General features: G+C 37.4%; 1 protein-coding gene across 1 annotated transcript; it reads right to left on the bottom strand.

The window, feature by feature from the left end:
- Positions 1-301: 301 nt before the first annotated feature.
- HHIP (hedgehog interacting protein) lies at positions 302-74,795 on the bottom strand. Its single transcript, XM_056490822.1, has 13 exons — positions 74,525-74,795; positions 67,454-67,649; positions 60,341-60,497; positions 59,317-59,518; positions 26,009-26,160; positions 25,398-25,571; positions 24,411-24,554; positions 23,408-23,529; positions 21,261-21,384; positions 20,875-21,005; positions 20,194-20,275; positions 9,968-10,116; positions 302-7,627 (listed from the first exon to the last, which is right to left on the bottom strand). Exons 1-13 carry the CDS (start codon positions 74,789-74,791, stop codon positions 7,434-7,436), a joined length of 2,094 nt encoding a protein of 697 aa, XP_056346797.1. The 5' UTR covers positions 74,792-74,795; the 3' UTR covers positions 302-7,433.
- Positions 74,796-144,179: the final 69,384 nt, after the last annotated feature.

A 144,179-nucleotide genomic window follows, 5' to 3' on the forward strand; every position in this document is an offset into this window, starting at 1 on the left:
ATTACCCCAATATTTCCCCCACTGTTGCTGAACTAATTATACAAGATATCTGTACTTCCAAAGCCTGTGCTTGAGATCCCCTTGTTCCAGCTCCAAGTCCACTCACATATTGCTTACCATGCAACAGGTATCTTTTCAATTATGGATGTCTTAATTTTCTGTCCAGGAAACGCCATTCCAAACTTCCCATTCCAAAAATAATAGCAGTGTTGAGTCACATTTTATGAAAGTATCTTAGAATTTATATAAATAAATCTAGTGTACATTTCAAAGAATATATAAAATGCTGGCATTTTTCTTTTACTGCAAAGATCAAAGAGCCGATTAAAATTAAAATTTCATGAACTTTAAATTATGCATTTAGTCATAAAAATATTAAAACAAAAAAAATTAAAGCAGCAGGTGTACCTTATATAGTAAGATAAAGTTTAATATATTTTATTAGCTTAAGGGACACAGAATAACTATCTAATCAGAACTTCAGGCATGCATTTACATAAATATATTAAATTAAGAAAAGCAATTATACACTTAAACATCCTTTTGTCTAAAAAAATCATTAAATCCACAGATTAACAATAAATCCAACTCTATGTATTTATCACTTCCAGATACAACTGTTTCATTTCTCAGATATTACACAAATTCATTTGTTAGAATTTATATGCATTATACATATATTATATATTACATAATAGTGTGTATACATACATGGTGTTCAATAATATAATAATTATTTGTAGTTTTTTTAGCACTTTTCATTTGAACATCTCAAAGCGCTTTAGAAGGATTGATTTCACTAATTTTTGGATGGGAAGTGGAGGCACGAAGATACAATTATTTCAGGTTATATAGAATTTGTGACAGCAACGGAATTCTCTTGTTGGGAACTTCAGTCCTGCTGTCTCCCTAAAAGGAAATGCACATATAGCATATGGAGTCTGTGTAGGTAGACTTGCAAAGACTTGTCTCAAACCAAGAAAGCACTTAATTATATTAATAATGTTAAGCACATTACTTCAGTGAGGCTCATATGCTTAAAATTACTTGTGTGCTTCCAGCTAGATTGGTGCCTGTATATGCTTAGTAGTAGAATTCAGTTTACAGAAGATGTTTAAACCTAGTTTGAGTGATATTTTCTAGGCTATTTTCCCACATTTCAAATGTACATACAGCACCTGACAGCTACTATGAAATAAAACTCGTTGAACAGGGGAATGCCACTACAGTAATATTCTCAAGTGACAGAAGTTTGTTATTTCCTTTTCTGCTTGGCTCCCATTACGATCTAATTGTTCTCAAAGGGGAATTGAAGTTTTAATTCTGCAGTATATTTTGTGGGGGACAGCTAATAGCATTTCTGGATAATTCACAGGGTAGGGTTACTGCTTCTGCTACTAATGGAGACCACTACAAGTGACATCTGGTGACTTAATACCAGGTGGTTTCTGGTCTCAGTATGCCTTGATATGAATTAGGTTCATTCTGCACACCAGTTTTGACTGCCTAGAACATTTCCTTTTACAGCTCCTCCTAGGAACATTCAGAAAATGGGGTTGTTTGTTACTGCCTTGTGATGCAAAACACCCTTTTGTCCTACTGTAAAATGTATCCTACATTAAAAAAACAAACCCTGTCTCCAAACCAGCCAACTCTCTCTGCCTTCTTTCCAAGAATACTGTGAGCACAGCCATTGTGTCTATTCACATCCTTTAGCTGATGCTGCCTTTCTGAAATTTCCTGGGAATTTAAGCAGTTTTTCACTTAAAGTATTTTTTACTTTTCTACTTCATCACAAAATGAAAATAAATAGGAAAATCTCTCATAGACCATAGAAGGACCTTTACTATATGATACACTGGACCCTCTTGATAATGTGTAATAGATGGAAAGTTGTTTTTTATCAATAGAAATAAAACTTTTCTCCAGTAATGCAGCTTGCTGTCTGTGCAAGAATGCCTGACAATTTTGCTTATGGGAAGCCTGTCTGCAGTGAACAGTAGGTAAACACACACATTATTTGTATATAAGCCAGAATTTTAAATGCTTGTGAATGTCTGTAGCATAGAATGATCATTAGAAGACACTTTTTCAGTACTGAGAGCTCAGGGAAGCAGGTGAGTCACTTGGCTTTCACATGAGCTGATTGTTAGACATCTAAAAAGTATCAAGCAGACAGACAGATTTTGTGTAAATCCTGGCAATACCTATAAGGAAACAGGATTGGAAAGCTCTGTGGGGCTTTCTGCAGGGCTGGGTCCGCACTCTTACTCCACAAAACATCGGTGTAATGCTGCAGATGCAGACACGGAGAGGTCATGTGTGCACTGGTGGCTGATGTTAAGATCTTCTGCCAGCTAAGTGGATATCTTTTAAGGACTTAATCCTATAACTAATGAAGTCAATAGGAGATTATCAGTTGACATCAATGGGCTTGGAGTCAGGCCCTCAAAGATTAAAGTAATCCTGTACTAAGCCTTCAGGTGGCTTCTGCTATTTCACACCTATATGCCAAAAAGTACGTGCCTTATTTCACTGAATTACTCTTGTTGACAACAAACTTTACAGCTAAACAGTCTTAATTTTTTTTCAATGTTTCTGAAACATTTTGTCCTGAAACTACTTAGGGAAATATTTATTTATCAGGTTTTTGTAGCCAGAACCCATTATTTGGTACCAATTTTCTCCAAATTTGAATTGAAATAAATTTAAAAGGTTGGCTGCATTGTTAATGAGAACATTACTTTTTATTTTTTAAATATTGCAAATGAAAATAATTAGTTTTTGTTTACCACTTGGCTTCCTTCTGTTGTTTTGTTTTTTTTTTTTCCAAGACAAAGGACACCTTTTAAGTAGGACAGAAGATCAAAATGGGATAATTCCTAATTAAACTGATACACAAATAATCTAAAAAATAGTAAATTAAAATGCATTAATGTATTTTAAGAATTTACATGATTCAGGAGAAATTAGCAGAACAGACTGCCCTTGGACTTTTTTTACATGTAGAACTAATCTTATAAATGCCATGGATGCAATTAGAATTACATGTATGAATACTCATTTTCACCATAGTGCAACTTTACACCTGTGGAATGACTTGTTCGTATTTTTAGTGTTTTATTTTGCATAATTTTACAGGGAAAGATCCTTGTTTCTCAACCCAAATTAGAGAAAATTTGTACTAAAAAGCTACATTCATCATGCCAGGGATATAATTCTGGTTTCCAGTTAAGGCATCTGATCACTGGATTGCAGTGGGTAACTTTGTGATAAGCACAGTGACTGAAGTGATTTCTGCCTTTCTCCAGCTTCAGTCTGTCTGTGCCTGAGCTGTGTGAGGTTGACACTCCTGAACTGTAAATGCCAGCTAAGACACAGTGCTAGAAGTCACAATAAAATTACAAAATTCTGTGGAACGTACAAAAGATTAAACTCTCAGCTGCTGGGAAGACTTTTTGCACACATCTGTCAGTCACACATCTGTCAGGCACTTACAAAAATAATAAGCACCTGCAGCAACCAAGGATTGTTGATGTTTGCTGTGGGTCTAGAAAAGAAGAAGCTGCAAAACCAAATGTGGACAAGTGAATGAAAGAAGGAAATAGACAGAGGTGTCATGTCAGTGATACAGAATTTATATTCTTATTTATACCTAACTTACACTTTGTTTGTATGAAATAGAATAATGTGTGAGGATTTAAAGGTAAAAGGGTTTGGATCTGTGTCCCTGTATGTTAACAGAAGAAATTTATTCCCAGAGTGGGAGGCTTTGAGTTAGTATTTCTTATTGGGCACAGTAGAAAAATGAGTTTACTGTTTTTCTGAAATGGAGTGAAATGATTTGGAGCTGATTTTGCATAACATCTTTTTGTCTCCCTGCTTATCTATGGAGTAAAGATGTTTCTCCTTATATTCCAGTTTTATGCCTTCTTTCTGATCAGTGAAATTTAAAAAGAGGAAGATGATTTTTCTGTCCCAAAATAATAAAGCAGGGGTTTAACACTAGCAGGCATCAGGGAGAGTCATGTTTCTTGCAACAGGTATGTTTGTTCTCCTTTAGCAGCAGAAAAGCTGAAAGAATGCTTGAAATGTACAATGTGTTGGGAACAGAGAGGCAGTATCTCCGAATAAAGGAAGAAATGAATGGAATAAAAGATTAGGAGAGAGAGACACAGAGGCAGAGACAACTTGAACACACACATAAAATCCCTTCTGGAGGCCCTTATCTAATTGCCTCATTTATCTAGTTTCATTTATAAGCTCAGTTTTATTCTGGGACACTCTCGGAGGTTGTGTGAGAATGGCTGCAGAATGACCTAACTGGCAACAGGCTTTCTACAGACACTTTTTTTTTTTTTGTATGCCAATTCTCAGGGCAATTACTGCAGTTGCCCTTTTTATATCAGCATCTTGGGTGGCTAGGCCTGGGGTTTGCTCACTCTTTTTAATAGTATAATTCCTTTTGATAAATAAGCAGCTAGGATTTTTTCTGTCTTTTTTTTTTTTTTTTTTTTTTTTTTTTTTTAATAAGAATACTTCTTTTCCACTGGGACTTCCTATGAACATGTGGGCTTAATGCAGATGCTTGCTTTCACACAATATAAAAGATGATTTAAAAATAAATCAAAACAATTTCACAAACTATCTCCCCTCTCCCTCTAACCTTAGATTATTTCTTAATTTTGAAGTCTTAACTTGAATGACTCAGAGCAGATTTTTTTTTTAATAAAACAAACAGAAGAATTTTGCTTAAATTTTGCTTAATTTTAAAAGTGATTTTCTAGGTGCAGCACAGTCAATGTGAGTTTTTGCTGTTCATTTGAATGAGGCCTGGTTTTAATTCTTAGCTCTTACTGGACTTTTATTTTTTGATTTCACTAGTAAACTAAATTGTTTTTACTATTAAGATCAAAACTCCAAGACCATTGTTTTCTGTTCTCTGCATGACTGTGGCATATATATATATTATTGTGAATCTTCAGTTTAGGTGCCATCTGTGGTATTTTTTAAGGCAGTGAGAAAAGAACTATCACATCTTCCCAGCTGGTTGTTGAAAATAATGTGTCACAGTGGAGTTAAAGTTGGGTTTATTTTTAAATATATTTCATTGAAGAAAGTGTTAAAGATGTTACCTCTGTCAGATATTTAAATGTTGCTAAAACACTTCAGCGACTTTCTTGCCTTGCTGGTTATGAAGAGTGTAATAAAACCGTGCTATGTGACAGATTCAGACAGCTGGCTCATTCATGAGAAGTTCACATTTTTGTCACCCACGTTGAATAAGGAAAGATTAGATGCTAAGGTCAATTTACAAAAATGGTTGTCAGGACATTTTTTAATTGTAAAACTTTTTGTGATGGAATTCAGGGAAAAGACTAAAGGCAGAAAGCAGTGGAGACAAAGAGCTGCTATTAACCTACAGATGCTACCACAGGGTTCATTTTAAGATTGGTCACACTGCTTAGCCAATGAAGTGTTCGTGTGACTATAAGGGACCACCCTTTTCTGGGGTGAGAGGGCAATTTGGTCTTCATGCTCATTTAATCCCAAGATGTCTTTCAATGGACTGTCAGTTGAATCTACATTGTGCAAAATTATGCATGCACTTTTTAATGCAGACCATTGTTCTCTGAGCACTTAACCAAGATTTCTCAACCAATTTCCATTTGGCATGAGGTCACTTGAAACCCAGGCAAACATATATGGAAGGCAAATGTAATTGTCTGTTCCTTGGAGCTGGAATGTGTGAGACACAGAAATGCAAGTATCTGTTATGCTGTAATTTCACATTTGATGCTCACTAAATGAACACTGACAAATTTCTGTAAGGGAAAATTCGCTGCATGTTGCTGTCCTGGAGAGATGATTTTACTACTGGAGAGTTAACATGGTGAAAGTCTTTTAGATCTGTTTAGCTGAAGTGTTGTCAATCTTTGATGCATGAGCAGCACAGGATGTGCACACTGGGGCTGCTCTGATTTCTTTTCTTAGGCAAGATTTTGCAGAAGCTGCAGTAGGTAGTTTGCAGGTAGTGCAAAGGAAACCTAATAGTTGGTAAGTAGTGAACAAAGAAACTGCCAGTAGAGCTGGAGATGAGGGCACCAGTTCTGCCGATACATCTAATCAATGAATACCTTAGAAAACCTGACTACAGCACGTACACCACATTTATTGATACATTTACATAGACTGTTTCTGTTGGCTCTCCAAGGAGCATTTAGTGCTGCATTTAGCAAGAGCTGCTGTAGGTTTTGCACAAGTGGCACCGTACACAGGCAGCACACACTCCAGTGAGCTCTGGCCCCAGGATGCCCTGCCCGGTATGGCATCAGCAGAATCTGCCCATGCATCACCTCTTACACTGTCCTGCTACAGTGAAAATCACTTTATGGACACTTTAAACATGCTGTAATTTTATTATGGTTGGTGGGCGTTTGCTTTTTTCCTCATCTGCTGTAAATGAACACAAGTTGACACAAGGGTACATTTTTAGATTAGATCCACAACACACTGAAGTGTGTGTGCGTTTGCTCTCTCTTTCCCGGTCTTTCCAATTAAGTTGATGAAAAATGTAACTTTAGTATTTTACAGGACATGGTAAAGCTGTCTCATCTAGGTGATGTCTATATTATAAATATAAAATAAAATAATATAAATATGTAACATGAACCCAGTGCCCATTGTTAAATAAAATATATGATAAAAAGCAGACCTTCTAGGATGACTGGTTTTGAAATATGCGAATATAATTTAATTATTAAACACTTGAAACAATCTTGATATTAAGCTGCGATAACCAGATTTTTGCATCTACGCTAGATAAAGAAATAACATTCTGTAATAGAGTTACATTGATGAAAGTGAAGGTTACAGTCTTACAATGAATTGCCTAGATAGGAATGCATTAAGCAGTTCTGAAATATTGTCTCATGATGGAGTTCAGTTTACCTTAGAAACTGCTACAACTGGATTTTATTAAGTCCAGCAGTTTATACAGCGATGTTTGGAAACTGTTTTCTCACTGCTATAATCAGATAGGTACAGGAAAGAGATTTCTGGGATGTCAAAGAATCCATTAAGACATCAGAAAAGTCCTTTGACGAAAATGTGTTTTACAGTGGAATTGCTTCGTAAACTATTTCTCATGAAGAAATAAATATTAAAAAAAGATTCCACTCTCTGCAAAACCGTACACGTGATAGCGGCTGCGTGTGTATGTGTGCACATATTGGATATCGGGACGTCTGTGGAGACGTGCAGGAATATTTACACACATACAAGGGATTATTCTGCACATTGGTGGATATTACACTTAAATTAAGAAAGTAAATCAAATCACCGGTGTTTGTTGCAGGATAACAGTCTTTCAAAAATGACAGGATTCGAAACAAATGCCCGTTGAAAGTGGAGTTTCCAAATAGTCCCAGAAACTATACAATGTAGCTGGTTAGATCCAGCAAATAGGATGTCATGTCTAGGATCTGATCAAGAATACCTGCCCTCGTTACTCTTCGGATGTTTCTATCCACTTGTTCACACTGGGGGCCGAGATAGCCTTTTTTACATAAGCATTTATTGGGCCTTACACAGACACCTCCATGTCGACAGGCTGGGTCACATTTTGCTGTGGGTAAAAAAACAGTGATTTTGTAATTTGTTTAGAACATCACAAACCAAAAAAAGATACAGTACATGTTAATTTAGAGCTTTTCTAAACTTGTCATGATAAAGCATATAAATTAAAAACTACACAGAAAAAAAGAAATATTAGGAGTGTTGAAAGCATATTTTTTAAAGTTTTAGAATATTAGGGGGAAGAAGTAATTTTGTATATCTGTAAGGATGTCACCTGGGAAAGACTGATAAACTCAAAAAACAGATTTTTTTGGAATGTCCAATTCCCATATTTTGGTTTCATTTAGGAATCTTAGGCAAACACCTTTGTATATTCAGAGCTCTGCACTACACATGTGCCTTGAGCAGTGCACCAAATGCACTCCTTTGGCTCTTGAATCATTTAATGGTGGACTAAAATTGAATTCCTACTGGAGAAAAAAGTGCTAGGGTGTTTTTTTCAATTATTTTTATCAATTACAGAAGTTTCAAAGTTTTTCCCTCTCTTCAGTAGATGCCTCATGATTTCTCTATAGAGTTCTAGGCTAAGCAGCTTGCTTCAGTTTTTCAAATATAGCTCAAATTTTAAATTGTAGCCAGTATTAGCAAAATTAATAATTAATAACTTCAGTTGTGGAAGTATTTTCTTCTGGGGTAGTCACAGGACTGTGATATATATATAATATATTAAATATATCTTTCTTTTTCTTCAGGTGTTATGCTGCTTAATGTTATCTATTGCAATAAACTTTAATATGGATTTATGGATATTTACAATATACTACAGAAATGCAGGTTTTCTTGATTTTATCCAAGAGTTTCTTAACTACATGAAAATGAAACTCATACCTCATAAGGTAAATTTTCTTATTTAAACTGTAATAGTACCTTGAGGCTCAACTTAGAACATCCCTATTAATTGTTGTGTGGGATGCAGAGAAGGAAGATCCTTAGTCTACATATCTTCTGTGGCTTTCTCACTCACTGTGTCCATCAAATCATCTATCATAAAGCTGTGATTTTTAAAACAAAATAGGTTATTCAAGACCCATTTAAGTTCATGTTGGAGGCATTTTTTACTTTTAAGTTCCACTTGGACAAAGGCTGTAGAATGGGCCTCATTCTCTAAATGCAGGAAGGCTCTGACAAGTGAGGACAATTGAAGTTTGGTATTTGGCCAGATTAACTCACCCATTTCTTTAACCTGCTTTCATTGTTGGGTTGTAGATGATCAGCTCATGAATCTTTGCCAGTAAGATATTTTATTACTGATTAATTAATGTTATTTAATTCCAAAGTCACTCTTGCTCATCCCTAAAAACCTGGAGGTTGCTGAAATTTACACTCCAGCCTATAAGGGTTCACCAGGGCCCTTCTAAGTGCCCTTCCCACCTGAATCCCATCCATCATGGGATCCTTGTTTTCCCTTAGTCCTTTTTGTTTCTTTGAATTCTGCTGCCACAATATTAACATCTGCTTGTGTGGGCATCTGGTCAAACTCGCTGACCAAATATGCCCAGTCAGAAGATTCTGCTGATGCTGAGGAATAAAGCCTTTGTAATAATATCTCCTGGTACCCAGGCTGGCTCTGGAACATCTGTACTGGCCAAAATGACACAGCTTAGACAGAACCACTAAACCAGTCTCTAAATCAGTGATGGCACAGCTGTGGCACTCCAGGCTCGTTCACTCATTGTCTTAGTTTGAGCACACTTTTCCAAGTGACTTTTAAAAGCTAAAGCAACAAGATAGGACTTGATGAAATCCCTGTAATAATGGATCACGATAATAGTGGTAATTAGCTGTTTTGGTATATGTTGTACATAGAATTATCTTTAACAAAATGGAGCTATTTCATTTGGTAGGATCAAAAGCAAGAATGTACCAAAACTATAAAATTTGCATTAAATTAGTGAAGTGCAAAAGATGCAATGGAGATCTGCAGCTCTGATTTACCATCTTTCCTGATAAGTCACCTCTCCTTGACACTGACAGTGATAATACTGCAAGTGGAAGGTGAATGTCTAACTACAAGACATGTATTGACTGCATTTCCTTTCATTTGCAAATCTTGGTGGAAAAAAAAAAAGAATGCTGTTGTCATGTTTATGCTATCAATTGCATTCTGCACTGGCTCACAATGCATTAGATGTTTTAGCAGTTTAGCATCCATCTAAAGACTTACTGTTCTCCTGCAGCTCATGAAATCAGTATTTTTTAATTTTGTATTAGAACTGAAGGCCAATATGTTGGTCAACATATACTGATAATTTCTCTGAGCAAATAATTAAAAGCTAATTATGATATGTCGCTGCTTTTTTCACATGTTGCTATGAATCTGTATACAAACCAGTTCTGCAGAGCTCTCCTTCCCAGCCTTGATTACAGCAGCATTTTCCTGTGGGAGTGCAGTGCCCGTTCCGACAATGCCTTGAGCATTCAGATGTCAGTATCTGTGCAGGCTGAGCTGTTCTTTTGCATTCTTCGGGGACTAAAGGCCTGAAAAAAGCCACACAAAGCAAAGAGGTAAAAGTTGGGATCAACAAGAAAAATTTTGATTTTTTTTTATTAAAGGCCTGATTCTCTGCTGTAATATTATCAGTGGAAGAAATAATGAAATTTCTTTTTTCCTCAGAAAAAGCAGTAAGCCCAAAGATTATATGTTGCAGTACAGAAAAATACAGTGCAATTTGCTATTAGTTCATGTAACTGCCTTCAGAGATCTTCCACAAGATTAAGCAATAGTCCTTAAGAATTCTTGAAGCATGAACCTGCCAAAACCAGCCTGCTGAAGGTTTATCTTCATAAAGCTGCCAGCTTATCGCAGGCAGCATCTGATGGTGGTTTTTTTTTTTGCATTTCTAGCTGATCTAGATTTCTCCTAAGAAAGGGAAAATAGTAACCTTAACAAGCTTTATGTCACGCATTATGATATATAATAATTTTGCAGAAGTATTTCCTCTGTCTACAAATTCAGTTTTAAACTGCTGGCTTTCTATTTCCATATTTCCAAGGAATGATATTTGGATAGTGCATTCTAGATGCTTATTTAAGCATCTGGACATCAGAAAAGACTTTTTCACCCTGAGAGTGACCAAGCACTAGCACAGGTTGCCTGGACAGTTGTGGAGTCTCTATGACTGGAGATACTTGGAAGTTGTCTGGGCATGGTCCTGGGAAATTGGCAGTGGGAGTTCCTGTTTGAACAGGGGAGTTGGCCCACATGCCCTCCAGAGGTGCCTTCCAAACTCAGCCATTCACCATCAGGTGATTCTGTGCAATTTATGCACAATGGAAATTCTAGTTCAGATGACTTAAAATATTTCTGACCCTGGATGTTTTGGTTAGGATGATAGGATCATCCAAAGGCTACAGGTTCCCAGTAGAGGTACCATTTTTTTTCCTCTGCTGTAGGTCTGGTTGCACAGGTACAAGTTTGGAAAAGAACATCAGGATCTTCCAAGTGATCTAATCAAGTAATTGAATGGGAGCATAATGGAAAATTAAGTTAATTAGAGACAAATACAAAATTACCATTCCCAAGGAAATCATCTTAACTACTGTCGTACATACTAAGCTTGAAATGAGCAGGAAAAAGATTTTAATAGTTTCACGGAAAGCTTAGAGAAACCTTGGCTTAGTGTCTAGCTAGAATCCAAACAAACCAAAACAAAATTCTATGAGATGAATAGAATAGAATAGAATAGAATAGAATAGAATAGAATAGAATAGAATAGAATAGAATAGAATAGAATAGAACATTGTACTGACATCAGTATTACCACCCCAATTATATGCAAATAGCTGAATAGCAGCTTTTGCACTGATTATTCTGCATATATTAAATTTCTAGACTGACACTCCTGTGCAGAGGAAAGGATAGTTTTTGGGGTCTGAGAAATAACGGGCATGATGGAGGTGTGGAAAACAGTGACAGAAGAAAAAGAGGAGAAAAATTCAGCATTCCCGTTTATCTCCCATTTAAACATCAGAAGAAATATCAAGGCAAAAAATTAAGCTAAAGCAAATAAAATAAACTAGCTGAACTCATGGCTACTAAGATATCAAAATATATTTAAATAGGTATTTCTGTGCACAATGGAGCCATTCAAAGTAATATTAGATAGGGCAAAAAATAATTTTTTAAAAAACAAGCATTCATACTTAAGTCCCTCACTAGCTGGCTGGGCTTACACTTCCCCCTCCCATTTTGACATGCATCTTGTTAATGGTCCACTACAGGGCTTCTTGCATTTTTCCTTGAAACAGTTATACAGTACAGGCCCACTGGTTTGTTTCAGCATAGCACTTTCTCTGCTCAGTCTTAATTACTACCATGATTATTTAAACATCCACACACAAGAACTGGTTCCCCAAAGATGTTAAGGACAGGAAGAATGTGTAGGTTCTTCTTCAGAATAGCACCAAGTCCTGATTTCCAAAGCATTTCTGAGAATCATCAGATTGAAGGTCCTGTATTATTTAAGGGCTTTGAAACATGTTTTGACACCTTTGGTGCAGCATATTTGAAACCCTTTCAGTTCTACTGTTTACATATTTCCACAGCTGTCTTTTAAATAGAATGCATTATTTTTTTGACCTGTAAAGAATTCCAGTTCTGTAATGAGCAATGAGTGTATTACATATGATCTGGTTAAGAAAGTTTCTACATTTAAAAATTATAAGCAATATTCACATGCAAAGCTGCTTTGGAAGTGGTTCTAGAAAATAATATTATTTTCAGTGGAGACTTGTTCAGATTTAAAGTAAAAAGATCTGTCTTCTAATTCTTACATCTGGAAAAAAAAAAATCTACTTTTGAAATTGTTCCTGTATAGCCAACTACGTAGGATGCAACATTCTTTATCTGTCACTATTCAAAGGTCATCTATTTCAAATGACTTTAAATGGGAGGTTTTTCTTTCTCTTGCTCAAACACAAGTACAGTACAGTGTTTAGCAGGAAGCATAACCTCAGGCATCTCTTGGAAAAGAGCTCCAGTGGCACATCTTTAGCAAAGAATGACCTTGTAAGTCACAAAGGTATTTTATTTGGGAAGGTAATGATTTATTTTATTAATAGACGTGAAGTATTTGTTTATGATAGTGCTATAATATATGGTTCTTTTTTATGTAATTAGGAAGGTAGAAGTCACACTTTTTTGTATCCAGCTGAGCATGGCTAGTCACTTTTATGATTTAAAGTTTTCTACTGCTCTCAATACTTGTGAATATAACCTTGCCTTTTATTCTGCCATCAATCAAGAACTTGCACTCATCAGCCTCGGATAATATTTATTAATGGTAGGGTGGAGTAGAAACAAAGATGGAAAAAATTCTGGTTGGCAGGGTGCCTTAGGAGAAGAGGAATACAAACGCAGCTGCAGCGGAATCCTCGCGTGTGAGAATTGCTGGTTTTCCTTAGCTGTGCTCTGGGAAAAGCCACACTTCTTTCTCAGGGACCAACACGTATGGAGAGAAAGCTTCTGCCCCACAGTGCTCACACTTTGCATTCCTAGGGCTTGGAAGGGTGGAAATGTTCAGGCTCAGCACAAGTAGAAGTGAATCTCACAAAGATAACGTAAGTCCTGACACTGACTGTTGGGCTCTCCTGCACTTAGAGAGGACCATGCTTTTGTTTATATAACCAGTGCTTCACTGCGTCTCCTGACGTGGAAAATGGAGGGGAATAGATGGAGCCACACTCTGGGCTGGAGAGAATTTTTTTTCCTTGTATCCCTCAATCTATAAAACTCTAAAGGGTACAGCTTGATTACACTTACAGTAAGCGCTATTTAGTCCGCAGAAAGTCAGCCAAAAATGTAGCTGATAATGACTATTTATATGGTCTGTACAATTCTAGTTATCTTAAAGAGCTGTTCATATATACAGTAGAGTACAGTATATCTTGCTTGTTAAAACAGGCTTTCATGAAACTGTATAACAACTCTAAATGTATTGAACATGGAGGAAAAGTTGTACTGGGGGCTGGGGCCTCACTGGATCCCTTTGCTGACGTGTGCAGTGAGCTGGGAATTCTTGACTGTGCAATGTGTAAAATAGTTTTTGCTGCCTTACCATAGCTAGTAGGAGAAAGCAGCCTCTACTGTTTAGAGGCATATAAAAGTCCAACATGCTTTAATAGATTAAAACTCATCGTGGCATAGCTCAGAGCTTCATGCTTTCTTTAGTGCATCTCTTTGCAGCTCAGCTAAACACACAGAGTGATTTAATTGCTGTATGTGCTATCTGTAACTCAGATGTGCATAAATCAATGCAAATAGATGGCCAAACTCAGCAGTAAAACAACGCTACTGAACAGAAAACAATTCCTCCACCAGGCTTTTGACACAGTATCAAAAATTTCTACTTCCTTACTAAAGTGAGGAAAAAAAGGCAGACAAAATTCCTGGATGTTCAGAGTCAAACAAGAGACACTGCTATAGATATTTTGAACCAAAATATATGGAATGTGATGCTTCAATTACCTGCACATAAGATTTAGGTATTAGACTGATACTTAAGTATATCACCAACATTTGTGCATTAGTTGTTGAGGCTTTTTCCTTTATAAGGGAAAATGTCAAGAAAAAATAATTTTGTTTCACTCCTTGTCATAACCTAAATTTACTACTTGTCATAGAAGAAATATAGCATCTCTTCAGGTACAGCTTCTAAAATTAAAAAGTATACCTTTAGTCCTGGGAGAGATGCCAAAAGCTCGTTACTTGTCTCCAGATTTACTACATGGGAATAATGTGGAAAAAACTCATGGCTTTTAAGATTTAAACTCAGCAGCATATCAAATTTATTCTTATATGGTATACTTGTTCATGACCTCTAGTCTTAAGAAATTCTGTCATGTTTGAAAACTAGTCCCTAGTGAAGTCTGTATCAATGTTAATAGCTAAGAGGTCAATGCAACTGCTAAACAGTTTGTATTACTGTCAGGGTGGTCATGAAAACAACACCTGCTGCATGAGCACTTGGCAGCTGGGTCAACAGGCACTGTGGGAATTTATCAATTTAGGGGGCCACTTGCATAACACTTTGACTGATGAATTGGGAACGACTGGCTTACTGGGCTAAAGCTGCTCTATTATGTGTGACTTTCTTTAGGATGGCAGAGGCTTCCTGCAGGCTCCAGAAAATAAGCAAAAGATAAACTGAGCTGTTTTTTTTCCTTATAAAGCGATAAAAAGTGAGAACTCCTTCATAGCCAATGCTAGAAAGACATTAAGAAAAAGGGAAAAAATATGAAACCAAAACAAAAACTTTACAGTCAGTGAGCTGTGATGTGATTGAGAAAAATCCTTAGGTTTTTCCATCGAGGTTACAAAGGAGTTTTTGTGAAGTACTTCTGTAAAGTGAAACTCTCTAGACTGGTATTCGCAAAAAGCTCTAATTTCTCTTTAGTGTCTCTTGTGGGAATAGTAACTGCATGTGGGTAGGTAAATGAGATAAGAATTTTGCATGCTCTGGCTAAACTAAACATAATTAGACATTAATTCTGGCTTTCCATTGCCTCAAATGACTTAAGGGATAGTAACTTTCTGAACAGAAAGAAATCATATGGCCCACCTGGGCTGGTGAGGGCATTCACCAACAAAATTGGCTCCTTCTACAGAGAGTTTCCAGTAGGAGCTTTGGAGTTTATCTATTATCCATCAGAACTGAGTACCTTGATGCAGATTACTCTAAAACTGTGCGTTTCCATTTCTAAGAATTAAAGTCTCAAACAGAGCTTCACTTTAATAAATGCTTTTCTTCTGTTGTACCACCAAACACTCCTGACTCATATTAAAAAATTAAATCACTAATGGTTTTCTGAAGAGCCTGAACAGCGTCAAAATGAGGTATGAACTAGGTATTGTCCCTTCATGTCTGAAATCAGTCTGTTTGGAAATGCTCTCCGACAGCGGAAATCCCGGAAGGTGATGATGGAAAGGATGATAAGTGGAATTATATACTCTGGAGGGGCATGAAAGAGGAGTGAGATGGTTTGAATCAAGTTCAAGTTTCAATCCAACGGGAAGCAGCTATTCCGGCTGTTGATATGAAACACATTGAAATCCAGATCTATAAGGTGTTACAAGGAGAGGAAGAGGAAATCTTCTTCTGTGTGCAGGAAAACTTACTCAGGCTCTGCCCTCTTTCATAAAAATCACCTGCTGGTTTCAGTGAGCCATCCTGGTAAAAACAATTACTCATCTCCTTTGGAATCACTGTATGGATGGTGGCAAACTCTTAAAGCTTCACACTCAAAACTTCACACCTTTTAAAAGGAAAACCTTTGCATTGTCTGTCATTTCTAGACTCTTCTCTGGATATCTTTCCTTTTATCTGTAATTTCCTTAGAAATTAAAGTGATCATATTATAAGTACTCTAAAAGAAGACTTACAAAGCCTCTTTATGGCTGTTCTTCCACCTTCCAAAGTTTATTTTCTTACTTCTTGGTCTAGTAATAATGTTTAAATTACAGACTGCACGGACCTATCAACAGATCTTACTTATTTAAATATTCATTTTCACAGTTGATTTTCTCCTCTCATCATGCTAGAAAAATGATTACTTTTTCTTTTCTATTGGGTTTGTCTCCTAATTTCTCTGTTGACGACTAACTGGAATTTTTTAAACCTCATTACATTTTCTACCTCACTGTTTACTTAGTTGTTTTTTTCTTTTCAATTCATCAATACTTTTGTGATTTATATTAATATGAATTTTAAGAAACAGAAAACATGACAGAAAAGTTATGAAACGGAAAGTAGAAAACTAGATAATAAAAATGTTTGGTTTTTGGCCACAAAAACAATTTATAAAATGCTAATATTTGCACTGACCTTCAGGATATCTGACTTACTTTACTTTTTAGCTGAGAAGAACATAAGTCTTTCTCCCTATATTTTCTCACTCATTCCAATCCCTGGAAGTGAGTGATAATTTTTTTTTTTTTTATAATTGCTTGTAATTTTTAATGTTTCCACATCTCCTCCATCCTCAAAGCTAAATATGTTATTGGCTATACTCATTTTTCCAAGGGATTTTTGGTAATATGTAGTATATCTATACTTTGCAGCACCTCACATACTTAGGGCTTTTCTTTAATCACTTCATTGTATATGAGCTCTCAGGCATTAATGCATCATTATAACAATATTTTTATAAAGAAAAGGATTATTTCACTCCGTGATTTTAGTGGGAGTCTATTTAGTTATTGATATTAAGTACTTGGAAGAACTGAACGAAAGTTTTACTGTTGTTCCTGGAATTCTGTATTTCAAACTCTTTGATAATTGTGGCAATCAGAACTTCTGTGTTGATCATGTTCATCAATTTGTCATATATCACCTCAGTTTAATATCTCATTTCTATTACATTTGAAGGAGTGTTTTAGGATGGGACTTTCCCATTGCTGCGTATTGAAGACTAATGCAAAGAGTTCTCTGGATTACCCTCATCTTCTGATCTCATAATGTTTCAACCGGTCCACTTAATTGGGTTTTTTTTCTATATCCAAGTAGGAGATTTCTGTCTTAGCTACATTTGAGACAAGAAAAATAGAAGTCATAGTTATGCTTGAGAACAACTTTGATCATGCAGTAGTTTTCTACAAGAGAAAAGAACATGACCTTAAGCTGTGCCAGGCAGGACATGAGGAAGAATTTTTTCATTGAAAGGGTTTTTAAGCATTGGAATGGACTGCTCAGGGAAGTGATGGAGTCAATGGAATCACCATCCCTGGAGGTGTTCAAGAAACACCTGGACATGGCACTCAGTGCTGTGGCTTAGTTGACGAGGTGGTGATCTGTCAAAGATTGGACTTGCTGATCTTGGAGGTCTTTTCCAAACTTAAAGTTTTTATAACCTAAAAAGATCAAAATAAATCAAATCCTGCACCTTCATGTAGTGTTTAATTTTTAAAATAAAAGAATAATTTTGTAAGCTTGCAGCAGCTTACAAATGACCACTAGCAGAAGAAGATTGGGTTTGCATGGAATAATTAATTTGCAGCAAGGGGCTACTGCAAGGAATGATAATTTTATTCTACACTGCCCCAGGCATGGAAGATTCTCCTTCCAAATTAACAGGTCTGCCAGGGGCCACCTCTCACCTTTTTTAATAAGTAATGAATTTCTAAGACATGATAAATCAATAGTTTGATGATTTTATTTATACCTGCTACTCATAATCCACCTGTAGCACCGTTTGTGTTCTACAAAGCTTAGTGTTGTAGGGTTTATGTGAATATTTGTTGTATTGGTATGGTGCACATCATGAGAAAAAGCAACAAAATATTAACATGGAAAAGAATATTTTCTTGTAAATAACAGTATTTTTTTACAATAACTTTACATGAAGTTTCACCAAAGCCATGGACTTTTAAAGTTGTTTACATGGGTGGTATGAACTTAGCATGGAATGGTAAGTACATCTGTAATGCTCTATTGTGGAAGTCACTCGTTGTCCTTCCCTTAAAATCTGCACTGATGTGAGACTGAAAAACAAAAACTTAAAACTTTGCCTGAATGAAAATTATCCCATGTTTCTGAAAGTGTTACCAAAAATTATATCCCTTTGCCACAGTCTGTTTAATTTCAACTGTGTGCCAATTTAAAAAACTATTTTATAGTTTTCTGGTTACTTTCACCAGTAACAAAACACAGTCTTGACCCTTTTCCATGCATGAAAACAGCCAACCGTGAGTGCAGCAATGGGAGGTCTGGCCTTTCAGGTATGTCAGCTGAAGACCACCCTACTGGAAGAGGTAACAAGAACAAAAAGCTGAGGTCAAACAAGGCAGCCCCATGTAATTAGATACTAATAGTGGATTTAGGGTGTAAAATTCACTTAAAACCATACACCAACAGACTAAACAATCCCAGGAAGAATGGCAAGTTTTGTTCTAAAAAAATGTTTTCAATACCAGAAGGCATAAATAAAACATACATAATAACCTTGACTGACAGACTGCACCAACCTGCAGTAACATCTGCTTACAAATTATTTGCTGTAGTTTTGGGATAGTACAATTATAAAACACTGAAACTCCACTACCACTGAAATTCTACTGTAACTTATAGTACAATGTGCATCTAATGTAATGAGTTTCTTTCTGTATTCCCTTGTTATCCCACTAACAATGTTTAGAATTTAAGCTTGACAAGAAAATAAATTCCTCCCTTAACAGCAAAGCCAAAAATGGAAGTCTAACTGTATCTGATACTCATGGAGGAATATGCTGAAGTAGATGCTGAACAAATAACCAGCTGCTTTTGTAGGGTTTGATGGGGTCAAAGTAATTATACAACAAACTTTGTTTCTGCTGGCTGTCTCATTTTGTGTTGATTTCTGATACTTTTGCAGGATGGATGTGCTACTTTTACATGTCAGAACTTGGTCTGATAGAGCAGGAAGATCCATCATGAAGAACATGGTATTCCCCCAGCTAAAGTGAGTATCTATCTGCTAGTCATCAGCTCCTATTGCTGCTGGGGCCCCTGGGTCATGTTGGGAACTGGATTTTTGCAGTCCTTCCAGATTCCTTAATACTTTCATACCTCCAGCTGTTCTGCAAAGATCATGCCTTGAGGAACTTCGGTTTGATAATTTTCATATATCCTTACCTTTACAATTGGTAACTTAGTCTAAATAATTAGAACAATCCTATTAATTCCATGTCTTATAAATCACTTGAGTGGGATTTATAGGCCCTTTGGAAGCAGTTCTTTAAGAATGGTTAAAGTATTTCATGTATTTCTGGCACAGAGTCCAAGGACAGAGGATTTTCCTCCTTGGTGCTCCAAGCCTGCCCAGGGAGAGACAGGCAATGGAAGGAGTATGGAAGGATGCTGAATATTAGTAAGCAGTGACAACTCACACCTACTGAGAACTGGGTCCTCTCTATTATTGTCCATTGTTGATATCTCCTGCACAACAGAAGAGATGTTTGGGAAAGATTGAACAAATCCCTTAGAGCTTACTTATGGCCAAACTGATACTGGCTAGGACTGCCAAGTTATTTTCTGTACTTGCTTTTTAGTGCACAGCACAGGTATTGTCACACAGTGCTGATCTTTGGAGCCAGCTGCTGTTGTGCACTGTCCCACCACAGGTGAGGAAGCAGCAGTGCTGGGGAGAATTCCATCATCTGCCTTCCACTATGTTGCATAATTTTTTGTGGTACTTAAAAATCATTTGGCTTCAGAACTACCAGGAGCATCTTTTGCCAGTCCAAATGGTTCCACATTAAGTAGGTCTACTTCTCTAAGAAAACATGGTAAGAATATACATCTAGGTGGGAAAGTGGGCAGTTTTCAGCACAATGTCAAAGTGTAAAAACTCCCAGAAGTTAGTGCTGGTTGCCCCTCTGTTTTTCTGACATTCACTTGCTATGAGACAGTGAATCTATTCTGCTTGCTGCTGCTGGAACATTTGCATTTAGGGAGCCCCCTGCATTGAGAATTTTTCTTTTTACTAAGTGTCAGTATTGCATAATTCAGCCGCATGAAGAGAATGGCTTCTGGTTTTTAACCTATGGAAGGAAAGAGATCCCAAGAAAAGTGCAGTACTCACCTTTTTGGGTCAATGATCTTGTAGAGTTTTCCACTGTGAGGCTGTGTCATACTTTTACTGCTTGATAATATGTAAATCTCACCTGTTAGGGAAAACAGTGCAATAAATTACTTCTTCTTTCCTAAGATACTAAACACATGAATTTTATAATCTGGTTGTATTTGCCAAATGAGATTAAAAAACTTCAGAAGAAACACTGAAATATACAACAGAATCATTTGCTATTTGAAGATTTATATAAGCACATTCCCCAAATTGATGCTGCAATGTGAAAAATATTCTATCATAAAAGTTATTTTTTTCATGTAGTATAGAATTGTTTAAAAAAATTAGATTGGTGAGGAAGTGAGAAGAGGGGTCAGTCTGCTCATGCAATATCTTTGTCTCTCAATTCTGTAATGCTGGAAATAAAAGCAAGTATTTTATACATTGTGTCACAATGAGTGCCATGGTTCACAGCATGTGAGACACAGTAAGGATTTTTGCCCCTTCCAGCAACACACTCTCTTCTCAGTTTTTCCTGCAAGGCTGCTGAAATGTAGCTGAGAGCAGTGTAGACAGCATCAGCATAGGACAGATAGCCTTCTTTGTAAACATTTACTATAATTATGAATGCTTCTGCATTCACAAGTTCATAAATTATAAACTTTATAATTTAAGAACAATTATTTTAGTATTTACCTAATTCATCTTCTCCAAATCCCAAGACAGGGCCTGAAAAGAAACCTCTACATGAGCCAGTGTTGCCAAGACAGAGGGGTTTCTCTTGCCACTGTTTGGTTGCAGGACTCTGTTGCAGTGTTAAAAAATTCCTACATTCAAAAACACGTAAGAGAAGAAAGTTATATTACATTTTGAACAGAGAGTTTTCATTGTCCGGATAAATAAGTAAACACTTGCTGCAAGTAGCTACATAGATGCATCTGTTTTATTCCTAGATCTAGAATCTAACCTGCATTACCACACTGCTAAACTGGCAAAGTGACACAATATACAAGACTGTTGGTGTGGCTTTATACAGGCACTTCATGCATGTTTTGTTTAAGAGTGAGTGGTAGAAAACCTACCCATTGCGGTCTCCAAACACGTAACTTCCATAGAGCCTCTCCGACTGGCAGCCTCGATACACAAATCCACCAACCAGGGACCCACTGCTAAATGGTTTGAATTCTAGAAGGGATGGCTCACTCTCTGAAAAGGAACTACCATAGCATTAGATCATATGCATTTTCATATTGATGCACATTTAAGAAAAATGCTACTGCATGAAGAATAGAGAATAATTCCACTTAAAGATTCCTCAGAAATCAAGATGTGTTGCCAGACATAAGATGTTAAAAAAAGCCCCATAAAATTACAACAAATTCTGTTTGTGAAACAATCCATTAGAGATTTCTAAAGGAGAAGTTATAATTGCTTTCTTCCATGTGCACAAGCTGGGAGAATAAAACTACATAAAGATTAGGCTGGACTTCCATTGAAATCAATGTGATTACTGCTATTAATTTCTACATGTCAATCAGTCTGCAGACTGAATCTCCTGAACTTCAGGAACAAAGTAACCCCCATTCACTGTAGAGTCCATTGCAGAAATTCCAGTGATTTTCAGTAGAATTAGTTTTGAAATCCTTTCAATGGTTTGAGAAACTTTCCAAGTCACAGTTTTAAAGATGATATGTGTGTTATATCCCATAAAATATTACTATTACTGGCTGTATCTTCTCATGGTAATTTATTTTATGCTGCTGTGGTAGTTGCAATTCCTATACTTCCCCCCCCCACCTTTTTTTATTTCACAAAACCACAGAGTTTAGTCCTATCAAACAATTCTTCAAGGAATTTTCAGTGTTTCTATTCATGTCGTCAAATACTGCTTAGGGTACAAGCAGGCTCCATGTGACATGCATAATTTTTAAAAAAGCCACAGCCAGTAGACCATTTTTAATGGGAATTTTTTTTTAGTCAGAGGGCTATCTGCAAGTCTTTGATAAATGCATTTCCCAGATTGTTCTACATGAGTTAGAGCTGAAATTTTATGGGGGAGAAAAGGATGATGAACTCTTTTTATTGAAGCCATTGACCCACAGCTTAGTATTAATATTGGCAAGCTGCTCTGGATAGACACAATATTGCTTAGTTTACTCTGCAATAAGGATGCAGTCAAAATTCCATTGGAGCAGTGGTTAACCAAATATTATTCTTTGGTTTGGCTTTTATAAAATGGACACAGAAAATCCATGCAATAACTGAAGTAGTACAATTGCATTATGCTATTGTGTACTGCTGTGGCAGCCAGCATAGCTGCTTTGCTTTTAAGGGAAGTACAGGTGGGAGAACCAAGAGATGTGAATTAGAAAGGGAAATGCTACATTCCAGGAGTCAGGCCAGTTCTCAATGCCTTTACACACCGTTGGCATTTATCACATGTTACCATCAGGAATTTACAAGCTGCTAAATGGGCACTCAAGGCAGCTGATAGCTTAGAGGAAGTGTCCAAACCTGCCTGAACTAGCAAGGGATCTTGGTGAGCATCAGAGCTAAACATCAAACTGAAATTGAGACTGGCAATCATACTGATTCAGAGAGGGCATGAAGCACTTTATTATTTTGAAGTCCCTAATTGAATGTATTTATTTTTTTGTAATTTAATCTAACCTATTCATTTATTATGAAGTAGTAACATAGTGCCTTTTTCTAAGTTTTTTATTTTTAGTAACATTTAAACAGAGCTCAGGCATTTCCCTGTTTGGTTGTGGTCTGTTGTTGTTTATCTCACTTTTTCCACATTACATGAGGTTTCCATTCTCTGTCTTAAAAGATTATTTGTGAAAGACTAAGAATACATTTTCATCATTTCCTGATATTCCAAAATATTCTCTTTATGAGCCAAAACATGCAGCAACAGTGCGACATTTGACAGACTAGCAACTGTCGAATTTGTTAAATCTTATTTACATGACATTCTACACCAACAAGAACAAAGTTGAGTCATTTCAATTTGGTTTTGGCCTGCATCTTTTATCTGCTTCTACACAGAAGTTTTCCCTTGAAAAGACAGAACTTTTCACTTCTACCTCAGATAAGTCTATCCTATGCTGTAAGATTCCTGTCATGGCTATACAGGAGTTCACGTATTCTCTTCTGCTTTCTGTTTATTATTCCAAGGACATAAAACCTGACTGTTGCCAGCAGCCTTACCCTGGATAGAACTTACCATAGTCTTTGCCTTTTATTATTTGTAAGATCCTTGCTGAAGATCTGTTCTTTCCATTTGAATCTGAACAAAGTATGGTTAAATTGATGTTTACATCTGTTGGGTGCCGGTCCACAGCACACCTTTAAAACAAGAAAAAAAGAGAAAATCAATGGGAAAGGTGAGTTCATAACATATAATATCAATATGAAGCATTACATTTTAAAGTGTTATTGTTTCTTTGTGGTGCCTCTTCATTTGAGGGATCTGTTTCATGCTGAGCCAAATTACCTGAGAAATGTGTTATATTTATACACAGGAGATAATATAACTTTCCCATTCCTACACCATTTCTATGTAGTATGAAATAAAAGTATTTTTCCCTAGTGATATAATGTCATCTGCACTATAGCACCTGAAAAGAATAGTGCCTTAAGCTAAATGAACTTATATGGTGTAGGAATTTTGGACTGTTAAAAAGTCCAAGAATCAAGTCCTTATCTGAACAACTTGACTTTCTGATTTGTTTCAAACCATGACTTTAAATGTCACTTTAGTACTACCACCCACCTAATTTGCTGAATTATGTGTTGTTTAGTTAAAGCATTGTTCTCCTCCTTGCCATTGTTTAGATATCACCAGATGTTCTCATTTGTTCTCCACGTGTCTTTTTTTCCCAGTCAAGATTCCCATCTCAGCCGTACTTTACCAACCCTCTGCTTTAAGCTATTTTCTTCCACAAAGGTAGTAATTTTATTACTAATTAAAACTAAAAATCCTGTACTTTGTTTCTGTAATTTTGGTCTTGACTTGTTGTAGCTGTGCATGCTCTTCTCTTTCCTCTTTGCCAATGTACATTTGTTTCTAACTGGGACATATCTGTGGAGGTGGAGGAGTGGAAGATTCAAAAAGTTCACGGATGCTTTTATTATTGAAATATTGCTGCCTGACTGTATAAAAAAAAACCCTGGTTGAAAACAGTGTCTGCTCCAGAGTAATTTCAGTTTAATTGAAACTTACTTACCGGCCTGGATTGTGGAGTCCATGTGCAAAAATCTCAGGAGGTTGGTTTGTGCTGTTGAAGTGTGGGTTGCTCCGTGGGATGGAGTAAGGGACATTGCACAAGTCAGTATTGACATCGAGGCGCAATACAGAACCTGTGAAATCACTGATGAGAGAGTTGGAGGGTAAAATAATTGCATTTCTTAAAGTATTTTATTGGTAGATTTAATCCATATAATACTAGAGTGAGCCAGCAAAATAAACGATCCACTTTACTGATTAATCATGTAGAGACTGATTTCATGGTGGATGCAAGTCCAAAGAAGAGCAGCAGAGCCTTTCAAAGATTCAGTTTGGCAAGTATCTTGCCTTGCTATGTGCAGACTAAAATGCCTCTAACCATGTTGTTGAGAGGCAATTTGATCATAAGAACAACTTTCCAAGCATCATAATTGTTTAGGGCCTCAAATATGAGGCTCCTAACTCTTTTATACTGTGTCATCTAGAGTAACTATGGACATAATCACATTGTAATTACAAAGTGCTTTTTGCTCATCACACTTTGGATCCTACTTTTGAATTCAACAATTTCTAGTCACAATACAATCCAAAAACTAATTATGTAGAAAGCAAATGAGAAAAAAAAATGTATTCTTTGAATGGAGGTGGTGATATTTTTGGTAAAGATTCAGAACTTTCTTGTTATATGAAACACAGGAGAAACTAAAATGTTTTAACTTACATTTGTGATTGTGATGGAAGAAAGGAGAAGTAGAAGAAGAAAATTATTTTCATAAACATGAAAATATGTGATATTTAAATTAATTATATTCCATTAATTTAAAACCAAGTACTACAATTGCCCTCTGGTCTGGGCTTTGAGTTTATCCTTATACTTAAAAAATACTTTAAAAACCACAGTAGCACCTGCAATTCTGCTGAGCCAAAGAGGCCTTTTGAGCATTTTTGAGCTTTATAATAGAAATCTATCCACTGGTAGTTTTTGTACCTTAAACCATCCATTTCCTCCATGTCATCTAGAGTGATCATGCCATCTCCAAGAAAAATGTATAGGAAACCATCTGGGCCAAACAGCAGCTGTCCTCCTAGATGTTTTCGATGTAGTTCTGCTACTTCTAAAAACACTCTTGCTGTCCTCATGTCAACTTGGTGTGGATTTTTCCTGCAAGTTGAAGATATGAACACAGTTTTCACAGTTCACTATCACTGTTCTTCTTTCTGAAAATAACTTGACTCATTCAAATTATGCTTTGAGATGTGGATGTTGTAACTTGGTGGAAAAATGCCTAACAGTTTTTTCTGAGAAATTTCAATTTTCTAGCATTTACAAACAATTACTTAGATGCTTATACATAATAAGTAGGAAGTAATTAAAATTAAAAAGTTACTGAATAACTGAAAAAAAAAGGTCTTGAAAAAAAAGAGTATACTTACTGTCATTCCAAAACTACTATTTGAAATAAAATCCACAATAGTTTTTCTGCAGGTGCCCAAGCTTACACATTGTAAACCTCATGTTCATTTTAGAAATTAGAAATACTAAAGTGCAGACGTTGCTGAGAAATAGAGAGTTTGTTAATTTTAGACTTCTACTGATACCTGGATACTGTGTATTCTACGACCCTAAGGATGTGGTCATGAGGTCCAATAGCCCACCGTTCTTGGTTGGTGGTATAAGACACATACAGCTTTCCATTTTTCTTGTAATTGGGGTGGAATGCAAGGCTTAACAGTCCTCTTTCATCTCCTCCCTGCAGTCAAATAAAAAACACAAAGAATTGTGAAGTTAATTATGTTCTTTATTGTGTTTCAGCTGGAACCCAAAAAAAAAAAAAAAGTTTCTTTCTTGTGGATAATCTTTGCCCAAACTCTTTTATTTCTTTCCTGACTACTGCACAAAAAGGATTATAAAACATTTCACTTTGGGGAAGTCTTTAAGAGTTAGAACAAGACAATTGCCTTATGTAGTTATCTATGCACAAGTCTGTTACGCCACTTTTGTGGAGTGATTTGTGTATGTAATCTTTGGGAAGCCATGAAGACAAGTTTAAGTGATGTGAAGGATTCTTTGCTGGGTTACTAGGTTGCTTGTAATTCGTAGAAGATGAATAAAAAGGTCTATAATCAGCAGTCACTTCTAATCCAAGTATCCAAAACCTAAAACATAGTGCTGGCTGCCAACTCCCACTGTCTTGGCAATATGTTTAGAAAACAGTTAAATTGCTTGTGTAATATGTAAACCTTTGTTTTACCCTGGAGGCAGCAACATCAGTTGTCACAACTATGGTGGTCTGTTCATCATAGCTGGTGTACTGTAGGTAATAAGCAGCCTTGGTCTGTGTGCAGAGAAATCATAGTTTTACATGTGGTCCCTCACTGGAAAGGTTTTTTGTTATTTTTTTAAAAATAAAAATAGCAAAATCACAGAACAACTTTCTTTTGTTATTATGTTTGCCATGAAGATTAGTACAGTTATATGTTAAGCAATCCATATAATGTACTGTGACAATGCAAATACCCTTAAATAGAACTTTAATAGAAGGCTATTTTGTTTTGGCTACTAAAAAGCTTCTAAAAAATGTATGTACTATTACTATGCCTAAAACTGTATTTGTATAAACAAAGAATAAAACTTAGATTCATTTGTTGCTCTTGAGGCAACACAGGGAGGGAAGATGAGGCACGGAAATAAACACAGCACATAGTTAACAATTCAAATTCAATTAATGTATGTGATATAAGGGGATAGATGTTTTGGGCTTTGACTCAGGACTTGCCAGCTCTTCAAAACAAAACCAGTGACTCTCTTGTAGATTCAAGTGCTCCAGCTCTGCGCCCATAAGGAGACAATGTTTTGCAGCTCTAACCACACCCAAGATAACTAATTATGAAATTTGAAATTATAAGAGAGAATGAAGCTTTAAAATGTATTTGCACTTCAGAGTGATGGATGGGCCTGTCTTCCTGTTGAAAGTCATCCCACAAAGGGCCTAATTGGGAAAGTGCACAGCTTTAATTTATTTTAATTCAACATGATTGCCGTACTTCCTTTTTAATCACAACCACCAAAGAGAAACCTCAGTCAGAAATGGAGATGTAAATAGGTCAAGAGATTTCCATGCAAACAGAATTGTACAATAAAATCTGGATCCTGCTAATTTAGAGGCAGACAAAATTTGCTAGTTTGTTTGCTAGAAAAATTTAGTTTCAGGGAGTTATCAGAGAGGTTAGTTTTGAAAGTCTATCTAGAGCTGCCAAATCAGTTGCAGTCATCATGGATGAAGGGACTGCCAATCCAGCTCTTTCTCCCTTATGAGCCAACAATAATTCTGCAGCTGAGACTGAACTGATTGTAGATATTATTGTTTGAGTTTCTAAGGGTTTTGACCAAGTTGCTCTGATAAAGTCTGAAGCAAAGGGAGGCAAATCAGTTGCTTGGGGAACAGGAAGGCATATTTCAAAGATTCCTGATGAATGATTCTATCTGTTGTGCCCAGACAAAGACAGTCCTATTTCTTCTCCTGAGAGATGAGTTCAACTCATTTAAGGGCCCAGGAATGTCAGTGAGTCACACTAGGTCTGCCATGCAAGGTGAGTTATTGAAAGTATTAGTAAGAAAAGATCTTTTTGTTACTGAGCTGAAGATTTTATTTAGTGTTTGATGCCATGGCAGCCGTCTCAGTGTGAAAGTGAAGTTGTTGAAAGTGTAAACAGGTGAAAAATAAATTAAGAGCTTTTAATGAAGTACACATGAAACAAGAATTTGAAAAATGAATGCAACATGGGACCTGCAAGGTAGTAACTATGGCAAGTTGCATTTGTAGGATGAGGCTATGACTTTTACTCTGCTGTCTTGCATGATTGTTAGAGAGCAGTGTATCATTTTTTAGATTGTTTCTATTGATTCTTAAAAAGTCACACTGCTGTTTTTCAAAGTCAGATAGACACATTTTCTTCTAAAAAGTCTATTTACTCAGGCAGTTAATAAAAACTTTGTGAAAATCCCTCCAAGACATTGAAATCAGTGTGGCATCAAGCCATTAGTCGGCTTATGTTCAACTAGAAATCCAGATGAGTTTTTCCATATTTAGTTTTCCTGGTTTTGGAAACTGATTCTTCATGTGTATTTTCAACTTTATCATTAACTGGCAGACCTGTTCTTCCCAATCAAATTCCTGCTACAACTTCCATAGCTTTTGAAATGTTCTCTATGTGCCAGAAAGTATACAGTTGTAATTCTGAAGTGTTGTCTCATATGCTGTATGGTAAAGGGAGAGATATCTGGCAAAATCCCTTAGAAGCAGTAATTTTAGTACTCTCAAACTGAATAATTATGTACAAAATCTCAGATTTTCTCCCTAGAATATTCCTCACTTTTATTTTTTTATCAATGGGCTTTTGATGTGAAACCAGCATCCCAGGCTTTGCAGTCTTTCCTGTGGATACCATGTGTCAAATATCTGTATCTTTTTCTTGGCAACTTGAAAGGTTATTGAATCTTTGGAAGTTTCTATTTAGATGAAACCTACAAACCAACAAACTGTAGATGACAAAGCAGCTTGTATGATTCTGCACTGCACTATTTGATGGAATAAACATTAATGTTTGTCAGTTGTATAAGGAAGGGTAAGAAGAATGAGACAAATCTTTGTATTCCATTGGGATGTCTGTTGAAGACAAAGAATGATGGTTGGCTGAAATGAGTATTAATTACTTAAACATACTGTGGACTGGGGCCAATGTGAAATTTGTGTCGTAACTGAATCTGGCAGCTCCCACTTTCGATGTCTGCCTGTGCTGCTCTGTGGCTTGAACGCTCCCCTCTCCTGTTCGAGGCTGCGACACCTTCTGCACCAACACTGACCTTTCTTTCAAAACTGATCTCCTTGGGCCAGGCACTTTGGACCTTTAGACCCCAGTTTGGTCTAGTTTAATACCACAGCCATGAGAATAATTTAATCAGAATTCCATAAAGTCAGCACAAAGCCAAGTAAACATTAAAACAAAATGTTTCTATATTTTTCATTTTTAAAGGGCTGTTTAGCTACGTTATGTCAATTCTTAAAGTATATTGCAGCAGTATGTGTTCTCAACTGAAGGATATTGTTGATACTTCTTTTTGCAATTTCTGCTATAATAGATTTACACTTGTAAAAATGTTAAACAAGTGCACAAAACGATCCACTTGTATTTTGACCTAACACTAAGAGACGTAACTTGCATGTGAATACTGGATGTGAGGCATGTGAATACTGGATTTTTATAGGATGGCGCTATTTTCGTGGAACCACTCCTTAGAAGTGGGCTCTGCTTCCAATTTGCATGCTTTCCAATGTTCTCTGGTATACCTCTGATATAATAGACAGAAGTTTTATTATATTATTAAGATATTATACTGTTTCTATAATACAGAAACATATGCTGTAGTTATTTTTAAGCCACACTGCCATTTAATTATATCTATATATGTGTTATTACATATAGTAAATACAGAGAAAAACACAGGAATGCTTTAATTGGCACTTAAAATTATTTAATTTAAAATAGATCATATTGTAAGTATGACCCTTAATTACGTATACTTAGTAGTATTTAATGCTAGTAAGCAAAACCAGACATGACCATTTATTTCCATTACTCTGTGTGACTTAACAGTAAACAATGTAGGTAGCATAATCCAAGTTTTCTTTTAAAATTGATTTTGAAATGCACTCTTTATATAATACTTATAAAATAACAGTATTTATACTTAACAGTACTATTATGATGTATATATATATATATATATATATATATATTATATAATGGTATTTATACTTGACTTTTTTGTCTGGACAAACTCACTCTCATGCTGGAATGGAGTAACAACCTTTCTTAAAAGGGGTTGTGCTTAAAATATGCAAATTCAACACTGACTTCATATTTTAACTCTAATACCTTTCTATCTTTTTTTTCATCTATTCTTATTGTGCAAATGCTGTGTAAGTTGTTGAACTAATATAATCACCTTAAATTTAGTTTATTTCCTATGTAATAAATTGCATAACCAATATGCCTTACCAAGTGTTTGATCTTAAGGAGTTTTATTTGTAAAAAACACGAGTGAAGGGTAAAACCTCTCATCAGGCAGCACCATCTGAACTCTTCAGAACAAGATTCAGGAGGGCTGAAGATCAGTGTCAGGTATTCTTCTCAGTGGGAAGTGTTTGGTTAATTGCCATGTTTTGGAAATTTGGCCCCAGCACAGGACAGAAACGTGACTCCAGCAGAAGCAGAAGCCTGCCAAGGTCTGCTGCAGGGGTACACCCTGCCCCTCGAGCTGCACCACCTACTCTGGGCTCCACAAGAGGGAATTGCCCCTGACTGGAGGAAATACAGCAAACACAGAATGAAAGGAGCAGAAGTTGTCTGGGCTGCAGGCAGGCTGCAGGAGCAGAGCTCCTGTGAGACCTCTTGGGTGTTGAGGACTCCAGTGCTTTGCTATCTTTGGGGCCTGAGGCCTCTGGCAAGGGAAGGATTTGAAACATAAGACATTTACCTTAGGGGAAAATAATTACACTGATGTCATGGCTCAGTATGGTCTACACACTAGACCCTATCTCCAAAGCATTTCCTTTTTCCTCTTATGTTGCAGAGCTTCACTTTTTTTTCCCTTGTTTATAAAGGGCTTTGCAGTTATCTAAGGATTTTTTTTCCTGAACATTTTCATCATTTTTTTACTGATTTCAACAAATCCACTATTTTAATACTTGACTTTAAAATAACTCTAGATAAAGGAATGCTTTACAATCAAATTTATACATGAGAAATAGTTAAACAGCTGTGCTCTGATTTAGAATTTAAGCACAAAACCTGCTAAAGTTAGAGATGCTTTTTATTCAGTTAGGTGCAAGGCAGGATTTAGCTGAAAATGGCTGAAGTGCCTGCATCACAGAGTTTTCTGTTCTGGTGTTTGATAGCACTAGAACTTACAGCCTAATTCTTTTTTTCTTCTTACTTCTGTTGCAGCAAAGACGAAATTTTGACATGGGGGATCGTTTTTTTCTTTTCCTTACCTTCACAGTCCTTTGAAGATACCAGTCACTAAATGCAGGACCTTTCACTTCTAGTCCTAGTCCTCTGTACTTATTTTTTTAATTCCTCAACTCCCGATTTTGCTGTTTTGCTGGGCAAGTCTTTAGTTTAATCCAAATGACAATCCTCGTTCCCTGATAATACAATTCTTTCTTCCCGTCCTCCTAAAGAAAGTACATGAAACTTATAAGTGCAGATGCCAACCCAACACAAACCCACAGCTTGCCTCCTTCACACTCTTGGTACAATAGGAATGCTGCTTTCACAGCTCTCCCAGTTATTGGTTGGGAGCAGCTGAAAGCTTTGAGACTGCCCAGAGCCAGCCAATAATTGAGAGGTTTTGGGCAGAGTGACATAAGGCTGTGAGTGTGCTTGCAAGGAGGTGGCCATGAGCCCATGTGAGGTCTGCATCTGGACTGAGAAACTTTATGTACTGCACTGCTTTAGGAGAATTGGAATAACAGAAGACAGTGGAAATCAGTCCCGGAAGAGGGAGATTCAAATAAAGACCAGATGATTATTGCATTCAGTAAAGCTGGCTCAGGAAGGTGTGAATTACACACTTTCCTGCACCACAGAGGCCTCTTGAGCTGTAAGCAGCATTTGTCCTCTGGGAACACAGGTGGTGATTCCACCTCTGTCCCCAGCTGGATTTATTTTCAAGGAAGCTTTACATTCCACTAGAAACTCAGTGAGTGGTTCACCAGCGGAGGCCACTATGGGAAGGTAAAAAATAAGCATGCTCCTTCTCAATTCCCTGGCACGCCTCCACTTTCTGGTCTTTATTTATTTATTTGGCATATCTGCTCTCCTACACTTTTCCTCTTCAGCATTCTTCCACTATAGACTGTCTTTCCTTGACAGGTTTTCTGCCGCATTGGTTTGAGGCCTATTATGCTGCAGAATTAGCCTTCCAGGAAAGCAAGAAAGCTTCCTTCCAGTGAATGAGATTGCAGTAAGTGTTCAGAAATTTACTGACCATGAAAATCCTTCATTAATGGGGGAGAATAGACTTGATGACCTTTCTGTTGCTCTGAAGCTTTACCCACCTTTCCACGCCACTTCTGGGATAAAGGCAAATTTTACAACTCTCTTTCCATGGGCAGTCCAATAAAATTGGCTCAGATGATGCCCCACAGAGAACAGGCTACATTCCATTAACATTCACAAATACATGACATGATGACAAGACACTAATAATCCTTTTTCCCAGTCACCAAAACTGAGACTTTACCTCTTCCAATCAAGAATGACTTTTTTAAACTTACACCCTATTTTGATGCTATCTGACTTTATTTTTCTGTAAACACACAAACAATGCAAACTAATCTTGTTAGTGACTTGCTGTTCTACCAATGCTTTAAATTGACTATGACCCTTTCAGCCATCTGTTCTGGTTTTCTCATGCTCTCCTTCCTTCACTATGTATACCAAACTTAACTTTATTTTTCAGTAGCATGTTCAATACAATTTTTTATTTTGTTTAAAATACATTTATTTAAGATTAATGGCAAAGAGTTGTCAAAAGACTCTAAGAATTAGCATTCAATACATAAGTTGCTTTTTTTATGGCATGACATTTCAGCCAATCACTGCTGTCACTTTTTTTTTTTTGTCTTTCCTATGGATAAAAATATGCTATGGAAAAATAAAAATCCTACTACCATGCAAAGATCTTCTTGAGCTTCTAATTTTGATAAATGTCCACAAAAAAGTCTATAGCACTTTAAATGAGCTATAAGACTTATTTTCTTTTCTGCTGAGAGAGGGGGAAAAAAAGATGTATGGTGACACAAAGCAAATTTGACAGTGCTTATGTAAAATGAACGAACCTACAACAAATTCTATACTCCGATAATCGAAAACAAATTCATGCTGTTTTACCGTGACCACTTTATATGGAAATTTAGGGATATAATTCAGAACAGAATAACAGTAATTATCATACTCTCTGCATTAAATTAAAACCAGAAATGTTGATCTGTCTAATTGTAGACATTAAAAATAACTAGTTTCAAAAAAGAGGGGTGCAAATGGGAATATGCTATGATGACATTACTCTTGCAAACAATTCTGCCTTTCTCCTTTGGCTCTCAGTGCTGAACTGTCACCTATTAGAACACGTATTTGCCTCTCCTGGTTGCAAAGGGAATGGCACATTCACATGAGCTACGTACTTAAATATTGTGGGGCTGGGGGAGAACACAGAAAACCACAGCCACCTCGAAGGAAAAAAAGCTTCAGATCTCCACTTAGATTGTCTCCATGTCCTTACTGTTGTCTGCATGCTAATGGATATTAAAACTTGCTCAGCAAGTGCCAAAAGTTGCTAGCAGTCTGCATCTTGCAAAAGAAATGCTTAAAATAATTTTAAAAGAGCACCCCTTCAACAGGATACCTTTTGCCAGAGATTAATAAAGGGCTAGAGGCACTTCATTCAGTCCACACCATTTGTATTTCTTTGCCAAGTATTACCATGATAATCATTCATGTATGCAACACAACCTTAAATTAAGATTAAAGTGTGGATTAAACTGTGGCCTTTATGAGCTCTGTCACTGTTTTGAGAGAAGAGTGACGTCCATGGCTTATCAAATGAAGTTCATCTTTGCTGTAGATGTAAAAGTAATCATCTTCATTGAAGGTTATTTCTTAAGCAAATTTCTTGCTTTAGTCACTAAGGTTTGGAAGATACTTGGAAAGGCTTTAAAGTGCCTTCTGCCAGATATTTCAAAATTCCTTTTCTTCTTATTGAAAAAAAATGGAAAATTGCATTATCTGAATGGTTTTTAGTAGGGGAGTGGGAGAATTTGAAGGATACAAGTTCAAGTAGCATAAAAACACAGGAGAGAGACAGGAAGGATAAAGAAAGGTTTACTGTAATTGATGCTTATATTCCACCTATGATCTTGTCTGATGTTCTCTCCTGAGCGCAGAGACCCCACGTAGAACATGAGACTTTGCCTGCAGGCCCTGAGAGATGGGAACATGTCACTAGTTTTCAGCTGCCAAAAAATGTGTGTGCAAATCCTAGTGATAAAGCAAATGCTATTCTGCTCTCTAATATCCAAAGAACTTTTGGACTCTGAAATCTGGATGCATGGAGAGGCATATTTCAGCCTATATTTAGCATCAGCATTCAGCATAGTTTTGATAATAATGTGTCATATCTTCAAAGCAAATGCTGGTTGCATGTGTTGCTGGTTTTCTTAGTAATTATTAAGCTAAACATGATCGGCAAAGTCAGACTTTGTCTTTAGAAGCTCTGTAAGTGTTGTCAAGATTTTACCAGTAGATGTACAACAGCACTACTGGATGAAGGCTGGGCCACTCTGCTGTGTCTTCTTACTCCAGAATTGAAATTGTTTATACCTATGTTCTTTGCCCATTCAGCTGTTCCAAAAAGTAAATGGACTTGTCTTACTGGCACAAATGCAAACAGAAAACCCATTTAGATGTCCAGCATCTGCTACTGAGTTTTAAGCTTCCACATGTGAGTATGAGCATTGGAACTGTATTTGTTATCTAAAATCAAACTCCTTAAAATATAAGGACTGCACTTTTTGAAGTCCTGGTACAAATGCAGCCAGAAATAATCCAAAAAAGGCTGTGATTGCATTTTTTCAACAAAAATCCCCCATGTGCATCATGTTTGTACCTGGGTCAGAAACACACTTAAGCATTGAATCCTCAGTTTCTGAAAAGGTACTGAATAAGAGCTGGAAATAAAAATGCGATTGAATTCTCTGACACTGCCCAAGGATTTTTCTCCCTCGTTCTTTGCTGATCCCATCAACCTCCCAGTGCCCCAGGAATTGAGCAGCCTAAGGGCAGAAAGGCCAGTGAGCAACTTACCTACACTGCTGCAGTTAAGCTTGGCTTTAAATACTGCCTTAAGCAATCAAATTTTTTTTGTTCTTCCAATAAGTCTTAAAAAATACACGTATTTTGCCAGCTACCTGAAAATGAGGAGTAAATAAATCCAGAGATATCCAGATTTTTTCCACAGACATTTTACAAACACCAGAAGAAGCTAAAATAATCAAGCATTTTTTGTGGATCCCTCATACAGGTCTTGTCTTTACCTTTCAACTAAAACAGTGAGAAAAATATTAATATTTTGAAGAGAGACGTGAATATTTTTATGAAATGTGCCAAGTGGAAAAACCAGGGTGGTGGAGGATATACGGTTTGCTCTCCATGACTAGAATCTGTATATAAGAGGAGAATGATGGCAATCCACAGCCGTGTTGACAATTCAGACATACAGGAAATACCCTTGTAGGAAACTAATACCATCTGGGTTTGGCCCAAGATGTGTGAATGAGAAATATGTTTCTTGTTGAGAATGCAAAGATAGTTTTGGACATTGCAAGGAAGGAATGTGTTAAGCATGCACAGTTATAAAAATGAAATAGGGCGAGGCACTGCATGCATATGGAATAATTGGAGGAATATGTTTGTGTGTGTCAATAGCTGATGCAGACACAGAACTTCAGAACTCATTTGTCCTAAGACAACCAGTAAATTACTATGAAAAATGTCTTCAGTACAAATGGCTGGAAGCTCTCAGAATTAAGACAGTGTTGGAAAATGATCATTTGTCCAAGTGCCCACTTTCCCTGATGGAAAGGGAGGTTTGCTTGTCACACATGTTGTATTTGGGGGGCAAAAGTAAAGTATTTCTGAAATTCTTGAAACATCCAGTTCTAATACGTGTAAAAGTTGGAATTTTGATTATTTCAATGAGTTGTTTTCAGTTTAGAAATTAGTTTTAGTTAAAAGAATGTCAACACTGAAATGAAATATTTCATTTGGCCCTTTCTGAGAATCTTTCAGTCCACACTTGGTGAGAGTATGTTTTCAAAATCTCAGAATATTCTCACTCCTCTCTATCCTGTTCTTGCATTAACTGTCTGAGATTTTAGTGTCTGTTCTTGGCATAGGAAGGCTCTCTGGTTTCTAACGAAGCCATTGCCAGCATTCTGAGGTTCCTAAGACTCGCTGCCTGCGGGATGGATTTTTGCCTCTCCCTTGACACCCTCATCTACTTGTGAAAGCCCCAGCAGTGCTGATTTTTCTGTTATTTGTGGGGATAATTAATGCCTTGCATGGATAGAAAAAAAGTTCCAGACTCTCTTTTTGGTGCACATTTGCCTTCTGCTCCAGACTAGCCTTGAGTACTATCATCCTTCCTCTAAGTTCAGGCTCTAAAAGCTTTTTTTGAAGAAAATTTTTGAGAAAATAATATCTTTGCTAGTCTTTCAAGTGTGTTAAGATTCTGGATTAACCCTGTTCCAGGCTCAAAGACTCTCATTTTACATATGACCTGTTCCTTAACCGAGCAATGCTCATATGACGACAGTAAAATGGCTGTTATTGTATCTTGGTCTTAATTTGGTTTTCAGCAGATTTTTGACATACCTGATTTCTCATTGTTAAACACTTCTGGAGGTTCTTATTTAACATGTATTAATTGTTTTAGTGCTTATCCAGAAGTCTCAATGCTAAAAATAGAAAAAATAATTTTCATTATTTTTTTTCCATTCTTTTTTAGTAAGCATTGAACTTGCATAGCACCTAAAACCTTTAGACAGGATGACCAAAGTCTATTGAACCAAATAAGACACTGAAAGCACAACACTGGGTATCTTTGATTGATGGGCAACCTGTGTCAGTGTGTCTTCACCATCACAGTCAAGAATTTCTTCCTCATATCCAATCTAAACCTGCCCTCATCCTCTGCCAGGCCCGACACACAAGGCACTGCTTTCACTTGCATCTCCTGTGGAACGTGCACATCTGCCTTGCACATCTGCCTCTCAGGAGAGGATTTATGACTGTGCAGGGCTTGGATTTTCCAAGCTGTTTGTGCTTATGTGTTATGCACGTATTCACTACATACACTTGCATCCAGCATTTAGGTGAACACAGTTTTCCTTGGCCTTGTAGGTTAAATTCCCATCAAATGTAATTGTTTTTGTAGCCCCAAAAGTGGAACATGAATGGGTATAAACAGTGCACACATGCTTGATTTACATATCTTAAAGCTTAAATAAATGGTCTTTGAACTATTTAGAAGGATTTCTTTTATAGTAAAGAATAAACTAATGTTGTTATGCCTGCAACATTCAATTCCACTGTTGGGGAAAAAGGGATTTGAAAACTGTGCACTTCATATATGTGCCCTGTGTATTTTTAAAGAACTCATTAAATTATGGTTGTACTACGTATTTTAAATATTGACATTTCTGAGTGGGGTTTAATTTTTATTCTGCCAAGTGTTGTAAATTCCTGTTTTGGATTCTGAGGATTTCAGTGGAGGTGGAAAACCACTAATCATTTCTTCTTGTTCACGCAACTTATATTCACTTGCATGTTTTAACTTGAGGGAGACTTTTCTATTGATGCTGATAACACTGCTCTGAGTGTAAACCAAACTCTTTTGGAGTTGGACTCCAAGAGGAGACTTTCCTTTAAGTAATGGCAATGATCATTACCTTAATATAAAATTTTGTTTCATAAGGCCCTAATTCAGCAAGTATTTAGGAACATACCCAAACTCCACTGATTTTTTTTTGCTCATGCAAAACAGGATAACATGAGGCAGCCAATTCTCTCCACTTCAGTCAGTAAATGAGAGCTGATACAATATTGATGAGAGGATTTATCAGTCAAAAATGCTTCTGATTGAGGAGGAAAAAAAATTACTGGAAGAAATGGAAATTTTTCTCTTAATTAATCTTACCCTGAGATTTCATAAAGATTATTTTATGGTCTGTTGCTAACGTGGTGGTTATACAGCTAAAGGCATTATCTTCACATCATTATAATGAAACATAACACTGGTATCCTTGACTTTATTAGCCAGGCTTCATTGGTATCTGACATTATATATTTCCTATTATAAATCTAAATAAGAACTTACACTGACCTGCATTAGACCAAACATTAAACAATTTACTAAGATTACAACTTTAGAAAAAAAAAAGAAAGAAGTCTTTTAGACCACCAAGAAACAACCATAAATTTAAGGAAATATGAGGTTTCCACCATGTGACTTCCCCTGCAGAGTTATGCAACAGACTGCTGTTACTTAAAGGTCATACATAAAAAATTTATGGTACATTTTTTAAGAGATTTATGGTGTTTCTATTTATACAACTTATATGTCAACAATTTAAAGGTATAGTATACTAAAATAACAAATTAAACTCTAATCCCTTTGAATCCTTGATAAAATAGAATGCTTTAACATAAGTCATATATAAAAGAGGTTTAATAAATGTATCTATATTAACTGATGTGGTATGTGTGATGTAATGATTAGCTGTTTATTATCTATTACAGATCATTTGTTCATTTTTATCCTGAAAATCATTTGCAAATGGGGCTGGTTAAGGGAGCATTCCTTGGAGCATAGGCCCATTACATGGTGGTGTAGCTCTCTTTAGAATTGCTCTGCAAATCAGTCTCAGAACTAACTTTCCTTTTGTGCTGAGCTGAATAATGCCATTGATACGACCTAGACCTCTTGTTTTGGGGTATCTATGAACTCACATACATGTCATTTATGGAAGATTTTCTGGGAGTAAAAATTTGTAATGCTGTATGATGGTACCAAGCCTTAGTTATTTGCTGAACTTTATTTGCTTTGCACTGGAATGAAATAAGAGCAGTTAGACACTCAGTCAGCATTGCTAAGGCAAGAGGGTGACAAAGACTGAGAGGGGGCAATTTCTTAAAAGCTTGACCAGTGGGACTTTAACTCGGCCATGGGAGTGGCATTGTGAACCTTGCCTTTGCACACCTAATGTATCGCACACTAAATGTATCTACGTGGGAGTTGAGACTGACAATGCATCACTGTATGCCAGAAGTCAGAGCCAAATATGCAGATCTGGCAGGGATTATTGACGCTAAATTCATCCTTGAATTTTGCATATTAAATTAATTCATGAATATGATGGCTCCACTGGGACACAGCATTTAAAGTACCCTAAGGTGTGTAAGCACTGTGACACCATAAATATTAATTTCTCATGAAAACAAGTCCTCACAGATAAACAAAGGTCCTAATATGTATGACATCTATGAACATGCTCAACCATAAACACATTGATAATACCATTGCCTTTGGGGTCAACCATAACCACGGTGCTGAATGGGGCAAGAGCATTTGGAGAAAGATACTAATACAGTCATGGAGATTTGTGGTGTTGTGGCCTAATCTTGTCCTCAGTAAAGAGCTCAGGAATGCAGTCTGGTATCACTGTGTTCCTAAAATAGGGAGGGGAATTCTCCACAATTTTCTGGCTTGCTGTGCCACCCACCAGGTTTTAGTTGTGGAGTCCCTGCTGACTTGAATCATCGTATCTCATCCCTTGGTGACTCCCACAGTATTCCACAGGGATGTTCTTCATCTGGACTTGAAGAATGTTTCTTGCCTTGCCCTGGGGGACACTGTTTTATTATTGTCCTTGGCTGCTACTGTCTCTGGCTCTGAAGATAACACAGAGCACCTGAGCAGCCCTGCAGAGCTGGAGCTGATCCTGTAAGCAATATCACCCAACAGACCTTTGTAAAAATGACTTATGCAACCCTGCATTACTGTGTTTCTTACTGTAAAATAGAGCTCTGCAGGTTCTGTAGATTTTGGATGTTTCCAAAATTGTGGCACCCTGTGATTTGTCTTTGCTGACTGCAGGAACATATTGCTAGTCCTAAGCTGGTCATCACCCCTTCATCAGCACAATTCATTCCCAGAGTAAGAAACTGTTGTAAAGAAATTAGCTACAACTCTTTCAGCAGAGTTTATAGGTTCGTAGGCCAACCCAAGCAGCAATTAATTTAAAAGAAGATGTGATCATTTCCTATCTTTTATGAGCATTAAAGAATAATTTTTTTTTCCTTTTGACATAAAATATTTGACATGTCAGAGTAGAATAAGAGCTGATAGTATCTATGGTATTTTAAAATATGAATATCTTTTATAAATAAGAAAATCACAAAGTGTTAGGAAAGAATAACAGATAGGGCATTTTAAAAGCTGTTTTTCTTTATAACTCTAAGTCTAGAGTTTCAGAGAGAAAACACTAATAAAAATTAGTCAGTCATCATTATGATGTCATTCTCATAATTTCCCTTGAAGTAAACTAGCAAGTACAAATAATATTTGTAATGTCTGACATCATCTATGTAGCTTTCCATATGCTCAGACTTTGGGTTAAATTTAGTGATGTTTCCCATTTGTTAGAGAGAACACCTTCTGGGTGGAATGGATTTCATTAAGAAAATCTCTCTGAAGTTAAGCCATCTTTGTAACTTGTTTGAAACAAAACAAAACCAAACCCCAAACAGTCCAGGAATGATAGGAGTACAGCAGTAGCAATTTGTCAAAAATGTGATTGTCTGTAAGAGCCAAAGTTTCAGTCCCGAGTCCTAGGGTCACATGAAGAAAGGAACCATGCTCTTTGGTGTTGCTCTCTTCTAAAGGAAATAAGCATCATCATAATTGTTTTATGTAGGAAGCAATTTTCCCTTCTATGTGACAAATGCACATTTAGCACAATTGTTCTGCAAAGGCTTCTTGGAATCACACTTAAAAAATGTTTTCGAGGAGTCATGGACTCATTTTTTGTTGCTCCAGAATGACTGGGTCATCATCATCCTTAGACAAATATCTACCAGTTGGATTAATTTGTAATGGAATTATTGACTGGGATGTTATCTTTCAAGACATCTTTCAAAGATGTGCAGTACACAAATGATATGGACCAATTTAATCCGAAGGCCCCTGTCAGCTTTTTCAAATAGTCCATTGCATTACTTAATATAAATATGAAATTTAAGTAAATATTATTCGTTATTCCTGATTTTGTTGTTGTTGTTGGAAAATTTGGGCATCTGTTTTATATTATGTCACTATTTGCACTTTTGCATTTGAATGGACATTAGCTAAATGTGACAGTTATTCAAATTCAAAGTAGAAAAAATTACTAGAGCTGTCAGAATATTGTAGTACACTGATATATTATTCCTTGATAAATGTCAACATTTTCTATTATACTTCTTCCCCCAAAACAGAAATAAGAAATTCACACATTTGCAATCTATACTTAAGTACTGAATGGAACAATTTCTGAAAGAAAAATAGCTAACATAAACATAATTTCTTCTTTAGCAATATGAGGTATATAATAATTAGTAGAGCCTCCTTAAAGCTATAGAAACCATATTCCCTTAGGAGAGAAAGAATAGTAACTTCTGAAAAAGTGACAGGCTATATACAGTTTGCTGTATCTGAGGAATAAAAATGTAACTGCTTAAACATATTCAAAAGCGGGAAATTAACTTCCTCTACAAATTCATAAACTCAGAAATATTTCTTTGCAATTGTTCTTGGAACTGATAGAGGAAAATCTCCCAGGGACACACGAAATGTAGTAAGTGTAATATGAAAATTGCCCTTTCTGCTCAGAAGATTGAAACAAAGCAGATATTCTCCAGAACACCAGCAGGTTCCCCTGCTCTCTGCCCATATGGGCTCTTCCCACAGTCTCCCTGCATGAGGGACTTATGAGCCTCGTCAGAGCTGACTGTATGGAAGGAATGTGGGCTCAAACATTTGCAGGCATGCCACAGAACCTCAGCAATCCAGTCTCTTGTTAATTACAACTAATATTTCATTATGTTGTGGAATTTTCAGCAACATAGCTGTGTGCACACATCTTAGTCTGTCGTGTAGCCAGTGCTTGCAATTAAATTACAAGCCTTGCGAAGTATAAGAGGTGTATTGAAAGCTGAAATTAGTAGAATAAAGCACTGCAAGTAGGTTTTCAGCTTTTTAATTTGAAACCTTCAGACTTCTTGATTGCAGGAAGAAGTCTGAGAACACAAATCAAACTAAAAAGTAAGGAGGCAGTGAATTTCCACTCTCCCTGTTTTCAAATGGACTTTTTAAGCACGTGGCTTTTAAGCCAATTTCATGATTTTGGAGTCTGCCTCATGCGTGTCTGAATGGACAGGATTGAAGGTACTTTACATGGCTTATTTAAAAATAACATCCTAACCCAAGCTATAAATCACAATAAGTATTTAATGCCTTACGTATATAATAAATATTCAAGTCTAAGTATCTGGTTTCAGCAGTGATTAAGAGTTCTGAAAATCAACCCCTTAAAAGACAGTCTTCAGTGGAAATACTGTGAGTGGTGAGGCTTCTTTCACACCCTTCTATGCACATCTGCAGTTCGCAGCCATTTAGCCAACAGCATCACAGCATCATTATTTCTGAACTCTGATGCACATCCATGCACTTAGCAAATTTCATTTGAATTCTGGTGTTTGAGGAATTCAAGCCATTCTTAAGACAGAGAGGAGCCAGCCTGATAAGAAGTTCTAAACCTCACAGTGTTTAAAGTAGCTTGATGGGTTTTATGGTGGGAAGAGGGACTGAAGGATAAGAAAGATATCTTGAGGAGGGAGCTATCTCTAGATGCCAGATTTTAAACAGAAACCTTGATCTTCTTTGTGTTGGGTAAGAACTACCTCTGACTGGATAGCCTAGCCAGAAGGAACGAATCAGAACTACAGATAGAGATTCCTGCAGACTTTTCCAAATCCCATTACATCTGCAACAATGCAGGCAGGGAGCTGACTGGCTGGGGACAGCTTAGCTGAAAGAGAGTGTGGGGTCTCGGCAGACAGCAAATTGAACATGAGCCAGCAGAGTGCCCTGGCAGCAGAGAAAACCAGCTGCAGACTGGGCTGCTTCACAAGAGCACAGGCAGCAGAGAAACACATGATCCTCCCTTCTCTCTGCACTCAGGAGGCTGCAGGAGAACACTGCACCTGTAGCTCTGAGTTCTTCAGCCCCTCGGCACCAGAGTGGTGTCACTACTCCACAGTGAGCCCAGTGAAGGAGGGCTGGGGATTGGAGCATTTTCCTTCTGCAGAGAGGCTGCTGGAGAGGGGCTTGTTCAGCCCAGGGAATAGAAGGCTTCATTCAGGACCTTGCTCTGCAAGTGGGGTAGTTCAGTGTGGCAATGAAATTAGACAATGACATCCCCAATGTAATCGTCCTCTGCGAGAGTTTGTGACTCTTGTGCTAGTCTAGTGTTTTTGGCAAAACATTTCTGCAGCAGGTACTGTTGGAAAACCCTAATCAGTAAAAATCCCCTCCAGGTTCAGGCATCTAATCTAAACATTTAACCCATCAAGCTACTTGTTATGTTGTTATGGACTTTTTCTCCTTTTCTTTTTCTGTTTTTACTAGAATTTCTAGTCTTGACCTGAGAAGGTTTCCAAACAACCTTCCTAAGGATCAGGAGAGGAATTCTGCACTTGATTTATGACAGGGACTACAATCTTTAATTTGCATATCCTGGATAATGTGCTTGATCTCTAAAGAGCAATGAGTCTCTTTTACCAAACAATATTTAATTTCATGCAGTAGCACAGCAGGTCTCTATGAGCAAGGACCACTGACTTTTTATTTGCCTTTGAAGCTGCCTCTCTGAATTTAATTGTGTTATTGTATATTGTGTCCAATATTTTGTAATTTTATAAGCTTCCCCAGAAGCATATCTTGACAATTCCTAGTTACTGGAGGAAATGCTTTCTATTGCATCCAGCTCTAATACAAACCAGCCTGTACATATGAGTGTGGTAGCCTAAATGAGTTATCAAGTCACCAATCTTGGCAGCATACCTCAAGTTTCACATAAAAGCTAATTTTGAGATGCTTCGTTCTGTCCCACACAGAAGACAAACACTAGCACTATGTTATTTCTGCACAAGGGATCTGAAGCAAAGATTAAAAGTGATTGTTCTATAGGCTACCACACCAGCAGACACAGGCCCTACCTGCACCCAATTTTATTGACAGATGGCCCAATTCCCTATCAGGAAAGCTACATGGCTGCTGTATTTTTTTGTAAACAACTGGATAATAAATTATAGTAGCAGAAAAGCTACAGGCAAATACTTCATTAATTGGTGCTGAATCGAAACCATCAAAGCAGCAGCATGTAACAGACAAGTGATTATGTTGCTCAAATGTCATTCCTTTCAAGTGTGACAATTCAATTTGTTAAACTTTTTCATCAAAGAAAAAACAGAATGAAAAGGCAGTATTGCCTTCTCTGAAATGTATTACTTCACCTATTTCTGCTAGATCTTGTTTTTTTCCAAAATAAATATATTTTTAGATGTCATCAAAACCCTTTTCAATACTATTTCAGTCAACTGTATCTTGCTGTCCTGCTGAGGATGCTGCTGAGTTAAATAGTGACAGTGTTCATTACCAAAATATCTCCTTTAGATACTGCTCAATACTTGCTTTTTATAGTTGGTTAGATTTTTGGAGTTGTCACTGAGAGTCTTTATATTTTTTCCAGGATAGAACAGAATAAGGTGAGAAAGCTCTTTGTGTATTGAAAGATTCTTTATGTTGTATTAAATTACTGTGCCATTTCATTACTTATATTTAAAAAAAATCTCTCTAGACTTCCTTCCAACACACTCAATCTTGTATCACCAGCAAATTCTAACTTTTCAAAATAACAGCTGATTTTCTGGAAGTAATACAAGATCACAAATTTTAAAATAATTTTATAGATATGGATTATTTATTCTTTTATTTGTTTTTCACTCCTACTGGAGATATGTCCAGAGGCATTGATAGAGTGCAGTTCTTGCCTGAGTGCAGTCAGAACCACAACAGGGTGTTTCTATTGCATGAGCAGCAATCCCACATACTGCTTTCTTCAGAAACACAAAATAGAACAAGAAATATAAAGAAATTTTTCTTCATTATCTTACAGATTCTTCGACAGTGTTCTGTTTGTGGCAAGAAATTAACATATAAACAAGATGCTTTTTTTGGTCCTAATTTCACAATTCTCCTAATTTTTAATCCAGAATTTTTTCTTCTCCCTTCTCTATTATTTGCAGGATGACCTTCAGAGAGAGCTCATTTAAAGCCAGACTCAAATATGAAATATTTGTATAAACAAATAGCACAGCTTCATTACATTAACTACTCAAATTTTCAGTTGCTTTAGAGCAGGGTAATTTATACTGGTGCTTCGCTCGATTTCTCTTCTCCCTCTTTTTTTTCCCCCCTTCTCATCCTACAGGTGGAAAAGCAGCAGATATTAAACACCAACTATAGGATGTGCTTTTCTCAGTTTCTCTTATGGAAAGAAATCAAGTAGTATCTTTTGCTTTTATACTCCATCTGTCCACCTAACCAGCCCCTGCCACAGATCATCACCTAGCTTGACGAAGTTCTTCTATCACAATGTCCTTAAAAATTCCCTGTATTTTCCCCTATTTGTCCTTCAAATTTCCTCTCAAACCTCAGAATGTTGTTCTACCATGAATATTTATGGGAAACTCCTACTTACTTTGTCAGTGAAACAATGGCAGGATATAACCCTTACTTTGGTGTTCTGAATTTATATTCTGCTCTCTTAGTGCCACTTGAGTTGGATTTCCATTTTATTGTAGGATTGTTATTTTTTGGGGGCCTGAACATTCCCTTGTACTTTGTAATATTTCTCACCTTCTTGATTCCTGATTGTTCCAGTATATACATATTTTCCCGAGTCTAATAAGGTACTTTTAAAGAACCTCCATGTTGCTTCTATGGATTTTAATTTCCTAACTTTCCCCTTCAGGCTATTTCTAACTTCCTCAATATAAAAATCTTCCTTTTTTGAAAAGCACTGTAATATTATTACCTTATGGTAGGTTCCCATGGGAGGATGTTGAGCTTAATTATATTATGGTCGCTTTTATTTAGTGGCTCAACCACATTAACTTCCTGAATCAACTCATACATTTTGCTCAAGATCTGCATCAAGACTAGATTTGCCCTTTCAGTATTCCATAGAGATTGTGATACCTTACAACTGAAAGCTCATGATGATGCCCAGTAAAGCATCTCAAGTAATCAGTTGTTGTTGGGCTATGATTTATCTGAAAACAAACATTAGTAGCGAACTATATGGTAGTTCTGAAAAGCAGATTGAAATATGGTTTGTCTTTGAACTAGATCCACTGCTTCTCTGAACTTATAAACATGACTTTGAAAGAATGTACACTGTTTTCCTGATTAGAAGTCCCTTCTCTTTCTTTTTTTCCATTACTCATTTATTTCAACCCCAGTTTTAAAATATATCTCATTAGAAAAGCATTCTCAATAACAGAAGTTGAAACAAATATAGACATGTGTATCCTTGTTCAACACAGAGTTATTACTATTACATGTTACAAGAACACAATATTTGGTCTGTCCAAAACTCAATTTCTTTATTATTTTAAATCCCAAACTGATTATCTTAAATCGAACTTTTCTTAAACTTTCCAAGAAAGAAATGTTTGCTTCATTAATGTTATAATTTGTAGTTCACATTTCAAAAGAAAGCTAAAAATAATTTCTAAAATAGTGTGTCTTTCTGACATGAACACAGCTAACTTACATTTTTGCAGTTTCCAGGATTGTTTCACTTGTACAAAGCAGTAAAAGTATCCTGCTCTTTCCATTTTTCTCGTACTATAAGAACCAAGAAAGCAGGAATTTGTTTAGCTCATTGGCTCCATTTATCCTGAGCCAAGACCATGATCTTGGAAACCCTGTAACTTGGCTGAATACAGTACAAAGTTCTTTGCAAAAAGCCAGTGCAATTAGAACACCACAGTGTATGTTCAGTCTCAAAATTAAGACGATAAAGTTTCAAACAGCTAGAACTGAAACAAAGTATCATGGACCCAGACCTTTAATCAGTTGAACACAAATCCTAATTCCACTAGTTTTTGATCAAATGAAGAATTGTGTGCTTGAGGACAGCATTAAGAAAACACTATTCTACCTTTTTGTAAATGGGCAGAATTCACACAGAAAACAAGGAAACATAATGAAAGAAGTGCAAGTTTTGTTCAGCCCAGCCTCGGGAGCTTCTCTGAATACTCCAGACAGAGTGATACTGTAACACAGCAACACCCTTTGCACTTTCTGCTTTATCACTGCGTACTGCTGAGCATCCATACACATTTGCTAACCAAATCGGCACATTTCAGATTCTGTTTTAAAATCCAGTGCTTCAGTTTTGAAACTTTTTTTGGTTTTTTGGTTTCTTTTCTTTTTCCAAAAACCTCCCCTTCACTGCATATTTAGAACTTCTAACACGTGCATAAGACATTCCCTTCACTTTTATGATATTGTCTGTAATTTCTACATTGATTGTAGTTTTTACTTTGATGAACTACAACACTTAAAGAAATCAAATAAATAAAATTCAGTACCAAGGATTCTAGTTTATTATGCTTCAATTCACCTAAATTATTCATGGGTTGTCAAAGGTACATTTTTGTTTTGTTGAGTAATGGAATTCTCAAGCCTTATTAAAAGTAACTTTAGTTCTGCTCAGATTGAGAGTAATTTTCTTTCAAGCACTTTGTTTGGGTTTTTTGTTTTTGACCATTCATATAAAATGATTTCAGAAGTTGCTAGGTTAGTAAGGAGCAAATTAAGTTCACTTCACTTAGTAATTTGCTACCTTTTTTCATCAGAACACTTAGTCCTGGAAGTTGAACTATTTATGTAGATAGTAAAATAAAATAAAATTTATGTACCTTGATGAAATGTATATGCATTTTATACAAAGTAGGGGATTATGTGGATTGTATAGAACTATGTTCCTTTTGTTTTTTATTTGTACCATATAAGTCTAATATACCATTTTAAAAGAATAAAAAAAAATGTAGTGGCTCATATAATTTGTAAGGAGACTGTATCTCTACAAGAAGTGTAAAATGTTGCAAGTTACAAAACCCTGTTTCACTAAACTACAGAAAAACCACAGTTTTCAAACCTTCTGCTCCAGGGATGACACTACTTTTAAATGAAGTAATCCACTACACATTTCTTTACCAAAAATTTGTAAATAAAGGGTTTGATCCAATTTTACCTGCAGCCTACCCAGCCCCACGGCCCAAAGGCCTTTGGAGAAACAAGTGTGAAATAGTTTTGATTTTCCCCAGTGATGGAGAACTAGCAGAAGGGTAAAACCCCACAGGAGCTGGTTTCTTTGGGGCAGTTCCCTAATATTCCCTACTTTGGATTTGTCTGCTGCTTCAGACTTTGGACACATGTTTAGACCTACCCTGAGTTTGGCAGGGCCATGATCCGTAAGTCACTGTAGGGGCAAACTGGAGTAATCTCGTAGGTGGTTTGTTAAGGTTTATTTGATCTTCTGGCTTATTTACACAGGCACACACCTGCTTGTTACATGAGAGCACTGTGACTTCTTGTTCTTTCCCTCAAAAAGTCACTGGAGCGATCCTGTCCTGATAAGATTGTCCTGTCATATCTTGGAAGCTGCCACCGTTTCACATCACCTCTCTTCTGATTTGAAATTCTACTGATTTGATGAGATCTTTAAAGTGCTCAAGGTTTTAGCAGCCCTAAATATGGTTTGTTACTTGATAAAGAGAGTCAATAGCGCTTGGTCACGTCTTCAACTCGGCCTCTGTGAGGTGTGCAACATTATTTCACATTCATTACTAACAATTAAGCATCCAGTTTGTTATGGAGAGGCACGTATTTTCTTTAAGGAAGAGCTCAAGTAAGTACTTTTCTTATGTGGTTTGATATTAAAAAAGCCTCTTCTCATTTATACTACAGCATCACTTAGATCCAGGCACCTACTACCACTTGTGTTGTCTCTGGGCTGTTACAGTGATTGAGAATCCAGCTGATGGAGATTCACCAAATTTTTAAGAATGCCAAAAATATAAAAGTTTTTGAGTGATTTACTCACTCTTTTATTTCTTTTCAAGGCATTCAGTTAGCATAAAAATAATGATTATTACATAAATTAAAGTTGTTGCAATTCAGCTGTAGGGATTGCAATCCAAAGCCAGTGAAGATAGATCAAGGTTTTAAAAAGTATCTGCTGTAAATTAAAAACAAATGGTTGAAAGTATTTTGCAGACGTCTCTCCCACAGATTGTATATTCCATTTTCCAAATTAAATCTAAGAGAGAATATTACTTTATTGAGATTTATGGAATAATTTCTTTTAAAATTCCAGCAATATGAGAATGTAGGCAGACACTGACAATGAAGAAAAATAAGTGTCAGCTACTAAGTGGTTTCATCTTTTGGAGCTTTTTATGTTTTTGGTAATGGGAAAAATTAGTTCTGACTGTTTTTTAAAGCTAGAATTATATATAAACCATTAATTAGGGGCAGATCATTTGTCCAACTTTTACTGCAGAGGGGATAAAATGGGTGGAAAACATGATAATATACCAGTGCTCCTTGGAGGAAGTGTTCCTCCCTCAACCCAACTTGCTGATCCTGCCTAAGGAATGAGACTTAAGAGCTTGTGAGAAAATGTGTAAGAGGATATAAAGGAAAATTGTTCTGTGGCATCTGGGGGAAATATATATAGGAATAGCAGTTGGGCTGTATTAACTATGAGAGTAAATGTATTACTCAATTTTTCACCTCTTTCAAGACAAACACAGGACCCTTTTTCCATGTGGCACAGTACAAGGGATGTAACAAAAGGAAGTCATAGCTCTGATGGATGAGAAAGCACAGAGAAATCCCAAGGGCACAGGACTGGTTTTGAGCACTCCAGTACGTCATGGATTCCCTAAAGGATTCTTGGGACCTCATTACAGTTTTTGGGGTGTCCAAGAGCTTAAAGGGATGATGAATCCTGGAGCCTTAGTGGACTGTTAAACCTCCTCCCATTAAAGAAAAACATGTGGTTGAAACTGTGTTGGCTAAAAACCATGGAATTTTCTGCGTAACTTTATTCCTTCTTTGCCATTTTGTGTTGGCTATCATGATCTGCCTGTTATTTTTCAGCAAACGCAATAATTTCCTTTTAATTAGATAATTGCCATGTTATTCATTGGTTTTGATCACTTCTAAATTCAGCTTTTGGTTTTAACAAATGTAGTTTCAGAAGATGATGGATTTTTACATTTTTTAAACCGCTAAATGTTCAAAAAGGATTTGTACACATAACAAAATTAAAGTAGGGATTATCTAGCACTGTGTGTGGGATACAGCTATAATCTATACAGAGCATGGAAAAGAAACTGGCATTCTCAATTGCACTGCACACATCTCAGTAATAACAGGGTATGAGGCATACAATTTCATGGAACACCCACAATGAAAATTATTCTTTCCAAACAGAGAATTGTTTTGGAATAAGTTAGGTTAATTGGCACCATGGGATTCCTCTCAAGGAAACACAGAACATTAAAATCTACACATGTGCATGTAAAATGATAAAGTATTATCTTCTTCCCCCTCTCAGCTCCTCAAATCTGAGACACGCTACCCAAAATCAACAGAAATTATTAAGTTTTGTTGATTCAAACTTCCTCAGAATAAACTGGCAATTCTTCATCTGGTCAGCTTACAACCTGAGAGCCACTGCACTGCTCCACAATTGCTAGCTTGAGTATGGTTATCTAGTGCAGTCTCTCACACAAAAACAGAGGTCTCTAGAGCTTTTGGCACATGCTTTTTACACGGTAAGAAACTTGATTTTCAGCAAAGCTATATGGTGCTAAGATACAACCTCTTTCAAAGGCCTGTTGAGCCCCTATTAGTATTAGAACCAAAATCTGCAAATAGTTAATGAGAAATCCAGGCACGTTTCACTTCATTATACAATCTTTGGTTAAAATGCATACAGTTAAAGCATATTAAGTCCTCACAACAGTAAGATCACCCTCTCAAAAATTACTAAGAACTGATCACTGATTAAGAAAAAAAAAATCTTCGTTTTCATGAAGAAGGCTGAGTTCTCATGCAGACTGTTTGCTGTGTGCATTGTGCCTGTTTTGTTAAATGTTTTGTTTAATTTTGTTTGATGTTACATGTTACATGATATTCTATGTGGTTTATCTTTAAAGTGTCTTGATTTTTTCATATTTGGCCATTTGCACACCTTAACCATTATTTCTTTCTGAGTTTTCTGCTCCAATTATGTCAAGACATTTAAAAGCAATGAATTGTGGTGCCTAGTGGGCAGGTCACAGGTGAGATGTGGTCTCAAAAATGATGTCTGTTCTGCCACAGGTCTGACTGCTGCTCTGACCTCTCGGATGAGTGGGAAACCGCCGTGTCCTGTGAGCAGTCATCACTTCACCTGCAAGTCCTGGGCTGAAAAACAGACCTCATACTTCCCTCTGCAGTCACCAGGAGAAATCTGAGGTCTGTCATTTTTGCAACAACACAGGCAATGCAGTGTTTCAGTTTCTCACCAAAGACATGAATTCCAGGACACCCAAGAATACCCCAAAATGTATTGCTGTTATATGTCAATGTTTTTATTCACCTTGCCCCCCTGCCTGGGCCTATGCACATATCTTACATGCATTTATCATTTCATTACTTTTAGAAATACAGGAGCAGGACAGCAATTAGAGTTCACACTCAGCACTGGTGCAATTAATTGTGTAGAATGGAATTAAAAAGAAATTTGGTTTGTTCATCATAGAATATGTCATACTTATGTTCTGTGTCTCAATGTTGTTATTTTAGAGGACTATCCCTAATCTTCATATAGAGATGACAGCTTAGAATGGTAGAACAATAAGGATTTACTTTCCAGTGTCTTCATAGTTTGTTTCTGACTAACTCTGAAGAATTGCAGGGCCATTTGGTTGAAGAAAGAAGAAGCTCAGATAGGATCTCTCAATTGCCCTTCCAGTGCAGCCTGGAGTAAAATACAACCTTCCACTGCTCTCCTTTCTCTACATTAATCAAAATAATTCCTTTCAGGACCAACTGGTCACAAATTTAGTAGCCACTATAAGTTTGGCTTTCAAGGGAGCAGAGAGCAAATAACCTTTGTGGAGAGCACAAGCTAGTGCTTAGTGGAGGAAAGCACAGCTTGTTGTGATGTCAGGACAAAAAGTTCAAGAAAGGTTCATTGATTTCAGCCTCATCCGTATAAGTTTTCTGAGGAAAATAGATTGAAATTACTGGACTTGGATGGAAGGATTAGCATGAATTATGTGAATTGTGGTATTCTGTCAGTAACATAAATCCTCTGGATATCAATAGACAGTGTTTGTGCTGACTTAGATCTGTCTGTGCGTCAACAAAATGCAAGAGCAAATGCACACATCCAGTCAAGAGGAATATGTGAGAAGTTTTATCAGTGACAGAACTGAGTAATTCAGCAAATAACACAAACAATCTGATTCCCACACTAAGTTTTGAATAGATTATATCTCTGTAGTTTACTGTGGCCACTCCTCACTGCAAAGACAGCACAACCTCTTATAAGCTTCTTGGAGTAGGCTTTTCCAGTGCTGCAGGTAGTGGCAATTAAAAAAAAATAAAATTGATTATATGTTGAATGACCTGCATAATACATATTCATGTGATTAAATGTTACAGAATCATAGAATCATTAACTTTGGCAAAGACCTCTATCATCATTAACTGCAACCATTAACCCAACACCATCATGTTCACCACTAAACCACATCCCTAAGTGCCACATCCACCTGCCTTTTGAACAGTTCCAGGGGTGGTGATTCCACCACTTCCCTGGGCAGTCTGTTTCAGTATCTTGGCACAAACATGAAGGCACAGTAGATGTTTCACTACTAATCATGCATTCCAGAAAAAAGATGCCTGTGGCCACCAGATGCTCATTTGATCCTGAGAAACTCTGGAATAATTGGCTGAGAACAGCACAGTTAACAACATATTTAATACCTGACAGTCCACTCCCATACTCTTATACTGAACATATGAATTGCTGTGTTCCTCAGCAGTCTTCATGGCATCACAGAAAATTCCTACCTGAAGCACTGGATCACTCATTAATAAGATTCTGCAGGACTGAAAGCACTTGTGCTCTGATATAAAAACTACCAAAACACAGTAAGAGATATATCTAACTTTTAACTCATTTAAAGGCTATTACTTGGAAATTTGCTGAGCATACACTTAAAATAATTGTTAGATATTTCTATGGAGGTTTGTTTTTTTCCCTGCAAAGAGAACTGCCTGTTAAAATATTTGTAAGGAATTAAATAGAAATATAGCATTTAAAAAACTTTGGGATTTAAAAAGCTCACATAAAGTAGTCTTACTGATATTAATTTGAAAGCCAAATGAACTAAGAAGGTGACTATGGCTTAATATTTAGGGGAAGTTTCTGTTTAAGTGTTTCTGACAAGGAAAACCATAGTCTTAAGTCAGAGAAGATGGTGACAGAGGTCAAATTTAACTCCTATGTTATCAACAGTGATCTCTGATACCATTTAACTGAGATTTTCTGTCCCTTTTCCCTTCCCTTCCCTGCCCTGCCCTTTCCTTCCTCAGAGACTTCGCTCTTTATCATGGTATTCCCATGTCATGCACGAGAAATATTTTATTATTAGCTAAAAAATTAATAAATAACCATGTCTCTACACAAGTGCAAGTGGTAATTGCATAATGGCAAATTGAAGGACACCCATTTTGCAGGGGTTTCTGCTCTCAGCACTGTGTGAGGCAAAGTGCAGCAGAGTGCAGCCGTTCTTGCTGGCTGCACAATTTATGACCCTGTAGCCAGCAGATACACACCAGAGCTTAGTCACAATCAAAAACAGAAGAAAACAAAACAAAAAAAAAAAAAAAGAAGCAATAAACTGAAAATAACCTAAGGATCAGAGATGACAAGCAAGTGAACATGAAGCCCTGCTGCAATTCTGTGTCTAAAGAGCTCGTTCAGTCAGTGGATTTATAAGTAGAAAATGACCTTCTAACTACAGGGACTTGATTTTACCATTGGCAGCAGTAAGATGTAAACTTGGCTACTTTGTACAGTTCTGAGGTCCTTCATTTTAAAAGGATTTGGGGAAGTTGAATGATTATAGGGAAGGACCACAAAAATGATTTAAGGACTAACAGTTGTAGCACTAGAGCTACTTAGCTTTTCAAAAAGTATCCTGAAAGGTGATTATAGCATTTAATTCCCAAGAGAAGTGGTAAGCTCCTAATTTTTTTGTTGTTGCCAAACCGTACCTTGATGCCTTCCCTTCTGAACAATATATTTTAGACCAATATATTTTAGACTAATACAGGTTTTTGGGCTCAGGAGAGAAGAAAGTAAGTGAAAATTGATGTAATAGGTTGTTCTACATTTTATGGTGACTGCTGCTAACCTAAAGGTTTCCAAATCTTAGGAAATAATACAGTTAATAAGATAAAATACAGTCACAGGAGTATGAAAGTTGGAGAACTGCTACAGCATTGATCATTTTTCTGTAAGTTAGATACAATCTTGAGTACAAGGTGACTGGACTGATCTTGTAATAACAGCTTATTCAGCACTGCTGCATCTCAGGAAATCATTAAATTCAAGTGCTTGGAATGTTTTGGCACTTTTTTCCCCCCTGCTGAGTGCATTATGGGATAAAATCAGATTTGCATGATACTTTTGCAGCCTTTAATTATTTTGCCTAAATTTTGACAATAGATTCAAACACATCAGGTCTAAGTTTTCTAGGTAATTGCTTAAGGTCTCCTTAAATGCCACTTAAAAGTGTTACCATGAGCAGTTCAATAGCTTCTCATTTCAACATTCTTCCTCTTTTCTGCTTGGCAATAGTTGAAAACAGAAAGAAAATAACAGTAGTGAAAATCAGACTGAAAGAAAAAATGGGTTCTAATATTTTCATTAAATTTGTCTTTGCTACATAACTTTGAAGGAAGAACTGCAAAATGTTGCTCTGCAACTAACAACTCTCTTCATCACAACATAATGGAGAAGTAAATCATCAAAACAGGGAAGCAGATTTTAGTTTGGGTGTTTTATGTTTTTGGTTTTTTTTGTAAAAAACATTCTTCTGTATAAACTCAGGATAGTTTGCAATATTAATGGGTACATTAATATATTAGGAGATGGAGTCAGTATTTTCTCCACTGGGCTAGATGTCCCTAAATAGTTGAGCGGTGTGAACGACCTAGATTTGAGTTACAGGTCCATGTCTCACTAATGTCCCTGCTCAGCTTTGAGGCAAGACCAAGGTACATGGCTTTTTCCTGTCACCACATTCCTGACATAGAGGGGAGGTGACAGGAGTGGATTGGCCAGGAGCCCAATCCATGCACAAACTCTACAATACTGATGTAGCCAGGGTGACATAAAATGCATTGGAGAAGGCCACAGATGTTGAACTAGCAAATCTTTGATTAATATCCAGTCATGGCTTCCAACAACTGAGTTAAAAAATAGAAGATCAAAAAAGCATTCCTGCTTACTGTGCTGTCACAGAGTTTTTGAAACTAGAAGAGGTGCAAAGAAAAATTGGTTCTTAAGTATTTTTTAAAAAAATATCTTCAGGAATCCTGCATTTAATATTCTCCTGGGTAGGGCCACCAAGAAGAATAAGTCAACATCATCCATTCATGGAATCTATCTCTATTATGAAATACTTCTTCACATTCACACTTCTGCTAATTCCTTCTGAGATACTGGCAGCAGATAAAATTATTGCTCCTACTTTTTAATTTGAATTCCTTAAAATTAAATCATGTAGCTGTCAGTAAACGTACTGCAGCAACAATTTTCAAGCAGAGAACCTCAGCGACTTCAATGAACATTAAAAGCCAATGGACCAATAAAACTTAGGCAAAGAGTTGCACCATTCTTCTTACTTACTTTCTATTAATATCCACAGACCTTCCCAGGAGTGATGGACATGAAGCAAGTCCAGAACATCCTACTGATGTGCTTAGGGCAGCAGGGCCAGTGAAGAAGCCCTACAAACTTGCTCACAGCAATGTTAGCGGCGCCAAATGAATTTCATCAACACAGGGGCCAGTAGTTCCATTAGAGAAACAAAAAGGCACCTTTTTAGGAGGAGAACATGACTTATTGTTATACAATGCAATCACCTCTCTTCCCCTGTTTTTATATATTGTTTTTCTCCTCACCTGACTGCCAGTGCTGTAATGAGTGAAATATGTTAGTGAGATCAGAACTAACCTCCAGGATTATTTTTATGAAGCAAATAAATCACTTAGTTTCTTAGTTATATCAGCCTCAAGATAGTTTTGAGCTGATTCTTTGGAGCAGTTTTGCTACTTTGTGACAATATAATTATTTTATCACTGCTAAATTTCCTTTTGAATTAAAAAAAGATGACAAAACCAGCCACCATTGTATTATTCCATCTATTGGCATTAAAATATCTTATTGGGATAGTTGTTCAAAATTCTTCTCAGAGGCATCAATTTCTATTACCTCTGATTCAACCATCTGCATTATTAGCATTAGCATTGTGATTATCATTATTCCAATTATTTACTGAGTACAACATATGTCTCTAGAAGTCTGAAAAAGTATTTTTGCTGGTTTTATTGTCACTGGAGTTCAGTATTTGTTTGTATTTCAGATACAGAAAGAAAATAGCAGAAGCTGCTCTTTTCAGACACTTGAGTGTAAAAGAGCAAATTTGTACACTTCTTTTGAGGTAAAAAAATTGTTTGCCTTTCCTTGCTATTATTGCTCTGAGGCTGGAAAACAGGTGAGTGGTTTTTGTTTCCTTCAAAGTGTGTACATCCAAAATTGGCACTATACATATTTCCTGAGAGAGCACAGAAGACACATTCCATGATGTTTGCACTTTGCAAGTGGATGCATTGTTTGTGGTTTGTTCAGGTTTTTTTTAACTGCTGACTGTTCTGCACTGCCTGCTGGAAAACCATCTATCCACAGAGTATTTATTCTCCATTACTGATTACTAGTATTGAAGCATGTAACAGTTAAGTAAAACCAAATACTCTATCAAGGAGTGACAATGCTGCCATTGCCACAGTGATCTCCAATCATTGTGGGTAAGAGACCATGGAGAATGATTATAGGAATCAGACTGCAGAGGATAAATGCAAAAATGTTTAAGAACCCTTGTTTTAAAACTATCATTTTGGTTATATGGGGTTTGGGGGTTTTGATTTATTTATTATTTTATGTAATGTACTCATTCCACAAATTATTTACTTTTTCTGTTTAAGAGCTGGAGTCTTGCTCCTAGGCACATTCCCTTTCTCATTACCTGCAAAATAGCCTTCATTCTTGCCAGCCTGCATTAAACACTGCACTACAACTTTCCTTGGTCACTGGATTGTTATTGTCTTGGGGATTGGATTGTTGGATTGTCTTAGAGAATTGAATTAGGATTTCTAGTTTAGAAACATCAAATTATTTACACAAAATGTTACAGTTGAAACAGATCCAGTGTAGAGCATATATATATGATGGTTAGAATAGGATAGATTGAAAAGATCAGGTCATGGATTTAAAACAGAACTAAGAGTTGAATCTGATCCTGAGGGTACCTGTTGAGAGTCATATCAAGCAGGTTAGTGCCTCTTCAGAAGCATGGAAAATTAGTTTTCCATTTAGCCTTGTCTCTAAGTTGCAGCTATAAAAGTTTCCTTGAGAGAGATTTCTTTGGGACCAGTAACAGTTCTGTGGAAATTTCACTGTCAGTTTTCCACAAGTACAAGTGATCAGAACTTTTGGTTAAGAAATATGAAAGAGCATTAGATGGCTGTTCAAAAACACCACTGATAAGTCCCTACTGCTTGGAGATGTTGAACATTATGGTTATCTCTAGGGGCAGAAAGGGAATCTTTCAGCAAAATACATAATAACATAAAGTGTTTTTTTCCCCTGAAAAAGGTGCAATAGGTTTCATTGCTCTCTTTTTCAACAAACTCTAAAAACGTCAGAGATTTTCTCTCAGAAATGTCTGTCCTAACTGGCCTCTTGTCCTTATAGCTGGAACAAATCAGTTAACATGTGCTATGCATTTCAAATTGATCGGGTTTGTCACAATTATTATTTCAGATCCGTCTGTCAAGAGTATGTCAATATAATACTCATCCATTAAGGCTTTTTGAAACATAGTCCTGACTAGTCTAGGCATAACCTGATTACAACTTAAAACTTCTTTATATAGCTGGATTTCACTTGCATTACCACTCTGGATTGTGACAAGAAATTAGCATGGAACAACACTTGACAGCATTCCAGAAGTAAAATATCTTCTAACAGACTTATGAGTTTTCCATTGGTACTTACCCCATAAATGTAATTTCTCACCTCCACCTTCCAACACATTCCCATCAGTGCCATTCCCCACTCACTGCCCTGACCATGAAAGTGTTCCCAGTGAACAGGATGGAAGCTGTTCATCCCACCAACCCCCCTGTCTGAATTTAGAGAATCAGTCACTTTTACGTGCCCCTCCAATACACGCAGTTTTAAAGCAGCCTCCCACCCAGGGAAGCTTGTGCTACATTTGGGGTGGTGCCAAGAGGGAATGAGCACCCCTGCTCCTCTCCAGGGCACCCCTGAGCATTCCCAGGCCCCCTCCTGTGTCCAGTTCCCTGGGCAGCACCGAGCACCCAGGGGAGGCCCTAAGCCAAACTTGCTCCCACTGGCACCACAGCAAAACTCATCTGAATTCAATGGGATGGGAATGAGCTCAAAGGATGAAAATACAAAGATATTGCTGTGGAATGCCAGTGCTGAATAGTTTAATTTGAATTTAAAGTGAGGAAAAAATGAAGGGAAAGAAAAAATTTTGTTAAGAGTTACAAGTTGCTATTTTCCCTTCCCACTACGAGTTTTCATTTCTTTGCTAGAAAGAACTGTGGTGTCTCTTGTCATAACTCTTTTTTGTTACTTAAATTTAATTAAGATCTAAAAACTATTCTTCCCATTTCTCTAATATACATGCTAAAATATAAAAAGGTAGAGGTAAGCATAAAATCCAACCTTTATTCCACTTTGAACAAGCTTGTGTATATCCAAAAAAGGTTCCTTGAGTATATCTCCTTCGGGAGTGAAAATCTTCACGTATCCTTCTTTCTCCAGAATAAAGAGGCGATGGGATCCATCCCCACAATGTACTGCTCCAACAGGCTGCCTTAGTCCACTCACAACCTCCTGAATACAGAAGCAGTTGTGCTTGTGTTTTCTAAAGAAATTTAAAGAAATAGTGAGACATTTCTTCTTTCTCAGAACCATGATACAACAATGTTCCTAAAAGATAAAATTACTGCTCTGCAATGATATTAAAAACAGGCTTATAATAAAACATTTTTTAATATGCTAATGTGTATACATTATTTCCTTGAATGTATGCCAGCACATAATACAGAAGATCAGCTTGAGCTTCACTTGAGGGAAATTTGGTCAGCATACAGAAAAAAGAGAACATTAAATAAACTTAGATCCAAAATGTGGAGCACTGGGAGGGAAAAAATTGGTGAAAGAAGAAAACTTAGAAATACAGAATTTCTACTATAAAATAAACACAGTAAATTTCATCACTTGGATAAAATTTGGCTTCTAAAATCCATTTTAAAGTAATGACTTATGATACAATAATTGAATTATTTCACAAAAAAAACCCACAACTGAAATAAACTGAAGATCACAACAGAAATATTTTATTAATAAACTTATCATAATTGTTTAGTAATATTAAATTTTGGTACAGATTCCTTCCCAGAACTACAAATGATCCATGGGTTGGATGATGACCAAGATCCACAGGGTGGATCAGAGCAGGATTCTAACACCTTTTCAGCAAGGCAAATATCAAATGGTACTGAAGTGCTGAAGCTCATGTAACTTTCTTTTTTGACGTACACTAGCAGCAGCAAAAGAAAGTCACATCTGGAAAACACAGCTGCTCAGCATAAGCACACACTGAGCTGTTTCACTGTGAAAACCACAAGCTTTGCTAGGGGTTTTGTTTTATTTTTAAGATTAAACAGCATTTATCTTTATGAACCTGCTGATCTCTTCCTCTTTGTCGTATTCTTCCATGTGGTCCAGGGAGTTAGAAGCTGGCCCTCGCACTTGTTTTCTTGGAAAATCTGGAAAGCACACACCGCCATCTTTTCTTGCATAGTAATAGCAAAACTCATCAGCTGTAGTTTGGAGGAAACCTTAAAAATGCAAAAGAGCATACAAATATTTAGTGTGTTGTCATGTCTGCAGTTTTGTGTCATCAAACTCATCTTTAAATAGATTATAGTGGAAAAAGAGGTCATTTTAAACAAAGGGCTATCTGCAAAAAAAGAGTCTGCTCAGAGTAAACACAAATATATAAACACAAACTGAGCATTGCCTTTTACAGTTTATCTGTATTTGTATTAAACCTCATTTTCAGTGTGCTTAAGTTTCATTCAAAATGACACAACAGTTCACTCACTAAAAAATTAAGAGACAAAGTTCAGAGTTGAGGCTGTGATGCACTTCTCCTGAGTTTTAACCCTATCAATCAAGTGTAGTATCTGCTGTAAAATAGCTTGAGCAGCTTCTGTTTAACATTTTTTTAAAATAAGTGATTAGTTCTAGTCAAAATCTCAGTGAAGACTCTGGTAAAAAACATGCCGTAAAAATTTTGTGGAATGCTGCCAGAAAAAGACATTGGTTGGAGAGGTGAGAAGTGGGAAGTAGTGCTGAAAACTGCACTGTGTTGACATCCAGCTGGCCTCTGGTTGACTCCCAGCATTAAAGTAGCTGAGCAGTGTCCCATGGTGAAGCTGACTTCCACAGTCCCATCCCCTGAAAGGGGGGATATGTTTCATGCTTCATTGGATGAAATGTGGTCCTTAGGTTTTAGGTTAAAATGGAAGGACTTCAAAGACCCAGAGAAACACACAAAGTTGATAATATGAGAGCTTTGATAAAATGAGAGTTGATAAAATGAATTGATAAAATGAGAGCTTTGAAGAAAAACCCTGCCACTATTGCTATTACTTTCTTGAATTGTTTAAGGACATTAAAAAAATCTATTTCTGTTCTATTCTATTTCACAAACCTATTTCTAGTCATTTCTATCCATGTTTTAATCAAGAATATTAAATCTGAGAAAACAGAGTCTGCCTAGTTATACATGTACTATTTTACCAGAACATTGTTAAGATAATACATCTTAAGTTACCTTCGTTCCTGTTTGCATTACTGGCAACTGTCTTAGGATGTACTACAGTCCAGGACATAACTCATAGGATACATGGAATTAGCACTTAATTGGCATTAGAGGCCTAATTTATGCATGTCTTTACCACTTGTGAATAACACAGTAATCCATAGATCTTGGCCATAAAACCTCTGGCTTACAACGTACAATAAGAACTGATCAGGGACAGCTGTGTTTCATTGGAAAATGCCAATTTCTTACAAGCAAAGCTTTTTCAGAAACATTATCAGTTTTGACAAAATTTTACTTAGCGTGATGTTTCTGGTCCAAGCTCAAACTTCTGGTCTAAATGAAAAAGACAGAACCAGACAGCAAACCTTGTACCACTATACTCCAATGTCTTGTAATTAGGGTGTTTCATTAGGAAGAGGAATATTCAGGTCAATGCCCCTCATCTGTCAGGCAAGAGTTTGACCCTAAGTCTCCCATTTCCCAAGTAAATGTCCTAACAACAACTTTATTAGCTATCCTGGGGTGGTCTCTCTGTGGCTTTCTTCATGGAAAATTTCGAAAGAGTTCAATTTCTTCCTTATGTGGAATAGGAAAATTTTTTGGATCCCAGAATTCTTGTGGAGTGAAAAGCCTTTCCCACCCAACTATATACATCTTTTCATATACATCTTCCTTTAAAAAATATAGGAAAAATGACACTACAAAGCTTGTCTTTGATTTCTATAAAATAATATCTGGAAACACATGGTGGTGTGTTGTGGAGTAAAAGTTTAATTACCGTGATTTGGAGCTTCAGTAAATTTAATCTCTGAGGAGCTGCTTTTAATTTATAGTAGTTATTTGGAGAAAATGGGAGATGTAATTTCAAGTGGAACAACTGAAGAGGAACTCTGATATAATCATAGAGTAGTATTCCAAGGCTTGCAAATATAATGCCAAAATCAAAGGTAATCTAAAATCTTGCTGTTGAATTATTTGACTGAAGAATACAGGGGTTTGTCTTTAATAATTTATTTCTCTAGGCACAGTGGGTCATTTGAAAAAATGCAATAGCAAATTAGAGGTGTACAATTACTAAGAATTTCTAGAATTTTCCAAGTATACAATTTACTATTTACAAAAGATAAATTTCTCTTGGCTTGAGTGTTATCTTTAGACAGGGAAACCCAGAGCAGGTTGTGATCACGTTGTTCACTTGGTACGTGTCCATTTCAAATTACAATCAGATGCAAACTCACTTTGACCAGTGCAATGCCTTTTCTTATATGTGAGACTAATCCCTTTGCCTCATGAAATATTTTATCATGCATTAAAGTGCATGGTGCTGTTGCCTTTTGCTGTTTAGCAAACCCATCAGCAGATTCCAAGAAAGGATAAGGCTTATGGACCATTTTCATTAGAAATGCTTGTAAAAAAGTGGAGTTAGAATTAAACTATGAAAAATGTTGCATTACTGGAAGGAATGTAACCTCTGTAAATACAGTTTCACCTGTGCATTAAGGGTGGAATTTTGTTATTTTGTTCTATAAAAACCATAGTAATTTACAAAAAAAAAAAATCTCCATGTGTTATACATGCTTCATTTAACATACTAACAGCTTCACTGAGGACATTTAGAGAAACATTTGCTTCTGCTCTCCTATCTGCTCATAGCCATTTATTATCTTCTTTCTCATGCTTAGATTGTAGGTCTTTAGTGTACAGTTTGCCATTTCGTTCAATTTGTACAGTGTCCAGAAGAATGGTCCCTGACAAGTGCCCCTAAGCACTAGAATTGTTTGGAGAAAAGGAAAAAAAAAGTAATAGGGACTGCAACCCTTGGTCCTGTGTGAATTTCTGTACTTACTAATTTATTTTAAAAGACTCATACATATTATTACAAATTTCCTACCAGCTGTGTACATGTTGACAGAGCAGTGCCTGTGTTAACAAAGAAAATTGAAATCACAAAGGATGATTAAACATCATGTTTAAGTGTCAGATTTTGCACAGGCTTACATTTCTATGCTAAACTTTCTGTCTTGCAAACAAGAATCCAACGACAGGCTTTTCAGTTAAGGCAGCTACAGTGAAGGCTTTCTGTGCTCGCCTTTATAAAACACTGTGGGAATAAATTGCAAGATTAAAAGCCTTTTCAAAGGAAAACTGCTCCCAGCTGATCCCCACCTCCTCTCTCCACTTGTATTTGCAGCCAGTTGTTCCTCACACTGTATCTCCCTTCCTATCCTACCTTCACGAAATTGTACTTAGCTGGTTTTCCTGATCACCTATTCCCCTGTCTCTTCTCTTTGACACACAGCTCCAGTGCCATGGTAGCACGTCTCAGTCTTTGCAGCAAGCAAAGTTCCTATTCACTCCCTTCTGTTTGCACTGCACAGAGGATTGAGTATCATCCACTCATCTGAGTAAACCTGCACTGCCTTTGAGGGCATCTGGAAGTCAGGCTCACCTGCTTTACTTCTGCTGTGACCTTGAGCATACAGTTCAACACTGTGTCAAAGCAGCCTTCATCTTTTTGGGGTTTTTTTCCGATTTGCACCTTTGACAGCTAAATGTGAATTTGTTCACAAAAAACCCATATTCTCCTCTCTTCTCAACTGCCAGCAATAACCAAACCCAAGACGTGATTTCAGACAGATTGTTTCAAAATGTACTAAACCTACTGGTAGCTTACATAATTTCCAACTGGTTTTCAAGTGACTGGTGACTCTCTCCTCCTGCTCAGACAGGTTCCTGCACACAGGCAGGGCAAGAGTTGATCCCCTTCGTGCTCTTGTTACCAGTGGCAAATTTACCAGCCACTACTATTTTTCTGCAGGTTGACTATATTGGCTGTGACTATTAATCAGCCATGTCAGAACTTCTGGAAGTGTTCTGTGAGTTGTAGAATTTCTTAGAATTCCAATGGTTTGGGCTAGAATTCCAACATTTTGGAACGCCCTGTTTGGTACATGAAAAATCCTATCAGACATCTGTTCTGGTAATGTCTAGATTCAGACCTGGGCCGGTGAATTCACCCACAATCACCTGGAACCCATTTCTTCAAATGAAAATAGTGGAGGCCAGATAGCTCAAAAACTCTCCCATGTCTTTGGATGGCACTGTGGCTGTGGCACAGATTAGAATGTGCCACTTCCAATGGCATGGATCAAGTTTCTGCTTATGTCTAAAGGCAGAATCAGCTGTGCCTTTCTTTACTAGCTATATTAGTAAAACATTAGTCACACCCTCCTGCTCATCCATACAATCCTAACAGCTTCTGATATTATTCTGCCTGAATAAAGAATTGGGTCCACTTTTTTTCTCAATATTCCTAAAGAAGTCAGTGGCAGTTCTGATACAGTCATAACTGGTGGGCAAACTACTGTCTTCAAAAGAGTTAACTAAGGATCTGCTAGAGTTTTCATCTTTGCAGGAGACAGAAAAATAAATGAATTTTTGAAGCTAACTCATGAAAAAAATAGATGCATAATTTCTCAGCCTTCTTGGTTAATATATACTGCTAACATTTCAATCCCAGAAAAGATGCTTGCTGTCTTAAAATGTTAATAATATTTCTCATTTGCACAAGACTTAAGGGATAAAACTATTTTTGTAGTCAGCAATTTCCTTAAACTCTGTTGTATTGGTGTTCAGAAACAATTAGCACTCCCTAATGGAGGAAGAGTAATTATTCGACATTTTAACAAATGCACAGTGAATCATTGTCAGAGACCTTGGGTTTGGTGGCTTGTTAATTTTCAACTCTTTTAAAATCCTCCAGGCTAAGCTGAAAATATAGCTTCTTATTTCTTTTGCAATAAATATTATTATGGATATACAAGTCTCACAAGGAAAACAGAACCCCCAAATAAGTTATTTTAATTATTTATACTTCAAAATGAACAAGTCTATGAAACTACATTAAAATCCTAAAGGCCATCTTCTCAAAAAGGGAGACGTGAATCTTAATGAATACCTTTCGGAAATCCTAGAATAGGGATCAATGACCATGAGTACCAGTCAATTCACCAAATTAATCCTGTTGGTGGATGTAAGCATGCAATAAGTTTTTGTTAGTACAACCTGCTTTCAGGACAAGTATTTAGAACAATTATTAGCATCTGATTGATGTAGGAAAAATCCTGTTTTAACTGATGCTAAAGTATGTAAGCTCTTTTCCTGCAAAGCACAGTGCTCTGCCCAGTGCTAAAGTTATGCTTTCATCTGGTTATCTTTCAAGGCAACCTGGGTGGTCACAAAAAGCACTTGACATCTTGATGCACTTCAGCAGTTTTACATATACACAAACTTTGTAGAAAAATAAATTTGTCATTCGTCACCACATATGTTGATCTGAGGAGTGAGGTTCCTGTGGCTGTAGCTCCTGTGCTGCTCAGCCCTTTCTCATTCTCCCTCTTTCCCTCCCTCCACCTCCTCCTTCTTTCCCCCTTTTCCCTCTTTCACTTTTTTCAATTAAACAAATTGTTTCCTCATAAACACAGAATTTCACAAAACAACTCAGAGGGTCTTGCTCTGCAGAATATGAAAATCATTTGTGCTAGCTACAAACTCATGTCAAAAATGTCTTTGTGCTGACTTCTTATATGGGCCAAACATTTAGAATATCTAATCTGTTATCACTGTTCAGCAGGCAGTCTTGGCAACTATGATCTATTCTGCTTTGCTTTGGGGAATGTGATAAAGAGCAAGAAACAGCTGGTTTAAGAAAGCCTTAGAAACATCTCTTAGTTTATAAAGACAATAATAATATTTTCATATTTGAATGGGTTGAGATACATGTTAAACCACAGTAAAGGGAAAAAGTAAGTCAATTCAAAATGTTTTCTCAAGTCAATAAAAGAACACTGCAAAAAAATCCCTGCACTCTTGAGGTTTCAGAGAAAACAAGTACACACTGTACACATGCAATTAAAAAAACCGTCCTCCAAATCCCATCCACTTAAACTATCCCCTTTACTCAAATATGTTTATATTATATTACAACGCTGTGTTCATATGTTAAAAGTGACTATTCACAAATTCATTTTTCATCTCATTATCAAGTCATTTTTTCCAGTCTGTGTTGCTAGCTTAAAGGATTAAAAAAAAAAAAAAAAAAAAAAAAAAAAAAAATCTTAACCAATTTAATTCTTTTCTCCTGTGTGGCATTGTTTATAAGTAGTGTTTGGACAGGGAAAAAAGCATAGTTTAAAAATTACAGTCTTAAACATATAAATAATTTACTATTGGGAATACCAAAGATGTTATTTAACATAATAGTGTCTTAAGACACTGTTTCTAAAAGAGCCATCTTCTGCGGTTATTTTGTTGATATAGTTACAACTGATAGCACACATTTGGTGACTGCCTCAGACAACACAGGGCAAACTCTGCTTTTGGTTATGGCCAGCTAACTCCACTGACTACAGTGAGGAAGTGTTAGGTAAGTTAAGAATTTGGTTGTTAACAGCATGCTGGAAGTGATTCAAAGATCACAGAAGTCTATCAAATAGGGCTCTTTGATTTCAATGGGCCTTAAACCCTGTGGAAAAAACACCAGTTTCTAGGGTAACAAAACCAGAAAAAAACACTTTACTCATCAACTTGTAGAGGCTACAAACAGCCAGGACCTTTTATTTCTTGCATTTTAAAGCAATCTGTCATTTAGAATAGCCTTTTGGATAGCCAGCTGCTTATTTGCATGATTAGATGAACACACTAATATTTCAGCAAAGGTAATAGTTTCACATGCCTTTGAAAACAATCAAACCATGTGTGTTCAACAGGAGAGTGGCAAGAAAGCCCTTAAAGTATTTACCTCCCTACACAAGATCTGCTGTGAAGACATTCTGCCCCGGCTTGGGCAAATTCCCCTGGATATCAGTGGGGATTTTTCCTGGTTAAAAGATGGATCTATAACTGCTCAGGCAATATCAACATATCAGGACATCATTTACCCCCATATTTTGTTATGAGTTTTACCTGGTATGTGACCTCTGCAGGTGTAATAGAATTCTTTACAATAGTCTTTGCACAGGTAGGGAAGCATTAGTTCTTTTTCAGGAGTTTCCCCTTTCTCAGGTGAGTGGAATAAGTTCTGAGCATGAGGTGAGCAGTGTGCACACTTGATTTCCTCCAGCAGCTTCGCACATTCTGTGTTGTTGGTAACAGAAAGGACCTGCAAGCCACAAACCAGAGACAAGTAAACCTGTGACCCATGTCCCCATCTTACACAAAGAAAGATTACATGGCCTAATGCCATAAATAATGCCAGTGGAACCAATGCAGTTACTATCAATGTATCGAGCTTCATGTCACCGTTCTGGAGATGCAGAAGTTATTACCATGAAATGTGTAATATGCCATTGGAACACTGAGGTTTTAATTTCTCTGATTTCATATAGAGGATTCTTACAAAATCTTCCATAAGATTTCCTACATGAGCTTGCTTCTCAGATAAGAATACAGTACTCAAGTTATTTGAAGGACCCATGTCTGCCATCACACAGGCAATCTCTGAACTAAAGGAATCATTTATATGAGGGAGTTAGAGCAGCAGGCTTCCCTCTTACAAGAAATACATAAAATCCTAACTTGTAAGGTGGCCTACCCAAGTGTTTAGGACTAAAAATTAAAATTCTCCCATTAGAACACATCAGGAAAACCATGTCTAGGTATTTGTAAAATAGGTGTATCTTGAACGAAACCACAGCCTGTCTGCTGTGGAATTCAGCAGGTGCCATGGATTTTTCATGCTTTCAATACTCTGCTTTTTGCTCTCTCTAATGCACACTATTTGGAGGTGGGAAGCCTTGTATGTTTTCAGACATATTTTTCTATTATAAGTGCAAAAGTAGAATTTGTAATGTCTTGTTTATGCCAATATGGAAACTGTAACTTTGTCCTGAAAAAAAGCGTGAATTATGTATGCATAGCACTTAAAGAGGCACGAAACCACAACTGATGATGTGTTTAAGTAAACACAGGAGCCTAAGGAGTGCAATGTCATCAAATCGTGAAAAATAATGGAAAACAGCGTAGTTGTCTTTATTAGCTTTTGAATGCAGTGCACTTTGTTAATCTATTGTTAACCACATGGATTGTTTTTTGATCATTCATCCCGATGGTGGGCAGTGGGAAATGTGTTTTCTCTGTTGAGAGGTCTGAATCTGATCCAGGGCAAAAACAAAGCTCAGGTTCTTTCTGCTATTTATATAATGCAGTTATAAACAGAGATGGTAAGACATTTATGTTAAGAAATATTGATGTGGTAAATACATGTACTGTATGAAATTTGTAAGTATTTGCAAATCACATATTTGAAAATATTGCTAGTTTTTCTATAGTTCATATCTCTGAGATGATTTACAGAAGGACTTTCTAATGTCATTCCCTTGCCATGTAACATTAAAAGGAAATTATCTAAGTTACTTTGGCTAAGTTCTTTAGAGCAGGAACATTCTGGATATGCTTGAGTATGCTGTCTCATAGGTCAGCTCTCTTCTAGGATGCTGTACTTTAATAACACAGGTCTGAACTCAGCTTTTTATTTATGGGGCATAATTACATAGACCTCAAATGCTTGAGAGAAATGCACTTTCAATTGTTTAAACCAGATACGTATTCAAAATAGTACACAATGTATGGCTCATACATTTAAATAACATCCTATGTAAAACAACCTTAATTTAGAAGGCAAACTCTATCCAGGAAAATTTAGTCTTACCATACATGTATTGTCCAAAGACCATATGAAATGTGCACTAAAGTCTAGTGTTGGAAGTTGGGCCACTGATTAGAAGAACACCATTTGGCTTCTACCCTTATTCTGGATGTGCTGCCATTGGCTTCAAAAATAATTCCTCCAGGTTTGCCAGGATCACTAAATGCATTACATTTTCAGTTCTTCAGACTATCTGCTGTCAAGCTATTCTCAGCTTCACAGCACCTGCAGGCAAGTAATGTGATTAACAACTGCCACATATAGTTTATTATCTCTTTTGAAACCTTTGTTGAGAATATAATTGTCTCACATATCTTGTAAAGGGTTTGTGGTTTTTTTTCCTAGAATTTTAAGACAGTAATCAATTAATTGCATGTTGCATGTATGGCAAAAAGTTTGCATTAGTCCTGAATTCTTTCGGGATTTTTTTCCATGGCCATAGGCTCTTTTCTCATGAAAAAGTTTAGATTCCTTTTGCTAGATTGCCCATATGGGCCACAAAAGTAGAATTCTTAACCTTAGTCATCTTTCTTGAGTTTCAGACATTGTTCTAGATGTGGTAAATCTTGAAGAGAGGAACCAAAAATATCATAATAACTACTATAAACTATAACTAAAATGCATAAAAACTAAAACTTTGATCTTGAATACTGCCTAGGACTGTAGTCCAGGTAGTAGAGAAGAGACTTGTCATGCTTGCAGCAATCCATGCTTCTGAGGCAATATTCTGCACTAGCTGGACTTTCCCAAGGGATGCTGTGATTCTGATACAGGGAAGGGGCCTGTATAATTCAGTCAAGTCATTAGCTGCCAAACAGGACAAAGTCTGAAGCCAATAGGGGATGAGAAAAACCACTATCCATAAATGCTGCTTTTTAATAACATCACATCACTTGTCTCTTGAAGTAAGGATGAAATGACCCATTTTGGTGCTTCCATCAAAGGACTTTGAGTACAGACCCTTCAAAGTACTTGCCTACATGCAGTAGTACCACCTGGTTTGCAGAAGTCTCAGAAGTTTTCATCAGGGAGTTCATCTCAGGCTTTCTTGTGGTAACAGTGTGATGATGTGTTTAGAAGTACAAGTAAACACAAGGTATTACTAGGTAAATATTCAGCGTGTTTATTGAATTAACTCCACAGAGATGCAGATAGAAAACTGTACTTCTACTGGACGACTCCAGAACATATTGTGAACAGGGGAGGGGGGAAAAAAAATTACAGGATGGCAAAGCTAATTTACTGTTTCTTGTGGAAAACGTAATTGACGTTGCCTGGTGATACAGGCTTGCCAACATTTCAGTCCTCAAAGTTAAGACAAAAGGATCCTAATCCCCCTGAGCAGCTGCTATCCAGGAATTAACCACAGGAATTCACCCCCTCATGTCATTTCTGGAATGAATCTTGGTCATATAATAGCTAATCGGAAGATTAAGGAATGAGAGTCAATCAATTATCTGAAAATCAAGTACAATGTTACTTAACTTTTAGAATGCTCAAGCAAAATAGGGTGGTAACATTTGCTCTGTGTGAGGTCTGATGTGTAACTGTACTGGCTTGGAGATAGGACAAGTCTCTATTCTGAATTTCAGTAAATTGATAATGTATTTATCCTGGAAAATACTAAACCAGTTCTAAGCAGATTCTGAAATACTTATTTAAAATGAAGCATTTTTCTGTTGGATGTCTACTTTGAAAATGACCTTAAAGTTGACAATGGCTTTGGTCTTTTGAAGAAATGTAAACAAATTTTCTGCTTCAATTTTTAAAGTCGTATGTGAAACCATCAAACTACAGTGGTTTAAACTAACTGCGCTCTGGAAAATATGTAAAACTTCCAAACATTTATTGCAACATGCCTAATAATGATTATGCCTGCTGCTGACTAATTTACAACATATGTAAGATCATCCTTTAATCTCTAGCCACATGAAAGTGAAACGGGGAGACTAAAGGTAAGATAAATCCTGGAATGCACAGGAAAGCACAGCATACTAAATTGGTTTATCAACAGAAGGAAGAGTGCAAGGAAGACGAAACAGAAGATGACACAATAGACAGAAATTCTTTACAACTGATATTCTCATCTGTTTTGTGTACTCTGTCATATCTAGTTAGAGAAGGGCAGTAGATTTTGGATGCTAACAGAAGGAACAAACCAGTGAAATAAGTCATTGTATTAAGCCATATTTGATATACAAGCATTTATGTCTAAAAATCGTGTGCTGACGAGATTGTTCAGCTGTTGAGTTGAACATATGCCTCTTCTGTATTATAGTACTGGATTATGTCATTAAAGAGTTCAGTTTCAATTTTAGGGTAATATTTAAATAGATCATTGTACTAAGGCAGCTGTTAAAGGGACCCCAAGATGAGTTATTTGTTTAGTTGGATGTGCTCAACAATAGCCTTTGTTCATGAAAGAGCCAGAGCAAACAAATGATTGTAAAAGGGCACACTTGAAAACAATTACTTTTCACCCATTCCTTGACAGCCTTGGCTGTGAAACCATCCAAGGTAGAGAGGACTTCTTTGCCTGTCAGGCTGCAAGCAAACTTCTAGAAAAATTGGTATTACAATGTTTGGCTGGGATGTAGTAGCCCTTCATAAACAAGGGGATATTATCAGAAAAATAAAAGAGTTAAATGTCAACAGGATGCAAATATTTTACTTGAGCCAGTGCAATGTTTTATCTGCTCTTTACGGTAGCTCCATTATTGTTCCCAAAACTGCAGGTGGTGTTTTCATTTATAAGCACAGGTCAATAATTTGGTAAAAAATTCTCAGACTCAGCATCTTAACCAAGAAGCTCTTATTAGAACATCTACTGAGCATGGCCAATTAATTTTTTTTTTTTAAGATAGTAATATTGCTCATATTTCTATTAATGGCATGGCCACTCCATCATGATGATGGAGTTTAAAAAAGCTGGTTTGAAAACTGCAGTAGAACACAGTTTAAAAAAATGTGCTTTTAGAAAAGTTACATTCAAATGTATACCATAATACTTTGCCATGTCTTTTACAGAATGACCACCTCATTCTGTCAAGTATAAAGGACATATATTTTGACATATTTTCTTTAACATATATGTTTATCACATATGATAAAGCAGATCTGTGAGTTTCATAAAAATTAATCTTCAGTGAAAAAAAGTCTGATTTTACAACCCTGTAAAATAACATCCCTTAAAAATGTAATTTATATTTTAAAGAAAATACAAAACGGGTTCAACAGCTCAGAAATAGGTACCATGGCATATATGGTCACTTCTTCACATTTACATCAGGTTTTTAGTACTGTCAGTAAGAAAAAAAACACATTGAAAAAGAATTAAAAGATCTTTTGAAGTAATAGTAAGAAGAGAATAAACACTTCAACTGCCTGGGGATGGAAAACTAACCAAAATTGAACTTTTATTGCATTCAACCAATTACCACAAGGGTCTCCAAGCACTGAATAATCTCAGTAGCATATATGCCACCGAGACATTGCAAACAGGGTGAATTAAGGACATATTTTTCAGTCCTTATTATTTTTTCCTTTTTTTTTTTTTTTTTTCCCAGCTAGATTTTCAGGTTATCTGTGTGTGGTTATAGTTTAATTCAATCATCACACAGGAGCCTAATGACACTGTCTCTAGACAACATGAAGAAATATATCTGCCTTGAATCTCAAACTGCTGCTGCATATGGTATGAATAAAGAGAGATCTGCAGCTGAAAACCTGCAGTAAGACAGTTCTCAATCATCTGGGAATAGAGGGGGTAGGACAAATGCTCCCTCAAAAGGCATGAACATTTGGACAGAGCTGGGGACTGAAGGAGAATGATGTTCTCCAGTTTCACCCATTAGTGAACCAACTAACAAACACAATGGTGTTGTTGTTATTCTTTTGCCATAAGCAACAGGACTCTGTGTGTGGGCAGCAGTTTAGTGGGGAGGAGGATAAGTCGACCCCTTTTTGTCCTATTGATTTTTTCCTATTTGCATGACTTGAGCAAATTAAATGATGCAATATGGCTTTTTGTTACAAAACAAAGTGAGAGATACCACCCAGACACATATGTTGATTCGTAGAAGCTGTTTACATGAGAATGGAGTGAAATCTACCGTGAACTGAGCATAAAAATTCGATTCAGGCTGGGTATTTTTTTTTATTATGCTTGGGCCAGCAAGACTGAAACACAAGTTTTCCAAGAGTCTCTCAGACCTTGACAACTAGAGAGTTGTAACTGAGGAATTCTTAATTAAACTTAAAGGAGGATGAAATGTTTAAAAAAAAAAAAAAAAAGGACAAGTAATAATAATAATTAAAAAAAAAAAAAAGACACCTGATTGTTTATTTTATGTGGAGTGATTCTTAATGACATTATTCAGCAACTTCCCTCCCTGTGCGTACCCCCGGATGCAGCACTGGCCAGCACAGAACAGCTTATCAAACACGGTCCTGCCTGGTTAGGTACCCACGCGTTTGAAAATCTAAGCAACAGGCTGATAAGCAGAATTTAACTTGCTAAAGGATGCAGAGAACTTGACAATTTTAAGAAATCGGTGAGCAGAGGAGGTGCTTCCCTTCACATGACCGCAGCTTGAAATTGAGCAGAGAGGCTGCCAGGTAATGTGGAAAGGCAGAGTGTCTCACGGCACCTGGTGAGACACCGGCCCCGGGGCACAGCGGACACTCCGGGGGGCTTTCGGCGCTGACACACGGAACCGTGAGTAGCACACGGGCCCCGAGGCGGCCGGAGACCACGCAATAATGTTGGTACACCGGCATCAAGCCGCTACTCGAAGCCCCCTCCCGAAGTAAGCACGCGGAGCAAACTGGACACGATTTTTCACGCCAGGAAAAGCCCAACCCGGATGGCAGCGCCGGGCGAGCGCACAGCCCCTCCGCTGCCGGGAGCCCGCCCGGCTCCTCCGCCCTTCCCGCAGCCGCGGTACCTGCGGGCGGCCCGGCCTCGCTGCACCGCCACGGGACCGGCGCCGGGGCCGCCGCCAGAAACTCGGGACCAGAAGTAACTGGGAGGCAGAGGCGGCGGTGGAGCCGGCACAGCGCTCCCCCCGCGGGGCGCGGACCTGCGGCGGCTGCCCGCGCCTCCCGAGCAGCTCCAGACCCAGTCCGGATCCCGCACCGCCGCGCCCTCGCCCCCCGGGCAGGAGCGGCCGCCCCCCGCCGCGGCATCGCCCCCACCCGCGTGGGAACGCGGCAGGTTCGCGGCCGGTGCGTGGCTCGGCGCAGAAACAAAACAAAACAAAAAATCCACCAAAAAATCACACCACCAAAAACCTCCCCCAAAGCCCGGCGCGGCCCCAGGTGGTGCCTACCTTGGGCTCGGCGTGCGGCAGCCCCTGCGGCTCGGAGCGGGAGCAGCAGGACAGGCGGGGGTAGAGGCCGCGGCACATCGCCTCGCCGCCGCCCGGGGCCTCCGGGGACAGCACCCGCCGGTCCCGCTTCTTCAGCCGCCGCGGCGGGGTCCCGTTGAGGCACCTTCTCCTGCGGGCGCCGCTCTCCCCAAACTTGGCATCCCCCTCGAAGAAGCACAGAACCACGGCCACCAGCAGCAGCTTAAACGGCAGCATCTTGAGCATCATGCCTGAGGGAGCGTGTGAATGCACCCAAACCGGGGGTGGGGGGGTGGGTGGGGGGAGAAGGAAGGAGGGGAATCCCACTGACTTTTCTTTGCACTTCAGATCAGGAAACCACCTCCCTCCCCCAGAAGGGGAAAGTCTGGAGGAGAATAATAACAGCAGCGGTTAAAGAGCCGACGGAGGAACAGCACCTCGGCCAACCCCGCTTCTTCCAAAAAGACGGACGCGAAGAGGCAGGAACGGGGGGGACCGAACCCCCGAGCCCCGGCGGGAGGATGCTCGAAGCCGGCGAAGTTGTGCGAGCGGCACAGGTTTTAGCAGCTGCCGCTGCCGCGCCGAAGCGCCGAGGCTCGGGGCGGGCCGGGCAGCGGGCGGCGGCAGCAGCCCTTCACTTGTCGTCCCATAGGAAGGGTGTCCCCGCGGCGGGACTGCGGCGGCGGCCGGGCCGGGCGATGCCCCCTCCGCTGCTGCTGCTGCTGCTGCTGCTGCCGGCGGCGGCGGCGGCTGCGGCTCGTCCGGGCTCTCATGTTTCGCTCCCTCTTTTCTTCTTCTTTTTAAGCGGCGCGCGGGGAGGTGCTGCCACCGCGCGCCCTGCACGTCACCCGGCGGCATCCACCGGCCGCGCGTGCCGCCCGCGGGGGCCCGCCGGGAAGCGGCAGCGGCGCGGGGGCCGCGCCCGGCGGGAGGGAGCGGCGGCGGGCCCCGCCCCGAGGAGATCCCCCCGCCGGGGGTCCGGCTGCCCCCTTCGCCCCGGGGGAGCGGCAGCCGGGCCTCCCGGAGGGCCGGCGGAGAGAGGGAGGGAGGGAGAGAGGGACGGGGCGGGCGGCTTCCCGCTCCCCTCTCTCGGTGGGATCGCGGCGGTGCCCGGCGGAGGGCGAGCGCCGTAGGTGGGTCCTGCGCCCCCGACGGCCGAGGTGCCCGGGGCTGGGCTCCCTCGGCGTTCGGCTCGGGGTCTGCCCGCCCGCGCCCGCCCATTGCCCCACAGGCGTGCGTCGACGGCGGGAGCTGCCCTCAGCTCCCAGTGGCTTTTTCCAGCACCACGGCTGCTCTGGAAGTGCCGTGAGCTGGCAGGGCTTTGGCGTGTGTGGGCGCAGTCGCCAAGGTACAACCTGCGGCGATGGCGGCACGGCGCCCGTCACGCAAAGGTGTGAGGGAGTGGCGTGTGGAGGGGGGAGCGTCCTCAGTGTGCCCGGAAGAGAGATCTGTGTGAGGGAAGAGCAGGAAGATCCAAGTACCTGGTGGCAGTAAAGCACCTGTGAGGCCAGGAGCCATCCAGAATGGGAAGGCCAACAGGTGTGAAATGAAGGAAAAAGACAGAAGCCCAGAGACCCCCAGCCCAGGGTAAGCCCTCAGAGGTGGCTGAGGTGCAGGTGCAGCTACAGCCGCTGACTTGGAGGCAAAGAGCAGCTGTATAACCAAAGTCAGAGGTGTGTTTACGAGGGACTAGCTCATCCCAGAAATTGAGGAGAAATTGGCTTGTACCCAAAGAGCCCCCATAGGAGGGAGAGAGGGAAAGAAGTATTGCATTGAGTTCCTCACGTGCACTGGTGTCTCTAAACCGACTAGGCCCCTATTTTTTACCAAACAAAGCGAGTCTCTTCATATTTACACTTGAGCTCTTAAACAGCCACACTGAACTAAATAGGAGTTTGGCATGGATAAGTAGCACATCAGATAAATCACTGAGTAGACACGAAGACTCTTTCCTCTCCCTTCCAGTGCATTTTTGAAGGCAACTCACGACTACCCCGTGTCTTGCCACTGACTCATTTGACCAAAGGTTTTCCCAACCAAAGCTTGAGCCAAATGTTATGATTCTCCAATCATGATTCTATGATTCTAGGTCCATGAACTCCCCAGCAGTTTGAACAAAAGTGGAAATATGTAACTACGTAACTACGTGTAGCAGCTAGAGGAGCGAAGGCCTGTGGTGCAGCTTGGGCTTCATCCTCATGTTGGTGAGTGAAATAAAGGTGTATTTCTGAGATACCATATTCTTGCTTTGTAGTTTTAGAGAAGAGTTCTGTTTTGCTATAACTTGTTCCATGAGCCTGACATGGCAGAACTCTACCCAGTGCAGTTCTGCAACAACAGTTGTAGTTCTATTGCTCTGGGGTACTGCGTAGATTGTTCTGAAATGAAAGTGATTCTGGTATACAGCAAAATAGCAGTATCATCATAAAGTTGCTTTTATTCCCAAGCAGATCCCTCACAAGGGGTTACATTGTCATAACTGTAGTGGCCTAAGGACAGAGCAAGAGGTCTGTATATTTCTTTCCTTGTGCAGGCATAAATATCTGTACCAGTTCTCAGAGGAGGTGAGTTTGAGGTGAATTAATTAGATAGAGAAAGATTTTCCAAAATGAACTTGAGATCAAGCTGCCAAACTAAGAAAGAACTGACTGTGAGGAGCTGTTTCTACACAGTGATTTTACATGGATCTATAATGGAGATACTTCCCAGAGATTCTAGGAAATGTACTGTTGACCTTGTATAATATAAAGTGCTCAAAACTTCAAGCTCTATGGTAATGGGGTGATGTAAAGATGTATAAGCAAGACTTGAAGAAGGTTGAATGTTCTTTAAAACCGCTGAATAGAAATTGCTGATCCTCAGGGTTTTGTGCAAGATGACCTGATTTAATCGAATGTTCCTTTCCACTCTTTAAAAGTACAAGTTGGCTTCTTTTCTAATGAAATGAAGTATTTTTCTTGGTTGATACAGAATTTTATTTTAATAATGCAAAGTTAAAATCAGTGTTAGTGTATGCCAGTTCAGAGTGTTAACTTCAGGTGACTTTCAGCCTCTGATAAAAAGAGATAAGAGAATACTTAGGAAGTAAAAACATACACATAGAAAATATAGGCACTAAACATGTCAGTTTTTTAAGGCAACCTGGATTCTGTCACATGAGGCTCATTACTAAAAATAATTAAACATGGTGATGCCATAAGTGAGCTGAATAAATTCTATTATTTCTTCAAATGTAGATGAGAATCTTTGTAGGATATAAGTAAGAATCTTTGGGTTACAATGCAATTATGTGTGAAAAGGTTAGAAAATTCTGTTTGAATGTATCTAGATTTTCTTCTTATTTTGCCTGGGAGTTAAGCAGACTGTGCTTAGTTACACCATTACTTTAATTCATCAGTATTATTATGTATCTAATGATACATCCTTGGGTACCTGTATCATGTGGATTGAATGTGTCAGAGTGTAAGGATGATTGTGGCATGCACTTGAACTTTCTGTTTCTCAAATTGTTTTATTTTATACATATTTTGCAAAGGAATTCAGCTGCACCAAGAAACTTGCTTTCAGGTTTGAAGACCTGTTGGAGATCAGGGAGGGTTTTTTCAGTGAAAGGATGGTTAAAGCATTGGAGCAGGCTGTCCAGGGAGGGGTGAAATCTCCATGGAGTGTTCAAGAAACAACTGGACGTGGCATTTAGTGCTGTGGTTTAGCTAAGGAGGTGGTGCTCAGTCAAAGGTTGGACTTGGTGATCTTGGAGGCCTTTTCCAGCCTTCATGATTCTATGATTCTAGGTCCATGAACTCCCCAGCAACTTGAACAAAAGAGGAAATGTGTAGTTATGTGTAGCAGCTAGAGTCAGTTTTGGGAAATGCAGTTACCACATGAGTTTGCAGAGAGGAGCAGAAGCTGGGCAAAGTGATTTCATGGCACCAGGTTTGGTAGAAGCAAACAGTAGCGTCAAATTATCCCTAAACTGCCAACAGATGTTGTTTGATGGCACAGATTTACATATTCTTGTGATTCACAGGGAAACTTTCCATGTGGTCACCTCACTTGTGAAAAGCTAAGCCCATGTAGTGTGAGATGTGTATTCATCAGGGCTAAATTCCAACCTTCCACACTGGTGGCAAATACCTGGCATGCCATGAGGATGAATATTGCAGTGTTGGAGCAGGCTTGGGAATGATGATATTATGAAATTACGATATTCTGAGAAATTATGGTATTTAAGATAGTAGTAGGGGAGCATCATCCCTATGTATCAAAACCACAATTAGATAAAGGAGATGGACTTCAGTCCTTGGGAGAGTGACTCTGCTCTTGTTTTAGATGGACTTTGAGGTGAACTCCTGAAACACATTTATTTTGTAAAGAGACAAAAGCTTTTTTCTTTTTTTTTTTTTTTCAGAACCACTTACTTGAGGGTGAAATCTCTCCATATATCATTACCATTATTCTTTTCACGGAGTCCTTATATAAACTGTAGGATGTGTTGTGAAGCCAATGATTCCTTCTCAGTCTAGGTCTATGAAGAGCAGGGAGTTGGGCTTGATGATCCTTATGGATCCCTTCCAACTTAAAATATTCTAAAATTCTGTGGTCTTACTGGGATTACTCTGTATCACAGACCAGTAAGAAACACTTGGTCATGGATTCTGTACTGTAGATGCTCAAAACTAGAGTTCCATTTCCAAATTCAATTCTTAAAAAAAACCCAAAAAAACCTTTAATTTGAAATTTTGTATGTTTCATTCAGAGACAAAAGCAGAAACATCTTTTTAAAGGTCACACAGTTTGTTTAAATTACTTTGAAACACCACCAAGCTTGAGAGCCCAGCTTCTGCCTCAGCTGCAGCTCCTGAAACTTCAAGTTCCCATCTCCCTGTTTTCTGTCAGCTAGATGGACAGAGACACAGGAATCTGGAAATTTGGAATGAGGGCTTGGGCAGGAGTTTCAAGGTTTGGCAGTCTGGGCTCCTGTGCTTCTGGCTTTTTTGGGTGAAAGCCCAACTGTCCTGAGAGTCCCATTAGAAGTGAGGTTGAGAGTTTTTTCTGGCTCTGGGCTGCATCACTGGGGCTGGGGTTCCTGTGGCTTCAGAGCAGAGAACTGAAATATCAGGAAACTCTGACTCTGGGACAGTCTTAATGGCAGGAGTTCCCCACAGCTGTGAACTCCACAAGTCCACTCACTGTAGCAGCTCCTCTGGTACTGAAGAAGGAAAACTGCTGGAATGGTTTCATTAAAATGTCTTGTGGTTAGTCAGAAGTTTATAAAACCATTATATTTTTTGCTTATATTTTTGTTTGTGATGTAACAGAATTTTTTCAGTTGGTCAAAACATTTCTGGTTGGTTCTCCCCACCCTATACTATAGCCCACATAATTTTGTGGGGTTGAGAATAACATGTTGCTTGTCTCTGCATACCACAACTACAAGGTGTGAAAGCTGGTATAGCATGAATGAACAGGACTTGTTAGGATATTTGTTATGGGAAAATAGGTGCCCAGACAGTCACAGGAAGGTTTTTAGGGTATGCCTTTGCCACGGATTTCCCCATGGCTCTTAGAAATCTTCTCACTCAGCTGAAGCCACCTGGACAATTTGAGTCTGTAAACTAATGCGTCTCCTCTCTAGGCAAGACTTCAAAAAACCTTGATTCCCATCTGTGTACAAAAGCAGGATTGGACTGATTCTAACTCCACTTGATTGGCTCATCAGGGATTAAGACCTGCAGATTGTTTTAGCACATCATGTCAGCTGCTAACACAAACCTTCAATTACGTGTGTTCAGTTTTGCAATGAGGGCTGGTCTAACTAGGAGGCAGATAAAGCAAAGCATTTTGTGAGGGAATGAAGACTCAAGAGGCCCTCTTGCCTATAGCCTGCATATTTTCACTACCTGCTGTAATTCACCTCAACAGCGGGTCTCTATTTATGTGTGTTACAAAGAGACAAAGGAAGCTGCTGTGGGAAAAATCTTTCTTTCCTGCCAGGGACTGTGGTAATCCCACTCCATACTGCAGTTTACAAGCCACGTGTATGCTGTGCCTTGCTCCAATGTTTGAAGTATCCATAACTTGCTGTAGGAACAATTTGCATAAGATGTCAACAGGAGAACTCTGAAATGCTTGTAATACTTACCAAAGTTATAAAGGTCTTTTGAATAATTGATATTGTGCATCCCACAACTAACAAATGGACTTAAATATTTGTGCCTAGTATTCTTTCTAGCCTGCTGAGTGTGGGGATGGAAATTTTTACCTGGCAGTGTTAAAAGTAAGTGATCCTGAGGATCTGCTGTCAGCTGCCCAATGACTGGGATGTCAGACAGGATTCCACAGGTTTTCCCTGTGTTAATTCAGTGCATATGCATTTGCCTTTGTTCCATAGATCAGTGTGAGTCAAATTCCTATTTGATATGGAAGCTTGGGGAAGTTCCTCGTAGTAGGTTTTGTATAAGACATGCCAAGGCACTGTGTACAGCATTGCTGTGTATCAGGCATACATGCTACATTAACTTGGGGCTACTTTACAAACAAGAAAAAAAAAACTTTTCTCACACAGATGGAAAACAACAGTGGGGCCAGCAACCATTGCCACATATTTTTCTGGAACAGCATGTGTCCAATTCGTATGTGTGATGCAGCTTTCAGAAAGATATCTCTAGTTCAGTACCATAATTTATCTTTTGGAAAGTAAGGACTTCACCTCTATTCCAATTGCTCTTCAGTGCATTGTTCTCACAGCCACCCAGAATCCTGCACACAGGGAGACACTGTACCTGACACTCACCCTCAGCCCTGTGCTAACAGCCTGCCCCAAATCAGTCATTCTGCCATGTAAAGTGATTCTGAGCAGTGCTGAATTCTGCCTCACGTTTATGGCATCACACATAAGCTCTGCAGGCCAGTGTGCACTTCTGTGTAGTGCATACATGCATCAGCCCATCATTTCTGTCTGTGCAGCCTCCACTCACCTGTGATTGCAAATTTTACCCTCTCTTTTCTTTTACTTTTACCATCTTGTTTCCTTGTTATGAACATTGTGTTACCAACCCAAATCCTGACCGGATGAGATCAGTCTGGAGAATATTAAAGCTCTAGCCTGAGTCCCAGTCTTGTAAAGCAAAAGGTGGTGGAAGCAGGTGATTTTGTAAAAAGCTGATTCTTACAGATGATGTTCTTTGGGAATCCATCACTGAAGTCACTCAGTTTGGCCTGCTTGCCCCTCCCTCCCACTCCTGTGATGCATAGCAAATTTCAAGCGTATGGATCTTAGGTTATATACAATAGTGCATCTTTAAACAAAAAACCATGCTGTGGTTCCCAGTGTTTAAAATTGAATGCCAGCACTTTTTTGGCCAGTAGCTTAGGATGTAGCCAAAAGTTGCTTCATCTGTGCAGAGTACTGAGAAACCATCAATCAGGTTTTGGGACTCCCTGGTTTTGCAGCCTGATACTATTCTGCCAGGAATGTGGTCTTCAAAGACAGATCTAAATTCAAAGACTGTCTAAATTCTTCAAACCTTGAGGTAGAGTCCATTAACTTTGGTGAGAAATAAATCTAAGTAGGTGGTGGGTTCACACACAGGTGGCAATGTGTGAGTAATTTCTTTCATTTGACTGTAAGATGCATGAACAAAGAAGATCCTTGGATAAAGATGTAAACTGATGTGGATGCCAGATGAACTTTGACTGAACTTAAGGCCGAACCACATTTTAAAAAATAAATAAATTACCCAGGATAAGGAGACACAATAGCAGATGCTGGAACCATCTGTTCTTGGACAGCTCTAATAGAAAACTCCTAGTCTATTGCATGTTTCTTTCTCTATTAGATAGCACTGTTCTCCCTGTGAATGTGGTCTGCCTGTGGTAGGATATGAACAATAGCAGCCTTGATTTCCAGGTGAGTTGTCCTCAATCCCAGAACTTCCATATGCAGCCTGGCTTCTGCTGCATTTGAAATTCTGCATATAATCAAGTGATTGAGTTAAGCACTCCATCCTAACCTTAAGGCATGTATTACAATCACTATCAAATGAACTTTAAGGATGAGCTGTACCGCTCCATATAATTTGTTACAGATGTCAGGGAATCCCTAATTTCCCAAGGAATGGTCACTGCAGACTAGATGTTGTCTGAATGAGGTAAACAGACTGCACTTAACCCTTACGGCAGAGATTAGATTTTAATTTGGGAAAAAACATGATTAAAGTCATCACCATTCCAGCTTTTTAACTTTTACCATATAATTTTAATTTATAATTTTTGTAGTAGTAGTAGTAGTAGTAGTAGTAGTAGTAGTAGTAGTAGTAATACTACTACTACTACTACTACTACTACTACTACTACTACTACTACTACTACTAATATAATAGCATTGGATGATACAAAGTTACAGACTACTTTCTGTGTTTGGGACAAGATCAGTAGGTATAGGTCACCGCTCAGACATAGTATTGACTTTCATGAGGGATCAAATTTTTGAGACACATCCAGTGGAATAATGATACTTAATGGTTTTTAACATAGAAATACAATTGTTTGCAGGACCATGTCTATGTCATGGATGAGTTGTTGAGTCTTGCTGGCAAATCAGTTAAGTATCAGTGGGAAGCAGATGAGTTTCTATTGCCACTCAACATTTTTTGGAAACTCAGGGGTCAGCTGGATGTTCACAAGGGAATTCTTTGTTCCAGCATTAATTTTTTTTCTAATATAGAGTCTGAGATGTACTTCTGTGGAACTGTTTATGATAAACATATCTGAATATATGTAAGGAAGGAAGGCTCTGAGGACATTTGAATCCTGTGCCTCTGGCAGCTTGAAGTAGCAGAGGGACTGTGTGGGTTGTTCTCTCTGGACCTGTGTTTTTTTTAGTAGAACCTCGCACCAAACATTCATTTCTTCTGGGAGGCTTGTGTATCGCTCCACCAAGCATGGCTTTCCAAAGGGTTTGAACTTTAACACCAGGGGCACTTGCATGTCTCAGGAGGAGGTAATCTGTATAGACAAAACTTTGGGAAACACTTCTCAGTGACAGCTGCATGTTCCCTGAGAGTGCTGTTGTACCAAGAAATCAGTGAACTAGTCTGGAAGTCTGCACAATCAAATTGTTTTGACAGAGCTGAGTGGGCAGGTTAATAATTCTAAATTTTCCAGTATTTTTGGATATGAGACAGAGTTTGAAAGTTTTAATACTGATTTGAACAAGATGTTAAAAATATAATTTCATGCAGATAACATAGTAGTTATGAGTTATTTATCTTTCTGTTTTCCTACAGGGAGGGAGTCATGTAGAACATAAATAGGACACCTCTAGAAAAATAACTCAATGGGGATGCATTCCTGTACTTCCTTTTTACTGATCCTTAACTTAGAGATTTCTGGAACAGGATTCTGCACTAATGGGTAGAGTATCTTTTATTTGAAGAATGTTAAGATTCATGAAAAATAATAGAATGAGACTATAACTGGAAAAAATACTGAAGAAAAAAGGAAAAGAACAACAATTAGTGATAAAATAGAGAAGGAAAAGGGAGTAATGAAATTAAAGTTCCTACACATATGCATTATCCTCTCCATTGTGGCTTGATCCAGAGCCCATTCAACAGGTTCCTCTTAATTTCATATCATAGAATCATGGAATGGTTTGGGTTGGGAGGGTCCTTGATGATAATCCAGTTCTAACCCCCTGCCATGGGCAGGGACACCTTTCACCAGACCAGATTGCTCAGAGCCCCATCCAGCCTGGCTTTGAACACTGCCAGAGATGGCACAGCCACAGCTTCTCTGGGCAACCTGTTCCAGTGCCTCAACACCCCCACAGTGGAGAATTTCTTCCTAATATCCAACCTAAACTTGTCCTTTGTCATTTTAAAGTCATTACCCCTTGTTCTCTCTTGATCCTCCCCTCACTGTGGAGATCCTCCTCTTCTGGACCTGAACTTCAGCTAATACTTTATTTCTTGCTCACAATCCTTACGTACTTTTTTTAGGAGTCTTATGGAAATGCAAAGCGCTCCTTAAGTGCTAAGTACTGTTTATAATAGATAATTTTCTTCCATTCACAAACCTAAGCTCTTCTCAGAAAATTATTTAGCTAGGTTGTGCTGTAACTTTCTGTAGTGTTTAAATGAGAATAATGATCATTGCTTCATTTGGCGTGTATGGCAACCCACAAAATAGACAGGAACACAGTAGTTAGTGTTATTAAATTACTACATGTAATAAACATGCATTTTTTCATTGGTGTCAAGGGCTCTGAGAAGCTGTTTTGACATAAAGCAATGAAATTTAGAGATTTTGTGCTTTGTCATACAGGTTTGATGCTTTGTGAGTCACTTTATAAACATTGTGGAATATTTATTACTGTCCTGACAGAAAAGAACTGAAGATCTGTTGTATCAATATATGTCAGAAGCACATGAATACTCAAATATTCCTGTTCAAATGAATGATAAAGATTCCTTCTTTTTCATAGTTGCAATTTTACATTTTCAAAATAAAATGTAAAATACTGTGGAGATGCAATTTCTTGAATTTGTTTTGTTTGTGGAAACGCAGCTCTCCAAAGAGCCATATTGGTTGATGCTTTGATTTGTTTACATATTTGTTTACAAATGATGAAATCACTGCTTTACAGGTAGCCAACACCCTTGGCTGTGTGGATCTTGGCTGAGATGGTGAGGAGTGCTGCAACCCAAGTGTGATTCCACCGCCAGCTCCATCGATGCTTCATACTGAGAATGGGTAATTAGTTTTCATTAAACACTTTAGCTGACAATAAAAAAATATGAGTATTGCTATGGAACACTATTTGCAGGACCTGTATTGGCATTTTGGTACAATGTACATCGAAATTAATTTTTATTTTCACATGGTGTCATGGGTAAAACAGTGTTTGAATCATCTGCTTTTGGAAATTTACTTAGTACAGTCATAGTACTGGAAAAAGACATGATGAAAGAGAAAGCTAAATAAATTATTTTAAAAATCTTCATTATGTAAGTTAGTTCAATACAACACTAGTCCTTTGTTTTAAGCCTGTTGTAAATTAATTTTCCATTTGTATTTTAAATGTATTTGTATGTTGCCCCGCACAGTAGCAATCTGCATTTGATTTTGTCATTTAATTCATATTACAGTAGTCAATAGAGTAACATTAGAGTAAATTTGAAGTAAACTAAGGAAATATGGAGATTGTAGAAGGAACAGTTATTAGGGTAGCGTTGCATATGGAGAAAAATGCTTCCTTCTATTATTAAATTAAACATCTCTGGGCAGTAATTGAGACTTGCTGAACTCTGGTGTGAACTCTGAGCTCTAGATAATATTCTAAATGGTGATTTCCTGGTTTTTTCTTTTGAATAATTCTAAATAAAGATTTAATTTTTTTTTTTTTTAAGAAAATGTTAAATTAATAGTTTGATTCATTTACTTATTATTCTTAATGTTGGTCTTTATGTAAATTTTAACTTTCTGAAAGGAAAACATAAGGCATTAGTCTCTATAAGACTGAAAATTCCTACATTACTGAAAATTTGCAAAATTCTTAGCTTTTGAAGTGCCTGTGCTCTAAGAATTAAAGAAGAAAAAGCTTCATTAAAACCTGTAGCAGGGTCAGATTTTTTGTCCTTGATGTCTGAGGCACAGAAATTCTGTGCTGGGACTTCTTATGATCCTTTTATGGCCACATTCAAGTCCCAGTTGGAAAAGAGAAGAGGAGGCCCATCAGCTCTCTGAAACTGTCATATCTCTGTTGATTTCCATTTGAATAATTTCTAACTACAAATTTGTCCCAGGGTCTTTCTGTTAAGACTCTTCTGTGTTTGTTTTTCTGTTTTGTTTTGGTTTGGTTTTGTTTTGTTTTGTTTTGTGGTTTTTTTGAGCGGCAAAAAAATACCCTGAAAACAGGAACAAAATGCTTTGTGCTCAATCTTGTGCATTATCACTTTATGATATTGAAGTGTAGTGGCACTTTGGTGGCAAAAGAAAGGAAGGTGGCCTGCCAACTAAAGCAGGATGCAATTTCCTTCCACCCTCTTAAATGGTGTATGATGTCCTCTTTGTTAGCCAGCCTGTGCTGTACTGTCTTCCACACATTATTTTAAATTCCAAATATAGAAATACTGTTGGTGCTCATAAGGCAGAGTGAACCTGAAAAAGATTACACTTGTAGCCATGGGACAAAAAAAAAAAACAAACCAAAAAACAAAAAACAAAGAAACCTTGTGCTGTTTCACCTGTTAACTTAAGACTTTTGGTAGACAAGCATTACCAGTGAGAGGTCCTTCCTTTGGTGACACTTCAGAGACAGCCAACTTGAAAAATAGTGACAGAGATGGTGTGGAAACACCTGAGATTCTGCCTCTGTTGCTGGCCTTAACTGTAGGGAGAGTTCACCAAATCCAAAGAACTCTGAAGTGATTCTTCTTCAGTTTGCTGTCCTGGATGCTTCGCATTCCCTATGTCCTGCAGGAAAGGAGTGTTCTTTTTTATTGTTTCCCTCCCCAGCTCCCATCTACCCCACAGAACCAAGTGTTACTCAGTGGAATTCACCTTGCTGAAGAGCACGACTTTTCAAGGTTCCTGGAGTGCTGCACAAACACAGGCTGCTTGTGTTGTTTTGGCTAACAGTTCAAGTATCCCAGCAAGTCCTACTTAATAAGATATCTGATAAGGCTTGATTGTGCTTCACTGTGTTTGAATTTCTTGGGGAACTGTTTAGATGATGAAAGTGCTCCAGTGCCTGCATTTGTGTAAAACTCCAGAATTATAAAACACAGCCTTTAGTGTCTCTCAAGGTCTCAGATGATTGGAATACCGAATGGATTTGCATATTGAAGTATTTTACTTAGTATCTCAGTATTGGTATGGATGATACATTGTGTAAATAATATCTGTTTATGCTTTGCTTTCTGTGTTCCATTTTGTTGGTGTGACTGTTAAATAGAATAGTCAGAAAGCAATTTCACAGCTCCTTGCAGTATCAGAACCTATAGAAAGAAAAGGTCATGTGTAGATCATCTAGTTTTTACCTTGCCAACAGAGGATTGTGCCTTGTATTTTTGAGAAATTCTTCTGATTTGTTGAGCTTTAAACAGTATTATCAAATTGTAAGTGATGCTATTTCTCTTTGGCATTATATTTCCATTAAATAATGTCTTTTGAAAATGATGTGTCCTCACATTGTCTTAACATTCATCTGGAAAAAATCTGCATTAAATCTTAACTGATCCTGGGTGAGTAGTAAGTATTCTTGTTGTTACTATGCAGTGACTTTCTCCTATCTAATTGCTCATCCTTACAAATTATGGAATACAAGCTTCCATTATGTACTTGGCCTGAGTTTAAATTTTCAGAGCAATTACATAAAGGAAAAAATATTTCAAGCAACAGACTCTGCTGTGACAAATAAGGAATTCCAAAGGAGGTTACAAGAAACTTGTTGCAGTTAACATGTTTCAGACCTTCAAGATGCCATACTTTTCTGCACACATTCCTTTACCTCACATTGAAGATGTGGTGTGGTTCAAGTGATAGCAGTGTTGTAGCTGTGTTGTTTAGCTTTTTTGTTTAAACATAGCTCTTCCTTTCCCTTCTGCTCTGGCATTATTTTCACTATTCACAGTGTTTTTACTTAAATTCCTAATTTTGATAATTCCAACTGGACAATTCTGTTTCATTTGCTTATGGCACTTCATGTGAAACAGTTCTGCCTTCATTTCCTGTTTATTTTTAGTTGCTAATTTTCAGACTTTTTCCATTCCCTTGGGTTTTTAAAAATCCTGTTTGGTACAAACCAGGGTGGTCCAACTGGCAGCCCAAGGAACAGTTCCATCTGGCCTGCTGCATTTGCCAAGGAGGAGCTAGGAAATGCCTGTAAGGGCACGCACTGCCCTCACAAGCACATGCTATCTATTGCTCAGATACAGAACCCAACTTGAAGCCCAACTGTTGTGCCATGTCCACCCAGAAAAGGAGATTGGCACTAGGCATTCCTTTCCCCCAGCACAGCCATTTGTCTAGAGGGCTAGCTGTCCTTTCAACAATCTTCAAAGAGGATGCTACAAGTGGGAGCTGTCACCTGTCCCTAAAAGAACTAGGCCACTGTCATTTATCCTGGTTAGATTGATATATTAAGAGACAAACTGACAGGAAAACTGTGCTTAAGTCCCAGGACAGCAGGAGCTAGTTATAATTTTAATATCAACTTCAACAAAGCTGATGTCACTGATTCAAGGGTTTATTTCAGCCTTTGCATCTGCCAAGTGCCCTCTGTCAAGTCACTCAGTCTTTTTACCTTAGGCAAGATGAGCATGATGGTAATAATCAAGCATTGTGCATTGAAAGCACCCTAAGAACCAAGTATATTTTTTCAATTTGGCAATATCATCTCAAAGGGTTTCATTTGGTTACTTTGCAGGTTTCTTTTTGTTGGAGAATCTTGTGCCTTCAGATGCAGATGGGTTCTTCACTTGAAATCAGTGCATCTGCCAATATCCAATTTCTCATAAGAAATTATCTCAGAAGCTGAACTGATCCCATGTGCTCCATTATATTGTACAATAATTGCCTTTTTGTAGCAAACTAAGCATGAAACTTCATAAAACAATTATATCACATCTTTTGATGTGTATTCCATTTCCATAAAAATATTTGTAATGTTGAGCAAGAATGGGGCAGACTACAGCTTGGCAAAAGGCTGAAATACGCAATCAAAAGCAGTATAACCCAATGTCAAATGTACATTTACTGTTGCCATGTATTATTGTGTGATAACAGCAGAGCTCTGTGGTTTTATTATCGTTGTTCAATATAAGCACTGTATCATATAGAGGTATCAAAAGAATATAGCAAAAAACCCCTTTCTAGTATTCAACCTGTTTTATACTTATTCCTTTTACCATCCTGCTTTCCTTTTCAATTGTAGAGAAACACCAGATTAATGTTCATAAGTTACCTCTTTCTGGTTTAGAGTGTACAGCAGCACAACTGCTCTAGTCATTCTGTGCTCATTTATTTTAAAATATTTATTCTGTTTATTGTCCTACTCTAGTCTGTAGTGTTCCCCATTATACGGGGCATCTCCAATTTTGGTTAAAAAAACCCCTTATTTCTGATACAGATCATCTCCCCAGGGCATATTTTTTTGGTCTTGATTAATCTTTTGTTTTCTGTCTCCTCTTTGCCTGTTCTTTCTTATTGTCAAAATTTTATGCTATCTATGGCTGCAGTCTTTCTTTCTTTTGCCTTCTTTTCTCCTTTCATGCTCAGCTCTCTTTTGCACAGTGATTCACTCCGTCTTCCTTTGGTGTTCATCCCCTTCTAATTTTCTTCCCATATTCTTCAGTCTGATGGTTCTCTTCTGTTTCAGCTCTGTTCACTTTACTGCACTGTCCTACAGCCCTCTTGGTTTTCCTTTGCCTTCCTTAATGTTGTCGTATATTTGGGAGATGACTGATGATAACAGAAAAGTGGAAGACAACAGCTGAAGTAATTTAAACATATGCCAGCTTTCAGAGAAAAGTTCTGTTCAGGAATAAATAAGTGAATTGCAGCATCTAACAGGAACAGCAGCAAACCTACTGATTTCTTATGGGTAACTATTCATTAGTGAACCTGAATTTTACTAGATGATTACAGTGAGCCATATTGTAGAAGGACTACGTGATGGCATGCTTAAAAAGAGATTAAGTGAGGCAAAACATAATTATAATTGTTAAGTATATCTAGTGAATAGTTGCAGGGTTCATGTCTTTAGAAATGTTCACAGAGAGTAAAATGGAGAATAAGGCACTGGAGGATAAAAGAGCCTAGAGAAAGAAAAAAATGCATAAATCAGATGAGGAAACTACACATGATGTATAAAAATATGGTGAATCAGAGGCAAGAAAGATTTGCAAAAAGTCTTTGGAGCTGGTTGAAAACCAGAAAAAGTAGCACAGAACTGAGAACAAGCAGTGATAATTCTGTTACCCATGATGGAAAAAAACAGGAGCAGTGGAAATGGCAGCAGAACCAGTTTACTGGGTACCAGACACACACTATTAATTAAAGCAATTTCAAGAGGGTGCAAAGCTTTATGGATAAGACAATGAAGTCCTAGGAAGCCAATGGGTTTGAAAAGGGGTATATTTCATCCTGGTAAATTCTTCCTTGTTTGGCTTGCAGAAAGTATTCAACTAGAGGAATTTAGGTCATAGTTACCCATTGAACAGTGGTTTGTCAAAATTTTTGCATCTTACTGTGATACAAAGGTTGGGTCTAGATTTTTCTATTTGTATTCATGTTTTCTAACAAAAATTTATTCTCAGAGTTGTTACCCTGATTTAATGAAATCACGACCACAGGCAAAGTATAGTCAGTCACTGGCATTGCTGGAGTAACAGTCCTATAAAAGAATCACAAGTTCTTCAATTGCAATATGTGCAAGGACTAAATTTCCAAAATAAAAGATCATTTTAGTAGCTTTGTTAGCAATTCCAAAATCCTGGTGACCCCTCATTGGCTCCCAAAGGTTATGATTGTGTGGTGTGTATTATAACAGTCTGCTGCTTGCTGAAAACCAATGAATCCTCTGTAATATCTGACATTATTCACAGTGAACAAGCAGAGAGCATAATCTTTGTTGCTGGAACATTTTTTCTGCTTGAAAGCCACATTTCCTGGAAGCCTTATGTTAATAAATGGTATCACACATCTGAGTACCATGAGTTTTGTTAGATTAAAATGACAGAGGCATATCCTTACCTAAAACACCAACAAGGTGTGCAACATTTTACAGAAGTTAGATTAGGGGTGGACAGCATGGCTTCACCAAGGGCAGATATTCACCGAGGGCCAATTGTGCACGACTGATCCTGCAGCTTTCAAGGGTGGATTAACTGCATCAGTGAACAAGGGAAGAGCTATTGATGTCATCTCTCTGGACTTCTGCAACATTCTTGCCTCTAAATTGTGAAAGACATTAATTTGACAGAAGGACTATTAGACAGATAAGAGTCAGTCAATGGCTCAGTGTCCAAATGGAAACCAGCAAAAAGTGGTGTCCCTCAAGGGTCTCTACTGGCACCAGTACTGTTTATTATCTTCACTGTGTCCATGGTGTTTGCATATAAAGAACGAAGAGCAAGAAATGTTTTATCTGCTAATTGTTTTCAACTGTTGTCTGAAGGAAAAGAAAAATAAAATAGATGAAAATATTTTCTTTATTCAAAACCAAAGGAACATTTTATCTGAGACTAGATTACATGTTACAGGTTCATTAACAGAAGTGTTATTTTGACATGTGAATTATTAATTTTTATAGCAATTTAGAGGCAATAAGGGAGAAAGAACAGGGAACAATGTTCTGTGAATAGCTGTTGGCACTCCATCTCCAGTCTTACCAATTGTGGTAGGCATCAATTGTTTTAGTATCAGAGTGAACTATGTACGTATATCCCTTATTACTATAATGCATATACCTAAACAATTTGCATGGCAATTTAATCTGTTCAAGTCAATAGCCACTTAATAGAAAAGGAAAAAACCCTTTCCTTAGCTTCTGAGCCATGAAGTGTTTGGGATAAGTAGGACTGAGAGTAGTTATAACAGCCCTTTGATTTCCATATTGTTCTGTCCCCTTGCTGTGAATAAACTTTTCCTTGAGGGCATATAGGGAGTGAAATTTACTTCTGCATAGTGTTGTAATCTTTTTTTGCAGATAATGAAGTCAGAGAAAATGAGCACAATGTAGACTCATCCTTTTTGTTTAAAGTATTGATTCTATTACATAGTCATAGTTGTAGGAAAGAAATGATGGGGATTCTCTCCCCCAAGTGAAGCAGATGTCTTACTGAGCCAAGACTGACATTTTATTCTTTGTAAGGAAGCAGAGGGAATGCCTATTTATGGTATCTTGCAGCTACATCGAAGGAAATGTTCTCTTCAGATTATGTTGAGTGGCTCCATAGTATACAACGTTTGTGGTCTTTCTGTTGAGCCAAGAGCCATATAAGCAACATTTACGCAGACTGGACCTTAAGAATCTGATCCGCAGACAAAAAGACGGTCTCCTTCATGAGTCTAACATTCAGGGAATTCAGGACTCTTTGCAATATTTTTTCCTGTCTGAGTCACATAGGTTACTAAATCAGTTGCTGGTTGTGCTTTTCAAGTTAAGTTCTGTGAGGAAATGACATGTAATTGCAGCTGTCCAAAAGAGACGGAGTTGAAATCCATTTGTATCTCCAAAGTTAGTCAAGGTGTAATTAAAACATGTTTTAGTTTTATGTTCTGGTGCAACAGATTTTAATGGAGGGCATTCATTTTCTTCCCAACTAAATGTGCAGAAAAGCAGAGACTCTTCTCCTGGTTACTTCTGAACTGACATGAAAGCTGAGGGTATTTCAGTCCTTTTGGCTTCCTGTAGCCCTACATCCTAGTTCATAGCGTGCACCTGTTGTTTACAGAAATATCAGTAAATTCTGGGCAATAACTTTATTTTAATTAATTCAGGAATTCTTTATCTTACTAGCCCTGTTGGGCAGTAGGGTGTTTTGTCCCAGAGGTCACAGTGTCTGTCTTTCAGGCAAGCCGGTCTATCCGTATATGGAGCTGTGTTGCTCCAGTTAAATATACCTCAGATGAGCTGACAACACAGCATAGCTTTGTGGTTGCATAATCAATGTTTTCCCCTTTTGCTTTGTTTGTGACCTCTAGCCAAACCCTGCTTTAAGTAACTAATTTCCATGTGGGCTTTCTGTGCAATTGCTGCTATATTAAATGAGTTTTCTGCAAGCAAGAAATAATTTATTTTGTGAAATAAGCTCCTTTCTGTGCCCCTGCAGAAATAACTGTGTACTTGAAAGACTGAGAGCAAATCCTGTTTTGTCATGAAGGCCTATTCCTCAGAATGCAGGAGACTTTAGGCCCGATTGCTCATATGGTTTTGAGGTGCTTATAGAGATTGAAGTGTGAAAAGCAGTGATCTTCTTGACTTATGTCACTCTTGTAAGAATTCAGGTCTTCTGGCAGACTTCAGAGGCAGAACAGTTCCAACAGAGCAGTCTTCCATTGCATGAGTGAGACCTTGCTTTCTCTTCCCTCACCTTTCTCCTGACATAGGCTGCTCCCTCAAGGGCTAGAGTGCTGTTCCTTCCCTTTGGATCTCCTCATATACAGCTCAACAGAGACTTTTAAATTCACATTCAGAAGAGAAGACTAATCTTTGATTTTTTTTCATTTCTGGGTACTGTCTGCCTTTTGGAGGAAATGAGGCAGAAGTCTAATGACAATGTCCTTATTCAAAGTCTAGGCCTTAATTGTTCCTTAAACACTGACTATTGGATGAAGCAAGGATCCCAAATATATTCATGGAAAAAAAATTAGATTCTTTCTGTGCACTGGAAGCAATTAAAGATTGTACAGGTGAAGCCAATGCTGACCTGTTTTAAACTTTGAGTAAGACTTTGCAGCATGTGTCATATTTTCTCTAGATTTTTATGTACTATTCTATCTGACAAGGTAGAAGGTCGTAAAGGAAATAAGACCTTCCTGAAAAACAGAATTTTTTCTTAGGTGGAGGTAGACAGGCTGCTATCTTGGTATTAAATAGAGATTTTACTGACCTGTGGCAGAGGCTTTTGCATGTCTTCAAATGAAGTATTTGGTAACAGCTGTAAGCTGTCATCTCCTTTGTGGGTTGACCGCACTGTGGAGAAGACCCATGCAGTTCAGGATACCTACAGCAGAGGAATCTTAAAATTTGAGAACTGTGTCTCCTATTCCAGATTCTTGTGGGAAGTAGTTGTACTTAGTAATACTAAGTTGGAATTAGTAGTCCTAATTAATATTTTTCACACTTTTCCCAGCAGTTTTCCCCTTCTGCTTTTCTCCTGTCAAGTCTCCTCATACTCTTTTCACTCACTTTTTTTATGAGCACTGCATCTTCCAACCCAAGTGATTTCTTTTTCTGAGCTGTGTGTGTAACAAGAAGAACATTGAGAACACAGGAAGACTGTTTGCCTCTTTTCTGTTCCAGTGCCCAGTGCCATAATTGTTTCTGGCAGCCATGAGGAGCTGTTGCAAGGAAAAGCTCTGTTCAGTCTGGAAGACAAAATGTGAAAACAGGCTCTGTAAAGAATGTTGCTTGATACCCTCTAGCAAGCTTTCATCGAGCACGTGCAAACTCCTGATTTTTCTCAGAAGTTTAGAGCATGTCTGCACAGGGTGAGACTGCGTAGTGACAGTGAAAAGGATCCTGCCAAATTTTAAGTCCTTTCTTCAAAGAAGGAAGATTGAAGACCCTCTCAGTGAAACAGCTGTAAGAATTTTTTAACACAGGCAGAAGTGTATAACGAAGCTACTTATTGGTTCTTTTAAAGAAACAGGGTTAAGTCCATTAAATTGAAGTGTGTAAGCACACACAGATTCAGAGGACTCCTAGAGGCAGCATTTTTTGCCTGATATCACAGAAAGTTCCAGATTCATCTGTTGAACAGGACTTCCTAGAAAAAAACCCTAACCTTTTTGGGGGAACCAGAGTTGTCATTGGGAGTTTTAAACACATGTATCTGACAGTCTGCATGAAATAAGGGTTGTCAGACAAGCTAAAGCCTAGCTGACACTTGGTCTCATTTCAGGAAAGAAATCAAAAAGGAATTACTCACCGTGCTGTTCAATAAATACTACTGTAAATGGATTCTTGCATAGCAGTGAGACCACTTTGCATTCCTTGAAACCTCTTTGGCAATTCATAGTGTGGTCAGCTTCAGTATCTGCAGAGAACGTGTTAGATCTTGAATATAAAGCCCCTCTTTCCTCAAGTAGTCAGGTAGCACTTAAATGATTTGTTATCCCTTTTATGGCTGGTGACTACTCTGAAAGCTACCTTTGATAGCCAGGTTTACTGAGGAATTGTACAGGAGAATTTCAGAGGGAACAGAAGAGCAGGCCCCTGCCTATCTGATTAATGGCTGAGGAGAATGAAAGGACAACTTAACATCCTCTGCTGGCCATACTGAAACCATGCTGTCATTCAAGAAGAGACAACAAACAAGAGCCCTCCCTAAGGCAGGCTGAATTGCCAGGACCACTACCCACTACCTCATCCTCTGTTCCTTCTGGGAACAGTGCTGCACTGCAGTAGCCCTAAAATGTATGAAGGGTGGAAAATGAAAACTACTGAACATCATGACGCAGGTTTTTTCCTCACACCCATGCAAATTGCATCCAAATGTTTATTGTAACCTCCTTTGGCTCAGACTGTCTCTTTTCCCTATCGTGTCATATTCTTTGCTCTCTGGACTTCAGGTTCCGTCAGCTCAGTGTGCAAATGTTTCAGGAAGTAATTAGGAAGCTATGTGCTCTTTACTGCTGTATAAATTGATCACAGCTCACTTTCCAGATAATTCATATGATCAAGCACCTTCTTTCTCAGGTCCTAAAGGAAATGCATCATTTAAAATTGTCTATCATTAGTAAATTGATTTAGTTTCTGTTTGATTTTGGTATGTTTTTAGTGAATTAAACACTCTTAATTTGAAAAGAGATTTTAACTGTGTGGAGTTAAAGCCAGATTCTGGTGACTAGCAGCAGCAGCAATCTGTGAATTACTGACATATACATTTAATATTTCCCTTGAGAGCAGGAAAGTTCTTCAAATGTTGAAACTGGCTTAAATAATTTAAATTCATATAAGTGGTGAAAATTCTTTGGCTAATAATGTTAGCCTGATCACTTCCAATTTAATTGGGGATATTTGGAATAGTTGTTAATAGTATGTTGATTTATTTTAATATCTTATTCAACAGAATGGTTTGCATACTTACACCTTACAACTTAATAATTAATAATCTCAGCTTGATATAAACAAGTCAATTTTCATCAAACAAATTATTATATTCTTTCACATGCCTGGTTTTGCTTGTTGTCTAAGAACTAGCAAAATGCCTGGCTGTTTTACTTCTCTGTTTCTGCAAAAGCTGTTAAGGAGAGATAATTTTTTTCCCCTGAAAATGCTACTTCATGATCACTTTTACTAAGAATGAAAAAGAAAGAAAAAATGAATGAAAAATATTAAAAATAAAGGGAGCCCTGGGATTGGGTTGCAGAAAGCTGAGTTTCAAGTTCCTGCTCTGCTATTAAAATAAGGACACTGACAACTGATGCCTTTTGGCTGTTCTGGACTCTGTCTTCACTGCTTTTATGTGGGGAAACTTTGAAACTTCTGGGGTTAACTCTAATGTGGGAAAGAAATATTTCTGAGATTTCAAAATTTCAGAGGAAGGGAACTGTTTACCACCCAGATACAATGTCAAGAAATAGCATGAAGCAAAACAATTGTCAGCAGCAATCATTCAAAGTAATTTCTTGTTCAGGTTTGAAACTTCAAGTTCTTACCCACAAAATAGGTTATTGATAGGATGGTCTTTCTCATTCCTTTAAAGAAATTGAGCTGTTTAGTTTAATGGTAATGGAGTCCTTAGGAATAAGAAATGGAATTTAACATGAAAACTGTTAGGCAGTGCAGTCAGAACATTAGGCTTTCATCTCTTTTTTTTTCCTTAGACCCATCTATTTTCTTTCTGTGTAATTTGAAGACTTTATATCTCTGTACCTGAATATATGTTGAACATGTCTGTCTATCTTTTTGCAGAGAGAAATAAGTAGTACTACTTTCACAGCCATTTGATTCTGGTGGTTTATATTAATTTCAAGGCCTGCAGTAACTTCTACAGGGTCTCTTATTCTCCTGCCGTTTTCTTACACAGCCAAACCCAACTTTTTCTTCTTTACAAAGTAATTGTTCACCTTTCTTAAAAATACAATCATATTTAATATTTAGCCTCATAAAATATTTGAATTGCATTTTATTCCTTGGAATTTTGTCTTTTCTTGTATTTTACTGTCCAAAGGAAAAGTACTGTGATACCTGCACCAATTTTAATGAAAGAACCCAACAATACACTGGTGTTAGGCATAGTAAGGGAAAAGTAATGGTTAGTGTCTTTATAAACCTTAATTGTGTATGTGATCAGGATTACGTGCTAGGGTGATATCAGGATTTCATACTAGCTGTCTCCAAGGGAAAAATAAATACACTGTTCAAGTTTATAATAGCAGCAACATGGCAAGTGCTGCCAAGACAAGAAGTCTTGTTAAATCGAGGCTGAACCAGAGATGTTTAAGTGGAACCTGCACATCTAGCACAATGTAAAAGTACCCAAATACCTGTATAAATAAGCAAGTTTAACCACTGGCAGAAATCTTGCTGGGGAAACATGCATGTTTTCCAGACTAAATAAGTTGATATGTTTGGCCATGGCCACGCAGCAGGATGTCTTCTTGTAGGTGGCTTAAAATGAGCTTGGACATCTCTGCACTTCAGTCTTTTGTACAGTCCTTTCTGTGATGTAAATTAGCAGTGGCATACCACCCTTAAACATTATGCTACTGCTATGTATAAAAATGATGCATTAGAAGATTATGTTTAGAAAAGGTATAGTAAATAAGTACTGCTAAAACAAAGTATAATTTATTGTGTATTTTGATCAGCAATCAGGAACACTTTAAAAAACAGAGTTAATGAGTTGGATGAAAATATTCTCATGAGCCCCTGGAAAGGCATAGCTGTCAGAAAGCTTCTAGCTTGCAGGATTCTGTACCTTTTCAGTTACCAGAGAGAGGCAAAATCAAATTCAACTGCTGAGAGTGATGCCTTTTGACATTCAAAAGTTTTGAAGCTTCTGCCCTGTAAAGACAATATTTTTCTGATCATTTTGTGTTGCTAAAAATATTATGTAGTGAGGTCACTCATTGCTAACTACTTTGAGAACCATTTTTTGTGTCTTATAGTGCCATACATAATTTATATCAGTCTTTAGTTAAGTAACTTAAGACTGCTTAGTTCCAAAATGCCTTTTAATAAATATGACAGACTATCACCTTCTGACAGGCAGCATGTGTCATTGAAATAGAAGCAGTCATACAATAGCTTTAAAGGAGGAGTGCCACAGCTGAACAAGCAGCTTTTATGTTCTTTTTTTGTTGGACCCCCTCTGGGAGTGAGGGGTAAGTTTAGTTTATTGCGTTAGTTTAGCTTTCAGTTTAGTGCTAAACTAAATTTTTCTGGCAGCAAGCTTGAATAGGATCTTAGTAAGATAATCATCCTGAAAACACAGTAGAACAAATGGAGTCAGACATGGCCATACACAAAATGTAATAGACATGAAATGCTTTGTACACTCTGTTTTAATGTTTGAGTGTGCAGGTACCTGCACCTATATGACTGCAGGTATAAAACTTGATTTATATGTGGGGGGTACTCATGTGTGTGACTAGAGCCAGTGGTGGATTAGTATGCATCAGAAATAACTACACTGAAATCAAATTAGTGTAAAGCAGTGTGGGAAGTGAATCACACCTCCTCTAGATCAAGAGGATTGATCAAATTTGCTTTTATTGTGAAATACATTGTGTACAAACACAGGCATGTATGTGCACAACCTGTATTAAAAGAACAGTGTTAGAGTTCTCAAATCCAGAAGTCAAATCATAGGACTTAATGTATTGGCATGACCTGTGCAGCTTGATTTGAGATTTTGTGTATGCACCATGTTTAATTACCTCCAACTTTTTGTTCAACAGTACTCACAGCAGACAAACACAGCCTAAGGTGTGACTTTGCTACTGTGGGCAGGCTCATGGGATTGCATATTACTGGAGTTCCAGAGTTCCACCTGTAACAAAATCAAGTTTTCAGCTGTGTTCTTCTTTAGATATAATAACCGTGAACTGAACTCCTGCTTTATACAAATGTATTCCTGCACTGTTTGAAACTGGATTGGGTCTACGTCCAGTCACTGGAACAAATAAGTCAGGCTCTTTTTCTTTTTTTCTTTTTGTTTTGAACCCCCATGGAAACATGGAGGAGGAGTTGCCTTGGTGGAATGTAGGCTGGGAAAAGGCAAACACATATAAATAAATGGAAAGAACTGGGACAAGAACAAGAGAGGTGTGGACAGTGGGCATAACAGAGCTTCAGTAAGGGATAAGGAATGAGAAAATGCCTGGGAGGTTTTGATGGAATAAACTTGGTCCCTCATGTGTTTACATTTAATTTTGAGATTACACTATTTTTCCACTGAATTCCTACCTCATGCAGGATGCATTTAATGAGCAGCTATTAAATACATTGCTTAGCCCTTATCATGCATGGCTCCAAGCTCTTCTTGTTACAGGCATTCCAAATACTTGTTCAAAGGTAGAATTATTCTTTTTTTTCTGAGACTTTTGTAGGGCTTTTTTCACTCTTAATTTTTTAAGTGGGTTGTACCAACAACACTAATCCCGGTGTTTTATAAATTTTCAGTGCTTTGAGTCGTAATCTCAATACATAAATTTTTGTTGCATGTAATTATACATATGCATTTATATATAAATATAAATATAAATATAAATATAAATATAAATATAAATATAAATATAAATATAAATATATATTTATATATTTATATATTTATATATTTATATATTTATATATTTATACATGTCATATAGTGTGAGCAAACAGACTGATGTATAAGTGCTACTGAAGGACAGAAAGCTACTTTAATTTTCATTTTATAAGGACAGAAAGTTACATAGGGCATAAAGAACTCTGGAAATGACTGGCAATATAAGAAAGCAAAGATATTCCATACTATTTTTATCCATTGTGTTACATCACGTAGTCCTGCAGCAGATTAGTCATCACACTGAAAGGTTGATGGAAATAATAGTGAAAAGCACTTGGCGGACTTTGTACATCTATGAGGTAATCCAATAGAAGTGACAAATGACTTCTGGCATTTAAAGGTGAAATGGAAAAACTACAGCCAGAAACCTGACATTTCTGGCTCTTTTATGATTGTTTTTTGGTTTGTTTTTTTTTTTTTTTTTTTTTTGCATGGAATTTTTAAAAATTTGTGATTGCAATACGTTGATATCAGTGCAGGTTCTAGGGGTCTGTTCAAAAATTAGGTAGAGTACAAGGATATCAGTTATAGTAAAGTAGTTAAGTAGCATAGTCTAGAGAGTCCATGGGAGAAATAAGAAAGATGAAGTTCTTGCTGGAATGGCTAGGAATGTAATATTTGAGGAAAGGAAGCTGGTAATTTCTAATTCTCACCATTATACTGGGACAAACTTCTCCCTAGAAGTATATAATATCTGACAATAGACTTTACAATTCCTTGGAAAATCTTACACTGATTTTTCAGCAGAGCTCTGCAACAGCATTTTGCAAAGCTGACATAAAATTATCAACTGGCTCAAATTCATGGAATACATGTTAAGCATCATATAGTTCAGAAGAACGGAGTAAAGAAGAGAGTTTGTAATTACTTTTTTACTTTAGAAATAGAATAATTTCAACAGATAGGAATAGTACATTTCTAGAAAATTACTGCTATGTGTCCTATTACCTTTGATATGTCTTTATTGTTTCACATATGCAACACCCATTTAGGTTTACCTGTTAGGACCTTGATTGGGGCTAAAAATTACAAATAAAACAAAGCATATGAACAGTAAGGAAGTAGATGAAACTTGTATGTGAATATATTAAATATTGCCAGACTGATCAAAATAATTTTTTTTTAAATTTTTTTATTAGTATGACTAATATGGGTATAGTAACAGTAAAAATAATTTTTAAGGGATCTGACATAAAATGAGGATAAAATTTATTTAACATTTTCATTGTGTGATGAAATGACAATACAGGTATTTTTGTCAGGTTAGGTTTAATAATTGTAAATGTTAATATTTATGAAGCATAAAAAAATAGATGGGGGCAAAAAATTATCTAAAAGTTCCCTTTTTCAATAAGATCCTAAGGCAAATGTAGAATAGTATGCATTTTAATAAGCAGGGGATTCAGTGCTTGCTAATGTGTTATATTAATTTCTTGTTTGTACGTATTAACTATGGCATATCTACAACCATTTACTTGACCATTTAGCATTCAAAGTGCTGTGCTGCCAAAGATGGTGATCAGTATGTGCAGCAAAGTACCATGTGATTTTAGGGCTGCAGCTTCACAGTTGGTGTAAACCAGTTTAAGTCCATTCTGCTACTGTCCCATCACTTTTCCACTCCAGGCAATGGGTTATAACGCCTTTCTTCTGCTGGCATCAACATTCAGGCAGCTGTGTAATTGGTTAGATCAAAAAGCTGATCTGCCTGAAAACTAATTAATTAATTTTTATAGTTTTCAGCTGAATAGAGTCAATCCATCTGATCCGGTGCTGGAACAAAAGAGGGGCCAAGGGCTTAATGAAACAGGGAGAACTTTCCCTTTTGGTGGCAACGTGGCCATGGATTGTGAAAGAAACTAGCTGTGAAACTGTGCCTGAATTGTGATCAACAACATGGTCTACAGAGGATGGAGAAATAAAAAATGAACTAACAAGTTGTAAATGGGTACAGCATAATCAGTGGAAGTGTTGTAGGAAACTGAAAACTCTGTTTTGAAGTTAATGTGCTGTATCATGGAGTAAGGAGGGAGTATTTCTTCTCTGTGGGCCTACTCCAGTTCTCTTACAAGTCCATAGAAAAATGATCATGTTTTTAATAAAGATAGGTCAGTTTATGTTTGAACGCGAGTCAAATTGAGTGGCTGAAATAAAAATAGTAGTGACAAGTTTACCAAGGAAAAAAATCTTCACTGAATATTCATAAAACAGTGAAATTACTAAATTTAGTTATTTGAAACTTAACGTATTAACAAAATATTTCATTAATTTGGAACGTAGCATGACTTGGTGTTTGAAAAAAATATTTTAATGTTTATTATATTTGGTTACTAATGATCACAAAAGTTACATAGTATTTATACTGTGTCCCAGTCAAATACAAGCTATAATTCTCTTAAATTCCGATTTCTGATGCAAATGCTTAATTTTGTTTTAATTGCTCCTTTTATTGGGCATAATACAAGTACTTGTTGAGACAAATGCAATATAGGTGGTATCACAGATAGGTAATTTCTTCATTGAATATAGCTTCATGGATGTAAGGAGATTATGGTATTTATTTATCCCAGAAAATTGCAGCCTGCTTCTAACCATCAAATTTCAAGGAAAACCTTGGAGAAGGCCATGAGGAGACAACGTTACCACCGTGTTTTAAAAAATAAGGTATATATTTTTTTCAATATTGTATTTTCAGTATAGCTTTCAGTATATTTTCAGTATAGCTGAATGAGTAATTTGTTTTCCTGGAAAATATTCTTGAAATTAATATTAGGAGTCTCTCTTGAGCTAGTTAGGTGAAGGTTAGTAGTTAAGTTAGTTGCTCTCTAAGTTATCTGCCTTTTTTCCTCCTCTTGACCTTAATCCCACTTCCCAAGGATGCAGCATTCATCTAACTCAGATAGCCTTCCAGAGTTAGATTTACAAAGTCCTCTGGCCTTCTAAGTTGCTTTTCTCACATTCATTCGACTCTCCCCTGCCAACTTAGCCTTCTGTCCTCCACCCATCCCTATTTTGATTCATTTCCCTCATGCCGTGTGCCTAAATATTGCCCAACCCATGTGGAAAGTCCTTAATTCTTGTCAAGACAGGGTCATGACTAGCCCACCCAGGAAGATCAGAACCATGGCTCTGAAACTGGGAACAAGGCTTGCCCACTTTATAGCATAAAAGCCATTATTCCCTCATGCTTTTCCAGGCCTTTGGGTTAGCAGACAGTTGGAGCAGAGGCACAGAAGGCATGTATTAGGAGAGATGGGATGCACTGGGAAACAGCAGCAGATTTATCAGGGACACACGGGGGACAGTGCAAGGGATGAGTGGGTTACTGAGGCTGACTGTGAGACTGTACACAAGAGCAGTAAACTGATGTTAGAGGTGTGGGACAGGAAGGGTCAGCGAGTGAACCGTGCAGGGGAAAGAGGTCTTGGTAAGTCAGCCAGTATGTTTTCCCTTAGTTAAGTCTGGGCTTTTGTAGGAGCTGGGGAAACAAGCTTGGCAGAGGACCAGCAGGCCACCTACTCCAGCTTTCTTACCCCATGGGGGAGGCATGAATTAAAAAGAATTACTGAGCAGACTGAGGCTGTGCAGGGCTTAGTTGTGGAGCAGGCCCACCCTCAGTTCTGTGATGCCTTTGGCCACCTCCATCCAAGTCTTTGATGAGTGTTGCCCTTGGTCCGCTGGATTCTTTAACTGCACAGCCCAATAGTCAATTGACCAATCCATGACCTGTAGGATACTTGGAGAATTTAAAAGGCTAGCGAATAACAAGAGGAACAAATCAAGTGCCTTGGGGATTTGAAAAACTGAAAACTGACCACACAAGGATTTTGAGGAAAGACAACTTTTTGAGAATGGTATTGACAAGCAGCAGGATTTGAACAAATATTAGAGAACTCCATTAATCCAGCTGTGCCTTCACCAGATGACAGTGGACATATGGTATGAATATAATTACCATCAGTAATACCAACCTCTGTTTTGCATACCTGGGTCAAGTTTCTGGGATCTGTGCAGAATCTGTTTCAGCCCAGCCTCAAGATATTCTTGAGACAAGCACAGTTCTCTAATAGCTGACATCTTTTTTAGTGCTCTCCAGGCAGCAGCCGTTTCTGACTATTCAGCTACTCTATTTATCTGCTCTCAGGTAGCATAAGTATATTATGCATAGCAGGATTATTTCTTAGGCGCACTTTACTAGACAACGACTTCTGTGGCTTATCCTCATCAGAGCCTGAAAATATATCATCCACCAAGTACTATTGTTCATAGCACTTGATCTTCTCAGAGATCTTTTCCAAAGTGGTTGATTTTGTGACTATGTCCCTTCCAACCAAACCATTCTGTCATCCCATGACTTATGGTAGGCTGCTAGACTCCAATTTTCTGGAGAAGAATGGGAAGAGGCAATGGTCATGTTGAAGAAGCTGTCATAATTTAACTTAAATGTGTTTGGATTACATCACATAGGCCAAAATTTGTGGCTACCTACATGTATGTTGTTTTACAGATATTTCAGTTTTTACCTGAGAGAAGGCATATAAAACGGGAAACACTCAGATCTATGTCCTCAATCATTTTCTTAGGTGGGCTTCAGTTCTGTGGGATGAGAAGTCTTAATTTCTGAAGTCTGGTCATCACAGTGGTGCAAAGTTCTGGTTCAAAGGCAGTTACCTCATTCCAATCAGCCTCTGCTATTTATTCCTTTCCAGTGTTGTGTCCTGTGGCATGTGGCCAAGTAGTGTAAGTTCCTGTGACACCCTTTGAAATGCTTAGCCTTTCTAATGATTCCCATGAAGTGTGAAATTAACTGGACCATCTGGCCCCAAATATTTGGCTCTCCTATATGATATTTGTGACCTAGAATAATCAGAGAAGTGGCTTCTTTGGCAATGAGTCGCTAACCTCAGTTTGCTGTCATTATTATTCAACAGACTCCTCTATGGACCTTAATTTTGGTCATCTTATCTGTGCTTTGTGTGGAGGATGTTCATCGGAGTTTATTAGAAGTATGTTTCAAGAAGCCTCTTAGGAGAATGACGCCATGTACAGCAGAGATCTGGTTGTTTCTTCTCAGAGCTCACTATCTAATCCACACAGTTCATACAGAATTACTACAGGGAATGAACAGCAGGAACCAAAGGATGACAGGGATGTACACAGGAACTGTACATTGTAAAGAACTGTACAGATGTAAATAAAGGCTAGGGAGAAGAGAGAATGTTCACAGCTCTGCTCACAAGTAGAATACATGAAAGATAAATGTATCAAGGGAAAAATAAAATGCTTTCAAGGAGCCTATAGAATAAATTTCCTTACTAATTAGGAGAAATCTTATTGCTTCAATCTACTCATGATGAAGGATAAGTGAAAGGCCCAAAGCACTTCTGAATGCACAAGGGCTGGATAAGGTGACCTTAAATCTCTGCCAGCTGTAATATGTCAGCACACACAGTGCAGCAACACTGGTAGGAACTGAAGTAAGAAGAAAGCTCACTACAACTATTCATGGCTGGCTCATCCCTGCTAAAAGTTGGAATAGAAGCGCTTGTAGAGTGAAGGTAGCGTGCTTGACCAATGTTTGTAGTATGCTCACTGAAAGTACCAAAAGAATGTTGCTGTCCTCCATTGCAGCTATTTGTAGTACAGTTGCATTTTTTACTGCCTGGTGTATTGAACTTCTCATTTGATTTATTTAGATGTAAGGTATGAAAAATATTTTAAGTTGTATTTTAGGCATGATAGTTCTCCCAGCTCAACTAGGCAAATTGATTTCAGTCCCTTTAAGCTATGCTCCAAGATGGGAGCTAAGAACTGTAAAGGGCTTACTTTTTTCAGAATTAGTTTTGAGACATGAATTTAATGTCTTCCATTCTTTGGCATTTGCCCGGATCTTCTATGTATGTATCATAGGATAGACTGGTACTGTTTTAATTTTTGTCTGGAAAAGTAATTCTTGTTTCTTTTAACTGAAATTGAAATGAACTGATGGAAATTACTGCTTATAAAGTCATGCAATTACTAATTGCTGATGTAGATGATGAGTCTGTGTCTGCAATTTTCAGGAGTTTGAGTTATAGTCATATCAAACAGTAATAACACAGTTAAAGTAAGTAATACTTCTTGAAGCCTGTTTCTTAGTCATGACTAGGCTTGATTATTTTCAGTAAGACACTTGCTAAGGCAATAGCACTGCAACATCCAGGATTTTTTAGTAATTTACTCTAATCTTCACGTTATGTTTTTAAGTAAATTGCACTAAAAGAAGGGGCCTTAAAATTTCTGTTTCTTTCATTTCACTAGGAATTCTATTTTAGTATGAATGCTAAAACTTCTAATACTTGCTTTCAGAAAGAGCATTATGTGACAAACCAACCTATTTAATATAGTTTGAGACACTATTTCTATAGACAAAAATTAAGATAAATGTTTATTTGGCTCCATTATAAACAAATGGGCTTATTGCTGTACAAACTGTGCCAAGACGGAAACTGACAGCACCATTGTTTTGACACCACTAAATGCTGTAATTCTGTTTTAGTCATGTACCTCAAAACTTGGGTTTCTGAGGCATTGGCATTTAAATACAAAGCAAATGATTTTTTAAAATACAATGTATACTTTTGTAGATGACAGGTTGGAATAAAATCTGTTGTTTCTGTGAATTCTGGTGTTTCAGCACCGTAATTATCCAACTGTGATCATAGAGTTTTAGTCTTTAGTCCAAACAGAAGCATACACCTGCACCCAGGTGTTTCAAGTGTGCAACATGGTGCTAACTTCAACAGGTTTAATCTCAAAGCACTGAAAAAAGGAAAAAAAATTTAAAAGTTTTAATGTTCTATAGTATTCTGAAATAACTGGGGTTTTAAAAAACATAGTATTTGCTTGTAAGAAGTACCAGTGAAAGAATCTACTTCAGAAAAAAAATGAAGGGATATGTCAGCTGTACTATTTCTTACAGCCCCATTTAAAATTTTTTTCTAGGCTGTTGGAAATACAGAACAGAAATACATAAGCAATTAATAAAATATTTAACATACCATGAACGCACATGAGTGAAACTCTGTAAAATGTTAGAATGGATTATTTTTTTGCAACTTGGTGTGGCTTTTGCTTTGGAAATCATGCATCAATTTTCTAGTTTTGACTGAAATAAGGACCACCCTGAAGCCAAGCTTAACTGAAATAAATCCCTTAGGAGGCTCTATTTATCACTTTGTTGTAAATTTGGCAGCTAAAAAGACATAACGAAATATGCAAATTAGACATGAAATAAATTTTACATTAAAACAAACATTTAATTTGGGGTATTGAATTAATTCATGATTGACAACTGATTCTTTGAGGAGACAGAAAATTAAAAGTAGTTCTGAAAAATTGCCAGGGAACATGGTACTAGAAGGTGCAGGGTTTCTCCACACCAAACTTTAGTAGTTTTTTTGGTAATGAAACACTTCTGGAGAGACAAATACTATTAGTATCTTAAACACATTAATATTTACCAACAAGCATGACTCTTTTCATCTGTTTCCTTCTGTTGATAAAGAAGACCCTCTATGAATAATTGTCTTGTAGGGGAAAGAAAAAATCTCAGTATTTTACTGTCCTCTATTCAGAAGAGTTTTGAAATCTATGCCAATCACTCTCACTGCCAATCACTTCAGTCTTTAGATTATCACTTGATACAGAACGTGATGTTAATCTCTATTGGATGTCTTTATAACCAATAATTGGAGTTTGGAAAAATATTATCAAAAGTATGACATCACTCTGACTAAACACCATGAAAATGTTGGTAATAAACTGTTCCAAATTTTGTATCAGTTTATCACTGTGAAAAAAGGGTTCTTTGGTTGCTGCTACATACTGTTGTTCCATAAAAAAAAGAAGCAAATTATGAAAGCATTAAATGTTAATAGAAAAGTATTTTTAAAATTAAACAAGGTTTCCCCCCATCTTTACTGCTCACAAAGAAGTAATGTAGCAGGAAACTTGAAAGAATTAATGAAACTGAAGAAAAACACTCAGTTCAGGTGATTGTATCTTGTTTTGATCCTCAGAAATGTCCAGAAGATGCAGGAATTCTTGTTCTTGTAGCAAGAGAACATACTGCATCCAAGCTGATTTCAGCTTGCAATGTGGACTTACTGTTGTTTCTTCTTCCTTCCCTTGCTCATCTTTCAAAAGTGTATCTCAGTTCATGGCAGCATTCTTACCTGTTATTTGGGCAGTTCACACTTAGAATAATTTTCCTTTGATTGCCCACCAACCCATTTCCAAGAACACATGTGAAGTATTTAAATGGATGCTCCATGTAGAAGTACTTAAGGTAGGTATTTCAGATTACTTTCAGTGTTTTTTGGCTCTGGCTGGATGCTTTGTTTTTCCATTATATGCTTTGTCATGTTTTGCATGGTGCTATTTTTAATGGCAATGTGCACCTGCACATTTGCTTGCTTGTAAAGTTAAAGTTTTTTACAATTTCGATCTGTCTCCCACATGGTCACCAAGGAAAAAAACGCATTCTGTACATGATTGTTCCTATTAAAAGGATCTAGTAGTTCAAGAAGTAAGGTGAAATACAGTTGGAAGAAATAAAGACAGTTGTATTTACATGTTGTCACGTACACATCTGAAATAACTGCATTATAAATATTTTTTGGATGAAATACCTCTTGAAGTGCCAGACACAGTAAGAATGGTCCTAGGAACAGGCTGCTGGAGCAGATACAGTCCTGGTCAGTGTGGTGATGATCCTGGGTGTGAAGAGTGATAGCTGTGAAGGTTCTAGGCCTACAAAGTGACAAGTTGCTGCCTACTTGTCGGAGACAGACAGTGGTGGCCAACTTTACAATGTCCTTAAGAGACAGACATGGCCCAGTTTAGGAGTTTGAATTATAAAATGCCTTTGAATTCTCTGATTAATACTTTCAGTACAGGAACCTTTTGAAGCAAGCTCTCCTGTTTACTCCAGTGGCTTCCCATTCAAGTGCAGGACTATCTATCTAATTCCAAATCACCTCACAGGGAGAAATCACATGTGCACTCGATCAGACATTGCTCTGGAGGAAGGTGTAATGTAAGGAGGTTGTACTGCCAGGGAGAGCTGATTGTGAGAATAATGCATCTCCTGAGATGTGTGGTAAAGAGTATGCTGAGATAATAGACATTTTATGACCTACTGTTACAACACCTTGCACTCATAACTTTTGTGATATTTCATGGCCTTAATAAAATGGCAGGATTAAGCTTCTAACCATGTTTTTGATTTCTTTCTGTACTTTAAAAGCAAAGTGATACACACAGTGATATGTTCAAATTACTTATAAGAACAACATCAACTGCATCAGTTAAAATGAAATAACAACATCAACTCCTGTCTATTTTTAATGTGCAAGAGCATGAGAACTGGTAATTATTTATTCTTATGTATAAACTTATGTTTGGGAAAAAAGGACTTATAATTATACTGGAGTGATTTAAAAAGTATTACAATGTTTATGTTCACTGAAACTACAGGAGCGTTTTCAGGCAAGTCATTAGTTTTTAGAATTTGCTGTCAGTTCATCCCTGGAGTACCCTGCATATGTCACTTTTTATTCTGGTGACAAAACATTATTTGATAGTTTATGTCAGCAATAATTTCCTATCTATTTGCACTTCACTGACTGATAGCTCTTGTCCAGATAAACCCAGCAAAGGTATGACGATGAGCTCTGCTCCTTAGCCAATTTAAAACTGTAAGTCAGTTTACTTGCTGTTCCTACAGTTCCACTAGAACTTTAATGTATTAAAATGTAGACTTAGAAAACTTAATTCAATGGATTTTACATTTGGACTCAAGGATCTCAGAGGAGTTTACCAGCCTAAATGATTCTGTGATTCTATGAATCCTTTTGTTACCACCTTCTTAAGGATAATCCTACTTCATTGCCAAAAGCAAGGCATTGAGATTAGTCAGATCAAGAAAATATTAAAATGTCATCTTTTTACGGTTCAGATGAGTAAAAACTGCCATTGAGGTAGACAAAGATTCTCAGGGGAAGAGTGCAACTCAAGAAATGGTGAGGAAGCCTGAAGCATTTTCTGTGCGTTGCACCATGTAGCATATAGTCTGCTATAGTTCCAGGCTTCTAATTCAGCTGGGCTTCCTGAGTTTGGACCTGTATGATCAGACCAGGAAGAATGCAACTGTGTTTTACTGAGGTAGAATATAGAAGCAAAGGGTTTACACTAATATGTAAAGAGAATTAGATGGAAAATGTTCTGTACCTCCATTGCTACCTACGCTTGTGACTCTGAGCACTCACAGAAGCTTCACAGCTTCTGTTCATTTCATTCTATTTTAAAACTTCACCTGGATAGACTATTTTCATATTCCAGTGTTTTTTGATAAAGTGAATGAAATCAAAGACTAAGAAATATTGATTTAGAAAAATAATTAAATGTTGGATCTGTGTCAGTTGCATCTGTGATAGCGAACTTGTATTTATTGGGAAGCAATAACATGAACAATCCCATTATTTATTATTTCTGCATCTTTAAAATGCTGACTAGCCTGCAATCTGCCTTCATGGAAATCCTAATTATACAGTAATTCAGTCTGTTTATAACATGTTTTCAATTTTCACTACATATTCTACTGTCAGAAAAATATGACATTTGGTTTTATGGAAATATTTAAATCACAACAGCAAGCTACTGCACTGGAACTCTGGCTTTTGGAGACAAGGATGAGCTGGTGAAATTGTTCTCTCACAAATGGGACATTCAGAAGAATTCCCAACTGATTTCTGTAACAGATGAGTTAAGTCAGTGTGGAGAGCATCTGAAATTCCATTGTATTTTAGCAGCACTTTTAAAATAGAACAGTGTTCCAATACTGAACTAAATCAACATTTTGATTTATTAATTCATAAATTAAATATATCTGTGTGACTCAGAATTTATCGAACTATTTGTTGCATTTTAACATATGTGCTTTTCAGATCCATTTTGGGAGTATTTATTTTTATTTTTATTTTTTATAAGGCTAAATTTTGCTCACACTGTTTAAATGGAAATACCTAAAGAATTCCTACTGCTTTGTATTGCAATGTATTGGTTTTTATAACGGTGTATGGATTCATACAAACCTTGTGATAGCTAATAAATTAGCATGGGCAGCAACAGCATGCAATATTGGCAGTGTCCTTAAAACACGATCTTAAAAATAGGCACCTATAGACAAGACCAGGCTTGACTACTCTCCTCAAATCCCATCAGCTATTGTCACTTTTGAAAACAGAAGAGTGGGCTGGATGGACCTTCCCCTCACCCTGCGACATTTATTTGTTGCTACAAATGCGCTGTGCAGTGTATTTTACTTCATACACAGACAAATATAATTGTAATTTGAGATGCTGCTTGAGTGGACTTGCAATATCAGAGAATTTGCATATGAAATGTCAGAGTGTGATTAATTATCTTTGCATGGCAAATAAGGTTATCTTTTTGAATCTTCAGCTTTTTGTGTGAATTTTTCCACTTAATTAACTTTAATCGCACTCTTCACTTGTGCACAGTAATGCTGACTCTATAACTCTTCAGAAACTTCCAGTGAGTTTGCTGTTTTAAACCTACTATGGAAGCTAGATAAAAAAGCTCCTTTCTTAACTTAGGACATACTTTCCATCCCATGTTTATTGTAGAGCAATGCAAAATGCAAAATTGCTGCCATGTGAATTATGACTACTTGTTTTGCTATTATCTAGCCAGGAAACTATGTGGTAGATTGCTGTTGTACAACATTGGGAGAGTCCAGCCAAAATTCTCAGAATCCATACTTTGTGGATCTGACAACAGTGATTTTCCTTAGGATATTCAGTCATTTCCTCATTAGTCCATGTAAAGAGCTCATAATCTCAACTGGTAGTTAGTTCTGTGGGGGGTGTAGCACTTTCTCAGAGGCAAGATTTACTTTGTCAGTTTTTAACTCAGATTTCTGCAACTGGGAATTGTGGGACAATGGAAATTCTCTGATGGACAAGCAGATCTCTCTATCTGAAATCCTATTTTCATACTGTGTATTCCTTTCTTTCCCTGATATTTTACTCCTTGCAGTTAATCTCACAGCCCTGAAGTCCCTGCCATGAAAACTTCCCTCTGCCAGGTTTTACTTCCTGACAGTATTCAGATACATATATTTAAAAGACTTACACCTGTAAAAAGCCAAACAAACCCACCCAAATTGTGTATTTGTGGTAGCCTCATTTGTCCCATTTTAATTGGATTTTAGAGTAGCTGTTTGTTTCTGAATTTGCTTTCTTCAAATCTCTTAAAACATCAAAAATTTATTTTACACCAATGATGTGACAGGCTATTGTTCAAAGTCTCACTGATAGTTCTCAGAGTATTTTGGAGTAAATTTTCTTGATCCAAATAATTTACCTGACTGGAGCTTAAATCTATGAACTTTCCACAGCTGAAATATGTCCTTTTCTTGCAAAAACATCACACACCAAGGTTTTTTGTCATGTTAAATTTAATGTTGATATAGAGAAAGATAGGGAGAGAGCTGAACTGAAGTAACAATGAAAACCAAGAGATCACAACACCATGCTAAAATATTTCTAGAAATATTATCTTCTTTCTATGGACATTTTAAGACTTTTCTCTAGTTTCTACCTTTTTCAAGTAATAAATAGAAATTATAGCCACTGAAAAGAGGTCTCTAGTGGTTCGTTTAATATAATGAAGGATAGTCAATTTATTGTCATACCTTTTAGGACATTATCAAGTTAGTTTTCTGAAAAAATTCTTTATGGAATGTGTAAGAAGCTCAGAAATCTCTAAATCAGGAATCCAATTCAGATAATTCTGTGTGATCTCAGAAGAGTGCAGGTTTTCAGTGTTGTAATGCTGATATTTAGAGTCTTTTCAGGGGCAGGATTTAAACTGTTTTTTAAACTTTGTAGTAAGCTTTTCTGTAGTAGGGATTTGAGCCCTGTTTACAGTTCCAGACTCAGCAAACTCCAGTTCAGTTTCTAGATGTAGCCAAAACAGATGGGGAAGTCCTATCCCTACCCCAAGACTTAATGAGAATCCAACAGGAATGTCTTTGCTGCTAATGCCACTGTCTTCCCAAGGCAATAAAGAAATAGCATATAATTTTCAAACACAAAATCTATCTCTCCAGGCTGCCCTCTTGCACAAGAGTTATAGTTTCAGGTATCTCATCTGAATCAATACCAAAGCAAGTCCTCTACTGTAGTGCTTTTGGAATTAGAAGACCATATTCAGCTTTCCCATGAAAAGGTGTGGAATTGCATTCCTTTAGAAAATTGCTGATTTGGATTTCATCAGACTACAAACTGGTGATGTTCATCATATGGAGTTATAAACTTGGACCTACAAAAGCAGGGGGTTTATAGTGACCAAGCTCCAGGTTTGATTTGCCTGTCTGCATCTCCTTTCAAGTTTCTCTTAAGTTTGGTTCTTTACTTTGCTGCTTGTCTAAACTTTTAAGTGTTTTTGAAGCCAGCCAATGTTTAACAATTGCCACATTTCCTCCCACAGGCAGTTATGTTTCACTTGTGGTTTAACTAATCCATAACATGTTATTGGTTACTCTGAATTTGTCAAAGCATTTGTATTGACTTACTAATATCTTTGAGAGACAAAGAAAATCTCATTAATTTCCAAAACCAAGTGCCACTGTCATAGAAAATCCCTAAATGCTGGTAGTTTCTCTATGACAGGGGACTATTAAAAGAGAAGGATTGAGAAAGGGAAATATTGTTCTGGAATGAGATCTCATACTGCATCACTGCTGTGGTATACCATGAGAGAGAAACACAGCTAAAATGCAAACAGAGACAAGAATAATTTTTTTTTTTTTTTTTTTTTTTTTTTTTTTTTTTTTTTTTTTTTTGAGAACTTTTGGCCACAAGAAATTTTGGGTCAGATCTGAAAAAAAGGAGTGGAAAGAGAAGACATGCATGCCTAATATTGAAGCAGAACTTGTTTGTATCTAACATATTGGAGAAATTGTTTGAAAACTGTTCATTCTAGTGAAAATATTACTTTTGTAATGCTGCCAAGATCAGCGTTTTCTCATTCATGAATCAGAGTTCTTTGCTCATTTGTGGTTGCTTTCTTCTCATCCTCTTTCCTTTCCTACTGTCTTTTTACAACAAAAAACCATCCACAGTTGCCTAGCTAAGCACTTGCTCAAGTATCAGTGGTGAGGGTTCTACAGAGCAAGTCAGCTAGGACTGATGTGTTCTTCTTATTTGTGTAGTCCACATAACTCTTTGATTTTGTGTGGCCACACTGGGGTTCTTTTGGAGTTATTTAGTTCTACTGCAGAAGAACTTGTCTGTCTTCTGGTAAGAAGTGTGGAAAAGGTGTTGAAAGGCTGGGCCTTGCTGCAGATGTGGGCGGTCCAGCACAAGCAAAAGCACAGTGTGGGCTTTAATTCTTGCCATCAGCTGCAAATTAGGTGTGGGATTGAAGACAAGTGAATGTGTGCTTTAAAACCTGAAGGTGCTGGGCAAAAATATGGAGGTAACACAGGTGTAGGAGTCTCTCTCTTAGAAACTGTAAAGTAATGACTAGATATCATTTGGATTATGAAAATATTGGTCTGTCACTACAGCTATCCAGGGGTTACTTTTCTGAGATGGATTTACTGGTTCTACCTAATTCTGTTCATATGAAACCTGAAGACGCCTGACAATTACATAGCTGTGGATGTTCTGTGCTGGAGAATATTGGCCATTTCATTATAACAAATCCAACAAAAACAAAATGATAGCTGGAGAAGAAGGGAGGGAGGTAGGGAAAGGAAGGCATTATTCCTTACCACAAAATGTTCCTCTCTTTCTCTTCCTCCCCTAAGCAAATTAACAGAGTAGGTTCTTTATGCTTGCAGGTCAGTGCAGGAAAGTTACTGGAGCACTGACACAGAAGGAAGTCATACAAGATACAGTACCTGGTTCCAGTAAAATGTGAGTGTGTGGGTGGCAGGGAGCTTAGTTCCATGTGCTTTCCACCCCACAGGCAGCTCCACAACTTCCTGTTGTGGAGGCTTCTCCTCTTTCCTATGTGGCTTTGTGCAGTAGGCTTGCCTTCCCCTTGGTTGACGTTATTTGCAGCCTGTGTACAGTAAGTAGCCTTGTGCAGTTTGCTCATCCAAAAAGGCTGCATATAAATTTGACTTATGAACTCTGTAGGGTGGCATTATGAAGAATTATCTCAACTAAGAATAATTTTTCATTAGTTAAACAGGAGATTACATAGTCCCTGATTTTTTTCCCTTGAACTTTTCAAAATGTCCCATTCAGGAATCAGGACCAAAGACAATGTTATTTTAGTTCTTTTTGGAATAAATTTACTCACTCCCTATGTGTTCTGTTCTTCTTAAAGTGACATGTGTTTATTCAGAAAGGAATATACCAATCACTAAAATTGTATATTTTCTGCTTCTATGTGAAGTGGTTTTTGGCAGCCTGAAAGAAAATTTTGAGACTAAAATCTGATCTCACAGTCCAAGTAATAGGTCCTGGCATTAATGATTTACAAGCTAAATTACGTACCTACTCCCTTTGCTTCTGGGTTTTCAAACTAAGGGTCATCATGAGGGCAAGCTGTATCTTGCTGAAACATAGACAAGTGTGACTGAACTGTTAAATTTATACCTTTTTGGTTTTTTTTTAATCCTTTTGATTTATTAAGGGAGAAGACAGCAGAATGAATGAAAGCGTAGATCAGAGCCAAGACTTTCATCTTTGGTGTGGATCAGATCTGGATAGCAAGGTGAATGTTTTGTGTGGTTGAATGACTGTCAGGGAGTAGCAAGAGTGATTAAGTAATGTAAGTAATTAAGTAATGTAAGTAAATTTTTTAATGACTGGAAGCCTTAAGTGTTTTGACCACTAACATGGAAGGGTACAAAAGCCTGTTTGATGACACAGGAAGTGGATAAAGAGTATGAGGGGTTACAACATTTTATATGTATTTATCTTTTTCTGTCATCATCAACAAGCATTCAGATTCTGTTGACACAGGAGTATTAAAGTTGTTTCAGCTTCAGTAACATGAGTTTGTTTTGCATTTCAAGGGATTTAGCTAAAAATTGGTAATGAAAGAATAATACAAATTTCCATTTACCATTTTAGTTTGACTAGTACAGGTCAAACAGCTTTGTATTTTATTGCTTCAAATATGTAGAGTATATTATGGTGGGATATTTCATGGTTAAGACAAACTAATGTTTTTTAAATTGAAGGCAATCACAATAAATTTTTATAGTAGAAGTAGCATCAATAACTCTTGAATAGGCACAGATGTGAGTTGCTTCATTTACCAGACAGTTTAGCGAGGATACTAAAGTTAAATAACAATTTGGCTGACTTTGAGGAAACTATTTCATAAGTCTAAAGTACAGTCTTCCTGGACAAGCTATAGATACGATTTGAACATGTAAACAATACAGCTTATATACTCTTCTACCATTTATTTTACTAACAGAGTTTTCACTTGCTGTCTAACTGAAATCTCAATTTAAATACAGAATAATAAAAGTATCAACCTCTGGTTTAATGGTGATAGCAACTGTGAGCTACTAAGTCTATTTCTTTAGCCCATTAAGCCTTTATGTAGGCTATATAGCCTTTATACTAAATACTTTGGGAAGAATGAGAAAGTTTACAGATTTTGATCCTCTGTGCAAATCTGCTTGAGCATTTTGTTTAGTCACAAAATAGAGTGCATTTGGCACATGAGTCCCAACTGGCCAATTTGTGTAGGTGTGTGGATCTTTCATCTACATACCTCATTCCTGGTCACCCTTTTTTCTCTTTATCCAATCCTCAGTAAGCTGCTTCACACACTTTAATTGCCCTGAGCAGACAAGTAGTCTTTTCTGTTTCTATCATAAATGCCACTCAATGAACCAGCCACTAGGTCATGCTCAAGTGCAATGGAATCTTGTTTTTTCCTCCCAAACATCTAGCATCACCTCTACCCTGACTTCAACTTGTGTGAGGCCAATGAAGTCCTTTCACAAATACTCTTATTGTGGTTGGTATAAATATGTTTGTAGATCAATATATATGAAAATTATAAACATTTACAGGAGTAAGATGTAGAGGCAATTGTTGAATTTATATTTTTTTGTCCCCAAAACTTCTCTTATATTTTTAAAATTGCTTATTTTATCACTGTGGAATTAAACAATAATGTAAAAGGCCTCCTAAGATTCAGCCTTTCTGAAATCACCTAAGGGATTGTATGACCAATAATTTCTCTTTCATGAGGACGACAGGAACTGAAATATAAAATTCTTTATCTTTCTGCATATACTTTAATCAACAGATCATTATCTATCTTCAAACTTTGTTTAATTAAATCTGGTTTTTTAGGGGTGCGTTTAAGAGAAAAATAATGAAGAGTGTTGTCTATGAAAACAGGTTAAAATATTCATCTTCACACTTCTAGTGTCAATACAGATTTTAATTTGAAAAAAAATAATCAAGAAAATAAGTTACTAAAGTGCTACAAAACAAGTGGAAGAAGCTTCTGGGAGATCTTCATGCAGAAGATATTGCAGATTTTTTGGGTACACTTTTCGAGTCATCAACTGTGAAAAGATTCTTTTAGATGGAGAAGATCATTAGACATAAAGCCATAAACTTCATGTGTGTTTTTTTAGCTTTTTCTGCAGTCTTTATGAAAACTAGAGAAGACTAATTTGCTTTAACATAAGATGCTTTATGACAGAAGACTGTTAAATTAGCATAATGATGCCTTAGCATTTTCAGCTTATTTGAAGTATATTGCACATCTGAAATGACTGAGAACCATTGGCTTGAACAGACATTACCTAACCCTGCAAAGTCTGGGTTTGTGGAATTTGATGAATATATGGAGAAATACATTGAGTGCAGCACTCTTTTCCACTGGCTTAATCAGTTCTATGGAATTACCTCACCTTGATGGTTCTTCCTCTAGCAGCTTCCCTTTGAGAAATTTCCTCACCTTCAGGCAGTAGATCAATTGTGACAGTACCAATCTCTTTCAGGGACTGCTGCCTTACTCTGTAGCTTGTACCATTCCCTTTTGTGGCCTGTTTACACTATGTGACTTGGGATGCAGTCTTGGGCACAGAAGAGAAGCTTCAAAGCCAGTTAAACTGATGTTCTTTGTTTAAGGCATGGTGCAGAACTCTAAATAAGTTGTAAAAGAGGGAGCCAAGAAACAAGGGCCATCTAGCAAATCAGGTATAAAGTTAGGATTGGAATTTAAGTCTGCTGCATCATGATTTTATGTTCATTTTACTGTGTCATCCTTTTTTTCTGAGTTCTGGCTAATCTTTATCAAACTATGTTACTGACATGTAGCTCTCGGGCCAATACATTGCAGAGTATCTGGAATTGAATCAAAATTCATTAGAAAGCAAGATAAGAAAAGTGTTAGGTAAAATGATGATTAAGTTATATTTTTTATATAGGATTGGGGAAAATGAAGCTTGTTCTTGGTATTTATCTTCAAAAAATTCCATATGGTCCTTGCTGGTTGCTAGGAATCACTGTGGAATGAATATTTGTCTGACTGACAATATTTGGTTGAGGAAGGTTGTGAGGCTACTCACAGGGACATTTTGCTGAGGCTGCAGGAAGGGACTTTAAGAACATTTGAGACTCACCCATTAAGGATGCTTGACACATGACTAGTAGGAAGGTGATGCTGAGGAAAAGATCAAAGTGCTTAAAACCCAGCAGCTTCTGGGAAGGAAGATTAAACTGAGACCTGCAATAAAACTTTTCTCTGCCTGAGAGTTTTGAAAGGAGATCTGCTATGACATTAATTTAGTCATTACTTCTTAGCTGTAAATAATAACCAAAAAGTTTATGAAGTAACTATAGAGTGACAAACTATGGCTGGAGACTGTGTCTTGAAAGAAGGTACAGAGTAACTTCAAAACTGTTAAATCCAGCAAATATTCCATAGGCATTCTTTCCATTCTCAGTTACATTAGTTAATTCTGCTTAAGTTGGGGTCAAGTTGAATGAAAATTTTGCCTGTGTAAGTGCCCATCTCTCTGAATCTACTAGAAATGGAGCTTTGTACATTTAGAGTAGATGCAGTTATTAGAGTTAGGTGAGATGAATGCTATTCATAGTGCAATAACACATTTGTAATGGCTACCAAAGGCTTGTTGTTATCACTGATTGGATTACAGTAGACCAGATCTCACACCTTAGAGGAGGGACATTTTGTATTTTGTTGTATGCTTGGTAGTGAATGTATATGTGGTGCTTAGTAAATGCGGTCTGAGTCTGATATCTCAGTAAACTGCTACTGTGTTACTAAGGACTTCAGGTTTTTGTGCAAGTAAATTTGGATTGGAGAAAACACATGCTTTATTTACTTTTTCTACAGCATTTCCTAGGGAAAATTACTGTAAACATATGAAACTCAGTATTTAATTAGTAATGTTATTATTATAAGAGCCTTGCTTAATGTGCTTTTTCACATCCTAGTAGAATCAAGGTTAATTATGTTAATTTTTGCACTTAGTGCTCTCAAGCAACATGCAATAGGTTCTCTAGAAACAACAGATGTGTAGAGGTAAATCTTTTCACTACCTTACAAGTACAGCAGGGTCCTCTAAATGCTTTGGCAATGAACATGAAAGAAAAAAAATAGCTGATCCCGAAAATACCATTACCATTATTTATTTTGAAATTGACACTGCAGAGTTTTCAGGCTAACACCCAGATTTAGCTGTGTATCTGACATAATCCAACACATACACAAATCAGCCTAAAATGTCTTTTCCTTCATCTCTGTTATATCCATTTAATTTCTTGAAAAGGTGAAGAAAACATAGATCGAGTAAAAGAAATCAACTAAGGAATTTTGTTTATTATGATTGGACAGCTGCAGTTGGTCCACTAAGGATCACTTTATGTTTTATTTTGATTAAGGAGATACCAGTCTGCCAACCATAATTTGTTCAATGCTGCTATTGCAGTTGAAAGTAGATGACCTTTTGCAGCTGACAGTGGTACTAATTAAGGAGTCATTGCTGGGCAAAACTTTCCATCTGTGACATAATCAGTAATGGGATTTTTGTTTTTATTTCTTCATATTGTTATGTTGACTCTTTATTCAGTTACTCTTTGCTGAGAGTTGTAATGTCCGCCATTAATATGTTTGAGGTTTATTTCTAGTCATATATTCAGTTAATCACATATTTAGTAAATGTTGATGAATATTTTGTACACACGTTCAAAGTTAACAATTCTGCTGAATCGGAGTTAAAATTTAGTTTTTCACCACCTGACTTAGTTGGAGAATGAATATTTGTCCAAACAATATTTGTTTCTATTTTATTAGGAAAATAAGGGTTCTCTTTTTTTTCAATTTTTCATCTTCATATTCTTGGATCTGCAGTTTTTGCCCATGTGTCCATGTACCATTCCTAGCCTTTTTCTGTCTGTCTTTTCATCCCATAGGAAGTCATGGACACCATACTAGTTTTCAGTCTGTTTCTCATTTTATGCCTGTTTTTTCATCTCAGAAGAGACATACAGAACAAAATTGCACAGTCCTGACAAAATCATGGCTACTGAATACAGTGATTGCCTTTTTTTTTTTTTTTTTTTGCCTGTGGTTCTACCACTGAGTTTAAGTATAAAAGAGAAAAGCAGAATGCCATTCTATAGGCATCATGTAGATTATGTCATGTCTCTGCATTATGCAAATTTATCTTGTACTGAGGAATACATTCACTCAAATGCCCATACATCTATTGAATTTATGAAAAAAGCAAGAAATATACTACTGGGGGTTAAATAAGAAAGTAATATACTGGGCTTAATTCACAAAGGCTGTGTTTGCTGTTCCAGCACCTCTTACCCTTTACTGATTTTCTCCAAATAACAGGAGCATGTGAGACAGAAGTGTTTCAATGCCCATTTTTTATTTATTAAACAAATCTGAGCAGAAAAAAGAGCAGCACCTAGCCTCTCATGAAGGATAAACAGGTAGCAGCTTGAATGATTCTGGTTCTGGAGTTTGCCCAGATGAAGTTCAGGTTAATTAATTTTTGGGCTATGCTCCAAAAAGCCATTTAAATTTACACTGAGCATATGAAAAGTAATTGTTTTGGGGGAAAAAAGGACAGTAGGATATGACAAGCATGGTGTGAAACACTCTAATGGGCTTTACTAATTGTCATCTCTAAGGTAATATTCTGTTGCTATGAAACAGTTGTTTGAAAAAAAGGCTCTAAAATGTTTACATTTACAGAAGTGTGTCATTGATGCAATTCTATATATCCAAGCCAATAAATAAAGCAAAAATACCCTCAGAAATCAAAGTTTCTGGATTGCTGCACTAGCCTATAGTATTTCTCTATGAAAAAATTCTTTAAATGTCAGTTTTTAAGGTGTAATTAAAGCCTGAGCATTTGATTTTTACACCACTACTGAATTTAATGGAAGTTTTGCTTTTTAAATAGGATTTAGACTTTACTGTTTAATCAATAATGATTTCTTTTTAACTAAATTTTGAAATACTTCTCAGTTTGTTTATTTTTAAAACTTTAAAAAAGTTTAAAGTTTAGCAAAATTCACACTAAGGACTGTGAGTTTTGTATCACTGAACACTTAGAAAAGTAATAAAATTTCAAATTATCATTCAAAAGAATAATAGCATGGACTTCTGCTTCTATGTATAGGATGCTAATTATTTTCAAACTCGTGGACATATTCCTTACCTGAGATATTTCCAATCAAGTATAAAACAGGGATGCATGTATTGGTAAATGAAACAGGAAAGAAACATGTGACTTGCAAACCACATAATACTTTTATTTCTAGAATTTCATGCATCAGGCACTGGACTACATGGATTTTGACAGTGGATTTCAACCAAAGGGATCAAAGTTCAGAGTTAAAAGTACTACTTACTCCTGTTTTAATATTTCCTGTAGAACTACCCAAGGCTCTCTCTTCAGCACTGGCCAAGGCCATTTAGTGAGGCACCAACTGAGGGGTATGAGTAGCTCCACTGGTGTCACTAAAGTCAAGCCTGTATTTGCTTCCTTAAGAGAACACGCTTCCAAGGCAATGCTGATGTACTTAGATTTGGAATTTGGGCAGTTTAGATGTGGTCTGGTTTTGAGGCATTTGTACTATGGAACAGCCTGTTTGAGTACAACTGTTTAAAGTGTACAGCTTGTCCACATGGCTTACCCTTATATCCCAGCTGTAGGGATAACTGAAATGGAGCCACTGTCACTGTTGTCTCTGCAGAACTGCAGTGTAATGTAAATAATTTTGCAAAGAAAAATACTGACGGGACAAAGTCTATTTTTATTTGCATGTGTTTACAATTCTTCAGTTTCTGGGACAACATATCTCGCATCTCGCATCTCACTTGTACTTATTTTGTGAGATTATTTGCTGTGAAGCAAAAATCCCAAAGCTGACACAGCAATTTAAAATCAGTAATGTGACAGCAGTTTTACAACAAATATGTGGGTCTAGGTTGTCAAAAAACCACAAAACCAAGAGATACCATGCGGTGGTGAGATTTTCAGCAGAGAGGAAAAGGCAGCTGTAGCTGGAAGCCTGCCAGGATGCTCACTTCAAAGTACTGCATTTGTCCTTGAACAAACTGCTGTCCTTGGTTGCAGCAATTGCAGGGAGCATGACAGACTCAGTAATCTATTTTCAGTTTATAGTCACATTTGTGCAACCCATCAGTTTTGAGAAGCAGCTATGATTAAATGGACCAGGCCCTGCCTTTCTTTAGATATTTGTGCAGCTCATTGCAACTAATTTCAGCAAGGTTGTGAGGCAAGACCTGTGACATAACACAAAAAATATTCACAATTCAGTGTCCCTTGCTTTTTCTTAGGAACATACTCCAATCTTCTGCTTTAAGTCTACTTGTGTAACTGAGTTTTTGTGTTTATTGAGTTTTGATGAAAGTAATTTGCAGTCTTCATCTCTGTATCAAACTACTGGGGAAAAAAAAAAGATGTTTGGATCTCTGCCTCAGCAATATAAAACAATTATTTCATGCCGTCACTGAATACAATCTTTAGCACTCAATCTGCAATACTGACTACTTTGGACAAGAACTCTTTTTTTTCCCATAAATTTGAAGGCGGATCTCATCAAATACAGCATTTAAGAAGAAAGGTATGGTAGTTGTGATTAAAAGGGCAATGGAATTAAAATAGCATATCAATATTACACTGTTTACCAGAAGTAATGTGTCACATATTGTACTTTTTTTGTATGGGAAAAAAAAAATCATAAGTTTGACCACAGTAATGTTTCATAAGTTTAGTTGGAGCAAGGGGTTAAATTATCCATTGTCAAGAGATTCATTTTTTGACTTTCAGACAACACTATGGTGATCTCTTTCTTATCCTCTCTAATTATACCAATATGAAATGTTGATTCTGTGCTGTCTGGATGCTGTCCCAGGTCATGTAGTTGGAAAGCTGTGGTGTATCATGACAGGTTATTTCTTCATTGTGATGGCATTGTGATTATCTAAACAGGTTCCTTTCATCCAAATGAAGTAGTACTGACTGCCACCAAGCATCCACTACAGCAGTTGTAAAAACTGAGTTAGATCAAATGAAACAACTCAAAGGGAGTAAAAAGGAGGTTAAAGATACCTAGAGGGACTGAAATTCAGGTACTGGGTTTGAGCACTGCGCACTTCCCCTTTTGGGACCACATCTCTCAGCCAGCAAAACACCGAGAAAAACAGGAAAAACCCAAAAGCCTTTTAATGGACCCCTACCAAGAACCCAGAGCAATGTACATGCTGAAAATATCTACACTTCTAAAACCTCAAATATGAGGAAAACCCAGGAATGAAGAGAGTGTTCCAGCTAGTTCCCGACTGCCATTAGATCTATTATCACTCATTATTGCCCACCCAGTCTTCACTGTGCATTTGACAATTTCTTTTTAGTATTCATAGAACCACATGCAAGAGTCAAAACCACAGATCACTAGGATATTTATTAGGAAATTAGACTCTTGATTAAGAAATGTGATTCAAACAATCTTCTAGCAATATATTATCTTGACCTCTGCATATACTTTTGCCAATTTTATGACAGAGCAACATTAAATTGAGTGGGTGGTGTAAGCTAGGAAGGATTATACGAGCCAGAGGGAACAGATCCCATTACTGTTGTGTTCCAGATATTTCTAATTTAAGGGTTTTCATAGGACAATAGTTTTGAAATAGTACACACAGTACTTGTTTACAGGAGTTATTTGACTTCACTGAAACATATGTTCAACTTTCCCTCTTTTTTAATGTTTTTGTTTCTTCATCCCAGATTCTATAAAGAGGCCCTAGATATGTGAAGTGAGTTATGCATAGGGTGTCTTGGAAGAGCCACATTGGGTGTGTGGGAAGTCCTCCATCTGAGGCCTTTCAAAGCAGGTTCTTCCACAGGAGAAGTGTGGTGGGCTGTGGGAAATGGTGATGGTGAAAGGGAGCTGGCAGACATATATTCACATGGAATATATTAAGCACATTCCAGTCACTCCTCTGGGTTTCCCCAATAGCTTGAACCTCTGCATCTGACTCACTTGGTTTTATGACCTCTTATTGCTCCTCCATTTGTGCTTTTGATGTTCCTTCTCCTTCATCATGTCTTTGTCTGCCCACACAATTTGTTTCGTTAATGTGCTTCATCTTTCCACTAGCTGAAAGCAATGTGCTTTCCATCCACTATTCATATACCCTTCTCCTTTCCCCTTGCTCTCTGCTGTCCCCTCTGCAGAATCTCAGCATATTTGTGTGGTAATGGGTAACTGTGCAGTGCTTTAATATTAAATGCCTTTCCACATGAGTGCCAGCTGGTTCTTGGCTTATCTTAGTGTGATTATAAGTATTGCAAACTGTAATGGGCTTCCCTTTGACGTTCTGAGTTGAAGATATCCCCAGATTCCTTCCCTGCATTTCTGTCGCTGTGCTTTTCTCGGAGTACTGAATAAAAGGGTAATCCTGCTCCACATTGGAGCTGTGAGATGCATTTCAGAACACCATGTGTAATTATGTTTGTCATTCCACAACATTTGGCATGCTGCTGCTGGTGGCCTACTTGCTGACAAGTAACAGATTTTGTGACAGGCCACACAATATACCATAAAATACTGAGTATCAACACTGGGCAATCAATCAAACAGCCTTAATAATACAAAGAGATTATTATTTGAGGAATACTAAATGTTCTTAGGAGCCTACACAGAGATGAAAGTGGTTTTGCAAGCTCCACTAAACCAACGAGGACTACTGTTTTAATAGAAGGGATAAAAGAACTTCCGTGTTAATATCTTGTCAAGGTAGGCAGGGGAAACCCTAAATGAGGGGAAGAAGAATAAAAGTGGCTGGTCTAGCAATGAACACATCAAGCAGCCAAACTCAAAGGAGAACTTACACTTTGATTTATGCTTTGTAGCCACTGCTGTGTGTTTGCTAAAAAAGACAGGGCCCAGGGAGGGAAATGTTTGGACTATATTCACTGTAGAAACAGTGTGGGAACTAAGCACTTCTTTTGTTAAACCTTTATTAAAGAAGGATAGAAATTAGTTGCAGTCTCTTAGCTAAGCTTCCATACAACTAATGTAGTCCCCAAAGATACCATTTTTCAGGCAGCTAGCTGACTTGAGAGCCAGCAAGATATTAATTTTGATCAAAACTTTATTTTCAACGATTGTGTATTTTATAATAATTATGTGCTAAGAACAGCTTCTTACACTATGAAAGTTCACATGGCTCTTCTGAATGGAACATTTTACAAACTTGACCATGGTGCTATATTTGGAGTTATGTCTAAATTATGCAATGTGTCCTCTACAGCCATTTTTAGAGTTCTGTCTGTTCTCAGACTTGTTTTAAGGTATGCTTATAATATTCACAGCACAGTCAATAACCTTTCTGTAAGATACCATATGATTTTTGCCTTTGCAGGCAGTAAGTATTCAAGAGAAATTTTTAACCTGAAAGTTCAGGAAAGAGCCCCACAACACATCAAACCACAAGAAATGGTGGAAGGAATGTGAATATTGTGGATAAGGATTGATCCATTTTGTAGTTGTCTCTGTGGAGGGAAGTGTTAAGTATGGAAGAAAATCACCATTAAAAAATGATGTCTGTCATTTAGTCTGAACTACAAACATCCACAATGATTTCACACTGGATCATGCTCTGACTCACTTTTAAATGGGGAGAAATGTAAAAACTGATGGGGTGGTAGCCCAAATTCTGGTCTTAGCAGCAGAATGGAAATAACCAACACCTGATTTTCGTCATCACTACCCTGTCTTATTTTCTGAAGATTGTTAAACAAGATTTACAGCTCTGAAGAAACAAATTGGTTTGGCTGTTGCATTCTTCAGTTTTGGTGAAAGCAACAGTCTTTTTCAGGGGGAACTAGAGGAAAAAAAGACGACTGTTGTGGCAGCTGGAAGAAAAGGAAAGAATGTTAAAGGTGGATGACTGAGGGAGAGAGAGAAGGAAATGACTGAAAGTAGGCAGAAAGAGGTTTTGGTTTATTCTAAAACCTGTTTTGGAGAAACATAAACTGTTTTCCATTTTTTGTGTAACAATCCAAAAGCCATATGACTACTTTGTAGGAAAAGCCCATGACAGTTTCTGTTGTTTAGCAAGGGAAGTGTGACAGTTTGCAAAAGGAGGGTGTGACTATTGGGTCCAAATATGCAAGGTGCTGCCCACCAATATTGCTGTGTGTAGCATTGTGGTTAAGGATGAAGAGACCCAAACTCTCATTACAAGGTAATATTTTATATGCCCCATTGTGCAGTCTGCATGAGGCCCCTGTGGTCTACTAGAGCCTTTATGATGATGTAGTGGAGCCCCTTTCATTAATATCATCAAGATCATTAAATTCCTTTGGGAAACAGTAGATGTACACAGGCACAAAGGTGTTTGAAACAGGTGGTAATCCAAATGGAGCCCTGTTCCAGGTGGATGCAGCTGATAGTATGGACAAATAAAGCCGAGTGGTAATGGGAACTGTTGGATCAAGCTAGTAAAAGTGAGGCTAAATTCTATGCAACTTCTGAAAGAAATAAAACTGTAGCTAAAAAGACCTGTTAATGACTTCATTTAGACTCAGGCGTGAACTTTGGATGCACAAAAAATTTCCTATTTTTAAAAATTCATTGTTCTTGTTAATATTATTCAAATAGAAGTTTTGCAGAATTGGTACCTTATGTTGGTATTTGTCTTGTTAAAACTTATGGTCCAAACCATGCCTCGATAAATAATTGCTAGTGGTAATTTCTGCCTGGCAGTGTTTTAATTTAAGATTCATTTAGAGGTGACCAAGAAAGAGGAGATTATACCAGAGAAAATCTGAATTTTTCAATGTCTTTTTTCCTTATTTGGTGGAAATAATGAAGCACTAGTTATACATTCTCAGTTCTGTGCTTTTCTACAATGGATTAGAGCTCTCAGTGAGAAGATTTTTCAAATTTCAGTGTTTATAAAAACACTATGTGATAAATAATTTGAAAAATCAGCTCTTTAATTTAAAATACCACTTTCTTAATATTGAAATTGAGAAAAACTACATAACCTCATGGCATTTCTGCTATGGTTTTCAATTAAGTTAAAGTAATATCTCCTAAGGGAGAAAACAGGGTCTGACTCATTTATGTGCCCTTGCATGTTAGCCAAAATGTTGGAGTGTTACAAATTTTTCAAAGAATATTATTTATTTTATATTTTTAGAGTATTTTTTATGCCAGCATGAATCTACCTTAATAAATCTTGGCCAGCTGGCATGGAAAAAGGTCTCTACTAACAATTATATTCACTCTTATTATTAATGCATGCTAGCTTTGAATAACAGAACTCTTTGGAATTTTTTGAACACAGTTCCAAAAGCTTTTATTGGGATGCTGGCACTGTGAGGCAGGTGTGTACCTATTCTGACCTTGATGACACATACATTTTAGAAAGCCTGAAATCTGACTATTAAAATATTGCAGCTTGACCATCTGGCTTTTAGTGTTTGTCTTAGGTTCTCATCTCATTTACAAATTAGCACTGGATGCCCGTTACGGTGGTGTAATGGTGTTTACATTTTCCTTATCTGCTGTGAAAAGTAGAGCTGGATTTGTCCTTGCCATTTCCCTGGGCAGTCATCTGTTAAAAGAGAAAACAGAGTCCAGCTATGAGATGGAACATAATGAAAACCTGTAGCAAGGACAAATTTGGAGGGTGGTGGTGCTGAAAGATAATTTTTTAACCACACATTTGCATTTACATTGAAGCTTTGTAAAATGGAGTAGCTAATGCAAGTTTCTTCCTATTATGGAATCACAAGCTATAGGATTACTTTGTTTCTTAAAAGGTTGAATTTTAGAACTTTTACTTCAGCAGCCAATTAAGGGATTTACTCGTAAATATCCAGAATACAGTCTCTCAAAGAAGTGCTATAATTTTATAAATAATTTCATAAACAGAAAAATGTTATTTTATGAGCAGTAATCAAGTCAGCACTACTGTAAACTCAGTAATAATGGTTTCATGTTTTTAGCCTGATTCTTGAAGGTTTGCATTGACTCCTTTAAATGGCACAAATTAACCAATACATGCCCGGCAACAAAAAATACAACTGTGCCGAAGTCACAGTAGGAGATGTAAATTTTTTGTTTGCAAATCACGTTATACAAAGCCATCTCTTTAGCTTTCTCAAAGTCATTGTCTCTAGAGGTTACTGAAGGTAGATTAGCGAAGATTAGCAAGTATATATGAGAGAAGAGACTGTCAGAGCCAAATTCGGTTTCCAGAAAGATCACCCATGAGAAACAAGTTGGCAATTGGTTGGTGTTTTATGTCAGTATTTCCCCACTGTTTTTTTTTGGTTTTTTTTTTTTGCTTCCTTTATTGCAAACTTGCAGTAGATTGTTTTCTTTAGTAGGCATAGGATTCACTACTGCTGGTAAACAGTATAAATATTAAAATTATCCAAAAACATTGCTATTAGTAATTTCAAATATTTCTGCTTTCCATAGTAAATAATATAAATAGAAACTTTCAGGGTGTACTTTTAAATGGAAACAGGAGAATGATCCATACCAAACCCGTTCTTGAGTAGGCCTCTGCCATGAAGTTTGAGTCATTTTCTCAATGAAAACATGAGTGTAACTTTGTTGCTATGCTAATAGAACATCATTTGTCTGGGTTTTTTTCTGTGTCCTAATAAGCTGGAGCTTTTTCCCAAAATATAATAATTTTGTTGGGAAGGACTGATTTGGTGTCTGAGTAGTTAGGATATTTTTCTGGGAAGTCTGAGTTATCAAGAATCACAGAGTATTCTGAGTTGGAAGGGACCCACAAGAATCATCCAATCTAACTCCCAGCCCTGCACAGGACACCTCAGGAGTCACCCCCTGTGCCTGAGAGCATTTTCCAAACACTTCTTGAACCAAGCCTGTCAGGCTTGGTGCTGTGATCACTTCCCTGGGGAGCCTGTTCCAGTGCCCAACCACCCTTTTCTACTATCCAAACTCAACCTCCCCTGACACAACTCCAGACCATTCTTTCAAGTCCTGTCAGTGGTCACCAGAGAAGAGGTCAGTGCCTGCCCCTCCTCTTCCCCTCAAGAGGAAGTTGTACGTTCTCACTTCAAATTAAATCAGCTATTTGAATCTGTGTCCTCTATCCTCTCTTAGTGCAAATTTAAAGTTTCTGACCTTAGATTTGGCTGGAAAATTCTGCCTGGCCAGGATTTAACTTCCTGGTGAGAGCTCAGTATATTTCCATGAAAAGTTATTGTTTAAGTGCATGAGCATTCTCAATTAGAAAACCAAAATTTATGTAAGGAGAGGAGAAAGGAGAGGAGGTAAAAAGAAACCTTGACTGATCCTATGTAATTTTTATCTCTCTGTGTGATTTTATAGGGCATTTGCCCTGGTGAGGAGTTCTGAGTTCTTCCCCATGGCAACTCACTAGTCCTCTTAGGGGATTGCACCCCACCTTGTGTACTGCTTCCAGGTGTGATGAGTCACAGAACATAACTTGGCCTGACTACACACACAGGAGTGGAGGAAAGAGATTTAAAATTTGTAGATCTCTAGTTTTGTTTAAAAATCTGAACCTCTCTGGCATGATTAAATGATTCCCATAAAATACTAGTGATGATAGTGGGGAAGAAAGTAGCAGTTTAGGTTTTCAGGGCAACCTGGATTTATACCTTGAAATAGCTACCAACACTTGGCAGTAACATTTGACATTTTAGTTAAATTGCTACTGACTTCTCATCTTAGTGCCAAGAATTCTAGAGTGCTTTCCCAAGTGGAGATGAGGAAATTTGCAGACTATATTCTTGAGGCTTTTTTTCTCTTTTAAGATTGTAGGACAGGATCTTTTCACTTGTGGCCTTTTGATTAAAAGCAATTGGACTTTGGCCATTTTGCTTTTCCTCTTCCTAGGACTGCCAGTGTTTTGCACACTGGCCTGGGTTGTTGCTGGAGGTTTGCACAGTAGGTTGTTTTTTTGCCTGATGCCTGTACACCAGGGTGGCCAAACTTTTTTGACGTGTTGTCTGCGCAGTGATTTACAGATTAAGGCTCTGGCCAGCAGCGGTGCCAGCAAGGCTGCTGTTCTCTCTCGCTTACACATCATCCTGCTTTCAGCCACCAACTCTTTGCTTACCCTTTTGGACTTGTTATACTCCTGATCCCACATTTCCCTTTGGTGCAAAACACTCCATTTGGCACAAAGCATTTATGCTCTGTGCTGGGTTCTGCTCCTATCTCTGTCTCAAGTAGCCCATGAAAATGAGAGAGCAAACAGAAGCAGCTGGCTGTCTCAGAAAGGGGGCACAGAAGGGACCACATCTACTGCAGCATGAAGTTCAAACCTGGGCCAGATGTTGAGGATTGTTCTAAAAATGTTTGCCTTGCAGCATTTTTCTTTGCAAGCCTCTACAGAGATCATTCTTGAAATATGCAACACACTACAGAGGTTGGCATAGGATTTCTTAGACAAGTGTGTGCTCATGGATCCTAGTCAGAGCTGAGTTCTTAGTCTGAGCAACTGTGTAATTTAAAATGCAATATGGTAAGTTAAAGGTCACTCAGTAACACTTCCACCGAGCTTCATCAGAGCTGGCAGTTGCATGTAAAGGAAGAAAATCCATCGTCATAGCTGAGAGTTCCCTGAAATCACCCTCACAGTGCAGCAGCAGCCAAAAATAGCCAATAAATTGCTGGCATTATCAGGAAGGGTACTGAGAACAAGACAGAGCCTAACTGTAAAAACCCTGATGTGCCCATGTGCTGAGTACTGTCTGTACTTCTGACTTCTGTATTTCAAGAAGAGATAGCAGAGGTGAAAAAGGTTCAAAGAAGGGCAACTTGAAAGATAATGAAGATGAAACATCTGCTGTATAAAAAGCAACCGAAATACTATGTTAGAAACAGAAATAGCTGGAAAGAATTATGATCAAAGTTTGCAAAGGCATGAAGGTGGTAGGTAAAATGAATGCAAAATGTTAATTAGCTCCTAACTGGTACTTCTACAATTGGAAGTCAGTTGTTGAAACTAACAGGAGATCAATTTAAAATGGATAATTCCTTTCTGTAAGGCAGATAGCTAATTTTTGTGTGCGCTTTGACAGATGACTGTAGAGACAGCATTAATGGGTTCAAAAAGGGTTAAAAGAATTAATGAGCATCTGGTCCATAAACAGGCACTAAAAAAAAATAGACAGGGAGGTACTCTTTAACATCTCTAATCTGGAAATTTCAGTTGTTGGAGAACAGGGATGACTCTGGATAAAGATCAGGCTTGTGTATATTCCCCAGTGAGCATCTCTTGTTGCCATTTTTCAGGATCCCAGGCTAAGACGGACCATAGCTCTGACCCAGTACAACATTCACCACAGTCTTTTATTTTTAAATGTAAATGGTGGTAGCCAATGATGGGAAACTTGCAGCAATGCATTACAAGTTGTAGGCACTAACTGTGGTTAAATTGCATATTTCCCCAATTGATTTAACAAAGAAGCTAAGTTGCTAACCAGAATGCTCCTGATATATCAAATAACTCTCAATTACTGATTATTATATTTATATTTGCTATAGAACACCTGGGATTTGTGGCCAATAAGTTACTCCCATTGCATCCATGTGCCACTTTTAAGTCCTGTTTCTATTATTGATTGCTATATTACTCTTAAGTACGGAGAAAAATGCTCACAGAATAACAGAATAATTTTGGCTGTTCTAGTAATTCCAAAGTTGGAAGGGAAAAAAAAGTTTGCTTATTTAAACTCCTGACCTTTTGCTCTGTAATTCTTGCATCAGAGTGTTTCATGAGTATTCTGCCTTCAGACATGTCAGAAATATCACTGAGATAGACTCTTTTGCAGATATTTGATACTTCCACTTCCAACTGAGATCAGAAAGTATGGAGAAGTGTGATTTTTTGCTTGTTGGTTTCAGCTAACCAAACTCCTTGAAAGTTTGGAAACAAAACCTGCTGTTCACTCAGCTTTGAGGTGAAAGAATAATTGGAATTACACATATTTTGAAGTACCAGTCCAGGTAATGCTAGAGTTTTAGCATTTTTCTTTTATCCAAACAAACTTGTTAGTCTCTAGTAATGGAGAGCTGCAATAGCCTTACATGATGCACTAAACAGCAGCCAAACACACCTGATGGCTTCTATTTTTGTAAATGGTTTGTGGAATTTCTGTAAGAGGGCAATTTGGAGGATGTTTTTACAATTCAGCCATTAATATCCAGCATGGAATCTTTATCTTTGATTGATAAAGTCCAGGTTACTTCACCTGTAAGCGTTCCATAGAGAGCTTATGAGCTAAATATCACAGTGAGAGTTTTGGGATGACTGAGCATGGATATTAAGATATTATTCAATCATTATTGACTGATATCTTCTGAATATCATTCTAAAAAGTATGCACTGTTGTGTGAATATCTTTTCCAAAAGAATGTGCTGTGGAATTAATGCAATTGAATACTGCCACTGGCTGTCCTGCACATTCCTTGCAGCACTTCTTGCCTAATAGTTCTGCTTCTCTCTGAAAATGATGTGCAAATGCCTGACAACGTCATTGCTAGAAAGCTTTTTTTTAAGTTGAGCTTCATCATCCTATCTTCTAATTTATTAAATTATTTATTCATGAGAGGAAAAAGGGACAAGATGAACAGTAGGCAGTGAAGAGCTGTTTCAGTCTGGCTGCTAGCACTGCAGATTTTATAAATTACTACAGGATCTCTCCACTGTATATAAGAAATAAGTTTCTAATTTAATGCCCTCTGTATCTAAATTTTCAGTTTGAGGTTTCTGCTAGAAAAGTAGTTCCCAACAAGAAGTGAGTCAGCTTTGCTACTGTACTAATTTTAAAAAAGAGTTGAGGCTTTTGTGGGAAGAAATAATTTGAAAGTATTCAAAGAATAGTAGTTATTTAGTAGCATTAAAATAATGAAAAGCTGTATGATTCTTTTATTTCCTGCTAAAAGAAGCTTTTTCCCTTTTTCCCCACAATTATAAGAAATTGTGATTTCCTTCTTCAGATGGAGCATCCCATTCAAATTGGTGCAGAAAGTGGACATTTGTTTTCCATAGGACACGTCAGTGTTTAAAATGTTTTTGTTTGATTTGTATACTAAGATCATTTTCAAAGACAGTTGGTGAGTTTTATCTCTCTGCTGGACCTTCCACAGGTTTTCTTTCCTTTTCCAAGTATCTCAGCAGAGTGCTGATCTTCCTGGAGGTTATCCACTACATGCTTGAAAGAGATTAAGGTAGTCTGCAGGGGTGGGAGATATTTCATCAGGATTTATTACTGTTCAAAGGCACCATAAGGGTCTCCATTGAAGTCTTTAGTGTTAAAACCCATGAAAATTGCTGATACCACGGTGAGTTAAAAATGCTGTAGGTGTTTTCTACGCAGTATTCCAAGAGACACCAGCAGTATTCCAAGAGACACCACAGAGAACCAGCAGCTGAAAGCACAGCTAACTTGCCTTTAGTCTTATGCCATGTTGAAGCCAGGTTATAATTTGTGTTGTGCAACACAGAGATAAACTTTGGGTCTATGTGCCTTCTGTTAGTGAGTGAGCTGGCTAGTTTTTCTCCTTGTCTCAATAAAAGACAACAAAGAGCTTAAGAAAACATCCAAATTATAAAATTTTGAGCAATGAAAGCTTAAAAAATATTAGAAGAATTAGAAAGTAAAGGGATGTGGTTTCTTAGCAAACATGCCACACATAGCTGTTACATCAATCTCATCACTAAGTATCTTTACTTTGCCTTTAGGAGTGTGGTCCATCTTCTTATGTTGTGTCCTGAGCATAGTATCCAGTTGTAAAAGGGGTTGAAGCTTTTGTTAAACCATGTAGTAAAATACTCTGGAAAGGCCACAGTTGTGCTGAATTCCTTTTGAGATGAGCACTTCCAAAGGGGGCAGTCCAAGGTAACTGTGTAAAATATACTTAGGAAGTTGCAGATAAGGTATGAGAGATCCTATGGATTTAAAGAAATAGGCTTTTCTCTTTTTGATTCTGTAATGCCAGATTGCATATTCCTGTGTGAGCGTGGAGTTCTTCAGTTAAAAGGGAATATGTTGATAATTCCTACAGTTAGAAAATAACTACACATGCACACCCCCTTAATGCAGGTTTGTGGATGTTTTTTATCTAACAAGCTAATATTGATTCAACAGCTTTCACTGGAAAGGAAAAAGATTCACAGCAGCAGGAGTTACCACTGCCATGCTATGTATCACGGTATCATTCTCTGCATTTCTACATATATTTGTCTCTACATCTGTGTTTTATTCTTCCTGGTGAATTCAAACAGTGCTGAAGACAGTGGGACTTTCCACTGTCACAAAGAGTGCCTATTTTTAGACTTCAGGGTCCATTCTGCTGTTGCTGTGCAAAACAGCAGTAAGATTCTGGCCTCAGGAATATGAACAAGATTCTACCCCTGACTGCCACTGGGGAAAGGTAGCGTGTTATACCAGAGTGGAATGAGCAAGGCTGACTGCTGATTCTAATTTGAACAGGTTTGTCACCTCCTAGGCTGAATCTCCACCAGTCTGCCTTGCCATTTTGAAGAGACTGGCTGTTTTCTGTGTGTCAGCTGGGAATCAAAGGGAATTCTGGCATGTAGTTATTTGATTCAAACTAGTGAGACAGCACAAACATTCAATATGCATTCCAAATTTTTGATAGTGGGTTAATGATCTTCTAATCTGTTTTTTTCTAGGATTTTTGCTGGTCTTTAATTTCAGAGAAAGAATTTTCTATATAAATTATGAGTATGATTTATAGTGATATAGTAACAAATCTAGGGCTATTTCCTTATATCTCATCTTTTAGGAACAGAGAATTGGATCTTTTTCAATCCTGTCTGTTGTTGGCAGATTCAAAAGTATGAACTCATTGAAACCAATTTTAGGAACAGGTGCAGAAACCTGCCACGTTCAAGACATTTTCAATTATGTTTTAATCAAGGACATAGAAACTGAGGAAATCAGGTTGTAAGCTGTAATAAAGCAATAAGTCCAAAATATTTATATTACTTTTTAAAAGATATTAGCTTTCACCTATCTTGCCATCTTACCCAGAAACCCCCACCCCAAAAAAACCCCAAGTAGTGTTAATGTCAATTTTAAAAAGGGAAGAGGTTTCTTTCAAATGTAAAAAAACCTAGCACTGCCTTGTAGACTGAATATGATAGTAAATACTACAATATTCCACATTAAATTTGAGCCAAACAATCTTTATATGTAGATGTTTGTGGTGACAGTGACACCAAAAGTTATGTTTTTCAGTAGTTGTGTGAATGCCACAAAGATAATACAAATTTACTCAGGAGAAAGATGCTCCTACTTCCATTTTATTTTGTCTTTTAGAGAATGAACAATTGCAACAAACCATCTGATGTTTAATTTGTAGTTCTATGCAATATACTGCTTGGCATCAGATTTTTGTTGAAGAAATAGATATTTATGAACAGATGCCCCAGCTTTTTCTTTGTATTTATTCTCCTATGTCTACTTAATATGAACACCTTCCAGAAGTGATGCCTACACATTGCAGTTTGGTTGAACAGTGAGATACAGTTCTTTTTACTTTAAGAAATCCTCAGCATTCCACTGAAAATTATGTTCCTTTAACATGGAGAACACTTTTCTATTAATGTTTACTATTTTTCTGCTGGAAATACTTCTTTGGAATGTACTGCTCAAGAAAGTCAAAGTCACATGCAAGCTAATGGGATTCCTAAATTGGATTCTTCTATCTGATTGAAGTTTTGTCTATGACTCATGCTCTTAAAATTCATATGCTCTTGTCAAGACTAAAATAATTTGTGATTACATGCATATTTTTATAAACTCATTTTATAAATGTACCCAGAGATTTGGGGCAGAAAGTTCTTAAAGAGACCATGGGACATTTTCCAGAGAGACCTTCAATTTCTGTGTGCCTTGCTTATTTGCATCAAAAAGATGATGGAATGAAGTGAACAAACTTTGAGACTATAAAATACACAAATTGAGGAAAAAAAAAACCCAAAAAAACCCCAAAATTCCTGTCATTTTAGAGGAGCCAAGATCTCATTCTCCTGTGCTTCCTGAAGGGCTAGGCAGACCATTTCTTTTAGGATATTGACAGAATAAGCTCCTCCTAAATTCAGAGTCTTAAAAGCTTAAGGTTTCAAAGATTCTCTCTGAATGCAGCTTTTTCACAAGTTCAGAGGGGTCTCTGAAGTTCTAATTTAAGGCCATGTCTGCTTATAATTTAACCATATATGGTAATAATTGTAACACCTTAAAGGACACTTTAACGGCTTAGGAAAGAGGACAAGGTAATAATTTCTAGCTTGTCTTTCATGGTAGTTAATGACAATGAAAGAGTTTCATCACTTATCATAACAGTGATGTATATGATGCTGAATCACTTAAAATGAGGTTTTTTTCGTGGTTTGAGGGGTGGTTTTGGCCAATAAAATTTTTTTGAAACATGCATCAAAATTTAATATTAATGTACATGTATATAGAATCATACTTTAGGCCTGAATGTTCTGTGGTCCAGTCCCCTGCTCTAAGCAGGGCCAGCTTCCATGTTGTGTCAGCTTGCTCCATGCCTTGCCTAGTAAAACTTTGAGTGCTTCCAAGGATGGACAATTCACAGCCTCTCTAACCAACTTGTTCCCTGCATAGTTGTCATCTTTTTAATGTTTTTTGACTTGTATACGATTAGGATTTCATTTTTTTTCTTTTACTCTATATTTCTGAAGTACCCTGGCTGGCTTTTAGATAGCTGAACAAGAGAAGTCTTCAGAAGACTTCACAGATTTGGCTTTCAGCCTCTTCTCTTGTGTCATGTGCTCCAGACAAGTTTAGTGGTCCTCATCTGTGCTCACTCCAGTTTGTCAGTCTCTCTTTTATTGGGGACCATGGACAATGTGATACCTCTATAAACAGTTCAATAAAAGAATAATAACCTAATAGCTATTATTCTGCACTAATAGCCTTTAAATTAGGGGGTTTCATCTTTAAATTATTAAACAAAAGATAAGCAGCAAAATTTCCTCAATAATTTAATTTTTGTATTCTCATTTAAGAAATAACTAAACTGAAGTAAATAACCATATAAAGATTGCTAATCCGGATAATGGCAGATCTGAAATTAAGTCAGAGGCCCTGCTGCTAATTTTTTCCATTCAATGGCTAAGTAAAGTTATTTATTTTCTTTTTTGATCCCTGAAAAATCATCTCAGTGTCCTAATATTTATATTTAATGAAATTCAAAAGCATCTATTCAGATTCTAGTTTTTGTATCTCTGTTATTTTCTAGGTTTCTTTTGGCATTTGATTTCTCTTGGTACAAATGAAAACAAGCTAGCTTTTACTTTCATAGCATTCAGATTTTTTTTTTTAGGTATACCTTCTCTGCTTTTTAATTTGGAAAAAATTTCTCCTTCTGATTCACCTTCCTGTGTACATTATTCAAGATGTGCTGCCCCCACAAGCAGTCTTACAGCAAACCACAGAACTCAGGGAAATATAAGTAACTGCTCACCTTTAAAGCCTACGTAAACCACTTTTCTACTAACTTAGGTCCTTCACTGCAGCCTCAAAGACATGAGATGCCAGGAAGACCCCCGTTCTCCTTGTTGGCTTTGGAAGGTTCATTTCAATAGGGGTTGGCTGTATTAAAGAGCCATTTACACTTTGTTGTCAAGGAGAACTTGCCAGGGGACCTAAAGGGTCATTAGCCTCCACTTAGCACCATGCAGTGTAGCAGATGCTTCATGACATGTGACAAGGAAAGGCTTTAAATGGAGTGTCAAGAAGTCCCAGCCTCGTCACTTAATTTTTTACTAATCTATTCCTGTCTAGCAATTTTAGCCATTTTATTGATAGTTGAGCTTTTACTTATATGTGCCAGTGATGACAGTAGGAGGAAATTAAAGAAGCATTGCTGGAGACATTGCATATTTTGCTTCTTTTAGTAATTCATCCTACTACATATAGTGAATTGGCTCTTAGACAAGAAGTAAACCCAGAAATGTAAATTCCTTGAGCTTTTAAAATTCCATTTGGCTCATTAATTGTCAGTACAGACCTTTTTTTTTTTTTTTTTTTTAATGCTCAGGGATTTCAAGGGCCAATATAACTGTCAGCTTCCTTTGTGCACTATAGTTACCAATGTGTTGTGATCCACAAGTGTCAGATGTGACCTGTGCAGTTTCAAGACCCTTCCTCAAAGACAACATCATGGAATACAAGGATGAATAGAAGGATACAGAGAGTAGTACCTGGGGTACTTGTTACAGAAAATATTCCTTTGTAATCTTTTGTCATTCCTTGTGTTTCAAATACATATAGCACATGATCTGAGGAGATGCAAACAGCAGCACAGATTGCATGAGGACATTGTAGGTAATGTTCTAAACTCACCCAAAAACCCTAGCAGAAAAGAAGCCTTTAAATGAGGTTCTCTGGGCAGACAGTATGTGACAACCTCAGGTTTTACTTGATAAATAGGAAAACTTGTATGATAGATTGTTTGAATTTAGCCACTCTTTTAACCATCATGGTGGCCCTACAACGTGATTTTCCTTCCTCTCTCTTATTTGGACAACTGTCTTCAGTGCTGCATAAATCATCTCAGTTAATCTAAGAAGTGAAGTTTTCCAAGTCAAGAGCAGCCACACCCTGAAGGCATGACATGTGAGACTGAATGCCTTCTATTTTAGGAATTCTTCTTTTCATCTGAAGAAAATCTCTCAAAAAGTCATGCCTAGCCATCAGGACCCCTGGATAAATGAGAATTTATTATGTCATCTAGAAAATACTGATCTCCATTTTGTGGTTGTGAAGTGTCCAGTGATCCTTGGTGTTCAGGATGGACAAATAGATTTCACTAGCAGCTGTTAGCTGTGGAAAACCTTTATCTGAAGGGGAGCATCTATGCCTATTTCTTATTGCTCCATTTGAATGAGGTAAGTTTAATAGCATTTATTTATCTTTACACTGTGGAAACCTCTCATAGAAAAAAAGGAGCAATATAGTTAACTAAGGTTAAAATTCCCACTCAGGGATCACTTCTCTCAGAATCATTGGGGTTTTACTAAACAAGATTTCCAAGATTATGAATACATCTGTCTGACTCTTTCTGAAGGGAAATCTTTGCACAGGTACTGAGTAGTGAAGGTGTGGAAAAGAAAACAAAAAGAACAATGTGTTACCTGTTATTACACCTACTCATAATCTCACTGGAAGATCCATTGTGTATTATTTTAGAAGTGAGAAGTGAAATAGACATTCCATAGCAAAAGTCAGAACTTTTAGGACATATTTTCAAGTCTCCCCACATAAATAACAACTGCCACCAATGGAGTGCTTGAGAATAATATTGTAGCTGTTACCTGCTAAATAGTAAGAAATCTGAGAAATGCAGAATGGAAATGAAGCAGCTCAGAGCACGGCCAAGCACCATACTCTGTGTATCTGTCCAAACACGGGAAATGTACAACACTAATCCATTAAAAGCTCCCATAATGATAATAACCCAAATTAGAGCAATGCTTTCTGACCTTTGGCATAAGCCCTGGAGCCCAGTAGATCTCACATTATGAAAAAGAGCTTGAGCTGCAAACTGAGCCTTCGTACTTTGAAGATGTGATTTTTCTGGACCACCTCCATTTCAGCTATTGGAGTAACATGCAGGAAGCAGAGAATATTTCCCCTTAGAATAACATTTACCACTGAAGCAAAAGCATAGTCAAAGTAGATGTATTCTGCATTTTCCTGCTCTAAAGCCTCCTTTAATAGAAGAAAACAAGGGGAAAGCATGGTTGGTTCCCCATCCAGCTGACAGAAAGTCTGCAGGGCGTGCCATCAGATGACATCTGTTTTCTTATTACCTAGGGTTTTAGCTTTAGTTTGGGTTTGATGATATTTTTATTTGTTTGGTTTTTTGTTCTGGAATGCACAAGTAATTTAAAAACTGTTTTAAAGAAGAAGGGGGAGTACAGTTTAAATTATTTCGTTTTTCCTTTTCTCTTTGCAAGGAGGCCTATGGAATTTGGCATCTTAACCCAGCCTTGCCTGATGTGATCACAAACACAGTTAAATTTTTATTAAAATGTTTCGAATCTTTCAAACATGATATTGATAACTGAAATGGAGCAAAGAGACAGTAGCATCTGGTTTTAATGAACATGGTCTGCTTATACTTGAAAGCAAAACCATGCAGGAAAAGACTGGAAATTCTTGTTCAGAGAATCAAAGTGCAACAGTGTTTTTCAATACCTGGCATCTGTATGCTTAGAATGACCTGGGTGACTTCACTCAACCAATTGTTCATATTTTTTAGATTAAAATGCTGTATTTAGGTCTGAAATAAAGTTGGTGCTTTTTCTTTTCTTCTTTTTTTTTTTTTTTTTTTTTTTTTTCAGCTTGTGGTGTACTTCTTTATTTTTTTTTTTTTTTTTTTTTTTTTTTCTGTGTGTGTGTACTTACCAAAGCTCATTGCTTTGTCTCTATTGTACCTTTTTGGCTGGTGACCTTCTTCAATATAATATGTATCAAACTACTTTTATTTAGAAGTATAGGTTCCTTTTACTACATTGTAGTCTAAACAAACAAGACAACCCTTTGTGGGGATTTTTCTCCTATATATATTAACATGTGGAATAGCAGAATTGCCTGAAACAACCTCCTAAACTGCATATAGCCCATATAAAAGCCAGCCTTGTCAGGGGAAATGGTCAGGGCATTGTCAAAACAGATTCTGCAAGAGGCCTCCCTGCCTCTCTGTCTCCAACTCAAGTTTGTTAGCAGCACTTCAGCCCAGGCTTTTCATGGACATACTGCAAACCATTAGGATTTGAACTGGGGTTTGAACTTTTTTATCAGAGCAGTAGTGATAGAATGTACTAATTCAGCTTCCGGCATCTTTTCTTGGAACTCAGCTTGCTTATGTGAGGTGGGTGAACGTGTTTGGAAATGCAGCCTAGATATCTGTTCTGGTTTTGCAGTACAAGCTCTTCCCAGTCAAGATAGTGATAATTTTAAATAAATAATAATTTTTATAACTCAACCACCTTCTCTGTTGCTGTCTTCACAGCTAAATCCTCTCTTGGATTCAGAGAAAAAAATCACTGAGGTTTGTAGCAGAACAATATAAGGTTGGGAATAACTACAGGAAGGATGTAGTGGACCCTTTTCATGCCACAGAGAAATTTAATCCATGGTAAATGCATTTAACTGTGAAGAATACCCCAGGTCCTTGAAAATGGCAATTTAAATTCCATTTATTCTACTTATGTCATTCCACTTATTTTAGCATAATATTGTTCTTATACTGGAATTTGAATTAAGAGTAAAAGTTTGGAAAAAAATAAATGCTTTTGACCATAAGCACTTACCCATTGTCTGTATTTTGAAGTTTTTCACATAAAAGGCAGAGGATAAGTGCCCCAATTAGTTAGCAATATCCAAATTCCTAAAGTTTTCAGCTCTTAAAGCTTTAGTAAAAGTAGCTTTGAGTTACCACTAATAGCTTCTTTGAATCCTTTTGTTTTAGTCCCAAAGCTGAGAAATCAATGAAGTTGGCCAGTTTGATTAAATAGTTTTCTGAAATCAAACTATTGTAAAGTTAGCCTTTAAAAACAAATATGCTGCATCGCCTTTGACCATTTACAGTTTTTCTTTGGCTCCACCAAGCATGTGGATGTCTAATCAGGGGATTATCAAGTAGACTAGAGAAATATAACAAAGTTCTGTGCTCTAGTAAATATTTGTATAGCACAAGCCTGGAGAAAGTCCATGTTATATTTTACTGTTGATAATTTAATAACTCTGTGGCACGCCTGAAATTGTACAGTAAATGTCAAGATGTGTCAAATGAGGTATCCTGTAAAATCTAATAACCTCATACTTAAGATGATGTGCATGCATAGGTAGGTAACACTGTCAATGGAAAATATGTTTTGCAAGTAAGTTTTGCAAGGGCATTTATTTGAATTTTGCCAGGAGATGAAGAGAGCAATGGCCTTCCAGCTGATAGTTAATAACAATGACAACATAAGTGACAAACAGAATAACTCATGCAGAAATAGTCCAGTCTATCAAATGATCATGAGGGCAACCAACAGATTTCATAGAACAGTCAAAAGATCTGTGATTTCCTCCTGCTACAGAAAATAGCCCATTCAGTAAACAATTGATAAAATGAAGTTAATCTGTGCTGCTTGTGTTAAAGGGATAGCATACAGCACACTGTCTGCCACAGTAGTTTGTTTGCACCGAAATTAAGCAGTAATGATTGAGGCACAGAGCATTTCCTGGGGATTAATGACCGTCTGAGGGGAGTTGATGGCCCAAGGAACATTCTGGCCATTAACCCCAGCCAGCCATTAATCCAAAGGAAATGCCCTACCCCAAGATCTTTATTACTCTTAGAAAATGAAAATGAAGAAAAACAAACCAGTAAGGACCTAGGTATTTGTTCTGAAGGGTGAAGTTTCAATTCATTTAGTGCATGAAGATTTTGACAAAATGATTACCTTACCAGTTATTTAGCTGGAGTACTTGGTTCTCTCCAAAGCATCTTGGTATCATCTAGGCCTACAGAGGCAAACTAGAGAAGCATTTTTTTTTTCACCTTTATTAATCTTTTCCTCATTATGGAAGGCAACTTTTATCTAATTGTAATGTGATTTAAGTGAGGCGAGTGTGTACTTTAAATAAGTATCTTTAAATAGACTATATTGTATTAAGAATCTAGAGTAAGTGCTGGCAGAGCACCAATCAGACCTAGGCACTGATCCTGTTATATTTAAACCCTTCTTTTCCTAGTTTTGGAAGCAATGGACCATCCATACCTTTATAAGCAAAAGTAATTGTAAATGTGACATTACACAAAAAAATTATTATTCGGAAAATGTATGTATTGATTTCTTGAAGTAAATTGTAAGTTAAATAAATTAAATTCTTGGATGTTTGTTTCCTCTGGCTTTTTTTTGTTTTGTTTTGGTTTTTTTTGGGTTTTTTTTTGGTTTTTTTTGGTTGTTTTTTTTTTTTTTTTTTTTTTTTTTTGTTTGTTTGTTTTTGTTTTTTTGTTTTTTTTTTTGTCTGAGCTGGAGAGTACTTCAGAAAATTAAAAAAAAAAAATAAATTACTATTCTTCAAATAGAAATTTATCAGACTTAATGGTCTACCTCTAGCCTTGTCTAATAGGAGGAGAGAGACCGGAATAGAAGTTCCAGTGATGCAACTTAGTTTCATGTCATACACTAACCTGAACAGGCCAGAGATTTGTATACAATTTTCAGGGGTTTTCTGGGGATATGCTATAGCACAACTGAATACTGAAAGACCTTTTCTTGTTTTCTTAAAAGGCAGATTTATGTTGTCCGTATAGTTGAAAACCAAATAGTTAATTTACAAATAAAAATCTCTATTTAGGTGAATCCTAACAGTTTGGCTAAATATGAGGAAAACAAATTGATGAAGATAAAGGTCCACAAAGAATTTGAGGCAAGATGCCTTTTTTTTTAAATTCCCT

This window comes from Oenanthe melanoleuca, chromosome 4 (assembly GCF_029582105.1).
Source record: "Oenanthe melanoleuca isolate GR-GAL-2019-014 chromosome 4, OMel1.0, whole genome shotgun sequence".
Classification (NCBI taxonomy): Eukaryota; Metazoa; Chordata; class Aves; order Passeriformes; family Muscicapidae; genus Oenanthe; species Oenanthe melanoleuca.

What these genes read in the sequence shown, in the direction of transcription:
- HHIP (XM_056490822.1), bottom strand. Translation starts at nt 74,791, where the DNA reads ATGATGCTCAAGATGCTGCCGTTTAAGCTGCTGCTGGTGGCCGTGGTT. An exon ending in AATAAAAGGCAAAGACTATG is followed by an intron (nt 21,385 to 23,407) that starts GTAAGTTCTATC and finishes GTTCCTTTTCAG; the next exon opens with AGAGTGAGCCATCCCTTCTA. An exon ending in GTGTTTGGAGACCGCAATGG is followed by an intron (nt 21,006 to 21,260) that starts GTAGGTTTTCTA and finishes TTTTGAATGTAG; the next exon opens with GAATTTTTTAACACTGCAAC.